Genomic DNA, 144,179 nt, shown 5'->3' with positions numbered 1-144,179 from the left:
ATAGAATGTGAAAACGGCTCGAAAATGCTGCCACGGTAAGCAAAGGAAGCATTTGAGGCACGGCTCTCTCCTGTAATGCAGAAGTGTCCAGCATTTTTTCAGGAAGACTTCATATACTGCCAAGCGTCCTTTGGACCAAAGGCCCTTAAGACGTAGGTTTGTTAAAAGGGATAGGGGAAGTCGAAATAACGCTGAAGCCAGGAGCGATTTTACCTCGAACAAGACAGTACCCCATGTCTTGAGAGACTGATGAGGGTATATTTCAGACTATCAGGCAATACATGGGGTACTGGGCCTCATTACATGGTAGGCGGCAACCATGGCGCTATTAGCGCCATGGATGCCGCCGGTATTTTACCGTGTCTGCCTTGGTGGATGGCGGAATTAGCACCCTACTCCAAGGTGAGCGGGGGCGGTAATTCCCCATTCACCAAGGCACTTCCCCATTCCCATTTTTGCCTCCATAGGGCATAATGGGAATGGGGAAGGTGCTAATTACGGTACCGCAAATTGCAGTACTGTCGTTAGCTCCGAGGTCCCTTTGCGGCACCCTACTTTAACGGCTGGTAAAACCAGCAGTTAAAGTCGGGTCCCGCAAAGGGAACTCATAGTAAGGCGGTAGGGGTTTACCGGTAACGGTGCCCTTACTGGTACCGGTAAACCCCTACCGCCTACCGTGTAATGACGCCCACTGTCTTGTTCGAGGTAAAATCACTCCTGATTTCAGCTCTATTTTGACTTCCCCTATCCCCTTTAACAAACCTATGTCATAAGGGCCTTTGGTCCAAAGGACGCTTGGCAGCTTATCCAAGCCTTCCTGACAAAATGCTGGACGCTTCCACATTATTGCCATTCACTGTGGGACTTCCCTCTTTCCTATTCTGATCCAATATGTGATGCGATGCTAATAAAGAACACCACTTCATCATCTGTTTGGCCTTCCCTGAACATGTCGTCATTAGTGATGTCAGTAAATCTGTACCCTTCCTCGAGAGCTATTACTGTTCTCCATGGTCTACCCTCATCATCTACTCCTTCGAGCATTGCCATTTCCTTTCGCACTATGGCTGCTTCTAATTCTATAGGGATAGTCTGTCCCCCTCTTCATCCATAGGTATTCATGGTCTAAACAGAAACTCATCAGGTATCCTCACAATTTTTCCCACAAAGCCAGGTAGCCATGTCAGTAGAATGCTCCCTCCATACCGAAAAATCTGCACTGATAAAACAAGGAATTTTGGTGCCATCGGAATCATTGTGTAACACTGCGGTGTATCCGATCAAGAAATCTAAAGGAGGGTTGTGGAGATTTATACAAGATATGAGACTGATTAACCAGATTGTAGAAGCAGAGTTTCCTTTAGTTCCTAATCCGGCGATGATACTGTGTAGTTTCCCGGTGGAAGCTCGATATTTTATGGTGATCGATCTGAAAAATGCATTTTTCTCGATCACATTGCACAAAGATTCAAAAGACTTGACTTCCTTTACGTTTCACCAAACTTGACTGAAACCTACTCATTTACCTCAGAGGTACTGTGAGTCCCCATTGATCGCTAACAGAGTCCTGCAGATGGATTTAGGCAATATTAATCTTAAAAGTGCTGTTATACTGTACGTAGATGACATTTTAATTTGTAGCAGCATGGAAGATAAGTGCAGACAAGATTCTGTTCATTTGATGACTATTTTAGCAGGCAAGGGATATAAATTAGACAATGAGAAGTTACAATACTGCCAAGAAGAGGTGTTATAAATAGGACAGTTAATTTCACATTAAGGAAAGAAGGTGACACCTGAAAGAGCTGAGGCGATTATGAAAACCACGAAGCGAAATAAAGTGAAAGAGATTCAACATTTTTTGGGGCTATGTAATTATGTTAGAGCCTGGTTGTTTGATTACAGTTCATACACAAAGCCCATTTTGCAAGCTTTAAAGAAAGCCCAAGTGGATAAGCTAAGAATAGAATGGACTGAAGAAATGGAGGAATGGTTTAAGGAGTTGAAAAAAGCAATTTGTACAGCCCTTGTTTTGGGAATCCTCAATTATTTTGAGGAATTGTATTTGTTTTCACACACAAATGGGACAGTCATGACAGCAGTGCTTACGCAGAGAAGCACATTGAGGTACAAGCCTTTGGCATATTACAGTGGGATTTAAAACCCAGTTATGAGTGGACACTTTCCTTGCGAACAGTCATTGGCAGCTGCCGCATTCACAATTAGTTGACAAGTATTGTTATGGGCTGCTCTATGACACTCTTTGTGGAGCATGCTCTATTTGCCATTTTAGAGAAACCCAAAGGTACATTGACATCTCAAAGAGCTTCAGTTTATGAGGTAATGATTTCTAATCCGACAATTAAAATTGTAAGATGTAAAATAGTGAATCCTGCCACGTTCATAGCTGAGCCAGTAGAAGAGGGTGACCATGTGCATGACTGTGCTAAATATGTTGAATGTTATGATGATATACCCCGAATGAAGGAAAATCCTTTGGGAGGAGGGGACATTCTTTTTGTTGATGGTTCTTCAAAATTGATCAGACTAGTGGGAAAGGCATTCAGGCGCTGTAGTAATAAAACAGATTAAATGGAGAATTTGAAGGTGTAGCAAGTGCAAGGCTACCATCTCACTTTTCAGTGCAAGCAGCAGAATTAGTAGCGCTTTTTCTCGCACTCGAGAAACTTGAAGCACAGGAAGTGACGGTGAACAGTGACTCCGCCTATGCGATGTCAACTGTACACTCAGGGCTACCACGTTGGAAAAGGAGGGACTACCTCTGTGCAGATGGCACTCCAGTGCAACACACATCCTTATTGGACAGGCTTATTAAGGCACTACAACTCCCAGTGGCCATAGCGGTCGTTAAGTGCACAGCACACACTAAGAGAACAGATTTTATCTCTTGCAGTAACGAAGCCGCAGATTTAGAAGCCAAAACGGTTGCATATTCTCCTGATATTTTGAGTTTTGATACTGAGAATATTAAAGAGAAAGTAGTTACAACCATGTTATTGCAAGAAAGGTTTAATACATTGTCGATAACCCAACTAATAGAGATTCTAGGGAGTGCACCGCAGGAAGAGCAGGAATTATGGAAATGAAGGGGGTTTTCTTTATCCCCCACCGAAGTATCATGGTGAAAAGATAGCACTGGAAAGCCGGTGATGCCAGTAGTGTTATTAAAGGTTGCGCTTGAACAGCTGCCTTACCCCACGCATGCAACTAGGGAAAGTCTTGCTGCAACGATTGCGGAAGACTGGTTCATTCCGAATTTTTTGGAGCACATTGCACTATTTATGGTTAATTGCATTTTGTGTCAAAAGTTTATTGCTGGGCTTACACTGAACAATTAGAGGGGTAATACCTCAACCGAATGGTCCATTTTAGCATGTACATATTGACTATGTCGATATGCTGCAGGTGTGCAATGGATACAGGTATCTATTAGTGGTGGTGTGTCCCTTCTCTCGGTAGATCGAGGCGGGTCCGTGTACACACTCTGATGCCACTTGTGCAGCAAACATTTTAGTACGCAAAGTCTTCCCAAGATGGGATGTGTGTGAAGTGCTGGGATCAGACAATGGGCCACATTTTGTTAATGAGCCTACATGAAGAAATAGAACTTCTCTTGAATATAAAACACACATTTTCTTCTGCTTATCACCCACAAGGGAGTGGAATATGTGAGAGACTCAACGGCCTGCTTAAAGAAAGGATTGCCAAGATTAAATTGACTTTGAAGAAGGGACGGCTATATTGCCTACCCTTAGCTTTATATGCCCTTCGGAATCAGCCTGGTTCAGATCATCATCTCACCCCTCACAAGTTAGTGACAGGGGCAGTGAATGAGAACGCTTCTTACACCTCCGTCTAGGATTAGATATGATGCCCAGAGTGTAGCTAAAACTTTAGGTGATGAATTGCATGATTATGTGATATGTATGACCTCTAGCATCTCTCTCATTTTAGATCAAGTCAAGCATCAGGGGGGCCGGTCTCAGAACACAGATGAAGACAATTCAACAACCAATTCTACTAAACTTTTATCGGCACCAAAGTTATATGTTGGCAACTTCATTCTCATAAAGAACTTTACCTGCAAGTGGCATGAGTGTCGTGGTTCAATAGGGATGATCCGGCAGAATACCCCCAGTAAGAGGTTGCAGCAATACAATAGTTGCAACCTATTCCACAGAAGATCGCAGTTAAAGAAACCCCCCCCCCCCAAGAGCACGGCCTGCAGGATATAAAAAACCTGACAGTCCGAGGGCTTGGGTGAAAAGTCAGGAGCAGCAGCAGAGCTAGGGAAAAAGACAAGGATCATGTATTACCGTACATATCATGTAAGGACCAAAACAACTCCTTAGTGCAGCAAAACGTCCATAAATGACAATCCGTGAAAAACAGCAAAAATGTCCCAAAATAAATCCTTTAGTGCAGCAGAGCGTCCAAAAATGAGGAAACCCAGAAAACACAGCAAAGCGTCCCAAAGCAAATCCCCAGGGAGAGGTTCCTGGATTCTAAATACCGTAGGCAAAAATATGCAAAAGAAAACAAGTAGGCAAAAAATAAAGGTGAGTGAATGGGATTCGAAAAAGGGCGGAAACCAGAAGCGCCAAAAACCAAGTCAGGGGCAAGACGGAATTCTATGTCGAGTGGATGCCAGATTCTAAACACCAGGGAGCAACTGAGCAAGCATCCAAGCATCGGGAAATAGACGAGGACAAAACCGGAGTTCAAAGTCAAAAACACAATCCAGGGTCGGAATACCAAAGAACACACAGAAGTTGTAGCGACTTAACTTGAAGGCGGTAACAACAGTTAAGGAGCGTTGGAACTGTGTTCCTTCCCCATATTTGTAACAGCACTTCTGGGCTAACGGGAGACACGTTGCGTGCAAGTCACGTGACCAATCCCGTAGCGGGAACGCTGGGAAACGTAGTTTTTCCATTGTTGGCGCTGCGCTAAGCACCAAGGCAGTCCCCCGAACCTGGAAAAGGCGCACCCTGCAGCGGATGGAGGCGGATGGAGGCGCCGGGTCATGACAATGAGCCCTGTTTTAATGGCCCCTTTTACGTTGAAAATATAACCCCTTCAGCTGTGAAGGTCCAAGGAAGACATGCTTGGCTTCACTTGGGCGATGTGAAGGCCTATAAAGGTGAGATCTGTTGCAGATCCAGAAGCAAGGCAAGAAGAAGAATTTCAGTGTGTACAGACTCGATCAGTGACAAAGAAGAAGGACAATAAAATGTCAGCTGCTAATGCAGATTTTGCATGTGGACTGTGATTCGAACGAACACCCCTTATAGGTATTTTAGCAGTGGTGCAAGGACTTGCTGAGAATCACAGGAATTTTGAAAATAAACTTTAGAAACACATTAAGTTATGCCTAAATGTCAGTTGTTGATCAGAAATTGGAAACAAGATCAGTATCCAGATTCATTTCATGGTGCGTACCTGTTCTAAGCAGTTAAACATATGACACTTACTGACAGTGATGTCCATCGGCTTGTGCTTGCTGTCTTTGTGTTTATACTTCAAGCTTATTCTGCTCTTGTCAGAAGAGATGCTGATATTCATACTTTTTAACATGATCCTAAAAATTGCCCAATGATAAGAAGACTCCTCATCGCAATTATTGAACATGTTTTACAGTTGCAAGTATAAAAAGGTTTGATAAACTGTATTTAAAATGAGAAATTCAGGAGCTGGCACAGTTCTAGAAAATGAACAAGTGCAACGAGTACCAGGATGGAATGAAAAGTGGATGCCTCTGTTTTTGTGCATAACATGTGCCACTATAATTACTCTTGTTGTCTTTCTGTTCCTCGTCTTTCACAGTCTCTATCATATTAGTACTCTCACTGAGGCAGAGGCCCATATGGTTCTCCCCACTACGAGAACTGCTTTTGATTTGCTTACTTATACTGAGGTAGGGGCTCCGATAGTTCCCTCCACTAACAGATCTGTTCTTGACTTGCGTTGTGAGTATTACACAACCTTTGAATTTGTGAGACATAAGAGAAATGCAGAGGAAGATAATGAAAAGATAAATACCTATCTAGATAAAGAGGGGATACATTCTTACCTAGATAATGCAGCACACATGAGTAATAAATAACATGTGGTACCAACACATGAGAGAATTGGGGGAAAGAACATCTAAAGAGAATTGCTACATCTGCGCGCTCATCCCCTATGCTATGAATACACTACAAACTTTCATCTCTAGAGAAGGTCAAGAACATGATGCCAGGTGTCTCGTTCATCTTGCAGCATGTATGACACGAGGACAATTTCAAGGAAGTTGGGCCACTTTGAGATGGAGATCAAAATGGTTGTTTCCATTTCAGGATGATTATATCAAGACTTCACAGATAGAAAAGGTACCCGGATGCGAGAGCAAGATGCTTATGCATCCTGCAGCAGGACGAGAAGAGTTAGTAATTGAAGAGATAAAGAGAATGGATTGCCCTGATATAACAGAAACAGCTGGATCACCTAGATGTTGGAAGAGAAATCAAGTCTTAGTCTATGGACAAGTGAAAACCAAGAAAGGATGGGAAGGAGAACTGATGTCCTGTGCAGCTCATTTATTAAAGTCTGAATGTGTGCAAGAGGTGCAGAGAGTGAACTATGGATGCTTGAAGTCATGGGCTAAGCATGCCAAACTACTGACATGGGTAGAAGATGAATCAGGTCCAATGGTTGGGGTCCCATTGGCAAATGCAACGTTGTGCTTCCGGGAAGGGAGCATGTGGCAGACAATAAAGGCTGCAAAACTACAATTGATGTTTCCAGAATGGGAGCAGGGGCAGTCATCCTGATGGATCGATATTGGGCTTGTGGGTCCAGAGCCTACATGAAGTTGCCCAAGGATTGGGGAGGAACGTATCCCTTGGTGCTCATCCATCTTCCAGCATTACTGATTCCACAGAGTGACTTGAACATTGGAGAATTCCCAAAAGTAGATGCCCATTTGAGAAAAAGAAGGTTGCTTTAATTTCTCAATCGAACCAGAAGAGGGAATTACTTTTCATCCAAGTCAATAGAAGCATTTGAAGCCATTCCTTATGAGCACAGGTCATTCAGCAAGACTGATTCAGTATTAACGACTATCTTCACGCCTGGGATCCAGACGATGGCCAATGCCAAATGGTTGCAGATTACCAGATGGGAGCTTCTGCAGACCATCAACGCTACCATAAAGGGATTCAATGCTATCAAGGAAGAGCTGAGGGCCATACGACTGATGACCCTCCAGAACAGATATGTCCTTGACATTATCACAGCAATGGAAGGAGGAGTGTGCACCAAAATCGGACCATCATGTTGCACATTCATACCTTCTCATGATGACGAGAATGGGACCTTGAAAGAGGCCATAACGCTGTTGACGAACCTGCATAACAAAATGGAAGACGAGACTGAGGATATTATAGATGACAGTTAATAATAATAATAATAATAATAATAATTATTATTATTATTATTATTATTATTATTATTATTATTATTATTATTATTTAGCATTTATATAGCACTACGAACCCTCAGGCATCTGAGCGCTGCTTATTATTACCCACAGTGTGTGGTGCTCATATTCTGAATATGATTTGCTTCCATATTCTCATGGATTCCGCAGTGGAATGCAAACATCCTCAGGTTTCTTGGAGCACTACTGGTGATGGTGATGTTTGGATTCTGTGTGATAAGAATAATAATTGCACAATGTAAGAAGACAGCAAAGAAGGCAGTAGCAATGAAGATCATGATCTATGTCGAATCAGGGTTTGGGCCAAGGAATTGACAGATGAATATGTCAGGAAATACATAAAGGCCGGCATCGTAGCACGTGTAGGAATGAAGTGTGATAATTCGTGCTGATGAACCCCTTCTTCCTCCCCTTTCTCCACACTCTCCTCACCTGAGCTTTCAGAGAAGTCGGTGTCCTGTAGATTCCGGCGGCTTAGATAGTATCTTTCCTTTTTGAGAAGCACTTGCTTGTCACGGAAAGAAGCCACAGTGACTGCTGGTAAACAGACGTCCCGGGACTCCTTTTCCGGGAGCAAGCCGGAAGAAGGGAAAACCCAACTTGGGGTAAAAAACCCTTCGAGAAGAGAGTCCTCCAAAAAGTCCAATAGTTCCAATGCGAAGCAGGCGGGAATTGAGGAAGATGCAGGACCAAACTTGCAGGCTGAAGGAGATGAGAAACTCCGAAGGCTGAGAACCCCCAGTGGACCCAGTGAATATGCACACCGGCAGGAACGAAGTGAATGCTAGCCGTAGTACGGCTAGGACCGAGGAGCACGGCCCGGAGGGGAAAGAACTGCAGGAAACTGGAGAAAGGAAGGGAGGAGGAAGAGGCAGTAGAGGGGAGAATCTCTACAGCGGAGAGGTAAGCAGAAAACACGGGAGAAATTACCCCACCACCAGAGCAGCAGCAGCTGGAAGAGGGAGAGAAACCAACCCGTTGCTGTGAGTGCGACAGCGGAGGGAGAGAGGCAGAAACAACCGCTTCGCGAGGGGCGCGAAGCACGAGAGCAGAAAAGAACAGACCGCTGGATCCGGAAAGCAAAGAACGGAGACCAGCAGAGAGACAGCACTGAGCGAGGGAACCTGAAAGGCACTGGAGCGTATCCAGCAAGGTTGCAACGCAGCGACTGTCTGGGAGGAGGAGGCAGATAACCTCCCGGCAGTCCTGCGCCTGTCTAATAGGCGGTCACCAAACACTAAAAAGGAACTAAAACCTTCTCCCACGCTGTAGTCTCCAACGCGGAAGAAGCCGCCATTCGCGACGGTGGTTGCGAATGACATGAAGTTCTTGTATATCCAAAGAATCATAAGAAGTATGTGGGATGATGGGTCTAATGCAATCCGAATGGACAGTAACTATATGACCTGGAGTGTGGATGAACATGTTAAATCAGCCGGCTCCCTGAGGGGGGTGATGAAGATGTGGACTCCGAAGAAGCACTTCTTCAGGAGAAAATATCAAGATGTGGAGACCATTTTTGAAGAGGTGGTCGATAAATCGACCAGAAGGGGGGTGAGCATAGAGGAACAGCTGAATGTCTCTGCAGGAAGTCCTGCCCCCATACCTCGTGTATGTTGGAAACCTGAGATTGTGCCATGCTTGACACCAGCAGTTGTGACCATACCATGGCGTATATTCGAGAGTAGATATCCTCTGAGAAAACCCTATCAAATGTATTCCCAAATAGACGACAATCTGAGGGAGGAACTCCTAGAAGGAATATGAAAAAGAGCAAAAGAGAAGCTGATGTCATGAGAGACGAATGTAATGCACTGAGAATACTGGCTGAAGAGAATTCATGGACCTTATAGAAACTGATGAAGTTAAGAATCGAGTGAACTCTCATGTGGGAAAAGAAGATTACAAGTGTGTGACGCACTGCAGAATATGCAAGCCATTCAATAACTGTACCGATGCAGCGAAGCAAGTAGGCCAAGTGATCATAGAAGCTGGCTATATGTAGTAAATAGACTGCAGACGAAGCCACCATTGTATAGAAACTGATATCGGTGACATGAATTTACTAAGCCAGGACCTATGGAGAAGAAGGGCCAAGAGCTGCGTCGCAGCAAAGAATGAGCTGAGATTGTACACAAATGGCAAGGCAGTCTGGTCTGGTGTCAAAGCTGAAGCAGCCAAGGCCGGTTATCTATTGTTGAAGGTGGCAAACGTAAGAAGCTGAATCATCCCTTGTTAAGGTGCAAAGAAAGAACATCATGCGTGCCAAGTTTTAATCATTTAAATGCTGCAAATTGGACCAAATCATGGTCTCCCTTCACGTGGGCCAAGGATGGAAATAGAGTTCAGCATGGAGTTCCAGAACTATGATAGTGCATGCCCGCACTCCCTTATATTCTCACAGACAAGAATACTCTGCAAGGCCAAGTTCAAAGACAATCTTCACGGTGGAAGGCATGGTCGATGAGAGATGATGGGTTAATTGAGTGGGGAGGTAAAGTCAAGTCCACCACCTGGCACCTGGGTCTGAGCTTACCTGTGCTAAGTGAACCGAATGTTCCAGACATGGCACTCGCGTGCCAATCAGTTGTAGAGGGCCATATAACGAAACACCAAGATTACATGTTTTAGACGTAGGTATAAATTGTCCACCTGACAGTTGATATTCAATCAAAATCCCACCCCTTATAGAAAGTATACTTAGATGTTCCCCTTGAGCCTATCACAACCCCTTGTAGTTTTTTCTCATTTGCCACGTAGTATGATGTCAAGTATGATGAATATTTTAGTATATAAAGGTGTTTTTATGATATATTCACTGAGAGCTCGAGCGAACATCCATTGATGCCCGTTTTTACTCCGTTTTAGACAATTGTTATTAAAACAGCAAACTTTGCCATCTTCCTGAGTTGGTTTGTTTATTTGGTGACAGAGTTATTCTGCATCCCCATCATTGACTGTGTGTTATCCAAAGGGCTCTAAGCTCATCGCCCACTAACGTGGGTCTGAACTGGCGTCCCAGGGTCCTTTTTTCTTTCGACTTTTGTTTCTTCTTTATTGTCCCCCGTTACCATCTAATGGAAGCGAGGGGGAACCCCTGCAACCACTGACTCCCAATACACAGGCAAAAGGGCACACCCCTTCCAACCCCGCTCCCATTAGTCAATGTAGTGGGGGTTGGCATTTTATTAGCGCGCAAAGGAGCAGTAATGAAGAGGTTGCAATTATTGGGGCGACCTTTTACTATTATTCCGCTATTTACTGCTTTTCACTCCCCATGAAATGTCTATCAGTAGTGCTGTTACAAAACAGGAAGGAAACACAGATGTTTGGTATAAATCCATAATGCCCGATGTTCCTAAAGCACGATATAGAAAACATGATGCCAATTAGAGAATGCCAAACACTACTGTTTGTCAAATAGGAGTTCTAGGAAGATATTGTTTGTTAGGGTGACCAGATGTCCCGATTTTCCCGGGAGAATCTGGGGAAATCGCCCTCCGTTCCGGGGTCATGAGAGTTTTATAATTTAATGAACCCCGTCCTGGGATTGGATGGGCGGGTGGCTGCAATCCTGTTTTTTTGCCGGGAACCGTTTAATTAATTATGAAATTGGCTCGCCCAGCACGACTAACTGCACATGAAGGCTTTTCATGCCACCATTTCCTCCCCCTTCTCCTCCCTGGTCGCTCTCCTCCAATGAGAGGAGTGTGCCTGCAACACACCCCTGCAACAGGTCAGTGACATAGAAGTAGGACTACAGTTTTATCGGAGTCCTGTTTGTGTTTACTGTAGTCCTACTTCTATGTCTATGGCCTGTCCTGTGTATTTTTTTAAAAATCAGGTCACCCTAGTGTTTGTTTCAATGCCTGAAATGAAACCATGGCCAAGACTTACAGAAAGAACCTCTACTAATGACTTACTCAGGATTGTGGCAGCGGAAACTATGGGCAAAGTGTATGTAAATGCAGACCTTTCTAATCCTTCCTTTAGTTACACATATTTAAACAAACAAGCGCTCGCCTTCAGCAGTCGGATAAGCAAACCTGGGGCTGTACTCTGCTAGGCAGAAACCTGTGCAGTTCCCTTAGGGACCACTGCAAGAGATTTAGGACTACATGTGGTTGGCAGTAAACCCAATTGGTAGCAGTCTGTACCACCCAGATATACCTGGTAGCTGTGGCTGAGCAGTCAGACTTCTCTCAAGAAGAGTTAGGCAGTATATAAAGTATACACAATAGGTACAGAGACACAGTAGCACAAGCAAACACTGACCAGAGCTTTGATGTGAAAAGTATATACTTATTTATTTAAAAAAAGGCACACTTGAAAATCACACTAGCACAAGAAGGTAAGTAATTTCAACACACAGTCGCTATTATATATATACAACCCTAATTAAGCATTTAGACAATTCTTAGTGAGAAACACCACTTATTTTCAGACAGAGGTGAGCGCTTAACCTAAGATGGCACTCTAAACACTTATTTAAAAAGGGAGGGAAAAAGGCAGTATTATGACAGCACACAATTTTTATACTTTTCAAAAGAACCACAGTAAGGCGGGATAGGCAGAGACTACTGGGGAGCAAGGAAGTTCAATTGCCAGGCCCACTCTTAGAGAGAGACAGGAGAAAGGTGTCCAGGATCACACAGAGGGTTTATGCCCAAAGAGTCTTGGTAGATAGTTCAGAAAAGGTTAGGATCAGTTCAAGAAAAGTAGTTAACGTGCCCCAGGCTAGCCCAGGTTAGAAAGGCGAGGATTTAATACACCCCGTTCAATCTGTTGCAAGGGAAGCCGGGCAGGACACAGTACATAAAGTGGAGAGGATCCCCCAGCGGGGGCAGTTGTTCCTGGCAGCGGGTTCAAGTCACGGCGTCGTCCAGAGGAAGAGAAGATCTCGACGTGGAGGAAAGCTGAAGGTCGTTGCACTGCCAGGGAAGAAACCCGCCACGGAGTTCTCCGGTACCAAGGTACTACCCTTTCGATTCGCGGTAGTGGTGAATACGTGGTATTCCGGTTGACGGGGTGCAAGGCACGGGCAAGGCGGCCACGAGATCCTCCAGAAAGGCGAAAAAGAAGGCAGACTGGTTATCCCCACCAGTCAAAGGAAGAAGACTCTCCGGACTGGAGATCTCCTCTGTCGTTGGGAAGTGGTGAGACGGTTCAGCAGGGCTCCACCGGTGGTGTCGTCGTTGCAGGTCGGCTCAGCTTCTCCCTCTTCGGATTCTTTGGTCCTGTGGCGACTTCTGAAGTTCCAGTCCCCAAAGCCCTGCTTTTATGTAGAAAACCTCTATTCACTCAGCCTAGCTGTCACTCAAACATGCTAAGTGGTGAGCCGGCCGGCTCACCACTTGGGCCAATCACACAAGCGTGGGACTTGAGTTGCCAAGGCAATTCAGTCCAGGTTGCCTAAACCCCCCTCCCACACATCCTGCTAACCCAGACAGAGTGGCACCACTTTGGAGGGCTTCTGTGGAGAAGCCCGCCAAAAAGTGGAACAAAGGACTCAACTTGGGTTGGGGTCACAGAAGCAAACACAAACGCCATTTTAGAACCGAGTTCTGGCAAAAAATACCAACCGGTGAATTATTATTAAATAAATAAACCAGCGGTATGTTCGAGGCTATATTAATTCATTATTAAAGTTGGTAGCCTCGAACAATGGGAAAATTCGATAGGGATATATTCGCGGTCGAATATAAAAAGTAGTATCCACTGCCACCAGCCAAAACTTGATCAGGGGGGACGGAGACGTGCCCCCTCGAACAACAGACCCCGGGGCAATTGAATTGCCCCGACCAGTACGTCCACAATATGATGGTTTGTACTGGTTCTGTTCAGAATTTAAGACTAGTAAAGTCAATGTTGACTTTACATGCCCTGGGAGACAGTAGTCAGTCCCAGGGTATGGAGTATATGTTTGGGGGTCACTATGACACCCCTGTGTTACTGCACTGAGGGTGCTGTGTAACACGCACATCAAAAACACATGAAGCCCTATGGAGTAAAAGACCCCATAGCCCATTAAACACATCTAAAGTCAAAGGTATACACTCAAATCATGCCTAAGAGTGGGAGTAAAAGAGTCTCACTCTTAGCAGGAGAAAAAAATAAACCCCAAAAATCCAGCAAAGCTGCTGGGGGACTCACTAGGTTTGGGAAATTAGCCTTTACAGAGAATTCTCCCTAACACTCGCCACCCCCCCCCCCCCAGACTAAGGGACAGGAGGATTTAATCCACTCCTGGATGAATCCCATATCTCTAGTCGATGACATACATCCTAGAGAGACCATCAGCATTTTGGTGGGGACACCCTGACCTGTACTCAATGGTGAAATCAAACCCTTGAAGGCAGATTGACCATCTCAATAGTTTCGGATTTTCTCCCTTCATTTGCATTAACCATCTCAAGGGTTGGTGGTCAGTCTGAATGACAAAAGTAGAACCATAAAAGTATGGCCTAAACTTCTTCAGTGCCCACACAATAGCAAAACATTCTCTTTCAATTGTTACCCACCTTGTCTCAGGATCCTTCAGCTTACGGCTGATGAAGCAAATGGGGTGCTCCCTACCCTTCTCATCCAGTTGGCTATGAACTGCACCTATACCTACATTGGAAGCATCAGTTTGAACAATGAAAGTTTGGTGGTAGTCAGGAGCTCTCAGCACTGATGCTTGGCACAGAGCTTTCTTTAGGCTTTCAAATGCCTGATTGCACTCCTCATTCCATTTGACCTTCTTAGGGAATTTTGAAGAGGAGATTACATTCAGTGGAGAAGCTATGGTCCCATTGTTTTCTATGAAATTCCTGTAATACCCAGTGAGGCCTAAGAAGGCTCTCACCTGGCTTTGAGTAGTAGGTGTTGTCCAATTCTGCACAGCTTAAATCTTGCTGAGCAGAGGACTTATTTCTCCACCTTCTACCTCATGCCCAAGGTAGACCACTTTACTCTGTCCAATCTGGCATTTACTAGTCTTTATGGTCAGATTGACCTGCTCAAGAGCCTGCAACACATGTCCCAGGTGGTTCACATGTTCCTCCCAGGAGTGGCTGAAGACTGCAATGTCATCCAAGTATGCCATGCAGAAGTGCTCCATCCCAGCTAGAACTTAGTTTACCATCCTTTGAGATGTGGTAGGTGCATTTTTCAGTCCAAAAGGCATAACCTTGAATTGGTATAGGCCAACTGGGGTAGAAAATGCAGTTTTCGCCTTAGCATGGTCTGTCAGGGCTATTTGCCAATAGCCTGACATAAGGTCAAATGTGCCGAGGTACTTGGCTGAGCCAAGTCTATCCACCAACTCATCTGTCCTTGGCAAAGGGTGGGCATCAGTCTTAGTGACTGCATTAAGAGCTCTATAGTCCACGCAGAAGCTCAATTATTTGGATCCGGCCTTTGGTACTAACACAACTGGGCTAGACCATGGACTAGAAGAGGGCTCTATTACCCCGAGATCAAGCATCTTCTTGACCTCACCTTTGATGGGGTTCTAACATGTTCTGACATTCTGTACCCTCTGCTTTTGACTGGCAGACAGTCACCAGTGAGAATATCATGCTGTCCCCAAGGGGTCAAGCCTGGTGAAAGTGAGAACAGAGGGGCAAACTGATTTAACATAGATTTGCACTCCTCTTGTTGCTCAGGTGTCAGATCTGAAGAGAGATTAACTCCTTCAATCTTTTCGTCCAAAGGTAAGCCTCTGAGGAGATCAGGGAGAGCTTCACTCTCTTCTTCCTCTTCTGATGAAGCTAGAAGCAAGGCTCCTACTTCAGGCCTAGAGACATACGCTTTTAGTCGGTTGGTGTGGAAGACTCTGGGAGCTTCCCTGGGTCTGCCCAGATCCACCAGATAGTTTACCTCTCCCAAGTTTTCCCACAACCTTGAAGGGTCCCATCCATTTATCTTGCAAGGCCCTCTGCCTTGTTGGAAGCATAACTAGAACTAGCTGGTCTTGAGTGAACTCAACCATGTTAGCCTTTTGGTCATGCCAATGCTTGACCAAAGCTTGTCCAGCTTTCAGGTTATCACTAGCTTCTGCCATCATGTGTGACATTCTCCTCCAGAGACCTATCACATAGGGCCTCATTACGACCCTGGCGGAAATGGTGAAACGATGGCGGAAATGCAATACCGCCATCGAATACCGCTCGTTGCGATTATGACCCGTCACCGTAAAGTACGATGCCATTAGCGACACCGCATTGAACGGCAACGCTAACTGCACCAAGTACGCGCACGCGCGCCCTGCAAAACCGGAATCACCGCCATGGCGCAACGGTACGCGAATTCTGACCCTAGCGGACATGTACTGAACGCCATCAAGCACGGCGGAAAGTACCATTCCGCCATGGTGAGAAATACGGCATCGTGAACCAACCGTAAATGGCCCAGTGCCTGAACTCCACTCCCTGCCCACATTGCACAACTCCTGGCAGGCGCAATGTAGTCACACTATGCAACCAGTGAAATCTACAAGTTACCCATGCATGCCAACGTAGAAATGCATGCAGGGGCTCCAAGTGCCCCGTGAGTGGGCATCCATATTCGGCATGTCACCATTGCCGTACTGATGCAGCACAGGCATGTGAAGGTAACAGGACATCAAAATGAAAATCAAGAATACATGACACAAAACAACAGTAGTCCCCCATCGCTTGCCACCAGCGCAAGGCAACACCCAAAGCAGCATCCTGAGGGAGAATGCACCAGCCCTGTACTCCTGCCAGTAAACAAACCAACCATCAGCAAAAGCATGTACCACACAAGTTGGCAGAGTGACTGAGCAGCCAGGCCATCTCAAGAGGGGCCGATGGGAGCTGCAGGGCACAGATGGCACGAATACAGAAGCAATTCCAATGGACATGACCCCAGTCTCCCTCCAACAAACGCACGCAAACACAGGCACCTGTGACCAGCCATATACTGATGATCCCATCATTCCACCAATCGACCCGGCTGACCGGCATCTGTTGGCCAAAAGCTAATCCCCCGCCCCTGAGCAGCACATCATTTAAACAGTCACAATGGCAGCCCCTATCCGTGACCATACTGTGCTACGTAGGCAAACGCGGCCAGTACAGTACCACGCAACTCAACTCAGAAGCCGGAACACAATGCAGATCATCTCACAATACATAGCGCCACAAATCGGAAATTGCTACATCACCTGCAAAGAATTACGCAACACGGCAAATATCGGAAAACTGTTTAAATGCACATCCAAATAACAAAGGGCAAACAGCAATTTAAACATCAACACCAAAACATCCATCATCACCGAGGGCTGCATCCGCAATAATTGACCATCTTCCACTTGTGTGACGCCCTGTACCTTCATGGCACACAGGGCCTACATTAACGTTCCAAAAGGCAACATGGAAGCGCCAAGAACCGCAGGTCCGTCCCATGAGGTAGGCACTAGTCCATCTGAAAGGCCGAAATGTTGCACCTAGCCACCAGTACTGCGTAAGGGCATGTGGCCCATTGGCGATCGTCCCATAAGATCGTAATGTTGCTCCACTGATTTACCTGAAGATGCAGGTGTCGAGAGTAAAACCCATCTGGAGGAGTGGCGTACAGATGGCATCTGCAAAAGGGCAGGAGATACCTGTCACCCAAATGAAAGACAAATTAACCGTTTTCTGTACAGGACTCCTGATGCGTTACACACTTCAATCAACACACCAAATACACACCCATATGCATGCTAGCCCACTCCAAAGTAATATAAACACCCCTAAATCAGTAGCGAATCATAACGAAATAAATCGAGGTGAATACACCATTGCCAACGTCTGTTACTGTGCATACGTCCGCCAAGACAGAATCCATAACATGGGATCAGTAACGTGCCTAGACACAAGTGTATGAAGGCGCGTCGAGACAGGGAGGTTCCGACAAGGGCAGATAGACGTTGGTCCCACTATGGCAGCTTTGCATCACATAGCGCAGGGGAAGGGGATCGAATCATCAAACCCATGTACATGGCAGATTCAAATCAAATCAACTGTCCATGCATCCATTCAACATCCCCTCATCCCGCCATGAAATCGCATGAAGATTCACTCACATAATATTTGAAACTTCCATTGCGTCTGTGCGTAATGCAGTCTGCAAAAACCACTGTGCTCCTGGCCGGATCTGTAGTGTTGTGAAGCGACATGGATTTTTGAACGTCCTGCCTTATCGTCCACTACGCTATTGCGCATCCCATTCAATTCATATCATTCATTGCTTGCTCGTTATGGGCCATGTCCCAAGGACATTCTACAATAGACCGTTACATTTCCAGGCAGACCTGTGGGCGTATCCTCGCCGCTACTTCAAAACCAAAAACGCTGTCCTTCGAATTCCTCAATTGCAACATTACGTCGAAAAGGCGTCTGTGAACGCTTGCATTCACAATTACATCTATGTACTGCGGCTGTGTGTGATAATGCTAACTGGCTACAATCACGATTGGGACGCCACGCCCGTCGGTGAAGTTCGTTGCTGTGCTGCACGAGGGTCCGCCGTCGATCGAGCCCTACATACCACTGACTCTTCACAGGTATGTAAGCGACTGCAAATATAGCATGTGTAACAATGGGGGCATAGCATGAAAATCATTCAAAGTACATCACACTGCCATCGGGATTTGATACATGATTGCAATTGCAAGATGCCATGCGGCCAAATGCAGGGTTTCGTGCGGAACGTGGTCGCCCAAAAGGGATTGCAGCTGCCACAGGTTCAATCAATCAGCACAGGTGGAGCCCATACAGGCTGACAGCACATAAATAGCACACCCAAACCCCTCCCTCAACCACACCCACTCCAAAATGCTACCGGCAGGACTAGCGATGTTGGCCCTGGGGGACCAGATAGCACTGCAAGTACTACAACTACAAGAAGACGACGAACAACAACAGGCACAACAACCGGCCGCACAGAGGAGACGCAGGAGGAGGAGGAGGAGGAGGAGGAGGGCAAGGCAGGGTCAGCAAGGCCCACAAGCACTGCCACTACCACCACGCAGGCAGCCCGCAATCCCACGCCTCCGAGCCAATCCGTTCAACCTCAGTGCCGAGCAGATCCACACCCTCTACCGTTTGGACCGGGACACCATAATCGCCATTGTGGACATGACACACGCTGACCTCGTGAGCATGATAGATAGCCCAACCGCCATCCCACCCCTACTGAAGGTGGTGTCTGTACTACACTTCCTGGCCACTGGCACCTACCAGCACACCGTCGGGCAGTTGCATGGCATTTCACAGCCACTGTTCTCACGGACACTCTTCCAAGTGCTCGATGCCCTCCTGAAGCACGCCGACGACCACATCACACTACCACGCACGGACCAGGAGATTACCAACGCAAAAGTGGGATTCCATGCACTTGGCGGCATCCCGGGTTGCATAGGTGCCATCGACTGCACCCATGTTGAATTGGTTGTCCCACATGCCATGGAGGTCCAGTACCGCGACCGGAAACAATATCATTCAATCAATGTGCAAATGGTGTGTGACTCCAACAAGATCTTTACACATTGTTGTGCCCGATTCCCTGGATCTACCCATGATTCTATGGTCCTGAGGAACACAAGAATACCACGCTACATGGAGCGACACGCAGGGCACAGATCCTGGCTACTCGGTGAGTCTCATTCCATGCATGACATCGTGGGCCATTTGTTGCGACCTTGCGGGAAGGGGGGGGGGGGCCTACTTAGCACTCTCATTCCACTGACACCCTTTATTTGTCACATACAGGTGATGCCGGGTATCCACTGAAGAGATGGCTCCTTACACCAATCCGGAACCCACAGAACCAGCATGAGGAGGAGTACAACCATGCCCACTCACGTACCCGTGTGGTCATTGAACAGGCATTCGGCCTACTGAAGGCCCGTTTCCGCTGCCTCAGCAGGTCTGGCGGGGCACTCATGTACAGCCATGAGAAGGTTTCTAAGATGGTCATGGCATGTGTCATGCTGCACAACATGTGCGTACGTAGGAATGTGCCCATGCCCCCTGACGCTGAACTGCATGCACATGAAGATGGTCATGATGATGGTGGGGATGTGGCGGCACCTCAAGGAGTCCATGAGGCACAGGATGCACGTGAAATCCGACAGAGCATCATAGATGCATGCTTCTAGCAACCACGCATGGTGCCTATTACATTGAAAGGGTACCTGTGGCACTGTGTGTGTAGTACAGGCACTTTTTGGACAGTACGCCTATGAAGGCATCGCACGCAAAGATCAATGTCCACACATCTAATTGGATGATAATGATGTACTGTATTGCTAATGTGAATAGATTTATACACCCTATGGACCCGCCACCCAGTGAAGCACAACACACCCCCTCCACCCTACTACCTCCCCCCCGAACACCAGTGTCCAAAGATGCATATTGTCCGTGGGTAGACGCTATTGCAGGCCCCCTCTACGGGTATCAGGGGCACCCCTGCCCGTGGAGCGCAGGTTCCTGCCAGATCTACGTTGGGGGCTGCCCTGGACGGAACTTGCAACGGATGATGTCTCTGCCTGCTCACGTCCATGCATGTCCCTAAGGGTTTGTGAGAGCTCAGTGAGCACACGGCGCACAGCGGCAAGTTCAGCACATACGTCTTTGGACGTCGCATGCAGTTCCCCCCTCAGGCTCTCGGTGCTTTTCTCCATTTGTGCTCTCAGGCTCTCGGTGCTTTTCTCCATTAGTGCTGTCAGGCTCTCGGTGCTTTTCTCCATTTGTGCTCTCAGGCTCTCGGTGCTTCTCTCCATTTCTCCCCTAAGGCTCTCACTACTTTGCTCTATTTGTGCCCTAAGTGTCTCAGTGGATGTTTCCATGGCTGCCCTAGAACCCCCGCATTCCTTTGCATGATCCTTGAGTAGCGTGGCCACTTGCTGCTGTTGCTCGATCAGCTGGTCGAGGGACTGTTGCCTCTGCTGGGCCATGGCCATTTGCGGTGGTGTGACAGAGGGGCTGCTCGACACATGTTGCCTTGGCACAGGGCTTGTGGGGGTTGGCCAGTCGTCGTCTTGTGGGTGCCCCTGCGTGGTTTCCTCATGGTGTAGGGGATGGAACATACAGGGGGATTGGGACAGGTCATGGATGGTTCCTACGTCGCCAGCACCGTTTTCAGTGTCGGAGCATGCTGGCATGACAGCTCTGTCACCTATGGTGCTGCTACCACCAGAAGCAGTGCCATCTGATGCATCCCTTGGGGGGACCTGTGGTGCTGGTGTTGTGGACATGCTGGCTGCTGGGGTGCCTGTTGCAGTCCCCTCCAGTGTGCTGCCACTTGATTCCTGCTGCTGCCGTGTCTTGATCCGTGCACCTGAGGTGGAGGGTCTTTGGACGTTGGTCTTGGCCCTCTTTGCAGGTGTGCTGGTAGGGGTGTCCTGCAGCTCGTCGTTGGAATCGGACCCTGTGGTGGAGTAAAGGAGGGCGAGCGTTAGTTATGGGTCTGTGGATTTTGGAATGGCAATGTATCACATGAATTGGGGTGGTACATGAGGGTGATTTGGGACTGGGCCTTGGAGGTGGTCTGATTTTTGTGTGCATTGCTGATGCTTTTATTTGGCAGCCTGCAGTTGGGGGTGCATGCTGCACATGTAGGGGGTGTTTTTAGCATTTTAATTAATTTATTTATTTAATCTGAGTTTTAGAGGGCGTTATCAGGCCAAAGTATGTATTGCACTATGGGCACACATGGTACAGCACATGTTCGTGCTTTGTGGATGTTTCTTTTGGCCAACCTACCTGATTCTCCGGATGTGGGCACTCCTTTCTCCATCCCTCCGACTCCCTCGATGCTCTCCATTCCTATGGTGGAGGCGCAGATTTCCTCCCAGGGGGTCAACTTGATGGGCGATTCTGATCCTCCCCCGGTAGCTGTGGCAATGTTTCTGTTAGCAGAAAGTATGCTCCGGACGCGGATCCGCAGGTCGTCCCACCGCTTTCGACATTGCTGTGGCGTGCGGGGTGCGGTCCCCACCGCACTTACGCGCTGTGCCACCAGGGCCCATATGGCCTTCTTGTTGGCAAGGGCCGTCCTGGTCATTTGACTGGAGAAGACGACGGCGGCATTCTCCTGGAGGGTCTCGGTGAGCACGGTCAGTTCCTCACGGGAGAAGTGGACCTGCCGCTTGCGATCACACGCTTTCTTGGCTACTTTTCCCATATTTATGTTTTTAACTGGAGTTGCTAACGGGTTGGGCTGTGTGTCAGGGTCGGATTTTTAATGGTTGTGTTGGGTTTCTCATTTTATAGTTGTGCGGCGTGCTGTTTCCCGTTCCGGCTACATGCTTTTACTTCCGTTTCCGTATATCTACGGTGGGCGTAATTTGCGGTGGCCGCTCATTACGGTGACCGCTCATTACGGTGACCGCTAAGATGGGTGGCGGTATTGCACCTGGTGCAGCGTACGGCGGCGGTAAGGGGCGTTTTGGGGTCATTTCCGCCATCGCAGCCTTTCGGATTCCGCCATGGCGTAATGCTCGTGCCCGATGGGTCGGAATTAGCCGCACTTTACTCCATCGTGCAATGGCGGAAACGCTATTTACGCTATGGCGGTCAGGTCTGTTGATTTCCGCAAGGGTCGTAATGAGGCCCATAGTCAGTTACTCTGACTGGCATGAGGGGAGGAGCACCTTCCAATCCCTCCTTAATCAGGCCCAACGGACCTCTGACTGGATGGCCATAGAGAAGTTCAAAGGGAGAATAACCTACTCCCTCCTGAGGGACTTCTCTATAAGCAAAGAGAAGGCATGGCAGTAGAAGGTCCCACTTTCTTTTAAGGGGTTCCTCTAGAGCACCTATCATTCTCTTCATGGTTCTGTTGAACCTTTCTACCAACCCATTTGTCTGAGGGTGGTATGCAGTTGAGAACTTGTAAGTAACTCCACAGGTTTTCCACATGGCTTTCATGTAGTTGGACATAAAATGTGATCCTCTGTCGGAGATTACTTCCTTAGGAAACCCAACCATGGTAAAAATACCAAGGAGGGCCTTAGCCACAGCCAGAGCTGTAACAGTCCTCCTAGGAATTGCCTCATGGTACCTAGTAGCATGGTCTACTACAACAAGGATAAACCTGTTGCCTGAGGAGGTTGGGGGATCAAGGGGACCAACAATGTCAATCCCTACCCTCTCAAATGGGACTCCCACAAATGGGAGAGGCACTAAAGGTGCCACATTCTTGGAGCCAACCTTACCAGAAGTTTGGCAGGTATGGCAGCTCTTGCAAAACTTATCTACTTCAGCCCCCATCTTTGGCCAATAGAAGTAGAGTGAGAGCCTTTCCTTGGTCTTCTTGAAGCTCAAGTGACCAGCCAAAGGAATCTCATGGGCTAAGTGCAAGAACTGTTGTCTGTTTTCTTGAGGCACTACAAGTTGTTTGTAGTCTCCAGGTTCAGACTCAGTTGGTTCACTGTAGAAGAGGCCATCTTCCCAGTGCAACCTGTACTTCCCAGGCTCTTGCCCATCAGCCTGAGCAGCTGCCTGGTGGTGGAGACCTTCCAGAGTTGGACATTCTCTTTGTCCCTTACGAAAAGCTGATCTGCTGGGCCCACCTTCTGCCAGAAAAGACTGCAGCTCAGGATGGTCAGCAGGATCCAGATCTCCAATAAGTTCTTGGCCTCCCACCAGCTCTTCTTCAGAGTCTAGTTCAACCACACAGGGTTGTACCTCCCTCTCAGACTCAGCTGGAGGTGGAGTTACAGGTGTAACTTTGGACAACCTAGGGGACGTCCTGGTTGGAAGCACTGGAGTGCTTGCTGCTGGCTTTTTCCTTGGAGTCTTGGGGTGCCCCTTTGCTCCTGATCTGGTAGAGACTGCTGTAGCTTGCTCCAGTGGAGCAGGAGTGATATTTGTCATCATCTCCTGAGAAAACCCTCGCATGGTTTTCTCCCTTTCAGGTTTGGTGAGCTCCTGTAACCTTTTACTAGGAGGTCTGGGGGTGCGTGACACTCCTCCAAGAGCTTTCAGGTCATTACCCAACAGAACCCTACCTGGTACTTCACATTGTATACTGACAGGTATCTTCACAGCCATATCATTGCACTGGATGAGAACTGGTTACTGGGGACACATCTGCACAGGCCCTCCAGCTAACTTGGTGAGGCATTTGGGTGCCTTAGCAACATCCTCTGCCTTGAAAAATGATTCATCCACCACAGTTAGGCTGGCCCCAGTGTCCCTAATGGCAGGAGTCTCCTGACCATTCACTTGGACACTGTCCTTATAATACTCTTTAGAATTATCTGGGATAGAATTATACACATCTAAATTCTGTTGTTCCCACAACCCCAGAGAGACTAAAGAAACACTGGCTGAGACACCAATGGGTTCATCACCCAGTAGTAGAAAGTTTCCACTTGCCATTTGGACTTCCTCCTCTTGAGCGAAGGCTAAGGAAGCAAGCTGGACCCCTGAAGGTTTACCCCTACATCTGGGATCTCCTTTCACATGGTCAGTAGCCTTACAAACATAGCATGATCCAAATACCCTTTGGAATGGAGGCTTGTTCTGACCTCCTTCTGGTCTGGGACCAGAAGGTACACTAGCCTGATTTGGTTTCCCTTGTGGCTTACCCTTGTGGTTTTGTTTGGGGCCCTCTTTGGAATTTGCAGTATTAGAATTCTTGTTACGAAGTTCGTTGGTCGTGTAGAGTATGAACAACCCCTCTGTCCCCAAGAAACACCCTGACGGTTTAGAGATATCGTCAGTGTGAATATTAAGGCCACAGGTGGAAGTCCGGAAAACCAGGACGCGGGAACAGCCGGAAGAACCCTTTGAGCGCTGTAAGGAAAGGTACAGTGGTTAAGTAAAGAAACAGGGCCCGAATACCTATATGTGCATAACCCCAAAATCCCTGAATACCTGTGAGGTCTTGAGTCAAGGCGTGGGTCTCCCAGCTGTAGCTGGAACGAGCTGTAGGGTAGAACAGGTAACCACCTATTTGCAGGACTGAGGCCCTAGCCAGTGAAGGGCTAGGCAAGAAGAATCCGTGGAGCAAGCGTGGGTCGGTAACAGGTAATCCAAAAGTACTTGAAGGGCTAGGCAAGAGGAATCCGTGGAGCAAGCGTGGGTCGGTAACAGGTAATCCAAAAGTACTTGAAGGGCTAGGCAAGAGGAATCCGTGGAGCAAGCGTGGGTCGATAACAGGCAAATCCAAAGTACTTGAAGGGCTGGGAAGGAGCAATCCGTGGAGCGAGCCGAGGTCAGTATCAGAGCAGGTCCTTGAACGAAAAGAGAACGTCACGTGATCCAAAACAAGACAGCTGTGAAGCAACGCCCTCGGTTCACAGACTCCTTTTATCCTCGGAAGGGTCGTACGTAGAGTCACGTGTGATGCGAACCGAAAGCGTTGCCATGCTGCTAGGCAACAGAAGTCACGTGTTCCGTGAAGCGCCGGGAAGCGCCGGTCTCCGCAAGGGATGTGAGTACCTGAAATGACGGAGCCTCCAGTTGATCTGCCACCGCCGTGAGGGGCGATAAACACCCGTTACCCCAAACCTGTCATGCCGTGCCCTGCTGTGTGCGACGTGAGTGGGGGGCATAATGCATGAGTGTCGGGGAGTGCGGGAATGGGTAGACAAGGAGGGGCGAGCGGAATGGTGTGTCCGCGGTCTAGGTAGCGGTGTGACAATTCTCTTTGGAGTCCTTATTAGGCTGTTTCCCCTGATCCTTTTTCTGAGTTACCCCAGAATCCTTGTGAGTGGCCCTGTTGGCAACCCACAAGTCAGCAGCCTTAGCTAGTTTTCTGGAATCTAATTCCTTTGAATCAGCCAAGTGCTGTCTGAGCTCAGGAGAGCAGGCATCATAAATTGAATCCAACATTACAAGATTCCTCATACCTTCATAAGTGTTCACATTGTAACCCTTAATCCATCCCTCTAAGTTTTCCAACCCTTCACTCACCCAGGTAGCCCAAGGAGTACCATCATGCTTTTTGAGGGTTCTAAACCTCTTAAGATACTGGGAAGGGGTCTTCCCAAATCTAGCTATCAAAGCTAGTTTCATACACTCATAATCCTTCTTATCCTCCTCCCCCAATTCCATTACCACATCAGTTGCAACACGGGGAAACCTAGAGAACAACCAAGTGAGTAAGTCATTTCCTGTGATGTTCTGGAGCCCATGATTATATTCAAACAGAGACAACCAATCCAACACATCCAACTTAGGCTCATACATACCAACCAATTCCTTAGGCATCCGGAGTCTTTTGGGACTGGAACTTCTAGAGGAACCAGAGACAGAAGCATTCTCAACAGACAATTTTTTCATCTCTAGCTCATGCTTGAGCTCCATTTCTCGTAGCCTTAGTTCTTGGTGCTTTTGTTCTGTTTGAGCACTAATTCTTTTATACTCTAAGTCCAGTTTCATTTTCTCCAGTTCAAAATATTGAGGACTAAGTGTGGGACCTGGTAAAGGTCCAGTAGGTATAGCTGGTAGAGCAGACAGAGGCCTAGGGGGGACAGTCACAGCAGCCTCACCCTCCTCTTCTGACTCTTCCTCAAGATTATCAACACTTTGATCAATTTCAATCTCAATACTGTTATCTACAGTTGCTGGAGTGGCAGGTTCCTCTGAACCACCATCCAGACTTTGGTTTGCTAACAATCTTTCTTTCTATTAGCTCCATTTTCTTGCCTTTAGTCAGGAGATTCTTATGCTTACAGAGAACTCTTATACAATCAGCAGTTTTTGTACAAGGGACTCTTGACTATAACTTTCCATAGTTGACAGGTTAGAAAATTACTTTTTCAGTGCTAAACTTTGTGGTTAGTTGCACTAAGGTATCCTAAAGCACACTAAAATGTATACTCAATACAAATCCCACTGCTGTACACCAGTGTTAGGCAGAACCCTGAGCAGTTCCCTTAGGGACCACTGCAAGAGATTTAGGACTACAGGTGTTTGGCAGTAAACCCAATTGGTAGCAGTCTGTACGACCCAGATTTACCTGGTAGCTGTAGCTGAGCAGTCAGACTTCTCTCAAGAACAGTTAGGCAGTATATATAGTATACACAATAGGTACAGAGACACAGTAGCACAAGCAAACTCTGACCAGAGCTTTGATGTGAAAAGTATATACTTATTTATTTTAAAAAAGGCACACTTGAAAATCACACTAGCACAAGAAGGTAAGTAATTTCAACACACAGTCGCTATTATATATATACAACCCTAATTAAGCATTTAGACAATTCTTAGTGAGAAACACCACTTATTTTCAGACAGAGGTGAGCGCTTAACCTAAGATGGCACTCTAAACACTTATTTAAAAAGGGAGGGAAAAAGGCAGTATTATGATAGCACACAATCTTTATACTTTTCAAAAGAACCACAGTAAGGCAGGATAGGCAGAGACTACTGGGGAGCAAGGAAGTTCAATTGCCAGGCCCACTCTTAGAGAGAGAGACAGGCGAAAGGTGTCCAGGATAACACAGAGGGATTATGCCCAAAGAGTCTTGGTAGATAGTTCAGAAAAGGTTAGGATCAGTTCAAGAAAAGTAGTTAATGTGCCCCAGGCTAGCCCAGGTTAGAAAGGCGAGGATTTAATACACCCCGTTCAATCTGTTGCAAGGGAAGCCGGGCGGGACACAGTACCTTAAGTGGAGAGGATCCTCCAGCGGGGGCAGTTGTTCCTGGCAGCGGGTGCAAGTCACGGCGTCGTCCAGAGGAAGAGAAGATCTCGACGTGGAGGAAAGCTGAAGGTCGTTGCACTGCCAGGGAAGATACCCGCCATGAAGTTCTCCCGTACCAAGGTACTACCCTTTTGATTTGCGGTAGTGGTGAAAACGTGGTATCCCGGTTGCCGGGGTGCTTGGCACGGGCAAGGCAGCCACGAGATGCTCCAGGAAGGTGAAATAGAAGGCAGACTGGTTATCCCCACCAGTCGAAGGAAGAAGACACTCCGGACTGGAGATCTCCTCTGTCGTTGGGAAGTGGTGAGACGGTTCAGCAGGGCTCCACCGGTGGTGTCGTTGTTGCAGGTCGGCTCAGCTTCTCCCTCTTCGGATTCTTTGGTCCTGTGGCGACTTCTGAAGTTCCAGTCCCCAAAGCCCTGCTTTTATGCAGAAAACCCCTATTCACTGAGCCTAGCAGTCACTCAAACATGCTAAGTGGTGAGCCGGCCGGCTCACCACTTGGGCCAATCACACAAGAGTGCGACTTGAGTTGCCAAGGCAATTCCGTCCAGGGTGCCTAAACCCCCCTCCCACACATCCTGCTAACCCAGACAGAGTGGCACCACTTTGGAGGGCCTCTGTGGAGAAGCCCGCCAAAAAGTGGAACAAAGGGCTCAACTTGGGTTGGGGTCACAGAAGCAAACACAAATGCCATTTTAGAACCGAGTTCTGGCAAAAAATACCAACCGGTGAATTATTATTAAATAAACCGGCGGTATGTTCGAGGCTATATTAATTAATTATTAAAGTTGGTAGCCTCGAACAATGGGAAAATCCCATAGGGATATATTCACGGTCGAATATAAAAAGTAGTATCCACTGCCACCAGCCAAAACTCGATCAGGGGGGAAGGAGACGTGCCCCCTCGAACAACAGACCCCGGGGCAATTGAATTGCCCCGACCAGTATGTCCACAATATGATGGTTTGTACTGGTTCTGTTCAGAATTTAAGACTAGTAAAGTCAATGGTGCCTTTACATGCCCTGGGAGACAGTAGTCAGTCGCAGGGTATGGAGTCTATGTTTGGGGGTCACTATGACACCCCTGTGTTACTGCACTGAGGGTGCTGTGTAACACGCACATCAAAAACACATGAAGCCCTATGGAGTAAAAGACCCCATAGCCCATTAAACACATCTAAAGTCAAAGGTATACACTCAAATCATGCCTGAGAGTGGGAGTAAAAGAGTCTCTTTCTTAGCAGGAGAAAAAAAGAAACCCCAAAAATCCAGCAAAGCTGCTGGAGGACTCACTAGGTTTGGGAAATTAACCTTTACAGAGAATTCTCCCTAACATACTCCAATACCAAATACTTCATGGCGGTCCCTAAATCAGGGACCAACAGATAATTCCCTTCACGCAAGAGCACTCGCCCCACTGGGCATCTTCACGCCTAGGTGAACGTAAAAGACACAAAAACTGTCATGGCCCACAGCAAATGTTTAACATTCCACCTGCCGGGATGGAATACAACAGGGCGAAGGGCCTCCAGCAACCTCTGAATACCGTGAACCCCACTCCTCCCGCAGTGTGTGTCATCCGCCGCCGCCGAGACTGGCGGTTACTTCCGCGTTGCTGCCTGCAGTATGAGTTTAGAGGTTGGTAGTCCTTCCTCTATTTTCATGGCTCTAGCTGCCGTTCCAGTTTCCTCAGCGCAGAGCCCGCTGGGAGTATTTATTCTTCCTTCTCCCGGCGGACACTGCGTTGCAACCCCTTCTTGATAGTTTCCCAGCTTCCGAGTTTACGCTTGCTGCTGACTCTCCGCTCGGAACGTCAGTGCTTTCTTGCATCCTTCTGGTTTCGTCATCCGTACGAAGTTTCCTTCGCTTCACATCTTTGCTGCCTCTTACCTGTATCACCCGGCTTTTCTCCCGGCTCGCGTCTCCTTCCTTCGACACATGGAGTCCGGTCCTCTCTCTGCTTTCTTTCCCTTCCTCTTCTCCTCCGGGTTCCTACTCCTGCATGAGTTCCGGTTCTTTCCCTTTCTATTTCCTCCACTTACCTGTGACTCGTGCTTCTTGTGTTCAGTCCGGTAGCCCTGGATTCCAACAACACCTACCTGCTTAACATTTGCTGCGGATCCTCATCGCCATCTGGTCCGTGCCGCTTCCTGCTACAGCTTTCCTCCCGAATGCAACACCACTTAGGAAGTTGCTACTTGGAGTCAGAGAGAGTGCATCGCGGTGCCACAAAAGGGTTTTTTCTGCCGCTTGGCTTTTTCCCTTGTTTTTCGGCTTGTTCCTGGAAAGGGAGCCACAGGCTTGCAGTTCCATCAGCATTCACTGTGGCTTCCCTCTGTGACAGGCATTTACCACTTAAAAAAGAGAAAGACTACCTCGCCAGGCGAAACCTGTCCTCCGAAAGCTTCGAGTCAAGCAGTTCAGGTGAGGAGAGTGTGGAAACAAGGGGTGAGGAGGGAGTAAAAGGGTCACAGAAAGGACAGTGTGGCACTCAGGGCACTGCCTTCATTCAACACATATTTGGTTCCAGATATGTGGCAAGCATTTGACAAATCACAGGGTAAACGCTTGCGGGATGGCAATGGTTATCTTGTGCATGGTTATCCCTGTCTGCGCTATGTACACTTTCAGGCAGCGCCACCTGCTTCTACAGATTTAGCATGTGTGTGTGACTGCCCACGCAGCGCAAATCGGGACAGGTGGCTCTGATACACAGTTCCGTGTTTGGGGGCTGCTTGGCTGCACCCTAGGGAGTCGGTCAGATTAGAATACGGGCCGCACCCACACAGCTACACTGCTCGCTTGGAATATAGAAACAAAATAGCTTACTTGTAGACACAAACACCAAGGCCAGATCTAATCACATTATGCTGACATCATCCAATCAGATCCTGTTACATCACAAAACACTCAAACACCACCCACAAATCTGTACATGGAATATTTGAAAGCCATTTTACAAAATATCTTTCACAGTAACGCCTTTATTTTGCCTCACATATCCTGTACTGCTGCTCCCTCTTACCCTCGGGTCTGGTGCGCATTATAAATGAATAAAACAAACAAACAAACAAACAAGCAAACCAAATACATTAAAATATATAACATAGTTTAAAAGCTGCAATAAATATTTTTTTCAAGCATCAATCTAGTAAAACAACTGTTTAATAACATTGGAAGTAAAAGTGGCTGCCACTATAAAAATGCAGGCAAAGAGTGCAAAAAGAGGTGTGGCTGGAGGGAGAAAGGGTGGGAATGGGAGGAAACGCCTATAGATTTCACTTAGCAATGGGCGTTAAATGGGTGGGACACAGAGCCAAACTACCATGGCCCTCATTACGACCCTGGCGGATTTTTTCCGCCATCGACGGACTTTTCCGCCATGGCGTAAAGTCCGTTTACGCCATGGCGGATGGCGGACTTACCGCCCCATTCCGAGGTTGGCGGGGCGGTAAGTCCCCATTGACCCATTTACCCTTCCCATTCCCATTTCGGCCCCATAGGGCTCAATGGGAGTGGGGAAGGCGTTAATTACGCCACTGTACATTACGGTGGCGTAATTAACACCAAGGTCCCATAGCGCCATGGATTTTTACGCCCGCAAAAAGCGGGCGTAAAAGTGACCATGGCGCTTTGGGAACTCGTAGTTGGCGGTAAGGGGTCGGCGCAGCTAACGCTGGCGTAAACCCCTTACCGCCAGGGTCGTAATGAGGGCCCATGTATCCATCCTCATATGTCATCTGCATTGAAAAGCATTACAAACCTACATTCAAAGCCCCTATTTCAAGCCCTCATGTTAAAGCTCTTATATTAATGACAATAGTTTTGGCTTTAAAGTTAGCGCTTTCAGCGCCACCTAAAAGCCAAAACTAAAAAGGGGGGCAGGGGACAGGCAAGAAAACAACAGTAACTCTCCTGCTAGGCCTTGTGTTTCAGAGCATGCAAGTGCAGAAACAAGAAGTGCAGGGGGAGGGGAGATGGGAGGGGGAAGGGATAATGCTGGGGTGAGCAGGAAGTGCGGGCAGAGCTGAGGCATACAGGTGCAGGGGGGAAGAGAAGGGGAAGAAGAGCGCCCTGGTACTAGCCAAGTGCTAAGGGGCAAGTGTAAGGGGATTCAGGGAGTGAGGACCAAATGCTAAGTGCCAGGACGGAGGTGGACCACCAGGCTCGGTAAAGATGCACACCCTGCCCGGCTAGTCAGGGTAAGGGGGCCCAGAAGGGCAAGTGCAGGTTGGGGGGGAATGTCAGGGAGACAGGGGTCAGGGAGACCAGGGTGCTGGGGTAGACTGGGCGCAGATGGCCTGGTGCCCTGTAGGACTCAGAGGGGACCAGGCAACCAGTCAATGCGTCAGAAGGGCGGAATTAGCAAGGGAGAGGGAAGGATGGAGAGAAAAGGAGGGTCTTGAGGAGCTTCCGGAACTTAAGGAGGTCTGGCTCAAGTCTGAGAGAGGCATGAGGGCCATTCCAGAGGGAGGCATTTGCCGAAGAGAGAGATCTACCCCTCACTCTCTGCTTGGAAAAGCGTCTGATCTGCAGAGAGTTGGAGCTAGACGACCAAAGGGCTCTAGACAGGAGGTATTTAGTGAGAGAAAGTTGGATGTTGCGGGGTCCCAGGCCCCAGAAAGCCTTGTGCATGATGCAGAGGGTCTTTTAATGGTTTTTTGGCTCTTAAAGAGGAGGGCGAGGTTTAGTTGTTTTGGTGTTGTGTTGCAGATCTGTGGTGTGCATGTTGTGGATATTTTATTTTGTTTATTTCATTTTTTACATTTGTATAGCGCACAAACAGCCCGAGGCATCAGGGCACTGTTGCTTGCAGGGAGCTTAGTTACAGGCTGGGTACAGCTGGGACATGCATTGGTGTGCAAAGTTATTATCAATGTCACTTGATAGGGGTACAAAATGCAAAATACATTAAAGGTTGGTCAGGCTGGGCTGATGACGATTGTTGCACACATTATGTAAAGAGCACCGTTTTCATGGCCTTACGGAAAGTAATGAGGGAAGCCTCGCCTCGGAGGGTAGGAGGTAGGGCATTCCAGTGTGAAGGTGCGAGGTAGGGGAAGCGAGAACCACCTGCTCTGGTTCTTTTTACCAAGGGCACACAAAGCATGTTGGCGTAGGGTGATCTGGTTGGTCTTGTGGAGGTGGTGGTGTGGATCCTTTGTGATAGGTAATCAGGTGCAGTGAGATGGATGCACTTGTGGGTCAGAGTCAATGGGCCTCATTATGACCCAGGCGGAGGACCATGGTGCTATTAGCACCATGGTCCATGCCGGTGTCCGCCATGGCGGAATGAGGAATTACCACCCCATTCCGATGTTGGTGGGGCGGTAATTCCCCCTTCCTCCATGGCCCTTCCCCATTCCCATTTTTGCCCCATAGGGCTCAATGGGAATGGGGAAGGCGCTAATTACGGTACCGCAAATTGCGGTATCGTAATTAGCACCAAGGTCCCTTTGCGGGCCCCTACTTTAACGGCTGGATTAAACAAGCCGTTAAGGTCGGGTCCCACAAAGGCACCTTGTAATTAGGTGCTAAGTGTTTAACGGCGCCGCAGCCTTTTACGGCGCCGTTAAACACTTAGCACCTGGGTCGTAATGAGGCCCAATGTTTTGAATATAATCCTTTCCTTTTTTGGGAGCCAGTGAGCTGATTTCCTGGCCTCAGAGATGTGTTCTCTTTTGGAGATGCCTTGGGCTGCACGGAGTGCGTTGTTCTGGATAACTTGCAGTCTTTCCAGGTTTTTTGTGGAAATCCCTAGGAAGAGTACATTGCAATAGTCTAGCCTTGAGCCAGTGATGGCTCTGGCTATGTTGGTGCAATTATCTTTGGAGAGAAAAGGCCTGGTTGCATTAATTAGTTTGGCATGATAGGCTGCAGAGGAGGCGATTGCAATGATTTGTCTATTCATGGATAGGTTTGAGTCCAAGTAGACTTCGAGGGTTTTGACTGAGTCTGAAACTGGAATTTTGATGGAGTCAATGGTGAAATGGCTGAATTGTGTGTCGAGGTTTTTTAGTGTGTCGGGGGATCCTACCAGGAGGAGTTCTGTCTTATCAGAGTTGAGGCATAGTCCGTTGTTTGCCATCCATGCTTGGATGGTGTTGTAAATGTTGTTGAGTGTAGTGGAGTCTGTGTCATAGTTGCCAGTGAGGGTGAGGAGGATCTGAGTATCATCTGCGTAGTTGGTGTAGGAGATACCCATTGCATCAAGGATGAGGCAGAGTGGGCGAGTAAAGATGTTATACAGCGTGGGTGAGAGGTAGGATCCTTGGGGCACTCAACAAAGCATGATGGTGGGTGAGGGAGAGGCCAAGTCAGAGAATACTTGCATGGTCCTGTCTTGTAAGAAGGAAGTGCTCCAGGCTGTGGCGTCGGGGGAGAATCTGGCAGTGGAAGAGAGATAGTGGCATAGGACATTGTGGTCTACGAGGTCAAATGCTGCGGAGAGGTCAAGTAGTAAGAGTAATGCTGGTTTGCCTAGGTCACTGGCATCGTCCATTTGTTTTTTAGGTCCAGGGGCGGTTTCAGTCCTGTGTCTTGGGCGAAAGCCAGATTGGTGTAATCCTAGGAGCTTATTTTCTTCATTGAAGTGTTGCACCTGCAGGTAAGCTGCTTTGTCCAGTATTTTGAGTAGGAACGGGACAGTGGTGATGGGCCTGTAGTTATTAGGAGAGGTAGGTTCGAGTGTGGGTTTTTTTAAGAGGGGGCGGACACAAGCTTCCTTGCGGGAGGAGGGGACTTTGCCTGTGGCAAACGAGGCATTGACCAAGGCGGTCAGGTATGGTGCAAGGGTTTCGGCAGAGTCCTTAATAATAGTGGCCGGGCAAGAGTCACCCTTGCAATTGGAAAGTTTGATGGTCCTCATGAGGTTGATAATGTCTTGCTCCTGTATGGCTTTGAATGAGAAAGGCGGGTAGAGTCGAGGGAGGGCGTGGGGATGGGAGTGTTGGGGAGCGCTTGTTTCGTGGATAATATTTTGGCTTGGAGAGAGCTCAATTTAGTTTGCATAGCCGTTTGGATTTCATCGCACCAGACTTTGTCTTTGGTGAAGTTCTGGGGGGCAGGAGTGGGAGTCTGTAGCTCTCTGAAGATAGTGAAGATTACTTTTGTATTAGATTTAGCTTCTGAGATTCTGGTTTCAAAGGATTTGGCCATTGCTTGGGAGATTGCCTTCTTGTATTTGTTGGAGCAGGCTTTGAAGTCAAGTTTGTCTTTGTCAGAGTGGGAGGTTTGCCACTGTGTAAGGCCGCCCCGTTTTTTCTGTGCGGAGTATGAGGAGGTCAGGGGTGAACCTAGTATTGGAGTGGGTAGTGGGCTTGGTTTTGTGGGGTTTGAGAGGGGCTATGGAGTTGATCGCTTATTTGATAGCGACATCGTAGGCTACCGCAAGGGTTTCAGGGTCAGAGGAGAACAGTGGTCTGAAGCCTGGGCCCTGGAGGAAGGGCAGTAGCCTTTCCTTTGTGAGTTGGCGGGAGCTTCTTCCGAGGGCTGGTAGCAGGGGCTGGGGGATATAGGGGTTAGTGGAGGGGATGCTGAAGGTGATAATGTGGTGTTCAGACCATGGGGTGGGGGTATTGCCAGAGATGATGAGTGGGCAGTTATGCTGGGCAATCCTGTCCAGGGTTCTACCTAAAGTGTGGGTAGGGTCAGATTTGGCGTTCCTGAACCCTAGAGTCTTAAGGGCTGATTTGAGTGATTTGGCTGCTGGGTCCTTGGTGCCATAAAGACCTAGGTTGATGTCGCCAAGGAGGATGACTTTGGAGGGTTTTTTGAGGTTGTCAAAGTGGAGGTGGATGAGAGAGACCTGGAAGTCACCTGGGGGGCCTGGTGGACGATAGACAAGGTGAATGGCAATAGTGCAGTGGGGAGTGAGGCTGAGTTTGATTTGGAGGTAGTCACTGTTATTGTTCATGGATTTCTCTATCTTTCTAATGGAGAGGTAGTCTTTGGCAATTAACGCTACACCTACGCCTTTAGACGGGCGATCTTGTCTAGTGATAGAGTAGCCAGGGGGTAGTGCGAGGGAGAGTGTGGGGCCTGAGTCTTCATGCAACCAGGTGGTCATGAGCAGATCAAGGTTGTGGGTGGCTATGAGGTCATGTATGTCTAGGGGGTGAGCGTTGATGGACCTGGTGTTGATCATGGCGCATTTGAGATGAGGTTCTGTGGTGACTGGAGGGGGGGCAATGGGAGGTGTGAGCGTGGTAGCAGACACAGGTAAGGTGGCATTCGGTGTATTCACAGTACGAATGGGGGTAGAGGATTGTGGCATTTCAATATTTGCATTGGTGGTCCCATTTTCAGGGGTGGGAGACACAGGTTATGAGTTGTCTGGAGTAGTGGCTATTGTGCGCTCCAAGTTAATCTACATTGTGTGTTTGTCTGTTGTCTGCCTGGCAGATTACAGAGAGTTGTGTCTGTGTGGAGTTTAAGGAAACTTCTTGTAGAACAGCGGACTGGAGCAGGAGACATACAGCAGTGTGGCCATATGCTCCTGCTCTGCACCCTCCATGCACAATGCGGGGCATAGCAGGAGCACGCTCTGCGTCCCACTCTCGGCTGTTGACTGCACTGCAGGCCCAATAAGAGGCAGAGCCAGTTTCAGAGCAGGAGCACACAGCTCCTTGTCCCACTCCAGGCCACTGACTCACTGCAAGCTCAATAAGTGGCAGAGCCAAATGCAGAGCAGGAGCACACAGCTCCATGTCCCACCCCAGGCTGTTGACTGCACTGCAGGCCCAATAAGGGGCAGAGCCAGATGCAGAGCAGGAGCACACAGCTCCATACCCCACTCCAGGCCACTGACTGCAATGCAGGCCTCATAAGGGGCAGAGCCAGATGCAGAGCAGGAGCAAGCAGCTCCATGTCCCACTCCAGGCCGCTGACTGCACTGCATGCCCATTAAGGGGCAGAGCCAGATGCAGAGCAGGAGCACACAGCTCCATGTCCCACTCCAGGCCGCTGACTCACTGCAGGCCCAATAAGGGGCAGAGCCAGATGCAGAGCAGGAGCACGCAGCTCCATGTCCCACTCCAGGCCACTGACTGCACTGCTAGCCCAATAAGGGGCAGAGCCAGATTCAGAGCAGGAGCACACAGCTCCATGCCCCACTCCAGGCCGCTGACTCACTGCAGGCCCAATAAGATCCAGAGCCAGATGCAGAGCAGGAGCGCACAGATCCACGTTGCACTCCAGGCCGCTGACTGCAATGCAGGCCTCATAAGAGGCAGAGCCAGATGCAGAGCAGGAGCACACAGCTCCATGTCGCACTCCAGGCCGCTGACTCACTTCAGGCCCAATAAGAGGCAGAGCCAGATGCAGAGCAGGAGCACACAGCTCCATGTCACACTCCAGGCCGCTGACTGCAATGCAGGCCTCATAAGGGGCAGAGCCTGATGCAGAGCAGGAGCGCACAGCTCCATGTCGCACTCCAGGCCGCTGATTGCAATGCAGGCCTCATAAGGGGCAGAGCCAGATTAAGAGCAGGAGCACACAGCTCCATGTCCCACTCCAGGATGCTGACTGCACTGCAGGCCCAATAAGAGGCAGAGCCAGATTAAGAGCAGGAGCACACAGCTCCATGTCGCACTCCAGGCCGCTGACTCACTTCAGGCCCAATAAGAGGCAGAGCCAGATGCAGAGCAGGAGCACACAGCTCCATGTCACACTCCAGGCCGCTGACTGCAATGCAGGCCTCATAAGGGGCAGAGCCTGATGCAGAGCAGGAGCGCACAGCTCCATGTCGCACTCCAGGCCGCTGATTGCAATGCAGGCCTCATAAGGGGCAGAGCCAGATGCAGAGCAGGAGCACACAGCTCCATGTCCCACTCCAGGCCGCTGATTGCAATGCAGGCCTCATAAGGGGCAGAGCCAGATGCAGAGCAGGAGCACACAGCTCCATGTCCCACTCCAGGATGCTGACTGCACTGCAGGCCCAATAAGAGGCAGAGCCAGATGCAGAGCAGGAGCACACAGCTCCATGTCACACTCCAGGCCGCTGACTGCAATGCAGGCCTCATAAGGGGCAGAGCCTGATGCAGAGCAGGAGCGCACAGCTCCATGTCGCACTCCAGGCCGCTGACTCACTTCAGGCCCAATAAGAGGCAGAGCCAGATGCAGAGCAGGAGCACACAGCTCCATGTCGCACTCCAGGCCGCTGACTCACTTCAGGCCCAATAAGAGGCAGAGCCAGATGCAGAGCAGGAGCACACAGCTCCATGTCACACTCCAGGCCGCTGACTGCAATGCAGGCCTCATAAGGGGCAGAGCCTGATGCAGAGCAGGAGCGCACAGCTCCATGTCGCACTCCAGGCCGCTGATTGCAATGCAGGCCTCATAAGGGGCAGAGCCAGATGCAGAGCAGGAGCACACAGCTCCATGTCCCACTCCAGGCCACTGACTGCACTGCAGGCCCAATAAGAGGCAGAGCCAGATGCAGAGCAGGAGCACACAGCTCCATGTCCCATTCCAGGATGCTGACTGCACTGCAGGCCCAATAAGGGGCAGAGCCAGATGCAGAGCAGGAGCACACAGCTCCATGTCCCACTCCAGGATGCTGACTGCACTGCAGGCCCAATAAGGGGCAGAGCCAGATGCAGAGCAGGAGCACACAGCTCCATGTCCCACTCCAGGCCACTGACTGCACTGCAGGCCCAATAAGAGGCAGAGCCAGATGCAGAGCAGGAGCACACAGCTCCATGTCCCACTCCAGGATGCTGACTGCACTGCAGGCCCAATAAGGGGCAGAGCCAGATGCAGAGCAGGAGCACACAGCTCCATGTCCCACTCCAGGCCGCTGACTCACTGCAGGCCCAGTAAGAGGCAGAGCCAGATTAAGAGCAGGAGCACACAGCTCCATGTCGCACTCTTGTCCGAATGTCAAGTCATCATATGGGGGGCAGGAACAATTGTGTGTCACTATAGCATTTATTTTCCAAGGTGCATTTGGGGGGAAAATAGCAGGGCTTGTTTTGTGGCTCGCCCCGACTCTTGTATTCATTTATTTTATTTATTTATTCTGCTTTTGTATGGTGCTTTTACGTCAAGTAAATTGTGTTTCAAAGCACCCACAGGGCAACAGGGAGGGAACATGGGAATGAAAATCAAATATAGCTTTGAAAGATAAAGGCAGACCTACTAGGCCTTGTGAGCATTCAGAATGTGCAAGTGCAGAGAGAGAGAGAGAGAGAGAGAAGGGATGAGGGAATGGGGGGGGCGGGGTAAGTGCTAGGTGTACCAAGAGGGAAGTGCTATGGAGTGAGCAGCTGCCAAAAGATAAGTAAGTGCAGGAATGTGGTGGCATAGGCCAGTGGGAGCCAAGGCAAGTGTTGGAAGTGGGCAGAGGCTGAAGACGATTGGGTGTAGGCGGCCAGGGCCCAGGAGGACACATAAGGCCCTGGTCACCAATCTCAGCAACTATGGAGTTTAGCAGAGGAGGGAGGAGGTTAAGGAGGAGGTGAAAAGGAAAGTCTTGAGGAGCTTCTGGAATTTGAGGCGATCCGTCTCAAGACAAAGAGGAAGGGGGAGGCTGCTGCATAGGAGGGAGCCTGCTGAGGAAAAAGATCGGCCAACAGCTTGCTGTTTAGCGAAGCACTTGACACACAGAGTTGGTAACAGAGGAGCGTAGAGGTCTAGATGGAGAGTATTTAGAAAGAGCAAGTTGCAGATATCGTGGTCCCTGGTCCCAGACAGCCTTATGGATGATGTAGAGGGATTTGAATTTGATCCGTGCAGCAACCGGGAGCCAGTGGAGCCATTTTAGTGCTAGTGTGATGCGGTCCCTCGGCTTGAGGCCAAGGATAAGTCTTGCTACTCTATTCTGGATTAGCTGGAGGGGTTGCAAAGAAGTAGAGGGTAGATTAAAGAAAATGCTATTGCAGTAGTCTAGCCTAGAGGGAACCAGAGCTCTAGAGACATTGAGCTTCTGGGGGAAAGTGAGGAAAGGGAGAATTCCTTTGAGGATGTTGAGTTGAAAGTGAGACCTCTTGGCAAGGTCGTGAATGTGAGGAAGGAAAGAAGGAGTTGAAGATGACTCTAAGGTTTCTGGCTTCAGATGAAGGAGAAGGGGGAGAGCCCATAGAGGATGGCCAGAGTGAGAGGAAGCTGGATATTCCAATGCTGAGATGGTCTGTGATACAGGGAGGGTGCAATATATACGTGTATAGAATGGCAGCCTCTCTGGGATGGCGCTGTGGAGAATTCTGTTGATCCCCCACCAAAACCCTGCCCAGAGTCTCCTACCAGGTGGCCAGGAGAGGGCAGACGCTTCCTGATCCCAATCCTGCGGGTGGTGCTCTGCAGGAGGATCACCTGAGTGGAGACAAGGCCCAGGGTAGTGGAGATAATTTGCTGGATGAGAATGGTATTTTGCCTCTGATACTCTTAAGACTATTTGGAGAGAAGTTATAGCCTGCTGCGGTGCAGATGAATTTCCTGCTATGGTTAAACCCAAGATAATAAAACCTAGGATTAAAAAGTTTAAAGCTATCACATCCTCAGAACAATTCTTTGCTATCCCTAAATGTCCTCCTCAATATCAAAGGTACACCAAGAGGAGTGATGAAAATGTGGTCCTTTATGTTCCATCTGTCTCTAAAAATATTAAACCCCACATTCCCTCCTCCAACAATATCAGGGGAAGTGTAATCCTTGTTAACAATGATGAAGAAGTAGGAAAACCGAATTTTCCTAGAAATAACTCCATGTCCCAGAATCCTTCAGGGACTGTGATGAAGAAGAGGGCTGAAGAGGCATATAGAGCTGAAGGAGAGGCAGGTAGGCCTAGCGGCCTGTGGCAAGGTCAGGAAATTAACCCTAAGGGCCTGCACCTGAAGCCTGTAATCCCACCTGAAGGACATAACAGGCTGCTGCAGGAGGGAGCATCAGAAAGAAGCAGGAGCTGGAAGGTCGGCAGGAGCAAAAGAAGAAGCAGAGCACTAGGATGGCATTTCACTAGGAAGTGTGACCACAGAAGGGACGACGGAGCAAAGGAAGAGCAGATTTCATCCGGCAGGCTCTGAGATGGGCCTTTGCTCACAACCCCTACGTTGCTGTGGGTGCATTGAAAGAGGCTGGGGGTAACTTAACAGTCTTTCCGGGTGCGCCTATGTGAATGCAGAGCTGAAGTCGTGCATCCACCCGAGGCCCATGTGCCGAGGCAAGCTGGAGAAAAGAAGACTCTCCATTATCAAGGCCGGATCTGAGACACCCGTGCAGCAGAGGGGTGTGGGTCCCAAGCGTGCCTGAAGTAGCAGTAACAGAAGCCAGAAGGTTGGGAAGTAGAGCCGGACGCAAACGTTGTGTCTTTGGAGCCAGTGAGTGAAACTCTGTAGTCCAAAGCACAAGAATTATCTTGCTGGTAACTGTAGCCAGCAGAATTCACACTCTCATAGAAGTTGGAGCAAGTGAATGTGTTCATAGGTGTGGGAAATCTTCTATAACAAAGAGAATTTGTATCATGCGTTGTCAGCACAAGTTAAAGTGAAAGATGAAAATCTTTATTTTCCCATTGTTGCCTTTAAAACCATTACCGTGATGTCGGGGGCCTCCTATTACGTGGGAGAGTGGTATCGGTAATTGGTCAAGAAGTAATAATGGACTTTCCCAAAGTGTTATAAGAATATTTCACATCAAAGAAAGATTGTGTTTGAGAAACTGTGTTTGCCGATCCTTGTTAAAGTAGAACGCTGCTTGAATAAAAGGGAACGCAAGTTAGAAGTTCTAGTTTACTATCAAAGAGATATCACGTATACCTAATTTTGTTTCTGAAGTGAAAACTGATAATTGTAACATTCAGAACAAACATTTAATGCGTGTAGAAGGTGTTGAAGTCACAAACAGAACAAACATTTTCCAAGCCAGTAGACAGTTCTGTTGTAAAGTGAGACCAGCCCAATTAAGATCTGAACACCAATATTCTGAAGCTGTTGAAGATGATACCAAGCCGGAGTCCTCTGATCCAAGGGTGACAAGGTTATCCAAGGCTGGCAAGTGGCAATCAAGTGGCAATCAATTACCCGAATCAAGCTTTGGAGTGACTACTGGATATCAGCAGGTGTGCATAAAGCTGGGCGAGGGAGCTGGGTGTTTGATGAATAATCTGTGAAGCTGAGGCTGTTGAAGTTGACGAGAAGAAGCAGTCTAGAAGCTGAGACAAATTTTAATGCACGTTTGCAGCAGAACCAGCAGAGCTGTGGTGGTCTATCATTTTGTTGGGACATTTTCCTTTGAATGAAATTGAAGCAGTAGTAGACTCAGTCAGAGGAGTCTGCTTTCACAGTATCAGTCGCAGCAGGCAGTTGCCAAGGAAAGAGCAACCCCCTTAGAATAAGCATCCTGACAAATGCTATTCAAGATGCTGCTGAGGCCACGAAAGAGGAGTTGTTGTTAAAGCAGAAGTGGTTCTTTTATTTTGAGCTTTTTCCATTCTGTCCTGGACGGAGGCCATCCAGGAATACCATTGGTGCTGTTTTCTTTGTGGAATCTGGAAGGGGAACTTTTCAACAAACCAAGAAGGAACCGTTCCCAGTGGATTTTTGTTTGAGTGAACTTTTGCTTCTTTTGAACTTTTTAAGAACTTTATTTTCCTTGTAAGAAAGTGACTTGGACATTCTTGGGGAAGAAGATCTACCCAGGCCAGATAGAAGTCATCCAAGACACGGGTAGTTTGGTAAGCTTTCATTCATGTTGTTTATGCTTTGTTTTGATTGTTCTGTTATTTAGTGTGAGGGCCAGTTTTGTGAATGGTAGGAGATTTTCCCTTATATCCTAGACTAGCTAGGGAATCCCCTGTTAGAGTAGGCTTAGTTAGGTTTTAGTTGCATTTTTCTTTTGAAATTAAATATCAAATACTGAGAAACCTACAAGCAGTTGTCCACCTCGCATTACTGGCCCCTCACACTGCCCCTTGGCGTAAGAGGGCAGATATTTAGCTGGCTTTAGCAGTCACCTAGATGGCAGAAGTGGGGGACACTGCTGAGTGAGGGAAGACAGCAGCACCCACACAAAGTAAGGGTGGGCAGAGGTGCTGTGTGGCTGCAGGGCAGATGCTATGGGATGTACACGGGCAACTAGGACCTTGTGTGGAGCCCTGTGTACTCCGAGACCCCCGGCCGGCCCATAGAGCCGAGGTTTGCTCCGAGAGTACTTTAAGACGAGATAGCTGCACCCTTCAGATGGATGGGGGTGCAGATTCATTACTCCAACATCAATCAATAAGGACAACGCAATGGTTTGGCAAAGGGAGTCTGTTTAATGACAACTACAGAAAACGGGGAGTCATGGATATCAGCAGTGATGTGATCGTCCTTCTCGCTTCAAACCCCAACGAACTTCATACAAGTTGTAACATTTATACTCAAAACTCGTCATAATTGACGTGTAACACTCCAAGGTTAACATGCAATTCTATTGGTTAGGAAAAGGTAACTTTACTATAGGTACTATATCTGTAGATGGTAACGGAGTGAGGTGATTGGGTAAACACTGTCAGGTGGGCGTCTAAGCCCTTCCTTCAAAAATGAATACTGTAGATGTCACTAAAAGTACGACGTCTCATTGGTTCTACTAACTATAGGACCCTAGATTATTTGGTCCATTGTGATTGGGTTGGCACCAACCCCATGCATAATTTTCTACTTTGTTTAGCAGCACGCAGAACGGTCAGCCAGGTGCGGGGTGCCCCTTCGTTACCCGGCCTTCCTCCAATTATGGTCACAATCAATCATTACTTTAATAGCCATATGTCAATTAGTTCACTGTGGTTGGCCTCGAAACTGCATCTTCTGTCTGGAAAGGTTCTGATATCTTCATCTGGCATGGTGCCATGCTTAGGTGTGAACTCTAGTCTCTTTTCTCTCGGCTGGTCACGTGATACAGACACCGTGAATTTGTTTCTTTTCTCTCAATTTGTGTAGTTGATTTTCGTTTCACCCGCCACCTCCCTTCGCCTTCTTATCTCGATCTTTCAGAGGCAGGATATTCTGTTCTTAGTTTCAATTAAAAGTGGCTACTGTTTATAGCTTCTATTGGTATGACCTTGGCTCTCCTGGCACTAGCTGCCTCTGCCAAGTTTCGATTCAGCCGCCTCTTCTCGTTTTGCTAAATACTAATCTTTCTCATTTGGCCTTTAGTAACCTGGGTTGGTTCTGCTTTTGTGCAAAGTAGAAATAAGCTTATAATAAAATGCTTCGTTTGAGGTAGATTATATATAATGGTGCTTGCCGCACTACTCTTCTACTTAGCATAGCAAGCCGCACTGTTTTCTTAGCTTTCTTGCGGTTCCAAGCATATTTACAGGCATAAACTGGTCGAATATCTTCATCTTGCTTACAGCTTGAACTTCTTTGCATTTCATCATCATTCTTCCCCTTTTGGTTCTCAATATCTTTATTCATGGCGTTTCCTCTCTTTGTGTCATTCTTGGGTCGTCATTTCTTCTATCTGTGAGTCTGTCCGGGTCCTCATGGCATCACCATTCGTCTTCCATTAAGACCTTTTTGGTATCTTCCGGGACAGTACTTAGGCAATCTTCAATTCGTTTCATTTGCTGGTAGGGTTTCCTTAATGGATACCTTACTGTCCATGGTTTTCTGGGTATCGGTACTTCAATAGGCGTTGCTCTTCTGATAGGCACTGGGCAGAGCCCCACTGTGGCTCTCTGCTGGTTTATTTGCTCATCATACGTCACATATCTCGGTGTGAACGTTCCTGGAACTTCAAAATGGGCGACGGGAGTGCAGGCTTTATTTGGGCCTTCCTCTACACTCCCCCCTCTGGGCGATTCATCGACCACTTTCCCTTCCGTTTTTGAATTAATCTTACCTTGTTCTTCTGTATTCATCTTCACTTCATTGCCTGGGTTCATTCCTTCTTCATTTTCTGGATCTATACATGATGGTTTGAAGAAGTGTCTCTTTGGAGTCCATATTTTTATTACTCCTTACAGGCCTCCTGCTGTCCTTACATGTTCGTCTTTATTCCATGTCATCAATTGACATTGTCCATTTGGGCTGCAGTAAACCCATCTTCCCACATAATTTCTGTGCTTCCTGGGATAGAGAAACTTTGTTCCTTCTGGTGTGTGAATGCTGGCCTTCACAAAGTCTCTTATTTCTTCATCAGTCAGGTCTTTGGGCTTCCATCCTGGCTTGACATCAATCATGATCTTCATCCCTATGGCTTTCTTGGCAGTCTTCTGGCCCTGAGAGATTATTATTTTGATAACACAAAATCCTAGTAATATCATCACTAGCAGGGCTCCCAAGAACTTGAATGCGTCTGCCATCCACTGTGGGATGCATTAAAACAGTGATCCAAACCAGCTGTCATCATCAATTTCGTCAGCTTCATCGAACATCTGGTTCTGCAGATTTGTCAGCATACTTATAGCTTCTGTTAAAGTTCAATTTTCCTCATCGTGAGAAGGTATGAATGTGCAACATGATTCTCCGATTTTTGCACAAACTCCTCCATCCATAGCTGTGATCATGTCAAGGACATATCTGTTCTGGAGAGTCATCAGTAGGATGGCTCTTAGCTCTTCCTTGATTGCATTGAATCCTTTTATGGTTGTGTTGATTGTTTGCAGTAACTCCCATCTGGTTATCTGCAACCATTTAATATTTGCTCCAAATTGGATTCTCGGCACAAAAATCGTTGTGAACACTGGTGAGGTGAGGCTGAACAGCCTGTGTTCATATGGGATTGCATGAAAGGCTTCTTCTGATTTAGCAGAGAAGTAATTCTCTCTCTTCATTCGAGTTAGCAGTTCCACAGATCTCTTCTTCCTCAGGTGAGCATCTGCTTTCGGCAAACTGTCAATATTCAGGTCACTTTTTGGGATCACTAATGCTGGAACGTGGACATTCACTATTGTGCATATACCTCCCCAGTCTCTTGGCAGTCTGATGTATGCGTTGGAACCACATGCCCAATAATGATCCATAATTACGGCAGTTCCATGCATCATTCCTGGGGCATCAAAAATTCGTCCACAGTTATGATTCTCTCCCATCTTTCTTGTGCCATTATTCCTGAAGCAGAATTTCGGGCTTTCCAGTGGCACTATCTGCAAGGGTCCTCCTCTGTCTTCGACCCATGTCAAAAGTTTTGCAAGCTTTGGCCATAATGGCTTGCATCCGTTCTGTACGATGTCGATGGTACCTTGGTAACGACCAGTGACCATCCAGGCTCTACAGATTACTACTCCTTTCTCCCATACGTCTGGTGAAAGGACTGTTCCCCAAATCTGCATTTGGCCTCTGTTCTTCAAACTTGAGGCCTCTTCTGGAGTTTTTCCTTGGATGTTTAGTTTCGGGTTCACTTCTCATCTTATTTCTGCTCCTTTAACTCCAGGCTTCTCATACCGGATTACATGGTTCCTAGTATGAGTTCTTTTTCTTGTCGTAATGTCTTGAACATAATCATCTTCGTCGGATAAGCTGTTTCAGTTGCCCATATTAGGGAAGCTTCACTTCCCATGAACTGGCCTCTAGTTTTGCACATGGCTACGTGTGGAAGACAGTGTGCTGTCTGGATATCAATTTCTACAGCTACGAAGATCTTGGACTTCCCCATGCTGAATGGTAGGAGTGCACAAACAAAGCATTCCCCTTTTGAACTTCATCTTCCAACTTCTTTCATGTGCTGGTACCAAATATTGTTTCCCAGATGTGCTGTACTATCCAGGTAGTCGTTTAGTTCATTGTCATCTCCATGCATACTTCTCTTGATTCTTAGTGTTTTCCTGTGATTGGCTATAACTACATCTGTGAATGCATCTGTATGGCTCCTTCTTGCTGGAGGATTCTCAGGTATCCCGGTCCATGGTGCAGGCTTCCTCATCTGCACCATTTGAGTAGACCAAATTCCAGTAGCTCATTCCTTGCCCTCGTATATCTTTTTCTTTCTGGTTAGAAATGCCCATATCCATTCTGACATTGGTCTAGTATATGGCTTACTGTGGAACTTGTACTTGTCCCTTTCACTGGAACATATGGGTTTGTCCATCCCGTCGCTGCTGATCGATTTTCTAACTCCTCTTGTCTCTTGGGGGGTTCAGCTTCTTCCATTTGTCCTTTTACTTTGCTTGTAGTGGGATTTCTCATAGTAGGCAGTCTTTTCTTCTCTGAGGCTTTGAATTGTAGTTCTGTAGTCATTGACACTATGCCTGTTGCGTGTGCATTCAGTGTTTGCATGCGTGTGGCTGTCAGTAACCTTTCATCATTCATTCCTTGCCGACCCTGTCTCCGGCTTTTCTTTTTGTTTGTTACCACAAGTGTGTGTGTGTCATTGCTAATCACATCCATTTCAAGTTCATTCATTCCACCATCAGATCTTCTAGGGACTGGAATGACTATGGGCCTCATTACACGGTAGGTGCTAAACCATGGTGTGATTAGCACCATGGTTCATGCCGGTAACATACCGGTACCACCATGGCGGAAAGGGGAATTACCAACCTATTCCAAGGTTGGGAAGGCGGTAATTCCCCCTTCCTCCGTGGCCCTTCCCCATTCCCATTTTTGCCCCATAGGGCTCAATGGGAATGGGGAAGGCGCTAATTATGGTACCGCAAATTGCGGTACCGTAATTAGCACCAAGGTCCCTCTGCGGGTCCCTACTTTAACGGCTGGTCTAGACCAGCCGTTAATGTCGGGTCCCACAAAGGGACCTCGTAGTAAGGCGGTAAGGGTTAACGGTCACCGGTACCCTTAGCGGTGACAGTTAACCCTTACCGCCTACCGTGTAATGAGGCCCTATGTAAGGTCTGGGTGCCTTTGTAGGTTTCATGCGTGCATCATTAGGTGGGTGCACTGGAATTGGAACGCTTTGTGCACCAATAAAAAATGCAGTGCTGATCGTTAATGACAGTAAAACAATGATGAATATGATACACAGATACATTATGCCCCTGTAGGTCAGGCGGCAGCATTTACTTCCAGCGAAACGTGGACTTCTTTCCCCCTGTGGGAGGACAAGATTGCTGCTCTGGAACCCCATCTCGATCATTCGCCAAATGTCTACCTTTTAATATGCTTCTTTAAACAAGTATTGTCTGTCGGATTCTGTGTTTAAGAGGTTCAGGTGTCCTACAATTGCCCCCCCCTCTTGCAGGCGGTGAATCGTCTCTTATCTCAGGATACAGTTCCTTTGCTAAACTATGGGCAAATAAATCGAATCAAATAACACTTCGGTAAGTCCTTTTACTGTGCATGTTCAAAGTAGGTCAGCTCCCAGTCCACGCTTCGTATTTTCTTCAGTCCCGAAGACATGTTATCCTGGTTAGTACGCAGAATAGAGACCAAATAACAACAAATGGAATAATGTGAAACCCTTGACACTGCTTCCTCGATCTGTCCCTCGGTGGAAAGTTTTTAGAATCTCCTCAGATAGTTCTGTTGATGGTTAGAGAGTTCTATTTGTGGTATAATTCCATGCAAGAGAATGCCCATCTGTGCAACATTAGCTGGATCTCTGATGAATGTGAGGACGTCAACATCGATCGGTCTCCTCACTAGCTCTTGAAAGTCAGTGACTAGTTGAAAGAGGACGTTGTGGGCCAACCTGCTGTCTTCTGGTGACAGGGACATCTGTCCTGTCTTGCTGAGTTTCAGGATTGTATGCTTTCTCTTTACTGTAAACAATGTCTGCACTGTCCCTTTGTGTGAAGTGCAAATAAGATCAAAATTTTATTTAGGAGTTGGCTTAGATGTTCTCTATTCGCTGTATCTCGAAGAAACGTGAGTGTATCTGTCGTTCTCCCTAGACAAGGTGGCTGCTCTGGATCCCCATCTTGATCTCCCAGGCTCTGGCGTGGCTGACCTCTTTCCTTTCCAATCGACCCTCCCAGGTCCAACTTGGGTCCTTCCTCTCTGACATCTTTTTCTCCACCTGTGGCGTTCCCCAGGGATCTAATCTCTCTCCCTGGCTGTTCAACCAGTATCTGGCACTCCTTGCCCACCGCATCGCCGCCCTCTGCCCAAACTTTCAGTGCTATGCGGACGATACCCAGCTCATTTTCAGGCTACCCTCGGCCTCCTCCTCCCCCTCCCTCATCTCTAACTGTCTGTCTGCTATCCAGGATTGGTGTGCTGCCAATGACCTCTGCCTTAATGCTAGTAAGACTGAGATCCTACTCATCGGCACACCAACTCCCTCCTTCCCTGCAGCTCTCTGGCCGGCCTCTCTTGGCCCTCTTCCTGCTCCTACCTGCAAGGCAAAAAACCTCGGGGTCATCTTCGACTCCACACTCTCCTTCTCTCCTCATATATCTGACGTCTCTAAGAAGTCACATTACCAGCTGCACCTCCTCAGAGGTATTCTTCCCTTCCTCTCCTTCCCCCAGAAGCTCACTGTCTCCCGAGCCCTGGTTCTCTCGAAGCTGGACTACTGTAACAGCCTCTATCTTAATCTGCCTGCCTCCACTCTCCGCCCTCTGCAACTCATCCAGAACAGAACTGCGAGACTTGTCCTTGGCCTCAAGCCCAGGGACCGTATCTCTCCAGGACTGAAATCTCTACACTGGCTCCCAGTGGCTGCGAGGATTAAGTTCAAAACCCTCTGCATTGTCCACAAGGCCTTCTGGGGCCTGGGGCCTAAATACCTTCAACTCTCTCTTCCTAAATATCTTCCTTCCCGAGCCCTACGCTCATCTGTCTCCAACTCCCTCAGGGTCAGCCGCTTCTCGAAGCAACGAGCTGGGGGTAGATCTCTCTCCGCGGCAGGTGCCTCCCTCTGGAACAGCCTTCCTGCCTCCCTGAAACTTGAGGAGAACCATCTCCGGTTCCGGAAGCACCTCAAAACCTTCCTCTTCACTTCTGCTTTCTCTCTCCCTCTACCCTGCTAAATTCTTCACCAATACTGCACTGATTCTGCAACTGGGCCACTCTCACCGACCTCGGTCCTGGACCCAGTCACTCTTCACTTGCACTGCCTCCCTGGCAACCCCTGCACTGCGGGACTGTCTCTGTATCACTACAGCCCCCCCACCCCTCCAGCACTTGTCTGCACTTACCTTGCACTTGCCACCAGCTGGCCCTATTTATTTATTATTTTATTTCTACTCTACTATTTGTACTGCACTCCTCCCTCCCCCTTTCCCCTTGCACTTTTTCCCTTCCCCCTACCCCTGCACTTGCGCGGTCTGAATGACACCTGGCCTAGTAGGATCGTTGTCTGTCTTCCCTTTGTTCCCCCCTCCCTGCCTCGTCGCGCCTTGAAACACTTGTGTATAGGCGCGTTACAAATGCCTTATCATATCATATCATACAAGATTTGGACAGTCTTCGATTATGCAAAAGAACAATGTATTGACAAGCTCATTTATTTCCTTCTCTGCTTGAGCCATTTGGCTTCTCCTCACTGTATTCAGGAAGTAAGAGAAATTGTTTGGCAATTACAGTAAGAAATCTTCTTATTGTCTTTTCGTTTTCCAGTTCTTGAAGAAAGTCAGTGACACTGGTGAGACCCCCAGCAATGACGGGTACGATCTTAGCACTAGATTAAAGTATATCAACACATTGTTGGTGATGTCGCTATTGTGGGACACCATAAGTGATTCCGAATAGGGTCTCTGTGTGAAATGAGTCTGCATACTGTATTTTCTTCCAATTTACGTGTCCTCGATCAAAATTTGGCATGTTATTTCCTCGTCACAGTTTTAATGTGTCTCGGTCCAAAGTTCAAGTTCAACAGGCTATGTTGTGGCTTACATGCAATTTTATTCTTCATCCTGCCACTAGGATGCATAGAGTGTCCGTTTTTATGTCCTTATCCTCTTTTTTGCTTAGAGGAAGTGTCCAATTTAAACCACAATCTACAAAAGGCTATTTATCTTTATCTGGCTGGTCATGCGTCCTTTTTCTTCGTCATGGATCTCGTCTGCACGTGCTGTGGTTCTTCCCCGTCGCTCGTAGACTCCTCGCGCTGGGGTGCAGGCAGGGGGCCTTCTCCGATGTAGAGTTTGATATGGCCCAGAAAAATCCAAGCTCTCCTGCCTTGTAGTTTTACTGCAGAGGGAGTGCAGTCCTCCACTGTGAAGGGACCGTTAAATCTTGGCTCATCCCACTTTTTCCTCGTATGGTTCCTTACAAGGATGGTGTCTCCAGGGAAAAGGGATGGTACACAAAGTCCTTGAGTGTCATGCCTGCCGGACATACCCCTGGACCAGGAACCACTTCTCCATACAAGATGAGTTACGCCCATAGAACCAGTAGATCTTTTTACTCAAAATGGAGGTTGTTCGATACATTGCCCGGAAAACGACGTCTGCATTTTTCACGTCATTAAATTTCACGTGACTTAGGTCCGTCACATGTATCACGGCAGTGCGTACATAAGCAGCGTGGAAACTCCATTCGCTGCTTCTGATTAAGTCAATTTTGGCGTTTGTAGCTGAACTCCGGACCTGCGTTCTCGCATTCCTTTCAGCAAACTTCTTTGGCCTAATTTGAGCTTGTTTTCCTCCACACGCTAATTCTTGGGTTGCGTGCATCCTGTTCGCGTGCCAAATCTCCACGCGGACGCTGTCTGCAAGCGCGGCTGTCCTGAGCTTCGTGAATCCTGTTTGCGTGTCAAATCTCCACGCGGACGCTGTCTGCAAGCGCGGCTGTCCTGAGCTGCGTGAATCCTGTTCGCGTGCCAAATTGCCACGTGGACGCTGTCTGCAAGCGCGGCTGTCCTGAGCTGCATGAATCCAGTTCGCGTGCCAAATCTCCACGCGGACGCTGTCTGCTAGCGCGGCTGTCCTGAGCTGAGTGAATCCAGTTTGCGTGCCAAATCTCCACGCGGACGTTGTCTGCAAGCGCGGCTGTCTTGAGCTGCGTGAATCCAGTTCGCGTGCCAAATCTCCACGCGGACACTGACTTCAAGCGCGGCTGTCCAGGGCTGCGTGAATCCTGTTCGTGTGTCTAATTCTTCACGCGGAAACGCTGTCTACAGGCGCGGCTGGCTTGGCTGCGTGTATGCTGTCGCGTGCAATCCTGCACGTGTTTTTCTGAACTACTTCGAACTTTTGGTACCTGTGACAGTAAACAGGTGAGATTCTTATTTTGTTCTTTGTGGGAAAGGAAGTATTTCATGAACTATTGGAAGGTGAATGTGCACAGTACATTGGACGCTATCCTGTGGTGCACCAACCCGGTATCTAGCGAGAGCCTCGTGCCGTTCGGGATAAGTCTCCCTTACTAATCTTCCCTTCCTTTGTCGTTTGTTCAACTCTTGGGACTCTTCAAGATATTGTCCTGGAATTCTTCAGTTTAGCCTTAAGGTCAGTGTCTGAATTAATCCCAATTCTGTGTTTCTTAGTATTTAACTTGGGACAGTGTCTTATGATACTTATCTATTTCAGGCATACTTCCTGTACAATTCCCACACCCTTTCCAGTGATCCATCTCTCTGCCTGTTTTATTCAGTCAGAGAGTTGTATCATTTGGAAGGTCTAATTTGACCTGCCTACAATCAAGTCGTGTGAAGGTAGGATCCGGGAAAACCCTACCAAATTGTATCCTTTTTTGGTTACTGTATCCTTTTCAGTTGATACTTTGGTGATTTATGACAGAATCAGAAGCCATCGGGAAAACCCTACCAAATTGTATCCTTTTTTGTTACTGTATCCTTTTCAGTTGATACTTTGGTGATTTATGACAGAATCAGAAGCCATGGAGGGTACGGATCCTATAACTGTTTTGACTCAGTTAATTTCTGACTTGAGAAATGAAATGATTACGGCACAGGATATGCTACGGCATCGAATGGATGTTATGCAAGATGCCATGCAAGTCACTCCTCAGGGAGTACAGATTCCAGCAGCCATTGCATCTGGATCTGGGACTACAACACCATCATTATCACAGGAAACTCTTAAAGTGGTTATGCCCACACAGTTTCCCTTGGCTCCTCCGGAAAGGTTCACAGGTGATCCTAAAACCTATAGAACCTTTGTTAATCAGTGCCGACTTCATTTCCTTTGCCGGCCTAATTCATTTCCTGATCTTACTACTAAAGCAGCATTCGTGCTTTCTCATTTGGGGGGTACAGCTGCTGCTTGGGCAAATCCTTTATTGGAGTCAAATAGCCCCTTGTTGTACGATTGCGATGATCTTCTGGCGGCTATGAACAAAGTCTTTGATATGCGCTATGCTACTCAAGCCACAGATCTGGAGTTGTTGAATTTACAACAAGGTACTCAACCTCTGTTGGCTTACATTGCGCGATTTAACCAATTAACGGCCGAAACCCGATGGCCGGAAGACAAATAGACGGCTGTTTTCTACAAGGGTCTTTCAGAAGAACTCAAGGACGCTTTGTCCACGGTTCCAGTGGTTCCTACAGGTTTTTCAGAATTTCTTGATTTAATTTTACAAATTGACGCCCGAAGAAATGCCCGCAAAGGAGAGAAAAAACCTTTTCTTCCGGCACCAGTTCGTTCTGATACACCGGCACATTCTTCGAATGATCCTGAACCAATGCAAATTGGCGCAGTGAGAGGCCGGTTGTCTAAAGCCGAAAGAGAGAACCGAAAGAGAACTAACTTATGTATGTATTGCGGTTCCTCCGAGCATTTATTGGCGGCATGTCCTAAAAGACCAAATAAGCCTTCGGGAAATGCCAAAACTCGACAGTGCAGGAGCCCCTGTGTCGAGTGTTACATCGGACTCCATTACATTTCCAGCTCATGCACCGATAGCTGTTGAGATGATGTTACGTTTCAATGATCAAGACTTGGCTTCCAAGGCTATGGTTGACTCGGGAGCCACTAATAATTACATTGATATCACATATGCCAAGAAATGTTCTATACCCCTTATAGACAAGAACAAACCTGAAACTGTTAATACAGTGGAGGGATCAATCTTGATTTCCGGTATGGTAACTCAGGAGACTGTACCTATTCAGATGACTTTATCAAATGGTCATTCGGAGGAAATTGTCTTCGATGTCGTTGCGGCTCCTCAATACCAAATAATACTTGGACTTAATTGGTTGGCTCTTCATAATCCCGCCATAGACTGGGTTACGGGATTGATCCAATATCCTTCAGTTTTTTGTAACGAACATTGCTTTACCAGCCAGGTGGTATCAAATAAATCACATATCAGATTTTGCCGATGTGTTTGACAAAGGTCAGGCAGAACAGCTTCCTCCACATAGGCAATATGTGTCATGATCTCTGCTTCCAAAAGTTCAGGGTTTTCCCAACTCCCTTGGAAGCAGATCCATAACCCAGGTTCCGAGTGCCAACCAGTCCCAATTGGGACCTTTTGGACCCAGTCCTGGCGCCAGTGGCACCAGGCGCATAAATATGCCCAGTCCCAGCGCTGGAAGCGCCGGGCTCATAATGCTTGGGTGGACTTACCTGCAGCAGACCATGCTGCTTACTTGCCTGCCAGTTGAGCCTCTGATCCTCTTCTGTTTGGAACTACTTTTCCTGTTGGGTGGGGCAGGAGCCACTCCCTAGATTCAGAACACTGGAACTGTTCTGGAAAGCAGGAACTCTTTTCTTAGGCGTGGCTGTGGAAGGAGACATCTAAGCACTACAGGAGGCTATTTAAACCACACCCGATGGATGAATCTTGCTTTGCGTTATTCTGCATCCTCTGCAGCAGAACGCTCATCGTGTCTTCTGCATCTGATCCTGGGCCTAAGGAAAAAGGCTTACCATCCTGAATCCAGTCTTCAGCAACACCTATAAAGACAAGAAAGAACAGGTTAGCATTACGGTCTTCAGTGACAGCTCTTCACTTACCTGGTCCATCGGCTGTCACCAACGCCTCGCGCTGCATTCCGGCATCTGAAAGACAAAGGCTTACCTACTCTTTGTGCGCTCCGGAGGTCTTCACACTGCATTCCGGCATCTGAAAGACAAAAGCTTACCAACTCTTCGCACGCTCCGGAGGCCTTCGGCGCAGCATCCCGCATCTGAAAGACAAAACAAGGTGCGTTTAAAGACATTGGGGAACTTTAATACTCACATGCCATTACTCCTTTCCACATCTAACCCAGTGGGTATTCCGGCACCCTGCAGCCGCTCCGAACTTGTACCTGCAAAATAAAAAGACAGTTAGAGCGCATCGTGAAGCAGGCAACAAGCGCTTACTTACGTGCTTCCAGGCGCTTCTATTTATCACACGGGCTCCATCTTCAACTCACTTCAGCCCATCATCCGCCATCGCCGGAACCCTGCAAAACAAGTGACATCATTACTAAAGACTTTAAAGACATTAGAATTACTCGAAACTTACCGTTCGTGCAGTAAACGACGGACAGCAGTCCTCTGAAGTCAAGAGGCCTGCTCCCCTTATCCAGTGAAGAAACTGGTTACAGCACCCTGCCCCGAGGCAGATGGAGAGCACAGCGTTCACTTACCTAAGGTGAGAGCGTTAACCTTTGGGGTTCTACAGGAGACGAGAAAGGGAAGAAGAGAGAGACATTCAATAACCCAGTTCCTTAATCCCATATTTTCTATCTGCAGACATCTTACCCTTCGAGTCAGACATACAGTGCACAGAGGTCCAGCCCAAAGAGCCAGCCGTGTGTTACACATCACCTTTGAAGATACGGTGTACGCCCAGTCAAGACCGGCGCCTCTACGGGAATCAGGTGAGCGTTACAATATGATTGTCCAATTGAATTGATTCCTGGAGCTAAAATTCCTACTGGTCGAGTTTATTCTTTGACTCTCAAAGAAGATGCTGTCTTGAAAGAATATATCGATAAAGCTGTGGATATGGGATTCATACGGCCATCTCAATCGCCGGCTGCTTCTCCTTTATTCTTTGTTCCAAAGAAGGAAGGAGACCTAAGGCCTTGCATTGATTACAGGGCTATTAATGACATCACCATAAAGAATCAGTATCCTTTACCATTGATTAATGTCTTGTTAGACCAATTAGGAACTTCCAAGTACTTCTCTAAATTGGATTTGCGCGGCGCTTACAATCTGGTTCGCATTCGTGAAGGAGACGAATGGAAGACCGCTTTTAAGACGTGGTACGGCCTTTACGAATATTTAGTGATGCCTTTTGGTCTTTGTAACGCTCCCGCCACATTTCAGTTCTTCATGAACGATATCTTCAAAGATATGATGGATCAATTCGTGGTGATTTACTTGGATGACATTTTGATATATTCATCATCCTTTCCAGAACATGTTAAACACGTCTCAGCTGTTTTACAAAGACTTAGAGAGAATAAACTTTTTGTTAAAGTTGAGAAATGTGTTTTTCATACACAAGGGCCCTCATTACGACCTTGGCGGAGAACCATGGTGCTATTAGCACCATGGTCCATGGCGCTAAGTTGCCGCCATGGTGGTTGGCGGACTTACCGCCCCATTCCGACCTTGGCGGGGCGGTAAGTCCCCAATCCCCATTTACCCTTCCCCATTCCCATTTTTGCCCCATAGGGCATAATGGGAGTGGGGAAGGCGTTAATTACGCCACCGTAAATTACGGTGGCGTAATTAACAACAAGGTCCCTTAGCGCCATGGATTTTAACACCTACTAAAAGCAGGTGTTAAATCCGCCATGGCGCTACGGGAACTCGTACTCAGGCGGTAAGGGTCGGCGAAGTTTACGCCGGCGTAAACCCCTTACCGCCTGGGTCGTAATGAGGGCCAAGAAGTGGAATTTCTGGGTTATGACATTACCAATCATGGTGTTCGAATGAGTCATTCTAAAGTGAAAGCTATATTGAATTGGCCTATCCCACACAATGTCAAGTCACTACAGTCATTTCTAGGATTTGCGAATTTCTATCGCAGATTTATTCGTTCTTTCTCCAAAACAGTGGCCCCATTGACAGCTTTAACTAGCTCTAAAATTCCATTCTGTTGGAACCAGAATGCCCAAGCTTCCTTTGAGAAGTTAAAAGAAGCATTTACAACTGCACCTGTACTTCAGCATCCTGATCCGGATGGTCAGTTTATCGTTGAAGCAGACGAATCCAGTGTCGCTACAGGAGCAGTACTCTCGCAGGTTTGTGCAGAAACTAAGGAGGAGCATCCAGTTGCTTTCTTTTCACGTAAACTTACCCCTTATGAACAGAACTATACTGTCACTGAGCGTGAATTACTTGCAATCAAAGATGCTTTCCGAGAGTGGAGACATCATCTTCTTGGGGCCAAACATCAGGTGATGGTGTATTCCGATCATAGAAACCTTCAGTCATTTAAAACTATGAAATGTCTCACAGCTAGACAGGCCAGATGGCATGTTTTCTTTGCTCAATACGATTTTCAAATTACTTATCGCCCTGCCAGACAACATGTCAAATCTGATGCTTTGTCTCGCATCGGTGAAGAGGTGAAAGAAGAATCATCGGTACAAAAAAAGCTGTTGGCAGATCACGTGATATATAGTTGTTCTGCACAACCTTCTCTAAAAAACGACTTACAGGAGTGGGTGAAACTAAATCCACAATTGATCCAAGAATTGAACATTGATTTATACAATGGTTTGCCTTTTAAAAAAGGAGTACTCTATCTACCAACTGATACCATTCATAAAAAAGCCCTCAGTTGGGGTCATGATTCTTTGATTGCCGCCCATTCTGGACAGAAGAAGACTCTAGAGCTATTGAAAAGATGGTGTTGGTGGCCGTCTATAACACAAGATGTTATAAATTATGTTTCAACATGTTCGGTATGCAGTCAATGCAAGACTACTCCTGGCAAACCAGTGGGTTTACTCCAGTCTCTACCAGTTCCCAAAAAACCATGGGACATGATATCAATGGATTTTGTGGTTGAACTTCCAAGAAACAAAGGCTACGATACCATATGGGTGGTGGTGGATTACTTTACAAAATTGGCGCTTTTCATTCCCTGTATTGGTGTACCAACAGCTGCTGGTCTGGCTGATTTATTCATCCGGCATATATTCCGGTTTTTTGGTCTACCTTCAGTGATCATCACTGACAGGGGATCACAATTTGCGTCACGTTTTTGGAAGGCACTAAATTCGGCATTATTAATTGATGACAGGTTGTCTAGTGCTTATCACCCTCAAACGGATGGACAGACTGAGAGAGTCAATAGCACTATGGAACAATATCTGCGATGTTTGTGCTTGCAGTTTCAGTCAGATTGGCTCAATGTTTTGCTGGCAGCAGAGTTCGCCTATAACAATTCCTATCATAGTGCTATAGGTACTTCACCTTTCTATGATTTGTATGGGCAACACCCACGTTCCATTCCTTTTGACTCCAGTTTGTCTTTGGATACTCCTCCAGCAGGACGTACTTTTAGGGATCTTAAAAGTCTACAGAAAAAAGTTGAGCAGCAATTGGAACAAGCTAAAAAACGAGACAAGTACTATGCCGACGCTCATAGAATTCCTGCACCTGTCTACAAAGCAGGAATGAAGGTATGGCTGTCCACAAAAAACTTGAGAATACCCGGCAAAAGGAAATTGTTGCCTAAATACATTGGGCCATATGAAGTTCTCCAAGTTATAAATCCGGCTGCTGTCCGTCTGGCTTTGCCACAACGGTGGCGAGTGCATCCCGTTTTCCACGTATCGCTCATCAAACCGTGTTCGGATGCTACTAGATTACCTATACGGCCTGTTGCTATTTCAGTGAAAGGGTCAGACGAATATGAAGTGCATGACATTCTGGACATGAGGTTGCGGTCTGGAAAACCATTTTATCTGGTAGATTGGAAAGGTTATGGTCCCGAGGATAGATCCTGGGAACCTCTGTCGAACATTCATGCTCCTGCTTTGTTAAGGCAATTCCACTCGAAAAGGGGAGAAGCTGCTCCTTTGGGGGGTGGCACTGTCATGCCTGCCGGACATACCCCTGGACCAGGAACAACATCTCCATACAAGATGAGTTACGCCCATAGAACCAGTAGACCTTTTTACTCAAAATGGAGGTTGTTCGATACATTGCCCGGAAAACGACATCTGCATTTTTCACGTCGTTAAATTTCACGTGACTTAGGTCCGTCACGTGTATCACGGCAGTGCGTACATAAGCAGCGTGGAAACTCCATTCGCTGCTTCTGATTAAGTCAATTTTGGCGTTTGTAGCTGAACTCCGGACCTGCGTTCTCGCATTCCTTTCAGCACACTTCTTTGGCCTAATTTGAGCTTGTTTTCCTCCACATGCTAATTCCTGGGTTGCGTGTATCCTGTTCGCGTGCCAAATCTCCACGCGGACGCTGTCTGCAAGCGCGGCTGTCCTGAGCTGCGTGAATCCTGTTCGCGTGTCAAATCTCCACGCGGACGCTGTCTGCAAGCGCGGCTGTCCTGAGCTGCGTGAATCCTGTTCGCGTGCCAAATCTCCACGCGGACGCTGTCTGCAAGCGCGGCTGTCCTGAGCTGCATGAATCCAGTTTGTGTGCCAAATCTCCACGCGGACGCTGTCTGCTAGCGCGGCTGTCCTGAGCTGCGTGAATCCAGTTCGCGTGCCAAATCTCCACACGGACGTTGTCTGCAAGCGCGGCTGTCTTGAGCTGCGTGAATCCAGTTCGCGTGCCAAATCTCCACGCGGACACTGACTTCAAGCGCAGCTGTCCAGGGCTGCGTGAATCCTGTTCGTGTGTCTAATTCTTCATGCGGAAACGCTGTCTACAGGCGCGGCTGGCTTGGCTGCGTGTATGCTGTCGCGTGCAATCCTGCATGTGTTTTTCTGAACTACTTCGAACTTTTGGTACCTGTGACAGTCAACAGGTGAGATTCTTATTTTGTTCTTTGTGGGAAAGGAAGTATTTCATGAACTATTGGAAGGTGAATGTGCACAGTACATTGGACGCTATCCTGTGGTGCACCAACACAGAGCGAGAGCCTCGTGCCATTCGGGATAAGTCTCCCTTACTAATCTTCCCTTCCTTTGTCGATTGTTCAACTCTTGGGACTCTTCAAGATATTGTCCTGGAATTCTTCAGTTTAGCCTTAAGGTCAGTGTCTGAATTAATCCCAATTCTGTGTTTCTTAGTATTTAACTTGGGACAGTGTCTTATGATACTTATCTATTTTAGGCATACTTCCTGTACAATTCCCACGCCCTTTCCAGTGATCCATTTCTCTGCCTGTTTTATTCAGTCAGAGAGTTGTATCATTTGGAAGGTCTAATTTGACCTGCCTACAATCAAGTCGTGTGAAGATAGGATCCGGGAAAACCCTACCAAATTGTATCCTTTTTTGGTTACTGTATCCTTTTCAGTTGATACTTTGGTGATTTATGACATTGAGCTGTGTTTGTCGTAGTATCTCCTTCTGTGTTCCATGCTGCCCTGCACCCCTTTCGTCGTCGATGCAGCTGGTCTGAAATTACAGTAAGGCAAAATGTCATGCAATTGAGGTAATTTTGCATTTCAGACCCTAAAATGTCTCCTGTTGACTGGGCATCACATCTAGCTCTATCTCGGGGTGTCAGAGGAGTACGCATTCTTCTTCCTGTGGCTATCTCGTGTGGCGTAAGATTATGGTTGGAACCGGGTTGGTTCCTAAATGCATACAGTGCCAAAGCAAGGTAGTGCAACCATCCCTTTCTTAGAGTAAGCTTCAACTTGGCTATCCTTTCTTTTAATAAGCCGTTGAGCTTCTCACAGATCCTGTTCCCTTGCAGATGATACGTCTCTGAGAACTTTGCTTTATACCAAGCAGCAAGCTAATCTGTTCAAATACTGCATTAACAAAGTGAGGGCCATTGTCTGATCTCATGACTTCACACACCCCTCACCTGGGAAATACCTCTCTCACTAAAAATGTGGCCGCACAGGTAGAGTCTGGATGTGTACATGGACCTACCTCTATCCATCTAGAGAATGGACACACCACAACAATTAAGTTTCTGTACCCGTTGCATACTTGAATCATGTCGACGTAATCGACGTGCATGTGGTGAAAAGGCCCATTTGGCCTGGGGATGACTCCTCTCATTACTTTTAATGTGTGCCCAGCTGTGAATTGTTGGCAAATTATACAGTTTACTATAAAAAAAATTGAATGTGCTTGGTTAAATTCATTATGAACCAGTCTTCTGCGAGTGTTGCTGCTAAATTCTCCTTTGTCATGTGTGCCGGATAATGTAACTGCTCCAGCGCTATTTTGAATATGGCTACAGGCAACACTGGTTTACCAGTGCTGTCTTGTCGCCACAAGCTGTCAGAGGGGTTTAAAGAACACCCTCGTCGTTTCCAAAGATTATTCTCTTCCTGTGGTGCCTCCCCTTGGAGTTCCATCAGCTGTGTTTGCCCAAGATTTTTATAGCCTTCAGGTGTCGTTCGTGCAACCATCATTCTCTCATTGGTATGGATAACTTCCACTTCCATGATCGTCTCACTTTTAGATTCCATACACTTGGCTTCCGTTTCTGCTGCTTGATTTCCGCGTGAGATAAAATCTGTCCCGTTCGTGTGGGCAGTGCATTTCACAACCGCTATGCCCACTGGTAGCTGTAGTGCCTTGAACAGCCTGTCCAATAAGGCTGCACTGGAGTGCCGTCTGCTCACAGGTAGCCCCTCCTTTTCCAGCGTGCTAAGCCTACGTGCACTGTTGTTCCCCGGCATAATTGGGAATCCCTAAAACTGGTGACGTGCAAATAGCTTTTTTGAGTTCAGCAAATCCTTCCTCCATGGTGTCAGACCATTCAACTTTTTCTTTCGTCCCTTGGGCCTTCTTTAGGGCCTGATGTAAAGGCTTAGTGTATGAGCTATAGTCAAAGACCCATGCCTTGACATAGTTGCACAGGCCTAAAACGCTCTGCATCTGTTTTATCCTGTGTGGCTTAGCCGTGTTCAGTATGGCTTCAGCCCTTTCTGAAGTCACTCTCTTTCCCTCATGTGAGATCAGCTGGCCTATGTACAGCACTTCTTGTTGACAATATTATAACTTTTCCTTGTCAACCTTATATCCTTTCTCAGCCAGTATAGTTAATAGTTGAACAGAATCCCTCCTGCAGTGCTCCTCTGTCATGCTCCAGATTAAGATGTCATCCACGTATTGCAGGACAACACTTTCCAATGCAGTATTGCTTAGGTCCATTTGCAGGAGTCTGTTAAAAATAGAAGGAGACTCACAGTACCCCTGGGGTAGCCTCGTGCTTTTCAGACGCATCTGTCTGAACGTGAATGACATCAGATCTTGTGAGTCACTGTGCAACGGGATTGAGAAAAATGCATTTTCAAGTCTATCACCATGAAATATTTTGCCTCAACAGGTATATTACATAAGATTATAGCCGGGTTAGGGACTAAAGGGAACTCGGCCTCAACAATATCATTTATTGGGCGTAAATCCTGGATTAGCCTCCAAGACTCCCCCTTTACTTTTTTTCTTCCACAGGGTAAACTGACGTATTGCATGATGACTCTGACGTCACTAAGATGCCCTGTTCCATCATAGCCGAAATTGTCTTAAAAATCCCCTCATCTGCCTCTCTGGACAAGGGATATTGTTGTGCTTTGGGTAAAATTTCTCCTGGTTTCAGTTTAATTCCCACTTCTCCGACTCCTTTCAATAGGCCTACGTCATAGGGGCCTGTGGTCCACACTGAGACAGGCACCTGGGCCATGTCGTCATCAAAATACTCAGGACGGTGTCATGCCAACATCATTCTTTGAGGCACTTCTCTTTTGATCATTTTCACCCAAAAGGTGAGACTCACTTCCACCATTGTCTCTCCCATATCTACTTGTTCTTCAAACAGGTCGTCATCAGTGACGTCAGTCAATCGATATCCTTCTTCAATGGCGATTACTGCGCACCATTGTCGGCTTTCGTCATCATAACCATCTATCAAGGCCATTTTCCCTCGTACTGCAGCTGTGTGTATTATTAAGGGAAATACTTGTCCCTTTTTCCTCGTGCGTAGGTATTCTTGCTCTAAATAGAAACTCATCTGATGACTCTGTCGGCAAGGACTGGCAGCCCTGCCATTAACACACGCATTCCATACGCGAATATTTCTGGCTCAAATGGTATAGCTCTCATAGCTGTGAGCCCTGCGTAAGCTCTGATCATTTTGCATACATTTGAATAGTGCATTCCTGGAGTTGAACATACTATGCCCTCCTCCATGAATGAGATTGTCATGTTTAACTTTGTCTTTAAATCTCGACCCAAAATGTTTACTGGGGTCTGTCGTGAATATGATAGAGGCACATTCATCTCTCATTCTCCTATAGAGACTGAAAGTGCATTTGTAAAGGGAACACGACTTGTAGCTCCTGTGAAACTCTGAGTATTTATGGCCTCGCCGGACAAGGAAAACTTGCCTTCACGTATGCACAAACCTGTTGCGCCCGTGTCAACTAAGAAGGAATATTCTTTATCCCCTATAACGACATCCACCCTAGGTTCCGGTGAGGGTCTGGTGTCACTAATAGGATAGAACACATCAGGGTTCCCAGTGAGCGGTCCTAGTCCATATATAATTTTGTCCCACCTTGTGCTGGTGGAATTCCCTCATTCCCATTTTTACTTCCCGCTCCAGGGTTCATGGTCTGTCCTGTGCTCACTGTCTCTGACAATTGCAGCGGTGACTGTTGGGACTGCCCTTGTGGAAAACTCACTACATTTTGGGGCTGTGGGCTTTGCTGAGCTCCTGCGTTTGCTGTTGAACCGTGTGATTCTGTGCAACTCCCTGTTGTAAAACTGCAGGTGGATTCGCCATGCATGCTCCCATACCTTGACCATTTTGCATCATGCCTTGATTTCTGCATGTGCGCGTTAAATGCCCCGTCATCCCAAACAACCAGCATACTGGTGGTGGTCGGATCATTTGTCCATTTGACATAACTTGATTGTCACTTTGCATGTTATGAAAACCTCCTTGATTATTGTGAAAACCTCCCCTACTCTGCCATCCCCTTCCTCTAAATCCTCTTCCCCTTGAGTAAAACCCTGCATTGCCCTGATTATTCTGCTGCTGGTTATTGAATTGCTGCATGCTCGATTCAGCTGTGCTAGTTATCATGGCTCCCTCAAGAGCATATTTTGACAATTTCTTCTGCACCAATTTCGCTTTCTCACCCTTTCGTGTAGCTTCCTTTTTGCAATTCTTCTCTTGTAGTAGCATGCAATAGTGTGTAATGTTCAGCTTTATTTCTGCCCAAGGTTTAGCCTCGATTCCCACCACATTCTTCAGCTGTTTCTGTACCGCCTCTGGCAGCCCTTGGCACAATATATGGTAGAACACAGGTATAGATTTCGTCCAAGATTCATGAGTCTCGAGTACCCACGCGTCTTGAAAATTCTGTATGTAAATTAACGGATCCTCAGACTCCTTCATTTTACGTGTCATTATAGCTCCCATATCAGAAGTGTCTGGGTAAAGCACTGGTGGTGCCTTCCAAACAGCGGCTCTGCAATTGTTAAATGGAGCTCTGTCATGCGCAGTATTAATTGTGGTCACAACAGGGTAACCTGGCCGTTTCCACATGTCGTCTGCTCTCTCACCAAGTATGGCGATTAAGAAACCCTTGATATCCCCTATAGCTAACGTGTTTCCTCCTGTCATTTTTTCTAACTCGTGAATCCACTTTCCGGCTCCTGATGTCAGCGTTGGAAGCTTGTTTTTCAAGTTTTTTCGATCCATGTGTGGCCATGGAATATATTGTGGTCTCGCTCCCCCTTTCTCGAGTAACGGAAATTGGGATGCATAGCTCTCTCTCTCTTCTCTCATTGTTCTCCTGTCTATGGCAGGGGTAATATACCCGCATCGCCGTCTGCCTGGCAATGTCCTGAGCAGGTCCACATAGGGATGTGATGACACACCCCTCGGACCGTGAGATACTTCTTCGTTTTGGTCTGACTGTGTGGCTGACTCTAATGCCCTTGGTGCGGACTTGTTAGTGTCTGACCATCATATCCTTTTCTCCCTTGGGAATCGTCTTTCACTCTTTCTCTCTTCCTCCTTTTCCTCACGCTCCTCCCTTTCTGAGTCAGACATTGTCTGTGCCCAACTAGTGCCACTTCTTGTGTCTTCTTTGTTCCTACTTCTTTCTAGTCTATCCAGGGATAGTTCTCTATTCCCACTACTTCGGGAGACATCCTCAGTGTCGTACAGCTGAGTGCTCTCCAGGGGCTCGTCTTCCCCCTCACCTTGGGGTGTTTGTTCTAACCACATTTCATCATATATTCTATCGATCGTTTCTCCGATGATTCTGGTGTCAAAGTCATCTTCCATATTTGCCCTAGACGTGCCTGGTACTGAATCGTATGCAGGGAAGAATTCTTCTATATCTTCCCAATCTACTACTGGAGCGGATTTTTTAACCTCTCTCTCACCAGATATTCAAGATCACATGCTCTCTGTCTTCGCTTACGTTCTACATCGTCATCGAATTCTCTGCACTTCCTTGCCTCTTCTCTGACCCTATCTTCTTCCTTTATCTTTTCATTTCTACGTTCATCTGCCCTTCGGATTTCCTCATCCCTTCATCTCTTTATTCTCTTTTCTCGTATTCTTTGCTCTTCCTCTGACCTACGCTGCTCCTGTCTGTCTTGATCATTTACTGCTCTCTGTTTGCGATCAAGCTGTCTTTCTTGCTCTTCGCGATATGACTGTTCTCACCTTTGTCTATCTATCTTTCTTATTCTTTCGTCTCTTACTTCTTTCTCTTTCTCTTTTCTCTGTACATTGTCTAGTCTATCCTTTTATTTCGCATCATCAATGCCTTTGCCATCGAGTTTCAATAAAATTTGCCCTCCCATCCATTCGTCTTTTGCGAATGCTATCTCATTAGTTCTATCTTAGCTGCCTTTCCATCTTTTACCTTCTCTCTCCTTATCGAGAGATGCACTTGTCTGTGTCTGGTCCCTTCTCTCATCATCGCATCTCTCCTTGTCCCTTGGGACTGTGGAGGTGATATTCTTATCCTTATCTTTCCCTTGATTTTCGTTACTACTTTGTGTAGGTGACTCATATGCCAGGTTACTATAACCTGTAGCTGCTTTAAGTTCTCTCAGCGGGTATAACCCCTCGTCTTTATTTTCTTCAATCTTTGTTTCAGATGTGGTGGGTGGCGCGGTAGGCGTCTCACCCCCCTCTGTGCATACATTAAGTATCCAATCTATTGGTGGCTCCTCTCCCTTCTCTTCCAAAGTTCCAGAATAGCTAGGCATTTGTCTAACTTTTTGCCCGTGTATCTGGCGTGCAAATATGTCGTCATGTGTTGCAAATCAGCTTTAGATAAATGACCCCCCTTGTGGCCATGGCATAAACATTTTGTGGGCAGTTCTTTTAACCCATTCTGTACTATATTTCTTCAGTTTAGATGCATGATTCGGCAACTGTTTGCATAGGTGTGTTAATGGATTTATGTCTTCCATGTTTGAATCTGTTCCCTTTCTCCTTATATAACACTTGTCAACGCTTCACGTGACTTAAACAACTTCCAACAATATGAGCGAGCACCAAACACTGCAAGCTCCAATCCCAATTTTTTCCACAAAATTTTATATCTTCTATTTGACTCAAAAAACATCAATTCGCATGCGATATTATCTTGGCTATTCAATTGCGTAAAATTGAAATCAGTTTTCTCAAGGAAATTTTTTCGACTTGTGACATCACAACAAACAACATGTAAGACAGGCGTTTAACAGACTAGACGAACACCAGCTGGTCAAACGTATCTCTGCCTCTAAATATTACCCCGACATGGAGTTTAAACGTACCCCTTTCACAGCGTCTTTAATCGCTGTGGTAGTCTATCTGTTCCCCTTTAGTTGGGACTATGGATACACGCTTCTTCTATCCGCTTATATTAAAAGCATAGGAATAAGGTGAATCCTCTCACTTCTCTGGTGTCCTCCCCGGTAACCTCTCTCTTCTCTGGTGTCCTCCCTGGTATCTTCTCTCTATTTGCTTAATTATTCTCGAGTTATTATTCCCTTCCCCTTAGATATATACATTCTTCTCTACTTCTAACTATATTTCGTTTTTTCCCGCCTCCCTCCGTTACCTTTTCCCTTTACTTGTTCTAAAGCATGCACTTTTGCCAAAACACTCACAGGGTAATTCATAGAATTTCACACAAAAGTGGCGCACGCGGCTGGCGCACAGTGTCCCCGTGCGATACACAGCACCAGCCGCGTGCGATAAAATCCATTTCATCGCACAGCGTATTCATGGATTTTAGCCCCCAAAACCAGCCGTGGCACAGAGTGGCGCAGCGACCCTGCAGCAGCGCCAGTTACGCCCCCAAGAATGCCCTCGTGCAAGGAAAATCCATCACAATCCCCAAATCATCGCAAATGTCTGCACTAACCCTGGACCAAACAGCAAACGAAAAGTGGGGTCTGTGTATTACTGGGCTGTGCGGGAAGTTTCAGACGCGATTGGCCCTGTGCGAGCGGGATACGTGTATAACTGGGGAGTGCGGGAAGTTTCACACGCGACTTCAGCAGGGTACGTGTATTACTGGGGTGCGTGGGAAGTTTCACACGCGATTGCAGCAGGGTACGTGTTTTACTGTAGTGCGCGGGAAGTTTTACACGCGATTGGCTCTGTGCGAGCGGGGTACGTGTATTACTGGGGTGCGCGGGAAGTTTCACACGCGATTGGCCCTTGTGTGAGCGGGGTACGTGTATTACTGGGGTGCGCGGGAAGTTTTACACGCGATTGGCCCTGTGCGAGCGGGGTACGTTTATTACTGGGGTGCGCGGGAAGTTTCACACGCGATTGGCCCTTGTACGAGGGGGGTACTTGTATTACTGGGGTGCGCGGGAAGTTTCACACGCGATTGACCCTGTGCGAGTGGGGCACGTGTATTACTGGGGTGCGCGGGATGTTTCACACGCGATTGTCCCTTGTGCGAGCGGGGTACGTGTATTACTGGGGTGCGCGGGAAGTTTCACACGCGATTGGCCCTGTGCGAGCGGGGCACATGTATTACTGGGGTGCGCGGGAAGTCTCACACGCGATTGGCCCTGTGCGAATGGGGTACGTGTATTACTGGGGTGCGTGGGAAGTCTCACACGCGAATTCAGCAGGGTACGTGTCTTTCAGGGGTACGCGGGAAGTTCCACACGCGATTGTCCTGGGTACGTGTGTTCCAGGGGTGCGCGGGAAGTCTCACACGTGAATTCAGCAGGGTACGTGTATTTCAGGGGAGCACTACACGTGATTTGGCCGTGTGGGTCCTCCCAGGTGTTCCCTCTACACCCTCCACGGCCCCTGCAGGCAGCCCACACCACAGGGGACTACCCTGCACCCCTGCTCATGTCCCGCAGGCAGCCCATCCACCATGGGCACACCCCCCAGCCAAGCCACATGTCACCCTGCACTACTGATCAACAACGCATGTCTCCCAGCACCCCCACACCTCAGCACTGTGGGACACCTGCCAGCAGGCCACCACTCATGTCCCCCTGCACCCCCACCCCCCAGCATCCAGGGGTACCCTCCACCATGCCCCCACTCATGTCTCCCAGCACCCCCATCCCCCAGCACTGTGGGGCACCCTCCACCAGGCCCCCACTCATGTCTCCCAGCACCCCCACCCCCCAGCACTGTGCGGCACCCACCACCAGGCCCCCACTCATGTCTCCCAGCATCCCCACCCCCCAGCAGTGCAGGGCACCCTCCACCATGCCCCCACACATGTCTCCCAGCACCCCCACCCCCCAGCATCCAGGGGCACCCTCCACCAGGCCCCCACTCATGTCCAACTCATGTACCCCTGCACCACCACCCCCCAGAATCCAGGGGCACCCCCCACCAGGCCCCCACTCATGTCTCCCACCCCCCAGCAGTGCAGGGCACCCTCCACCATGCCCCCACACATGTCTCCCAGCACCGCCACCCCCCAGCAGTGCAGGGCACCCTCCACCATGCCCCCACACATGTCTCCCAGCACCCCCAGCCCCCCAGCATCCAGGGGCACCGTCCACCAGGCCCCCACTCATGTCCCCCTCCACCCCCGCCCCCCAGCAGTCAGGGGCACCCTCCACCAGGCCTCCACTCATGTCTCCCACCCCCCAGCAGTCAGGGGCACCCTCCACCAGGCCCCCACTCATGTCTCCCTGCGCCCCCACCCCCAGCATCCAGGGGCACCGTCCACCAGGCCCCCACTCATGTCCAACTCATGTCCCCATGCACCCCCACCCCCCAGCATCCAGGGGCACCCTCCACCAGGCCCTGACTCATGTGCCCCAGCCAACACGTCATCACAATCTAGATCCCTGGCCCTTATGGGCTGCCTCCACATGCCAAACACCCACCCAAGTATTGCATCCACCCACTTAGAAATGGCAATTACATGATAGAACCCCAATTGCAAGTATGTAAATGAACACATGTCCCTCACATACACCCAATGGGTGTCAGTGACTGTCAAAACCCATATCATGATATGCATGAAACCAATGAGATGATACTACACATTGAAGTTTGATGAAGAAAATGTATTAAAAGCAACATAAATGGAATCAAAAATAAACAAACGACAATGGGAATTAAAAACCAAAAGCAGCATGTCTGTAAAATAAAGCAAAACCACAAATCATAATCCAAAGGAAAGGTGTCCAAAGTCACAGTTCAAAAAAGTAAATCCAATGGAAAACCCAAACCGAAAACCATTGCTCCATGGGTAAATTCCAAATAAAAAATTAAAACCCCACACTCAACTATATACAGATAAACAATCCAGGGTCCATGATCCCAACAGAAGAAATGAAAACTATCTAATAATACTACCTAATAAAAAAACTATATACAAAAATGCGGTCCATTGTCCAAAAGGTCCAAAAAAAAATAAAAAGCAAAGGAAACCTAACAACAACTACATAACTATTTACAAGGGCAGCGGGCTAGTCCGACGGCTCACTGGTTGTTGTCATGGGCCAGGGCATCATCGAACTCCTGTTCAATGGCTTGGAGGCGGGCATGTTCCCTGGCCCCGAGGTCCCGCAGGGATAATGCAGTGTCCAGCTCCAACTCCCTGCGAATACCCTCGAGGCACTCAGCCCGCCTCAGCGCCCTCCGCATGGAGTTCTCCGCCCTGACCATTGTGAGCCGTTCCTCCTCTGCCCGCTGCCGCTCTGCACCTATCTTCTGGTCCAACCGCTCCCACACTGAAGACACTCCCATTCCAGGGTTCTCCTGCCCTCCGACCGATGCCTGCACCCCTGATTTTGATGGCCCCAAGCCATGATGCCTCCCATGTCGAGCCTGCCGCTGCCTCCGACGCAACTGCCTGTGCCAGCACGACGGCATCCAGGCTGATGGAATCCACCGACGCCGTCGTGCACGTGCCCTGCCCGATGATGCCGTCACATCCTCCATCTGCTGGGGTCCAGTTGCTGGTGTGTCCACCCCTGCTGGACCTCCGACTTCCGACTGTGGCAGGGATGGGATCCCCACCGAGCTGGCTGCATTGGTCGGGGCAGGTCCACAGGGGGCCCTGGTGGCATCTGGGCCGGAAGACTGTTAGGGAGAATTCTCTGTTTAGGCTGAATTTCCTAACCTAGTGAGTCCCCCAGCAGCTTTGCTGGATTTCTGGAGTTTGTTTTTTTCCATCCTGCCAAGAGTTAGACTCTTTTTCTCCCACTCTTGGACATGAATGTGGTTAATTCCTTTAAGTGTCAATGGCCCTCATTACGACCCTGGCGGAAAGTGACTGACCGGACCGCCACAGCGTAAATAGCGTTTCCGCCATTGCACGAAGGAGCAAAGTGCGGCCCATTCCGACCCATCGGGCACGAGCACCACGCCATGGCGGAAGTGCAAAGTCCGCGATGGCGGAAATGACCCCAAAACGGCCCACACCGCCGCTGTACGGCGCCCTAGGTGCAATACCGCCACCCCTCTTAGCGGTCACCGCAGTGTGCGCCTACCGGAAAGTACGGTGACCGGAAATATACGGAAACGGAAGCTAAAACATGGGCCCGGAACGGGAAACATCCCGCCGTACACCTATAAAACCACTAAAACCACACAACCACTAAAATCACTACCCTGAAACACACCCCAACCCGTCATCCACCCTAGCGAAACCAAGAAAAATGGGAAAAGTAGCGAAGAAAGCGTGCGACCGCAAGCGGCAGGTCCACTTCTCCCGTGAGGAACTCACCGTGCTAACAGAGACCCTCCAGGAGAATGCTGCCGTCGTCTTCTCCACGCAAATGACCAGAACGGCACTTGCAAACAAGAAGGCCATATGGGCTCTGGTGGCACAGCGGGTAAGTGCGGTGGGGACCGCACCCCGCACCCCACAGCAATGCCGCAAGCGATGGGACGACCTGCGGATACGTGTCCGCAGCATACTCTCTGCCAACCGCAACATTGCCACAGCCACCGGGGGAGGTCCTGAATCACCCATCAAGTTGACCCCCTGGGAAGAAATATGTGCCTCCACCATCGGAATGGAGAGCATAGAGGGAGTCGGAGGGATGGAGAAAGGAGTGCAGACATCCGAAGAATCAGGTAGGTGGCCCAAATAAAACAATGCCAAATCCACACAGTCCATCCATGTGAAGTACCATGCGTCCACATAGTGCAACAGAAACACATGTCCAGGAGAACGTCCACACACATCGGCCTGATAGCGCACGTTAAAACCCACAATAAATACATAAATAATTAAAAACCCCTAAAACACGCACTACACGTGCAGCAGGCACACCCTAACTGCAGGCTGCCAAACAACTGCACCCTCACTCCACACACAAATGAAAGCACCTCCAAGGCCCCGACCCAAATCACCCTCAGGTACCACCCCAATGCATGTGATACAATGCCATTCCAATTCCCACAGACCCATCAATAACCCTCGCCCTCCTTTACTCCACCACAGGGTCCGATCCAAACGACGAGCTACAGGACACCCCTACCAGCACACCTGCAAAGAGGGCCAAGACCAACGGCCAGAGACCCTCCACCTCAGCTGCACGCATCAAGACACGGCAGCAGCACAAATCATGTGGCAGCACAGAGGAGGGAACATCAACAGGCACCCCAGCAGCCAGCATGCCCACAACACCACCACCACAGGTCCCCCCAATGGATGCCACAGAAGGCACTGCCTCTGGTGGCAGCAGCACCATAGGTGACACCCCATTGATGGCAGCATGCTCCGACACAGAAAACGGGGATGTCGAAGTCAGATCCATCCATGACCTGTCCCAATCCCCCTGTCTGTCCCATCCCGTACAACATGAGGATACCACGCAGGGGCACCCACAAGACGACGACTGGCCATCCCCCACAAGCCCTGTGGCAAGGCAACATGAGGACAACAGCCCCTCTGTGACACCCCCGCAAATGGCCATGGCCCAGCAGAGGCAACAGTCCCTCGACCAGTTAATCGTGCAACAGCAGCAACTGGCCACGCTCCTCAAGGACCATGCCGATGAATGTGGGGGCACTAAGGCAGACATAGAAACATCAACTGAGACACTTAGGGCAGAAATGGAGAGAGGTACAGAGACGCTAAGGGCACAAATGGAGAGTAGCACCGAGAGCCTGAGAGTCCAAATGGAGAGTAGCACCGAGAGCCTGAGAGTCCAAATGGAGAGAAGCACCGAGAGCCTGAGGGGGGAACTGCATGCGACGTCCAAAGACGTATGTGCCGAACTTGCCGCAGTGCGCCGTGTGCTCACTGAGCTCTCGCAAACCCTTAGGGACATGCATGGACGTGAGCAGGCAGACACATCATCCGTTGCAAGTTCCGTCCAGGGCAGCCCCCAACGTAGATCTGGGAGGAACCTGCGCTCCACAGGCAGGGGTGCCCCTGATACCCGCAGAGGGGGCTTGCAATAGCGACAGCCCACTGACAATGAGCATCTTTGGACACTGGTGTTCGGGGGGGAGGTAGGAGGGTGGAGGGGGTGTGTTGGGCTCACTTGGGTGGCGGGTCGATAGGGTGTTTAACATGATATCACATATGCCATAAACAGTGCACGATCAACCAATGAGATGTGTGGACATTGATCTTTGTGTACTAGGCCATCATAGGCGTACAGTCCATATTGTGCATGTCCCAGACACACACAGTGCCACGAGTCCCGTGTCCATGTATCAGCCACCAGGCGTGAGTGCTAGAAGCATACATCAATGAGATGCTGACGAATGTCACGGGCCTCCGGTGCCTCGCAGACTCCATGAGGTGCTGCCACATCCCCACCCTCATCATGACCATCATCAGGTGCTTGCAGTTCTGCGTCAGGGGGCATGGGCACATTTCTACGTACGCACATGTTGTGGAGCATGACACATGCCATGACCATCTTTGCAACCTTCACATGGCGGTACAGGAGTGCCCCGCCAGACCTGCTGAGGCAGCGGAAACGACCCTTCAGTAGGCCGAATGCCTGTTCAATGACTACACGGGTACGTGAGTGGGCATGGTTGTAGTCCTCCTCATGCTGGTCCCGTGGGTTCCGGACTGGTGTGAGGAGCCATCTCTTCAGTGGATATCCAGCATCACCTGTATGTGGACGAAAAACGTATAATGTGGAATGCCATTGCTACGTACGCACCCCCCCCCCTTCCTGCCAGGTCATTGCCAAATCACATACCCCACATAATCATGCATGTAATGAGACTCACCGAGTAGCCAGGATCTGTTCCCTGCGTGTCGCTCCATGTAGCGTGGTATTGTAGAGTTCCTCAAGACCATAGAATCATGGGTTGATCCAGGGAATCGGGCACAACAATGTGTAATGATCCTGTTGGAGTCACACACCATTTGTACATTCAGGGAATGAAATTGTTTTCGGTTGCGGTACTGGGCCTCCATGGCATGTGGGACGACCAATTCCACATGGGTGCAGTCGATGGCACCAATGCAACCCGGTATGCCGGCAAGTGCATGGAATCCCACCTTTGTGTTGGTAATTTCCTGCTCCGAGCGTGGTAGAGAGATGTAGTCGTCTGCGTGCTGCAGGAGGGCATCGAGCACTTGAAATAGTGTCCGTGAGAACAGTGGCTGAGAAATGCCATGCAACTGTCCGACTGTGTGCTGGTAGGTGCCTGTGGCCAGGAAGTGGAGTACAGACACCACCTTCAGTAGGGGTGGGATGGCGGTTGGGCTATCTATCATGCTGACAAGGTCAGCCTGTGTCATGTCCACAATGGCGGTTATGGTGTCCCGGTCCAAACGGTAGAGGGTGTGGATCTGCTCATCAGTGAGGTTGAACGGATGTGCTCGGAGGCGTGGGATTGCGGGCTGCCTGCGTGGTGGTAGTGGCTGTGCTGGCGGCCCTTGCTGGCCCTGCCTTGCCCTCCTCCTCCTCCTGCGTCTCCTCCGTGCGGCCGGTTGTAGTTGGTGTTCGTCTTCTTCTTGGAGTTGGAGTACTTGCAGTGCTATCAGGTCCCCCAGGGCCAACATCGCGAGTCCTGCCGGTAGCATTTCGGTGTGGTTGTGGGAGGAGACTGGCTGTGCAATTTATGTGTTTTCAGGCTGTATGGCCTCCACCTGTGGTGATTCATTCCACCTGTGCAAACTGCTCTCCCCTTTGGCCGGGCACGTCCCGCGCACAACGCTGCAATTCGGGGAATGGCATCTTGCTATTGCAATCATGTATTTGTACCCGATGGCCGTGTAAGATTGTTAGATATGTTCATCCTGCTGTGGTCCCATTGTTTCACATACTATCTGTGCAGTCGCGAACAGACTTGTGAAGGGTCAGTGGAACGTAGTACTCGAGTAACGGTGGGCCCTCATGCATCACTGTACCGAGTTGCAACGACGGGCGGGGCGTCCCATTTGTGGGTGAAGGCAGTTGCCATTTTCACACACAGCCGCACTCGATGGAATAATTAGTGATTTCAAACGGCCACAGATGCCTCTTCGACGTGATGTTGCAAATGAGGAATTCGAAGGGCGGCGCTTTCGGTTTTCAGCTAGCGGCGAGGAAATGCCCACAGGTCTGACTGCAAATATAACGTACTATTGTTCTATGTCCTTGAGACAGGGGCCATGGCGAGGATGCAATGATTGATATGAATAGTTTGGGATGCGCAATTGCGACGTGGGCGGTGAGGCCGGACGTTCCCAAATACATGTTACTTCACTACACTGGAATTCCGGGCTGGGGCACTGTGGATTTTGCAGGCTGCATAACGCACAGACTCAATGGATATTTCTAATGTTATGTGAGTAAATATTCAGGCGTTTTAATCCCGGGATGAGGGAATGATGAATGGATGCATGGGCAGGTGATTTGATACAGAGTTTGCCATGTACAGGGCTTCTTGGGATCTATCCGCCTCCCCTACGCTATGTGATGCAGGGCTGCCATAGTGGGACCATCGTCTATCTGGCCTTGTTGAGCCCTCCCTGTCTCGACGCGCCCTCAGACACTTGTGTCCATGCACGTTAACATTCCCATCTGATGGATTCTGTTTTGACAGACGCATGCACAGGTACACTCGTTCGTGATGGTGTTTGCACCTCGATATAGATGGTTATGAGTCGCAAGTGGTTTTGGGGTGGTGATGATCCTTTGGAGTGGGCTAGCATGCATATGGCTGTGGATTTAGTGTGATCATTGGAGTGAGTTGTTGGAATGTAGTTCTGATGGCCATTCTGTTCTTTTTCTTTTCTTTTGGTTGACAGGTATCTCCTCCCCTTTTTCCACTGCCATCTGTATGCCACTCCTGCAGATGGGTTTTACTCCCGACACCTGCTGCTTCGTGTTAATCAGTGGAGCAGCATTACGATCTTATGGGACGATCGCCAATGGGCCACATGCCCTTACGCAGTACTGGTGGCTCGGAGCAACATTTCGGCCTTTCAGCTGGACTAGTGCCTCCCCATTGGGACGGCCCTGCGGTTCTGTGCGCTTCCATGTTGCCTTTTCGTACGTGAATGTGGCTCTGTGTACCATGATGGAACAGGGCGTCACACAAGTAGTGGCTGGTCATTTCTTGCGGATGCAGCCCACAATGGTGAAAAGTGTTTTGGAGTTCATGGCCTGATGGCTGTATGGGCTTGGTGATTTTGATGTGCATTAAATTACTATTCTGATTTGGCCCGTGTAGCGTTTTTCTTTGCAGGTGATGTGGCATGTGCCTATTTGGGGGGCGATGTATTGTGAGGAGATCTGCATTGGGTTCCAGCTTCGGAGTTTAGTTGCGTGGTACTGTACTGGGCGCGTTTGCCTACGAAGCCCGTGTGGTCAGGGATGGGGGCTGCCAATATGACAGTTTGAATGTTGTCATGCTCAGGGGCGGGGGATTGGGTTTTGTGTAACAGATGCCGGTCAGCCAGGTGGACTGGTGGAATGATGTGATTCTCGGAATATTGCTGGTCACAGGTGCCTGTGTTTGCGTGCGTTTCTTGGTGGGGGACTGTGGTCATGTCCATTGGGATGGCTTCTGTATTCGTGCCATCTGTGCCCTGCAGCTCCCATTGGCCCCTCTTGTGTTTCTTTTGTTCGTTGGCATGCATGGGTGACTTGTACATTTCACTGGTTGCATTGTGACTTCATTGCACCTACGGGGAGTTGTACTTTGTGGGCAGGGAGCGGTGTACAGGCACTCAGTGGGGCCGTTTACGGTTGATTTGCGATGCCGTACTTCTCACCATGGCGGAATGGTACATTCCGCCATGCTTGATGGCGTTAGGTACATGTCCGCTAGGGTCGGAATTGGCGTACCCTTGCGCCATGGTGGTGTTTGCGGTTTGGCATGGCGCGCGCGCGCGTGCTTGGTGCAGTTACCGTTGGCGTTCACTACGGTGTCGCTAATGGCTTCGTACTTTGCGGTGACGGGTCATAGTCGCACCGAGCGCTATTCGATGGCGGTATTGCATTTCCGCCATCGTTTTCCGAATTCCGCCAGGGTCGTAATGAGGGCCAATGTGTTCTATGGGCTATGGGGTCTTTTACTCCATAGGGTCTCATATGTTTTGCTATGTGTGTTACACCGCACCCTCCGTGCCGTAACACTGGGGCGTCCTAGAGGATCCCCACCCTAGACTCCATACCCTGGGACTGACTACTGTCTCCCAGGGCATGTAAAGTCACCATTGGCTTTACTAGACCTAAATTTACTAACAGAACTAGTGCAAACCATCCTATTGTGGACGTACTAGTAGGGGTAATTCGATTACCCCTGGGTCTGTTATTCGAGGGGGCACTGCCCCGTCCCCCCTTGTCGAGTTTTGGCTGGTGGCAGTGGAAACTACTTGTTATATTCGACCCCGAATATAACTCTATGGGATTCTTCCCATTGTTGGAGGTTAATACTTTTCCTCGTTAATCTCTAACATACCACCGGTTTATTTGTCTTAAACAAGTCTATCGGTTGGTATTTTCTGGCAGTTTTTAAAATGGCGTCTGTGTTCGTCTCTGTGACTCCTAAACCAAAGGTTGAGCCCTTTGTTCCACTTTTGGCGGGCTTCTGCACAGAAGCCCTCCAAAGGGGTGCCATTCTGTCTGGGCACCACAGGGGGTGTGGTAGGGGGTTTAGGCACCCTGGACTGAGTTCCCTTGCCAACTCAAGTCGCACTGCGGTGTGATTGGCCCAAGTGGTGAGCCACCCCGCTCACCACTTAGCGTGTTTTGATTGACAGCTAGGCTGAATGAATGGGGGTTTTCTGCATAAAAGCAGGGCTTTTGGGACTGGATCTTTAGAAGTCGCCACAGGACCTAAGAATCCGGCGAGGGTAACGCTGAGCCGACCTGCAACGACGACACCTCCGGTGGAGCCCTGCTGACCGACTCACCACTTCCCGACGACAGAGGAGATCTCCCGCCGGAGAGTCTTCTTCCCCTGACTGGTGGGAACAACCAGTCCCCTTTGCTTTTTCTTCATTCCAGGACGTAGTGGTCGAATTGCCCGTGCTGAGCACCCCGGCAACCGGATAGCCACTACCCACGGTACCGCAACCAAAAGGTGGTGCCTTGTGACGGAGCACTCCGCGGCTGGTCTCTTCCCTGGTGGTGCAACGATCTTCAACTTTCCTTCAACGACGAGATCATCTCTTCTCTTGGCAAAGCCCCGACTTGCATCCACCACCAGGAACAACTGCCCCCGCCGGAGCTGTCTCTCCACATACAAGGTACCGTGTCCGCCTGGCTTCCCTCGTGACGGGTAGCGTGAGGTGTCTTAATCCTCGCCTCTCCATTGGGTCGCCTCCAAGCTTTCTTAACTTTCTGTTCTGAACTGGTCCAACCTTTCTATAACAATTTGCGACAAAGATTCGAAGTGCATTTCCACTGTGATACTTTTTGGAACATATCGCCTTGCCTCTCTCCGAGTGGGCCTGGCCTCTGAACTTTGCGATCTACAGTAGACCCTGCCTTACTTGCCTTGCATTTGTTCGTAAAAGTGTTGGTACCGAGTTGATTTCATACCCTGCCTTTTTCTCTCCCATCCTAACGAATACTAGAGTGCCATCTAGGTTAAAGCATTCACCTCTGTCTGCAAATAAGTGGTGCCGTTGAACCTAGACTTGTTGAACTATTGTTAGGGGGATTGATTTACTTATAGTAATTGTAATTGAAGTTGTTTGCCGTATTAGGGCCAGAGTGTTTTTCATAGATGTGTTGTTATAAATAAATACCTATATATCTTTACACCCAAGCTCTGTTCCGTGTTTGCTTGTTCTACTGTGTAAATTGTCCTATTTTGTATACTCCACATACTGCCTAACTTTTCTTGAGAGATGTCTGACTGCTCAGCCACAGCTACCAGGTGAATCTGTGTGGTACAGACAGCTACCAAGTGGGTTTACTGCCAACACCTGTAAGCCTAAATCTTTTGCAGTGGTCCCAGAGGTAACTGCACAGGTTTTCCGCTTAACAAAGACGGCATGGAGAACGACTGGCGCATAGCCTCCACAGAGGAGAGGGTCGCCAGAGTGCCCGACACATGTATGAAACCCCCAACCATGGCCACTCCCAACTGGGCCACGTTGGCACGGTGCTCTTCGTGATGACGTGCGTGCTCCCCCCGGGAAGCACGCACCTCATCACGAATGACACCGGTGCGCAACGCGACACCAATCAGGACCTTCTCCATACGGCCAGGGGTCCCCTCGTCCGCAGGTGGAGGGGAGTCAGATGACATGGACATCCCCCCTACCTGCGAACGGGCCTGGGACGGGGCATCCTTGCTGGTGCACGGTGGTGCAGTCAAAGTGTCAGGGACAGTGACATGCACAGGCACCTCCACGGCGACCTCTGCTGCCTCCTGCCCCTGGACTGCACCACTTGCACCAGCAGGGATGCCCCCACCAGGCCCCATGTGCGGCTCAGTAGCGGCCTCCTCCTCCTCTGTGGAAACCACCAACCTGGATGGCTCCACCCCGTCTTCTGCCGTTGCAAGCCCCTGTGGAGGCTCACCCACCCCTTCCGCTGAAGCCGTGGGGGCATCCCCGCCGCTTTGCTCCACAGCACCGTCTCCGCCCTCTTCTTCACTTTGCACTGTGTAGAGGGAGACATAGAACACAAGCATCAGGGTACTGTACAATGGTCCCCTAGACAGGAAGCAATAGCAGATGAGTGGCACTGTCAAAGATCCCTTCCATCATGTCCCCCCACAACACATGGGTCAGTGCAGGCAAAACACATGCAGTAACAGGCATGGCGCATGCTATGGACATTAGCAAACATGTCCAAGGGACTCTTGAAACATACAATGTTGTTTATGAACTCACATGCATCATGGGTCATGCCTATCGCATGCACACACTTCACCGTACTTTCATCCATCTGGACTCGTACACCCCAGACACAGTGGATGCAGGGAAAACTAGGCTGCATCAGTGATTCTGAACATTGTCACAGACATGTGTCATGCATCCATGGCATTCACAAGTCACAGACACGCAGGTCAGACACACAGACATGGACACCATACATGCACATGGCATCAGCACCCATCCCTCACCCCCACCCATGTCCAGGAACAGAGACTGGCATGCTCTCATGTCTCCATTCCGCATAGGGCTCCCCATGTTGCATTTAAACACATACACCAACCGTGTGCTTCACACATTACTGTTCTCAAATGCATGACCATGATGTCCCTGCACACACACACACACGCGTACATGGCCTATGTCACACATACAGGCAAGTATCAGACAACCAGCACACTGCAACATGCCCTGTCTCACACAGCAATGCTTGGCCACTTACCGCTCGACTCCAGATGGGTCTGCCTCTCAAGGACCTGGACGTGGAGCGCTGGGGATATGCGTTCCAGGACCCTCATTTGATCTTCCGACAAGTGGCCCCTTAGCATCCGCTGCCTTCAAGAGGCGCCGGGCCTTGTTGAGGGTCCTGGACCTGAAGTCCTCCCAGCGCTTCTTGACATGATGGAATAGTCGGACTGCCACCCCCTCCGCGTTGATGGCAGCCACGATGTCCGTCCAGATCCGAGTCCGTCCTTCCTTGTCGGCGCGCAAACTTCCGAAGAGGGCATCATACTGCCCCAGGACTTGCTCCACCAGGACACCAACTTCGGTGGCAGTGAAGCTGGTGGCCCTCTGCCTCTCTGGCTGGGGGTTGCCAGTGGTGTCAGATGTTGCAGTGCCCGACATGACAACCCCAGAGGCAGGAGTGGGTGGGCAACTGGGTCCTGGGGCTGGTCTGTGGAGCGATGGAATCCCAGTCGGGAGTCTTCGGTTCCAGCAGGGGTGGTCACAGCAACAGCACCCCTGGCTGATGTGCAGGCAGCAAATGGCAGGGCACGTGGCCAGTAGGCAATCAGGCAGCAGCAGATGGCAGGTGGGAGCTCTGGGGGGCAGTAATTCAGCCTTCTGGGCAGGAGCGTGGTCTTCCGTGTGCTTACGCGTGGCCAGCTTGATACGGAGTGATTTGGCACGTGAAAATCAAGCACGTCTGCGTGTAATTCGAGGAAAGAGCCTTAGCGCGTAAGCGCATCAGCACACGTACGCAAATTCATTGGCCCAAAGGCCCCCAGCGTGTAGGCGCGTCTATGACATTACGCGCACGTGCATTTTCCACGGCGCGTAGAAAAAATAAGCACGTCAGAGTGTCATAGCGTGCAATTGGTGGAAAGGGCCTCAGCGCGTATGCGCATCTGTTACGTGCGTGCACGGGCGTTTCCCTATGACTGCACGTCAGAGTGTCAGCTCGTGTAATTGGAGGATAGGGCCGTAGCGCGTACACGCGGAAGTGACGCTGGACGTGTGGGCATGTTTAAAAGGTACGTGTAGAACGCCATTTCCTTGTACGTGCTTTTCGTGGAGAGCGAGTGGGTGAAATCTGTACTTCTTATAGGTTCACACGCGATTTACTTCACGGCGTTCCAAGTTCATACTCCCTGTTACCTCTGACAACTTTTTGTCTTTTTGTCTTTTTGCTGGGCCTGTTTCCTTAAACAGCGTTCACTTCTCCTGTTGTCCTGTCTCCTCAGACAGCGTACAATTCTTCTTTTGGTGGGGGTGTTGCCAATGCGCACACGCGCGTATTTTTCACGTGATTTTTCCTGGCAGACGGTGAGTCGCGCACGTATTTAACATCTGTGCTTGCCCCATGTGTTGCCTACCCCTTCAGAGGTCAGTCTAGGCTGCGTGTGACATGCATACGTTCATTTTTGTGTTTCTGGGTGCCCCAGCGTAGTGCAGGTTTATTTTTCCACGCACGTGGTCTAGGAGGGGTTGCGTGCACATTATCTCCCTTTTTTGGGGTGCCTGTGCGTTGCGTGACCCGTCATCTTCCCCCAGGGGTCACATACAGCCTTGCTAGAGCACTAGGGTACGAATTCCATCTAGTACCCTACCCCTTTGACCCCCAATTGCCCAGGACAATAGTTTACTGCAACTCCCATACGCACAGCAACATCAGTGCCATGGTTGGGAGGCGAGCACGCGGTAAGGGCGGCAAAGGTGGCCGAGCCACAAGAGTTGGCCGTGGTGGATACGGTAGGGGGCGTGGCCGGGACTTGCAGGGTGCCCCTAGCCCCCCATGTGTGGGTGACCAGTCAGGGACACCCATAACCCCCTGGTTGAGGGTAATGTGGCTGACACCATCCCTGCTCAGCCCTTGTTGGACCAGCCCATTGTGGCACCAGACCTGGCACAGGGTGACTCCATGGCTGACTTCCAGGTCAGCAGGTCTAGGCCATGTGTGGCGGTGCACGTTGGTGTCACCAGGCCATGTGGATCAGGGGCAGCTATGTCATCTGCTGCCCCGAGTAGGCAGGATGGGGAGGCTGCAGGGGCAGCTGCGGCTCCATCCACCCCAGCTCTGAGTCTCCCAGCCAGGACAGTGTCGGTCCCAGTCCATCCTTCTGACGTTCCCCCTGACTACATCACACTTCAGCTAATGCCTGCACCAAGTCCCATGGTGAGTGTTCATTCCCACACTCCTAGCCCACAGTCCACCGGGGCTCCTGCCCCTAGTGTCCAGAGCGGCGTAGGACACTCAGGATCCTCACAACCTGATGCCCCAGACACGGCTACACAGTCCGGCCCACCAAGGAAGCCTAGCTTCAATCAGGCCGAACTTGATGCACTTGTTGAGTATGTGTCCGCACATGACAGCGAAATGGTGATTACTGCAGGATGCAAGACCACACCTGCACAACGTCAGGCACACTGGCAGACCATTGCGGACCTCATAAGTGCCCTTGGATTCGTGAGGCGCACAGCTAATGATTGCTACAAGCGCTGGAATGACCTGAAGCGCAGGGCAAAGAAAAAGCTGGCCTCAAGTCATGCCGCAACTCAAGTGACTGGAGGTGGGTCTCCAGCAGAGGACATAGAACTCACTCCACATGAGTATGTTGCTGGGACCTACGTCACGGAGGAACAGATCCAAGGCGTGGGAGACCTGCCAGATTACGAGGCATTGTCCGGTGAGTGCACATGCATGTGTGTGTCATCCATGTGCATGGTGTGTGTGTGAGGGCTTCTGATTGAGTGCCAGGTGAGGGTGTGTGTGCCTGAGTGGTTTTGGTTTGGGTCACCCATGTGCTTCATCCAATACATTCTGCACACCAGGATTTGGGTATTGCAGTATCCCTTCTGGCAACAGTAGACATTCAGCCCAACCTCATGCCAGTTGCCCTTGAAGTGTCATCTTGCCACAAAATAGTTGCGTATTATTCTGTGTTCATTCAGGCTGATTGTCTGCATTCCACCACTTTCACTAGGCATTTCTCAGTCCTCTTGTCACATGTGTGACATGGCTATGGTACATGCCATCTGTGTGATGGCATGTGTCATGTATGTGTATTGGACATGCCAATCACAGGCCAATGTGTGATGGCACTGCTAGCCAGCATGCAGCAAATGTGTTGGTCTTCCATCTTGGTGTCATCAATGTGTGCCATTTGCCTCCCCTTCATACGCAGTGACGGTGCATGCATGGGAGGGTTATAGTCATGTGGGACAAGTGTCAATGAAGTACTGTTTTTGTTGCTTCTCAGCCCTAATTGTGTGCCATGGTGCTAATGCCTGTTCCCAATTCTTTTCTTTCATGTCTTTGCAGGGGATGACACACTTGATACTGCTGGGGTTGTGGAGATGGTGCAGACCCAGGAGGGGTCTCAGGCCCGACCGGGCACCAGTGAGGGACGTGGTGTGGTGGTGGGTGAGAACCCACACTTGCTGCAGACTATCATCTCAAGGGGTGTCTCTGGGTGCACCTCCCCTGAGCTCTATTTAGGGTGTAGATTCAGATGATGAGACCTATGTGCCGTCGCAGGTAAGTGTTTCTGGGAGGGATTCTGTACTGTCCAACCCACCTGCACCAAGGGTAGAACCCTCAATGGGGATGTCAGTGTTGGTAGGTCCGCCTTTGGTGGTTACGGATGCAGGGTCACACTCCGCAACATCTGATCCTGTTCCTGGGCCACAAGATCAGAGGGGGAATGCAGTCCTGCAGCCTCAGGCAGTGCCGGCACAGCAAGGCGCAGTTCGCCTTGCCCCAGACAGGTGTGGTGCCCGCCGACGTGGTGGCCGTACGCCACCTGGCAATACCGCATCCGAGCAATCCATATACGGTATGGCAAACCAACAGGCAGCATCATCTGAGATGATGGCTCAGGCCATGGATAGGGTGGCCACTTCCATTGTCCCCTAAGAAAGGCTGATTGAACAACTACAGCAGGCAACAGACTCCATTTGCCAGTCACACAGGGAGGACATGTTGGCGTCCAACAGGGACAGGCGGGCGGCACTAGAGACTCTGCGGGAAGCCATTTCTATTGAGTCCCAGGGCCACAGAGAAGCCCTGAGGGTGGAACTCCGTCAGCTCAGGGTAACTCTTGTTGAGCTTGAGGCTTCAACTAACACGAGGACAGAACAGCAGCTGGAGCGGCTCACACGTACGCTCTCAGCTGAGATGCAGGCAACTAGGGAGGAGGTCTGGGCATCCCGTGAGTTGTTGCATGGGGACCTCTGCACGATTATCCTCCAGAACCAGACCTTCCACACCCGCATGCTTGCTGCCATGGAGGACCAGACTAGGGCTTTGCGTGGGCTGCCTCCCATAGTGCCACCACCTCCTGATGCAGCTGCAGAGGGTGAGGAGAGCGACAGCAGTGAATCTCTCACAATCGGGTAGCCGTGCAGGCCATGAGCCCATGGAGGTGTTTTTTTTTCGCAAGATCCACACAGGTGGGTTTTGGTGTGCACCCTGTCCTCGGACCTCCTGGGTGGCCTCCCCCACACCCCCAGGCCCATTCATGGCCATTTTTGATTTTTGTTTTTTGATTTTGGATTTTTTGGACAGTGTGTTGCCTTGTGTGGCTCCCGTGGGCATACACTGTATTGTGGCTGGGCACATGCAGGCTTGTCCTGAATTTGGGTCAGATGCTTGGGTTTGTGTGACACACACCCCTCCTGCTTCCCGTTTCCATGGGCTTGCAAAGGGTGTGCCCAAGTGACATTGACTTACACAGTGACGTTGGACTCCCATTTGATGTGTGGGCAGTCTGTAGTCAATACTGTGTATACATTCCTAGTGCATATTGTTGTTGTATTGTACACTGCATGGTGTATTGATATGTGCCTCTGCATCCATCTCATCCTCCTAATTTGCAGGTCCATTTGTCATGTCTTCACAAGGCGGTCTACTTTGGAAATGGAGTCCTTGTTGTAAGCAGTGCACCTACACTTTTGCGTGGCGCTAACACTGTACAGTTGGAAGTGTTCGAAGTGCTGGCATTATCAGGTAGTGAGGCTACCAATTTTTTAAGTCTGTACTGTCATGTTTATGGTAGGTTGGAGGTTGTGTAGGTGATTAGTATTATTGGTAAGTATTTGGTAATGTGTGTTGTTGGTCCTGCATTACTGTGAGTATTTCATGTGTGGCCAGTTTCCATTAGGGACACTGTAGTTTGTGGCACTTGGGTCATGTTGTGGGGATTCATTTGTTAGCTCTCACATAGCATGACATGCCATGGTGTGTTGTGTGGCAGTGCCAGGGAGGGGTTGGGTGACATGGCACTGTTCTCATGTTGTATTTTGAAAGTGAGTATTCATTTTTGCAGCATAGAAGTGTGTCTTTTGATGACACTGCATTGGTGGTGTTTGTGTAGGTAGGGATGCACACATTGTGACACTTCCAGATGAACAATCTCAGGCTGCTATGGTTCTGACAGTTGACTGTCCCTTAATTCATCATAATTTTCAGATTTTGTCATCATTGATTGTCAGATGGTATGTGCCAGGGCTGTGTGCACTCCACAGGGGTGTGATTTCTATGTGAAGTAATTTGCCACCAGCTGCGTACGGGCTGCCTCACACCGTGCCCTTTCCCCTCCTATGCGCAGCGGGCGTGCATGTGGTTGGGGATGTGGGGGCACCACCATGTCCACAGCCAGGCCCCGGCGTGTTGCAACATTGTGCAGGACACATGCTGCCACTATGATCCTGCACACTACTGGGGGAGCGTATAACAGCTGCCCGCCAGAACGGTCAAGGGAGCGAAAGCGTGACTTGAGCACTCCGAATGTGCACTCCACTATGCCCCGTGTTGCAATATGGGCTGTGTTGTATCTTACCTCGGGAGGCGTGATGGGGTTCCGAATTGGCGTCATCATGTGGGTGCTCAGAGGGTAGGCACTGTCCCCTGGGGAGGTGGTGATGGGGATCATTAGTGGGGTAGTGACATTACCTCTGTATCTGTCATGCATGCGTGTGCTGTGGCATTTATACTCACCAAGCAGCCATGCATCGCCATGCCGCCCAGCTTCCATGTCCTGGTTTAGGGTTGACATCCTGTAAATGAAGCTGTCGTGGGTGGACCCTGGATAGTTGGCATATACTGAGGTGATGATTCCGTTGGCATCACATACTACCCGGATGTTGATGGAATGCCAGTGCTTGCGGTTTCTATAGATGTGCTCAGATGCCCTGGGGGGACGTAGAGCCACATGGGTGCAATCAATGGCACCTAGCACTTTGGGGAATTGTGCCACCCTGTAGAAATCCTGGCTGACAGCCTGCCTTTCTGCAGGTGTTCTGGGCAGGTATATGTGCCTGCGGACTGATGGGCGTGCAGTGATGATGGCCAACACCTGGTGTAGGCACTGTGACTGCGTGGCCTGTGACACCCTCCCACCACTATGGCACTTGTCCGCTGAAATGATCCAGTAGCCAAGAAGTGCAGTACATTGAGGACCTTCTCCAGGGGGCTGAGTGCTTAGGAGCACAGGGTGGGTGATGTGAGGTCATCCTCCCACTCACTGACCAGGTCGAGTATTATGTGTGGTGGAAACCTGTACCTCCCATACACCTGGTCATCAGGCATAACAAATAGGCTGGTTCAGGGTGTGAAGATTCTGGCCCTGACTATCCATCTCCTCCTCCTGCGGTATCCCTCGGCCACTGTTGCTAGGAACGGTATATTCATCCTGGCGTCTGAGCTTGTTCGTTGTTTGCGCACTCTTTTATGCTGCGCGGGACGTGCGCCTGCTTCATGCTGGCGTACGTGTTTCCGGATTGGACCTTTTTTTTTGGCGCGTTGTAGGCGACCGTGTAAATCTTCCCGCCCACCCCAGGAATACACGTAACACGCTCTCCCAGGCCCAGTTGCGAGTAAATATTCCCGCCCACCCCTGGAATACACGTACCCCACTCTCACAGGCCAGTCGCGTGTGGAACTTCACGCGCACACCGAAATACACGTACCCTGCAAATTTGCGTGTGAAACTTCCCGCGCACCCCGAAATATACGTACCCAGGGCAATCACGTGTGGAACTTCCCGCGAACCCCGTAATACACGTACCCTGCTGATATCGCGTGTGGAAGTTCACGCGGATCCATAATACACGTACCCTGATGAAATCGCGTGTAAAACTACCCGCGCACCCCTGAAATACACGTACCCAGGCAAATCGCACTGCTGGGGGGTGGGGGGGTGGGAGACATGAGTGGGGGCCTGGTGGAGGGTGCCCCACAGTGCTGGGGATGGGGGTGCAGTGAGACAGGAGTGGGGGCCTGGTGGAGGGTGCCCTAAAGTGCTGGGGGGTGGGGGTGCAGGGGGACATGAGTTGGACATGAGTGGAGGCCTGGTGGAGGGTGCCCCTGGATGCAGGGGGGTGGGGGTGCAGGGATACAGGAGTGGGGGCCTGGTCGAGGGTGCCCCTGGATGCTGGGGGTGTGGGTGCTGGGAGACAGGAGTGGGGGCCTGGTGGAGGGTGCCCTACAGTGCTGGGGGGTGGGGGTGCAGGGAGACAGGAGTGGGGGCCAGGTGGAGGGTGCCCTACGGTGCTGGGGGGTGGGGGTGCAGGGAGACAGGAGTGGGGGCCTGGTGGAGGGTGCCCCTGACTGCTGGTGGGTGGGGGTGCAGGGGGACATGAGGGGGGGCCTGGTGGAGGGTGCCCCTGGATGCTGGGGGGTGGGGGTGCTGGGAGACATGTGTGGGGGCATGGTGGAGGGTGTCAAACTTATATGGAGTAGGGATCTCGATCCCCTCCTCCGAACCACAGAAGCCAAATAGATTGACCCCTCCCACCGTGGTTGGCACGGGCGCCTGAACGTATATCACAGGGAGCCACGTGGCAGCCAATGGGGGGAAGATGGAGTTAGGGAAAGGGGATGGAGTGACAAAGGAAAGGAGGGGAACATAACAAACCAATACATACAACAGCAAATCCTCATGTACCTGAAACCGTAATTCTAAATCACCTAGCCTAAACTCTTATTCCTGAAGTAAACCTGCTAAATTATAACCATGGTGGCTTTACAAGTCTTCACTTTGCATATCACAAACATAACCTAGAACACAGACCTTGAACGTAACATGGTTTAGACACAAATGGCACAAACAAGGGTTGTCCCTTTCATGAAGGTACAAGACACATGGCCCGTTGGGCACAATGAAACCACAAACAGAGTCTTGGGACCAAACATAACACATAACAGGCCCTTGTGATAAGTGGACTCCAAAGACTTATTCCAATTACATACACATTAGGATAATCTGCCCATTGGGCACTGTTTTATCAGTCCTGAGTTCTTATAACATGTTTCCTCTCACATGGCGTGTATCAAGTGGGACGTGTATCCTAGAGCGTGTTACCTCACACACTCACTGCATATTGGATAATAAATCACTACATGAACATCAACATATTATAACCCCAGTATGTAAGCACCGAGGTCCAAAAACACTTAACTGATGGCCCGGATGCCTCACGAGGACATCCGGACCCTGAAGAGCGATGCCCAACACCGGGTAGTAAGAACCACTTCACCGCCGCAGCCCGCGACAGACTTTCTGGTGTTCTTCAGCATTACCGTCGAGGCCCGGGGAGAAGGGAAGCTCAATAAGTCCTTCGGCGTCGGATATGCTCCCACATGCCTGCTCCTACACTGCTGCCGCCCATGCTGATAATCAGTAATTACCTGCACCGAGGCACGGGCGGCGGCGGGTTTTAACAGTTGCTGCTAATGAGCAGCTGGTGCCGCGCGCGATAGAGGAGAACTACACTCTTCCTAAAGCCTAATGGGAAATGTAGTTTATCTCCTCCTGCCAAGCACCAAGCGCTGTCCTCGGCCTTTCCACAGATTCCTGACAGTGGGTGCCCTGCACTGCTGGGGGGTGGGGGTGCTGGGAGACATGTGTGGGGGCATGGTGGAGGGTGCCCTGCACTGCGGGGGGTGGCGGTGCTGGGAGACATGTGTGGGGGCCTGGTGGAGGGTGCCCCTGGATGCTGGGGGGTGGGGGTGCAGGGAGACAGGAGTGGGGTCCTGGTGCAGGGTGCCCCTGGATGCAGGGGGGTGGGGGTGCAGGGAGACATGAGTGGGGGCCTGGTGGAGGGTGCCCCCTGATGCAGGGGGGTGGGGGTGCAGGGAGACATGAGTGGGGGCCTGGTGGAGGGTGCCCCTGGATGCAGGGGGGTGGGGGTGCTGGGAGACATGCGTTGGTGGGCAGTAGTGCAAGGTGACATGTGGGTTGGCTGGGGGGCATGGCCATGGTGGATGGGCTACCTGCGGGACATGTGCAGGGGTGCAGGAGAGTCCCCTGTGGTGTGGGCCGCCTACAGGGGCCGTGGAGGGTGTAGAGGGAACAGCTGGGAGGACACACACGGCCAATTCACGTGTGGGACTCCTCGGCACCCCCGAAATACACGTAGGCTGCTGGATTCGCGTGTGGAATTTCCCGCGCACCCGGAGTACAGGTACCCTGCTGAAATTGCGTGTGGAACTTCACGCACACACCGAAATACACGTGCCCTGAAAATTCGCGTGTGAAACTTCCCGCGCACCCCGAAATACACGTAGCCAGGGCAATCGCGTGTGGAACTTCCCACGAACCCCGTAATACACGTACCCTGCTGATATCGCGTGTGGTAGTTCACGCGGACCCATAATACACGTACCCTGATGAAATCGCGTGTAAGACTACCCGCGCATCCCTGAAATAAAGGTACCCAGGCAAATCGCACTGTTGGGGGTGGGGGGGGTGGGAGACATGAGTGGGGGCCTGGTGGAGGGTGACCCACAGTGCTGGGGATGGGGCTGCAGGGAGACAGGAGTGGGGGCCTGGTGGAGGGTGCCCTACAGTGCTGGGGGGTGGGGTGAGGGGGACATGAGTTGGACATGAGTGGGGGCCTGGTGGAGGGTGCCCCTGACTGCTGGTGGGTGGGGGTGCAGGGGGACATGAGTGGGGGCCTGGTGGAGGGTGCCCCTGGATGCTGAGGGGTGGGGGTGCTGGGAGACATGTGTGGGGGCATGGTGGAGGGTGCCCTGCACTGCTGGGGGTTGGGGCTGCTGAGAGACATGTGTGGGGGCATGGTGGGGGGTGCCCTGCACTGCTGGGGGGTGGCGGTGCTGGGAGACATGTGTGGGGGCCTGGTGGAGGGTGCTCCTGGATGCTGGGGGGTGGGGGTGCAGGGAGACAGGAGTGGGGGCCTGGTGGAGGGTGCCCCTGGATGCAGGGGGGTGGGGGTGCAGGGAGACATGAGTGGGGGCCTGGTGGAGGGTGCCCCTGGATGCAGGGGGGTGGGGGTGCAGGGAGACAGGAGTGGGGGCCTGGTGGAGGGTGCCCCTGGATGCTGGGGGGTGTGGGTGCTGGGAGACAGGAGTGGGGGCCTGGTGGAGGGTGCCCTACAGTGCTGGGGGGTGGGGGTGCAGGGAGACAGGAGTGGGGGCCTGGTGGAGGGTGCCCTACAGTGCTGGGGGGGTGCAGGGAGACAGGAATGGGAGCCTGGTGGAGGGTGCCCTACAGTACTGGGGGGTGGGGGTGCAGGGGGACATGAGTTGGACATGAGTGGGGGCCTGGTGGAGGGTGCCCCTGGATGCAGGGGGGTGGGGGAGCAGGGAGACAGGAGTGGGGGTCTGGTGGAGGGTGCCCCTGGATGCTGGGGTGTGGGGGTGCAGGGGGACATGAGTGGGGGCCTGGTGGCCCCATACATACCGGAACCCATATTACACCAGACAAGCATTTCAAGCAGCTTGTGGAGGTACCAATACTCTGGCACCTACGAAGATTGGAATTTGAGAGAAGCCGGAACATGGGAACCTTCCTATTCTGCGTAGGTTTTTTTTGTGCCTTCTGGCTTTTTCCCCTTACCTGGGCCGTCCCGGGAGGGGCCAGCTGACAGTTCCATCTCTAAAAAAGGAGGAAGCTTGTGGAAGAAGAAGAAGAAAGAAGAAGTCAACTACAGAGGACTTCAGCTTAGGTGAGCAGGAGGGGGATCTGTGGAAATCAGAGGAGGAAGATACCCAGTTGACAGTGTGCAACACCCGAAAGAAACCATGGCCATGGCCGAACAGGTACAAGAACTGGTGGCAGCTGTACAGGGCTTAACACTTGAAGTCCAGAATTTAAAGGCAGAGAATTCTGTACTATGACAATTTATGTCTGGACGGGATCCCCACCCAGCTGACCTACCTCCCATGACCCTCTCTTCAGGTAAGTTCGATGGAGCACCAAAAAGTCATAAAAGAGTTAATCGAAGACTGCATGGTCTACTTTGCTTTCTGCCCACACACCTATGCAGCTGAATACGCCCGTGTAGGCTTCATGGTTTCAAACATGATAGGGAACGCCCTGTCACGGGCCACACCATTGGTGACCAGCAATAATCAGGTACTTCGCGACTACAATGGACTCCTTAACCTGCTTAGGCAAGCTTTTGAGCGCCCAGAAACCACTTATGTGGCATGTGAAGAGCTTCTGGACATTCATCAGGGAACAAGCGACCTACTCTCCTACATCACCTCCTTTAAATGCCTCGCTACGAAGCAGGGTGGCCTGAACAGGCCCAGTATGCCATCTTTTGCCAAGGTCTAAAAGAAGAATTAAAGGACAAATTATCAAGGACGCCTCGACCTGCAAACTTCTCCGATCTTCTTTCCACTGTTTCACAGATTTGAATACCGACTAGGAGAACGGAGATCGGAGAGAAGGAAAGGAAAGGCTCCCATGGCGCAGTCAACAGTGGCATACCCTCCTCCTCCAATGTCAATCCAGGGATGAACCTATGCAAATCGATTCTGCCAGAGCCCCCGCTGACCCCTGAAGAAAGAAAACACAGACGGAGTCAGGGCTATGCATGTATTGTGGCTCTGATAGCCATCTCCTTCGGGCCTGCCCGGAAGTACCTCCAAGGTGGGCGGGAAAAGCACAACCTCAGACCTAACAGGGACGGGTATCCGAGGTATGTCTAGCAGCGGTCCCTATGTCTCACTCACAGTGGCTCCCAATCCTGGTAATGAAGACAACCGTCTCATGGTCATCACTCTGCAGATTACGATGAATCACCAGACCATTGATACTCTGGCACTCATTGACTGTGGTGCGGCCGGAAATTTCATTGATACGTTATGTGCTAACAAAAACGGTTTACGTCATCTTAGACAAGAAGATCAGAAGGCGGAAGGGGTGGATGGCACACCTCTCACTTCTGGTCCCATCACTCATTCCACAGAAACCCTTCTTGTCAAGGTGTTGCATCACACCGAAAGACTAACTTTTGACATTATACGAGCAGCACATTTTCCTGTTATACTCGGAATTTCCTGGCTCAGGAGGCATAACCCTACGATAGACTGGGCCACAAACACCATGGCATTCAGTTCATCATATTGTCAGCAACATTATCTTCTGGATACAGCCAGAGAGACGGTGAACAGCACACCTGCCAAGCCAACCATATCCAGAGGTGTTTGTTGTGTTCCTCCAGAACTTTTGGAGTTCAAGGAAGTATTTGTCAACAAAGCGGTGTTGGACCTACCTCCACACCGCCTGGAGGACTGTGCCATAGAGCTGGTCTCAGAGGCACTAGTTTGATTCAGGTGCACGTTTGCGTTATCCCTCACTGAGAAGAAAGCCTTGAGAACTTAACTGGACGCACACTTGGAAAATGGTCCCATACAGTCTTCCAACTCCCCGGCAGGGCCGTCGTTATTTTTAATTCCCAAACGTGATTCTAAGGAATTAAGACCCTGTATTGACTGCAGAGGATTGAACCAGGTCACAGTGAGGGATAGGGAGCCTATGCAACTCATTTCGGACATACTCTAGACAGTCCAGGGGGCTACTATGTTCTCCAAGCTCGAACTTCGTAGCGCATATCATTTGCTTTGCATACAAAGCGGGGACGAGTGGAAGATGGCCTTCCGTACACCCTATGGCTTGTACGAATATAAGGTCATGCCGTTTGGCTTGTCAACGCCCCCGCTGTGTTTAAACGGTTTATGGACCGCATATTCTCAGATTTTCTTTTCTTGAATACTATTGTGTACTTGGACAACATCCTGGTGTTTTCCCGAACCCCCCAAGAGCACACAGAGCACTTCAGGACAGTACTCCTTCGTCCGCAAGAGCATAAGTTATTGGTCAAGCCTGAACAATGCCTCCTTGAGGGTTTCCGCAGTAGCATATTTGGGATTCACACTCTCAGAAAAAGGCATAAAGATGGACCATCCCAGCATGGCCTATCCCGAAGTCAGTAAAAGAAATCCAGAGGTTGTTAGGATTGGCAAACTTTTACTGTAAATTCATCACTGACTTTTCCAAGGTAGTGTTACCCATCACGGCACTACTCAAGAAAGAGGCCTTATTCTTCAAGTGGACAGAAGCTGTTGACGAGGCCTTTGGTCATAAAAAAAACTGTTTTGCTCAGCACCTTTTCTATGCCAACCCGACCAATCCTGTCCCTTCCTAGTCGAAGCAGATGCCTCTGCTGGTGCAGTGGGCGCTGTATTGTTACAGAAGGAAGGTATGGAGCATCCGGTGCCTTACCTGTCAAAAACACTCACCACAAGCCAACGGAATTATTCTCTGATAGAAAAAGAACTATTGGCTATCAAAATCGCATGCAAAGGGTGGAGACACCTGTTGTATGGAGGGAGCTTCCCCTTCACCATCCACACTGATCACAAGAATCTCAAGGTACTCGGAGGTATGGAGTGTGTCAACTCAAGACAGATCAGGTGGGCCTATTTCTTCAATCAATACGACTTCCACATCACCTACATACCCGGCAGCCAGAACATCTTGGCTGATGCCCTTTCATGCAGGTGGACCCTGGACTCCCCTTCTGATCATCACACAGAGACCATATTTTGGAGGAATCTAATCATAGGACAGCTATCCACCTTTCTGCAGGACGTCAAGAAGGCCTCTGCTTCCGTCTGAACTACTACTATACCCAGAGTTCCACAACACCGAGTGGAACAGAAGAACGGCTTACAGTTCATCGACCAGAAGTTGTTTGTACCCTCCCCATCTTTACAGCAAATGGTCACGGACTGGTGCCATGACAATGTCACTGATGGACATCGAGGTATCAAGGGCACCACCGATCTCGTTTCCCCCAGTTTCTTCTGGCGTACGATATCCGCAGATGTGGACCGGTATTGCCAGGCTTGCCCTGTCTGTTCCAGAAGCAGGGCACGCATCCAAACGCCCATTGGTGTACGGGAACAGATGCCGGTTCCCACCAGACCCTGGTTCCAGATTTCGACAGATTTTATTGTTGATCTACCAGTGTCCCGGGGCTGTTCGTGTATCATGGTCACTGTCGACTCCTACTCTAAGCTGGCCCATTTCTCTCCTCTGTCAGGAATACCATCGGCGTCGGAAATGGCTGATGTATTCATTAGAGATATATTCCGTCTACACGGTCTGCCGGACAAGATTGTCTCAGACTGAGGATGCCAGTATACGTCCAGATTTTGGAAGGCACTGTGTAACAGACCAGGCATCGAAAGGGCTCTTTCATTGGGATTTCAACCGCAGATGAATGGACATACTGAGTGTCTCAACGCTACTTTAGAATAGTACCTCCGCTGCTATATCAATCAACACCAAGACAAATGGGTTTCCCTTTTACCCACAGCGGAGCACGCATATAACAACACAGTGCATTCGGCAATAGGTATCTCTCCTTTCTTCTGAACCCTGTAGCATCTTTCTGACCAAGGTATATCCCGCTAACATTCCTGCCATCGAATCCAACCTGGCTGAGATAGCCTCTGCACACGACACAGCCAAGAAAATCCTGCTAGAAGCACACAGTCGATACAAGGCTCAGGCAGACCGCCATTGCATGCAGTGTCCTGAGTGGAATGTGGGTTTCAAGGTTTGGCTATCAACAAGATACCTACCCAGTTGGGTCCACCCTACTAAATAATCCCCCCGCTTTCTCGGTCCCTATCGCCAAGATCAATCCAGTGGTGTATCGGCTTAGACTGCCTAAGAGTCTAGATCGTATACATCTGGTGTTCCACACATCCCTCTTGCGCCCAGTAGCACAGGGCTCTGGCCCCATTCCAGTCGACAGACTTCCCTGTGTTTCTACTCCTGCTCCGGAGGAGTATGACGTCTCCTCAATCTGCGACTCTCATTACAGGAGGGGTCGTCGAAATATCTGGTGAGTTGGAAGGGCTTCCCATCCTCTGAGGACTCTTGGGAGCCTAGATCCTATGCTCATGCGCCAAGGCTGGTGCGCCTGTTTCACCAGAATCACCCCGGAAAACCTGGGGAGATCTGTTCTGGGAGGGGGCATACTGTCATGTGCCAGGTGGGACGGCACCTGTGGGATCGCTGGCGCGTCCGTTGCCATTAACAGTGCTGCTACATTTCTTCTGTTCTGTTGGGTAGCGGTCTAGTGGCTTGCAAAATGGCAGCCGGCCGGAGATACTTTTTTCCTTTCCACCCGGTGGTCGGCGTGTGGGAATCCACTACTGCGGTTTGCTCTTTGGGTTTCCACGCTGCGAGTATTCCTTTTTTTGTGCACAGGGCACTTCTGTCTCTCCCTTGTCTTTCTTTCCGGGTCGTGTCTGACGTGACTCCTTTCTACGCTCTGCCGCTCCTCTGGCAGCTCTTCCCTGCTTTGCTCTGTACTCATGCGGATCGCATTGCGCTCTGGTCTTCCCCCTTACCTTGCCTCTCTTCCCCTCTCGGCTCCTTCTCTTGTTCTCCTGGCTTCCTTTAGCGCCCGTTCTCTTTTGATGGTCATCCTCCTTGCTCCTGCACTCTCCCGTGGCCAGTTGCTTTCCTCCCGGCTCGCCCTCTCCTGTGGTCCGCTGTAGCCTCTTTCTCTTTGTGGACACTCTAGGGTAATCTCTTCCATTCCTTCCTTGCTGGACTTTGCCATTTTGTGTTCCATACATACCGGAATGCATATTCCACCAGACAAGCATTTCAAGCAGCTTGTGGAGGAACCAATCCTCTGGCATCTAAGAAGATTGGAATTCGAGAGAAGCCGGATACTGGGAACCTTCCTATTCTGCTTAGGGTTTTTTTGTGCCTTCTGGCTTTTCCCCACCTTAACTGGGCCGTCCCGGGAGGGGCCAGCTGACAGTTCCATCTCTTGGCGGTCACAGTGGCTTTCTACCGTGGCAGGTCATATCACATTAAAAAAAAGGAGGAATCTTGTGGAAGAAGAAGTCAAAGTCAACTACAGAAGACTTCAGCTCAAGTGCGCAGGAGGGGGATCTGTGGAAATCAGAGGAGGAAGATTACCCAGTTGACAGGCTGGCGCCCTTTTTGCTGAAACTACTGATACCAGAAGGCCCTAGGAGAGCCCAACTTAAACGCACAAAGTGGTTATACAAGGGTTGAATAAAACCCCTTGTACAGTCAAAAGTCTTTGACCCGTAATCAAGAGGAAAGCTGAGGAAAGTAAATCTTGTATTGTGATAAAACAAAGTGAACAGTGTAAATGGCAAATGTGAACCCGGCTGAGGGATGTCTGCAGAACAGGGTGAAATACGATAACCCCATGAACATTGTGGTAACAAGAGTTTAAACCGACGGAGGGATGTCCACAGTGAAATATTGTAAGATTGTTTAAAAAGACATTGTGCCTCATTACAAGTTTGGAGATAGCCTTGCCTGTAATACTTGCAGGCTACCTCCAAACTTTAAAAAACTTCTGGCACCCACGAATGGGCAATTATCGGGTTATTACGGCCCAGCCGGACCCGGTAATTGCCCATCCACGGGTGCCGCCATCGGGTGATCCCCATTCCCATTTGAGCCCCATAGGACTCAATGGGAATGGGGATGCCTGTAGCACCGGCACCGATCATTACGGTGCCGGTGCTACAGGCAAGCTGTGCTTGCGGGTGCTTTTCATTCCGCCAGGTCAGACCTGGCGGAATGAAAGGCACCTGCGAGCACAACTCAGAGTTTGCTGGTACGGATACAACGGTACCGGCAAGCTTACCGGAACCATTGTATCCAGACCAGCAAGCTCCTAATGACCCCCAATTAGACTTGTGAATACAACAGGTGAAATCTTGTGAGTAAAAAGCTGTAGTGAACCTGAAGGAGGGAGGCTAACATTCGAGAAGTGTATGAGCCTGGATTAGGGGGACCCAGGGGTGAAAGCCATCACCCAAGGTACATACGGAAAGGAACTTTTGTTTTGGTATTTTGAACACATCAGGCCCTGAAAGGCAAGAGACTTTGTAGAAAAGAGACTTAACCCTCGAAGGTCCTGATATTGGTGGAAGGAACTATAGACTTGTGCTGAAGAAGACCGAGGGTGTGCTGTGCTCTTGAGTCCCGCCTTGTCCTGTGCTAAAAACTTGAGGTAAAGGAGACCACAGCCATAACATCCTGCCTTATTATTTGTGAACACTTCTTTCTTGTGAACACTATCCCACACTCTTTTGTAATTTAGCGGTAAGGCATGGCAATCGTTTTTTTTAGTATAGGCCCTTTTATTTGACAAGACGCCACTCGGACTGTCTTATTATTGTTTGATGGTTGTAGCTTGCTCCCATCGTAGATTTAGGTTTAGATTAGGCATGTTTCCAACCTGCATATACAGTTTAATAAACACCCTTGAACTGTGATCACTTGTGCTGTCTTTAATGTTGCCACCATGAGTTCCTTACAGTAAGGGTTCCTCTTTTATACATTCTTTTGAAATAAAAAGTAAATATAATAAACGTTATGCAAAAACCCATAAAATGCCCAGAGTACATGTTGTTACATAGCTTTTGCGAGGTTCAACATTTGCACGTGCTCTTGGCAGGGAGGGTGCACGACAGGCATTAACACAGGGCATATATGGCTCACGGGTTTCATCAATACACAGAGGGCACGTAAGTGACCTGGGCGAGCAGCTTCTGTGGAACCAAGACCGGATCTGAGCCGCCCCCCTGAGCCTGTTTCACTGCTGAGACTTTGAATGGGACGGCTCCACAATCCTTCGGCTTCTGCAGAGATTTATATGCAATTAAACTTTCAGATAATTCTCCAGACTGTAGCTGCTCTTTGAGTCTTCTCTGAACTGAGGTATTCGGGGACAATACCCCCAAAGATCTAAAGCCTCACAAATTGGGGAAATTCTTAGTTCAAGTCAAGAATATTTTATTTCCTGGTGCTTTTCAAAACCACTTGCTTTATACGTCTGTATACAAGTGTTTCAGGGATGTGCAGAGAGTTAAGAGTGTGGGCCTGGACGGTGGCATCGCCCTACTCGCAGAGTCACAGATGCCACCTTGCACCCTCTGAAAGCTGCCTAGCCCACGGCAGAAAGCATCATCGCAGGACTAAGAAGATCGCCCCCTTCCTCAGGGAGCTGCACTGGCTGCCCCTCCAAGCAGGCATCAAGTTCAAGACAGCCTGCATCACCTACAAAGCAGTCAAAACCAAAACACCACTCCAGAGGCCCGTGCAGCACCAGAAGCCAAAGCATCGCCAAGCGGGCGACAAAGAACAGCAAGAGAGACAGGAAGTGGCAGCAGGCCTGTTCCTGCTAGGCACCCTGTCTCCCAAACAGGTTATTACAGCAGATATGACTGTCCCCCTAAATCCTACACTTCAGGGAGGAGCTCAATACCCTACTCTTCAAAGGACATCTACCAATTGCTGTTCACTCCATTGCACCCTACTTCTCCCCCCTCTGGATCTCCCACCCTGCCCTGCTCCTCTGATCCATACCACACCATGCCTCCGCTACCCAGCGCCCTCACGCATAGCCCCTTAGGTGCATTTCCTGTGAACACCACTCCTCTGCTACCCAGCACCCTCACGCATAGCCCCTTAGGTGCATTTCCTGTGAACACCACTCCTCTGCTACCCAGCGCCCTCACGCATAGCCCCTTAGGTGCATTTCCTGTGCACACCACTCCTCTGCTACCCAGCGCCCTCATGCATAGCCCCTTGGGTGCATTTCCTGTGCACACCACTCCTCTGCTACCCAGTGCCCTCACGCATAGCCCCTTAGGTGCATTTCCTGTGCACACCACTCCTCTGCTACCCAGCGCCCTCACGCATAGCCCCTTGGGTGCCTTTCCTGTGCACAGCACGCCTCTGCTACCCTGCTCCCTCACGCATAGCCCCTTGGGTGCATTTCCTGTGCACACCACTCCTCTGCTATCCAGCGTCCTCACGCATAGCCCCTTAGGTGCATTTCCTGTGCACACCACTTCTCTGCTACCCAGTGCCCTCACGCATAGCCCCTTGGGTGCATTTCCTGTGCACAGCACGCCTCTGCTACCCTGCTCCCTCACGCATAGCCCCTTGGGTGCATTTCCTGTGCACAGCACGCCTCTGCTACCCTGCACCCTCATGTATAGACCCTTGGGTGCATTTACTGTGCACAGCATGCCTCTGCTACCCTGCGCCCTAATGCATAGCCCCTTGGGTGCATTTCCTGTGCACAGCACTCCTCTGCTACCCAGCGCCCTCACGCATAGCCCCTTGGGTGCATTTCCTGTGCACAGCACGCCTCTGCTACCCTGCACCCTCATGTATAGACCCTTGGGTGCATTTCCTGTGCACAGCATGCCTCTGCTACCCTGCGCCCTAATGCATAGCCCCTTGGGTGCATTTCCTGTGCACAGCACTCCTCTGCTACCCAGCGCCCTCACGCATAGCCCCTTAGGTGCATTTCCTGTGCACACCACTCCTCTGCTACCCAGCACCCTCACGCATAGCCCCTTGGGTGTATTTCCTGTGCACAGCATGCCTCTGCTACCCTGCTTCCTCATGCATAGCCCCTTGGGTGTATTTCCTGTGCACAGCGCACCTCTGCTACCCTGCACCCTCACGCATAGCCCCTTGGGTGCACTTCCTGTGCACAGCATGCCTCTGCTACTCTCTACCCTCATGTATAGACCCTTGGGTACATTTCCTGTGCACAGCACGCCTCTGCTACCCTACACCCTCATGCATAGCCCCTTGGGTGCATTTCCTGTGCACAGCACACCTCTGCTACCCTGCACCCTCACTTGCAGCCCCTTGGGTGCATCAACTGTGCACAGCGCACCTCTGCTACTCTGCACCCTCACTCATAGCCCCTTGGGTGTATTTCCTGTGCACAGCATGCCTCTGCTACCCTGCTTTCTCATGCATAGCACCTTGGGTGTATTTCCTGTGCACAGCATGCCTCTGCTACCCTGCTTCCTCATGCATAGCCCCTTGGGTGTATTTCCTGTGCACAGCGCACCTCTGCTACTGTGCACCCTCACTCATAGCCCCTTGGGTGCATTTCCTGTGCACAGCATGCCTCTGCTACCCTGCTTTCTCATGCATAGCACCTTGGGTGTATTTCCTGTGCACAGCGCACCTCTGCTACCCTGCACCCTCACGCATAGCCCCGTGGGTGCATTCATACCCTGCTCAGGGCTAGGCATTTCATTTAACCAGGATCAGACTCTGGGCCGCCTTCTTACAACCCAAGCTCTAGCAGAGAGTCTTAAGCAGGAGATCAGTGCATGCCATAAACCCCCAATCCCATGTGCCAGGCTAGAGGAGCTGTGCCCACCGCAACATTACTCTTTTAATCCAGCTCGGGGGTGCTTGGCTGCCCAGTGGTGGGATCCGGAAGCTTCTAATAGTGATGGAACACGCCCACCCGCCCCACAACATTGTTAAGAAAACTGGCCACAACCACCCCTTCTCTGAGCTGGCGTAACATCACTTTGTGAATAGGGAGGCCGAGCTAGAATAGGGGCAGCCAGAATAGGGGGGCCGAGCTAGCATGAATTCAAGAGGCTCCTCTTTTGTAAACACATCTATTACAATATAAGACTAGGGGGACTATGGGGGCTAAAGGTCACATTTAGCCATTATTATGCGGTCCTCTCTGCCTGCACTATGATATGATATAAGTCATTTATAACGCGCTTGTACACCAGGGTTTCTAGGTGCAAATTATTCAGTGAAATCCAAGGGTTCACGGCCCCATTCAGCCCCAAACTCAGCAGCATTGTGACTTGCTCAGCGTGGACTCGCTGTAGATTCTACCAGAGGAGAAACCGCCTGCGGTGAACAAGAAGGCCACGTACAAGCCCAAACTAAAGAGCCTAAAGGGTTAAAGAGACACATTTATTAGGAGAGCACTGGGGCCATAGAGGGCACATCCTGGCTGCATTTATACCGACCAGTCCCCATCACAGAAGACCAGACGCAGCACTGGTCCCCATCACAGAAGACCAGAAGCGGCACTTGTCCCCATCACATAAGACCAGACGCGGCACTGGTCCCCACACAGAAGACCAGACGCGGCACTGGTCCCCACACAGAAGACCAGACACTAACACTGGTCCCCATCACAGAAGACCAGAAGCGGCACTTGTCCCCATCACATAAGACCAGACGCGGCACTGGTCCCCACACAGAAGACCAGACGCGGCACTGGTCCCCACACAGAAGACCAGACACTAACACTGGTCCCCATCACAGAAGACCAGACACGGCACTGGTCACCATCACAGAAGACCAGACACGGCACTGGTCCCCACACAGAAGACCACACGTGGCACTGCTCCCCACACAGAAGACCAGACGCGGCACTGGTCCCCACACAGAAGACCAGACACTAACACTGGTCCCAATCACAGAAGACCAGACGTGGCACTGGTCCCCACACAGAAGACCACACGCGGCACTGGTCCCCACACAGAAGACCAGACACTAACACTGGTCCCCATCACAGAAGACCAGACGCGGCACTGGTCACCATCACAGAAGACCAGACGCGGCACTGGTCCCCACACAGAAGACCACACGTGGCACTGCTCCCCAGACAGAAGACCACACGCGGCACTGCTCCCCACACAGAAGACCACACGCGGCACTGGTCCCCACACAGAAGACCACACGTGGCACTGCTCCCCAGACAGAAGACCACACGCGGCACTGCTCCCCACACAGAAGACCACACGCGGCACTGCTCCCCAGACAGAAGACCACACGCGGCACTGGTCCCCATCACAGAAGACCAGACGCGGCACTGGTCCCCACACAGAAGACCACACGTGGCACTGCTCCCCAGACAGAAGACCAGACGCGGCACTGCTCCCCAGACAGAAGACCACACGTGGCACTGCTCCCCAGACAGAAGACCACACGCGGCACTGGTCCCCACACTGCGTGGCTCATTTTATTCTATTTTATTTCACAAAATCCTAAAACTTTACATTACAACGAAACAAAAAAGAAGAGAACAAGAAAAAAGAAGATATTTACAATAAAGGAACCATTTACAATTGAAAGGTTTACCCTCCAATACTGAACAGTGCTTTCGTCACGCAGGTACATTACACACCATATAGTAGAATTGGTGTCACATGTGCCTTATTGAACTCGAGTAATGGGCACAAGGAAAAAAGACAATACTTCTTATAGTTCAACCTCATTTGTGCCATTAATGAGTACATTTTCTCAGTCAATTTATCCTGCATTTGTTTCAAAAGTTTCTTTATCGCCAACAAATTTCCCAAGTAAATCATATATTCGACTGATTCTATTTTCTTGCCGTCTATAAACCACCCCTGATTTCTGCTCTTCTTTTGGGGGCTCTTTTGGGGTCTCTTTTGGGGGCTCTAACGCATAACACATGATTTCGACAGGTTCATTATAGATTGTTTCCTCCTCATTTGCCTCAATTCCTCTCAATCTTCTTTGAAGACCAACTGGGGTCGCATCCATTACCCAACATCTATACATGCCCACTCAGCAGCACTGTTTGGGCATTTACAGAAGGTAATGTCACTGCGCTGGGCCCAAATACATGACCTTCAGGCCCCACTTGCTAGGCAATCCTGGCTATGCCTCTGTCCATTACAATTATACCATTGGCATAAGAACCATCCTCTCTCCAAGCGTCATATCTTTGGTGGGCAAAAAGAAATTGCCAACATTTAATGGAAGATCAGACCTAGAAATATTAAACAAGGTGCGGGTGAGCACACAGCCCTGACTTAATCCCGCCTCCACCCCACGTCACCCGAATCCAAATTCAATCTAACCATCCGTTTATTTTTTGAATAAAATAGTGTGAGCATGTTTAATAAGCCAAAGGGAATGTCACATTTACTCAAGTTGCCCCATAACTTTTCTCGATCCACTCCATCAAAGGCAGATGACATGTCCAGACTGGCTACAAAGTGGGATTTCTTCCTATCTGGTTTTGCTTTTGATTGGAATAAAGTCAGAATTAGCCCATTCAGAGCTGTACCAATTATGATATGATATGATAGGTTATTTATAACGTGCTTAACACTCAGAGGTTTCTAAGCGCGGACCCGGGGATCGAACCTGTGTTGCTCCGTGTCGTCTTGCTTCCAAGCCGAGCACGTTGCCCCTAAGCTATCCTTCCGAGTCAATTCCCTTCCTAAAGCCGGTCTGGAACACACGTAACCTGCCGAGCGTTCTATTCACTCGTGAAAATCCTTTAAAACAAAACTCGCAAGTACCCTTGATGAGATGTCAATCAATGAGATTGGCCGCTCGTTCGTGGGCGAGTTCCGAGGCCCCTTTATGTAAATTGGGACCAAAATCAAGACAGCCCGGGATTGAGGTAAACAGTAAAGAGGCAGATCTATATATCCGCCTATAGATCTATATGGGCTTTAAACAGGATATTTGAAACTCCATCATTGCCACAATCTCTTGAATTCTTCTCTTTCGATTTAGTGATAGCCACATCTCCCCCATGGGCTTCACTTGCCTCCCTTCTAGTAAATACGGTGGGATAATGGGATAACCCTCAGATCCAGGGATACAGTTCTATTGGACCAGCCTTTGCCGAGTCTCTGACCCGCTGTCATGAACCGAGGATTCTTCCCCCAACTCCTCACCTGGATCTTCTGGGAAGGATTCTTTAGGGTTGGCCTCGGGCTTCTTCTGATCCTTTCTCCTTGAGGGAGTCTTGTCCTTTGGAGTTCGGAACTGCTTATCGTGTAGGTAGGGTCTGGCCCATCCGGAGGCCACCTTGGCAGAGATGTAACTCTGACCTCGGGGATCCCCAGAGGGCCAGTCCTAATTTCCAGGGAAAAAGCACAAATGCAGAAAAAACCCTGTTTCCGGATGGGTTCAGGTGGGGGGTAGTTGGTTCCTCTCAATCGAAAAGGAAGGCGGAGCTTCTCCACACCAAAAGAGGAATACTTGTAGAATAGTAGACTGATTCCTCAATAGTTCAGACTGCTGGGAGTATAAACTGCATAGAACTCCCTAAGTTCTCCTAATTCAATGCAGATAAGAGTAAAGGATAGAAGGTGAAAAAGGCAACACCACGTGATAAGAAGTAATTATGACAAAAAGAATATCCTAAACAGTTTAGGCAAGGCAGACCGAAAAGAAAAATAGAAAAGTATACGGATTTCGTCAGTTTGAGTAAAGGCAAAGCTACCCAGGGTGAGGTCAGAGCAACAGGGACCCAGACCTGTGAAGGGCTAGGCAACGCTGATAGAAGTAAGGATACCGGCACCCACAGTTCAAAATAAAAGTTAAAAAAAAGGATAAGCTGAGTGGCGAAAGGAACAGGAGCAAATGGGACTAACTAAAAGCAAAAGCACAAAAACAGGCGGTGCCGAGACACCAGGAGTGGAAAGATGAAGAATTATAAGGCGGGAGAAAAAATAGAGCAAACAAACAAATGAGGCACGGCAGGCAGGAGGAGGGTGACTAGAGCAGGAAACAAGGCGGTAAGTAGATTCGCTGAAGGCACAGAAGGATCCAAGAGGAAACTCCAACACACGAACCGAGCGTTGACAAACAGATACAACGCACCGGCTTGTGGGAGGAGCCAGCCTCTTAAAGGTACGGCGGCCATCTTGGGTGAGGACTGGAGCGCGCGCTGATCATAGCCTCCAGTGCTTCCACAATCTCCAGTTCCTGACAGTATACCCCTTCTTCCTCGGGGCACCCCCAGGTTTGCCCGGATGAAGTCGATGGAACCTCTGCACCAGACGTGGGGCATGTATATGGTTCACAGGTTCCCATGTCCTCTCTTCTACTGGATAATTCTTCCAATGAACCAAGTAGTATAACCGCCCTCTGCGGTAACAGGAATCCACCAAATGAGATACTTCATATTCTTCAGGCGTCGAGGTCACTCGGGCACGTGAGCGGTTCACAGGTCTCTTGAAGGGATCATCCTTGTATTCTTTGAGAAGGGATACATGAAAGACCGGATGCACCTTCCTAAGATAGTCTGGTAGCTGGAGCTTATATGCAACCGGGTTGATCTGTTGCAAAATGGGGAAAGGCCCAAGAAAACGAGAGGAGAACTTCCCCCTATGAACCCATCTAGGTAGATACCTGGTGGATAACCAGACCAATTGTCCGACCTTCCAGCTTGGATGGGCGCGACGACCCTTGTCAGCCCACTTCTTCTGTGCTAGTTGACTTGCTTGGTGAGCTTCCTTAGCGAGCTTGTGCACCTTCTGTAGGTCTAGTAGAATCGAATCTAGAGCCGGAATCTTGGTAGAAGGAGGGCTGAGCCAGGGTAGGTGTTGAGGATGGTATCCGTAAGTACAATAGAAAGGGCTCATCTGGATCGAGGTATGAAGGGAATTGTTATAAGCGAATTCCGCTTGTGGGAGAAAGCGATACCACTCTTCTTGTTGTGGACTGCAAAAACACCTAAGATATTGTTCTAAATTGGCATTATGTCTTTCTGTTTGGCCGTTGCTCTGTGGATGATATCCTGAGGAAAGAGCCTTGTGAATTCCGAGTGCTTGGCAAAGGGAGGACCAAAACTTTGAGGTGAATTGGGGTCCCCTGTCAGACACAATGGTCTTAGGTACACCATGAAGACGAACAATGTCCTGGAGAAAAGTTGCGGCCATCTCAGAGGCAGAAGGGACTTGCTTGAAGGCAGAGAAATGCGCTAGTTTGCTAAAGGAGTCAATGGTCACCATGATTGTAGTCATGCCATATGATGGAGGGAGATCTACGATAAAATCGGTAGATATATGTTCCCAAGGACGGTCTGGTAGGGAGTGTTGTTGTAACAACCCCAACGGCCTTCCTGTTCGGTTCTTGTTGGAAGCACATACCGAACAAGCAGACACATACTGGCCTACATCTCTTCTTAAGGTAGGCCACCAGAATCCTCTCTGGATAAGATCAAAGGTCTTCCTAATACCGGAATGACCGGATAGAGGGGTGTCATGACACCAAGAAAGTATTAGCCTTTGCAACTCCTTCGTAGGAATGTAGAGAGCTCCTTCATGATAGAACTATCCGTCCTTATCCTGGTTAACAGATAACGGAACTTCGGAACACCTCTTATACTGTGGGATTAGGTCTTGAAGGAACGAAACTGTAGAAGCTAGGACAGTGAGATGGGGAAAAACCAGTTCATGTTCCTTATAGGAACTAGATGACTCTCCTAGGCTTCTGGACAAAGCGTCGGCCTTCCTGTTCTCTGTGCCAGGTATGTAAGTAATCATAAAGTCGTATTGTAAGAAAAAATACGCCCATCTGGCGTGTCTGGCGTTAGAACATTCTGACTGTTGCAAAACCCGAAGGTTACGGTGGTCAGTTCTAATGGTGAATTGATGTGTGGCTCCTTGTAGGAGATGTCTCCATTCTTGGCAGGCCAACTTTATGGCCAACAGCTCCTTTTCGATTACAGAGTAGTTGCACTCACTACTAGTAAGTGTCTTGGAGTAGTAAGCAACCGGATGCTCATCGCCGTCTTCCGTCGTTTGGAGTAAGACTGCCCCTACCGCCCCTCCAGAAGCATCTGTTTCAAGAATGAAAGGCTTGGCCTGATCCGGTTGGACCAGGATGGGTGCTGTAGAAAAACATTCCTTTAAAAAACTGAAAGCTCTTTGAGGTTCGACTCCGAACATGAACCTCACACCCTTTTTCAATAAGGAGGTCAAAGGGAGTACCTTCTTGGAGAAGTTGGGAATAAACCTCCTGTAAAAGTTAGCCAGTCCTAGAAACCTTTGTAGTTCCTTGACATTGGTAGGTTCCTTCCAATCTCTAATGGCCTTTACTTTATTAGCATCCATCTCAATACCATCCTTGGATAGTATGAAACCCAAGTAGGACACTGTTGTGGATTCAAATGAACACTTCTCTGGCTTTACCAGTAACTGATGGAACTGCAGACGCTGTAGAACTAAGCTGACCAATGATCGGTGCTCTGATAAAGACTTGGAAAAGATTAGCATGTCGTCCAGGTACACTACTACCGACAAAAACAACATGCCGGCGAATATCTTGTCCATGTACCTCTGGAAGATGGCTGGTGCGTTTACGAGACCGAAGGGCATCACACAGTATTCAAAGAGTCCGAAGGGGGTGCGGAACGCCGTCTTCCACTCGTCACCCTGCCTGATTCTTAAGAGGTGATAAGCACCTCTTAGATCAAGCTTAGTAAAGTACACCGCCCCCTGTACTGCCTCCAATATATCCCGAATTAGGGGCATGGGATATCTGTCCCGGATGGTAATCTTGTTTAGACCCCTGTAATCTATACAAGGGCGGAGCTCTGTCGAATCCTTCTTGGGAATGAAGAATAAGGAGGCCCCACAGGCGGACTTGGACTCTTGGATTAATCCGTTCTGCAAATTTGCGTCGAGGTACTCTCTTAAAGCCTTCCTCTCTGGTAACGACAAGGGGTACATTCTACCAAAGGGAACCACAGCCTCCGGAATTAAGTCAATGCAGCAATCCTCAGGTCTATGTGGTGGTAGTTGTCTGGGTATGGTGTCCATAAACACCTCTGAGAAGTCTTGATAATGTACGGGAACTGAGGCCACAGTGACATGTCCCTGAACCCCACACTGGCTGTGTTCTAGGGTGTTAGGAGAAGCAGACCTGTTGATACAGTGGGACTCACAGAAGGTCGAATTGAAAGAGACCCTGTTGGTAGTCCAATCAATGTGAGGGTTGTGTCTCCTTAGTCAAGGAATTCCTACAACTAACGGAAAATGAGCAGCACGGATCTGGTAAACACCAAAAACTCTTCATGTTGGCCGAGTCTCATCCTTAATGGAATGGTCTCCAGCGTTATAGGTCCGGAGGACAGGGGTCTACCATCGACTCCTTCTACTGGAATCGGGGTGGCCTTGGGTATGGTGGAGATTAGATGCTCAGCTGCCCACTTAGAGTCAATGAAATTTCCAGCAGCTCCGCAGTCTAGCATAGCGAACACCTCAGTGGGGGAATCCTCGGTCAACCACAGGTTGACCCGAAACACCATTAGACTGTTATCCTCCGGGGTGCTTACTGCTCTTGTGTAGTAGCAAGGGTGCTTGTTACTTCCCCCGAAACCTCCCTTGCTGTGGATCGGGGGTGGAAGTTTCCCTGTCGTCTAGGTGGGACTTCAGGACAGTCTCTCAAAAAATGCTTTGAGGAGCCGCAGTACATACATAAACCTGTCTCTCTCCTTCTTCTTCTTTCTTCTTGCGTCAAGGGACCGCGAGCCGCCCCAATCTGCATAGGTTCATCCGTCCTAGGGGTAGTTCGAGGTGGAGGAGCAGGGGATGGTTGACTGGACTGTTGTGGGAAGCCTCTGGTTCTTCTTCTTTCGGATCTTCTCTCTTGAAGACGGAACTCGATCTGAAGTGACAAAGTCACCAATTCCTGAAAGGATGCCGGACGAGCCACTCTGGCTAGCTCGTCCTTGATTTCTTCACGAAGACCCCGTCTGAAGATTGTTTGCTGAGCAGAATCAGGCCAATCTGCCTTGGCTGCCAGCCTCTGGAAACGGGAGAGATAGGTCTGTATGTCCGTGTTTCCCTGTTGGACATCAAGTATTGCTTCCAGAGAAGAATAGAATACTTCTGGTCTATCAAATCTTTCACCAAAAACCTCTGTAAAACGATCATAGTCGCTCAAAACGGGATCATCTCTGGTAACCAAGGGTGTGGCCCATGCAAGGGCGTTTCCAATTAGATTGGCTATGATGAACCCCACCTTAGATCTGGCAGTCTCATAGGCGTGAGGTCGGAAGGCGAAATACACTCTGCAGGCATCCAGAAATTCTTTCAGACCTCCCGGGTGACCATCATATTTACCAAAGGAAAGGGGCATCGTAGGCAGGTCTCCACGATCATCCCGATGTAACACTACCTGCTGCCTGAGGGCTACATTCTCTGTCCGTAAAGCCTGCACCTCTAAAGTAAGGTTCTGTAAAGCAGCCACCAATTCCTGATACTGCTCTAGTGAGGCCATGATGGTTATTGGGCGTTGTATGCTGTCATGAACCGAGGCTTCTTCCCCCAACTCCTCACCTGGATCTTCTGGGAAGGATTCTTTAGGGTTGGCCTCGGGCTTCTTCTGATCCTTTCTCTTTCAGGGAGTCTTGTCCTTTGGAGTTCGGAACTGCTTATCGTGTAGGTAGGGTCTGGCCCCTCCGGAGGCCACCTTGGCAGAGATGTAACTCTGACCTCGGGGATCCCCAGAGGGCCAGTCCTAATTTCCAGGGAAAAAGCACAAATGCAGAAAAAACCCTGTTTCCGGATGGGTTCAGGTGGGGGGTAGTTGGTTCCTCTCAATCGAAAAGGAAGGCGGAGCTTCTCCACACCAAAAGAGGAATACTTGTAGAATAGTAGACTGATTCCTCAATAGTTCAGACTGCTGGGAGTATAAACTGCATAGAACTCCCGAAGTTCTCCTAATTCAATGCAGATAAGAGTAAAGGATAGAAGGTGAAAAAGGCAACACCACGTGATAAGAAGAAATTATGACAAAAAGAATATCCTAAACAGTTTAGGCAAGGCAGACCGAAAAGAAAAATAGAAAAGTATACGGATTTCGTCAGTTTGAGTAAAGGCAAAGCTACCCAGGGTGAGGTCAGAGCAACAGGGACCCAGACCTGTGAAGGGCTAGGCAACGCTGATAGAAGTAAGGATACCGGCACCCACAGTTCAAAATAAAAGTAAAAAAAAAGGATAAGCTGAGTGGCGAAAGGAAGAGGAGCAAATGGGACTAACTAAAAGCAAAAGCACAAAAACAGGCGGTGCCGAGACACCAGGAGTGGAAAGATGAAGAATTATAAGGCGGGAGAAAAAATAGAGCAAACAAACAAATGAGGCACGGCAGGCAGGAGGAGGGTGACTAGAGCAGGAAACAAGGCGGTAAGTAGATTCGCTGAAGGCACAGAAGGATCCAAGAGGAAACTCCAACACACGAACCGAGCGTTGACAAACAGATACAACGCACCGGCTTGTGGGAGGAGCCAGCCTCTTAAAGGTACGGCGGCCATCTTGGGTGAGGACTGGAGCGCGCGCTGATCATAGCCTCCAGTGCTTCCACAATCTCCAGTTCCTGACACCCGCTAAGGAGTCTCCAGAGTTCCCTTACATCCTATGGAATTAGTTCACAAATGATCTGTTGGTTCTACTCTGAGAACATTTTAATCTTATAGGACTTGCACCAATTTTAAAAGATTGTTTTAGCCATTTAGTAGTTACAATCATATCCAAGTGGGTCAATGAGGAATCCTTGTGAAGCCTCCTTAGGTCACATCATAGTTCCTTTTATGATCTCTAATCTGGATGTCAAATGGCTGAGCTTGCGTCTCAACCAACAGCATCTGTTTCCTCTTTCCATTGGATAAGAGTGGCCGTAAAGACCGGATGCGTCACAACAGACCCGTTATTCCTTTAGAGACCAAGGATTGCAAACCTCAAAAGCCCTGTTATTAAATTGAGCTTGTGATATCCCACCTTTGGATACTCCGTTTCCCTTACTATTAGTCCTTAGGTTTTTACAACTGGAATTTTGAGTATTGCCCCTATTGTAATTTTTGTATTTATTTTATTTTGTTCCACAGTACAAAAGTACTTTTAACACAGTTAACCTCTAGAAGTACAAATATAATACAAATTCACAATACAAGGATTAAGAAAACATTCCAACCTATTATAAAAATACTGCAGCGTTCTTTAAAAACTCTAAAACATGAATACTCAGGCTTAGTTCATTACAATTCATGATCCTCCTCCACAACTCGTCTTCCGAGAAATACCCAATTCCATGTAAACATTGGAGTCGCAGGATTTCCAAATTTGGACACTCAACACATAGATGCCTTAGAGTCTCTGTCTGGAGTTTACAATGACGACACAACCTCTGGTCTCGTGGAATGTTATGACGCCGACCCAATATTTCATTAGTTGGTACGAAGTTCAACCTAAGTCTTAATACTTGAGACCTAAGGCTTCTCAACTGATGTTTCTTTTCAAATAAGATGCTGGTACATTGAAGCTTTTACAAGACCACACAAAATGATCACCAAAACATTTATAATCCATAATCATTCCTCTCAAATTTGTCCAAACATACCTTCACCATCTTAGCTTAGCTACTTTTGGTGTGAGGCCCAATTCTTCTACAGATCTGTCTGCACCTTGGAGCATTGATTCACAACTCATGACCCCCTCTGTGAGGACCATGCAGCCCCCCTGCAGCCTTACCAGGTTTAACTGCTCCAAAACCGAGGCCACCGGGGGGTTCAGAATGTTCATGAAGAGCTGTAACTTCCCCCATCTATCATTGTCTGAATGGGGAGCTGTCCCAGCTCATACAAAATCCCTACAAGTGGTACTGATTGTGGTAGTTGCAGAAGACCTCTCCACAATGCTCCCTCCAATTTTGCCCAAGTCTTAGTTTGGGCACCATAAGTTAACTTAGGCACAAGTTGCTGCTTGTACAGTTTAAAAACTGGCAAAAGCGAGTATCTTTCGAATTTGCCATCGATGACACGCAGCTTCACCAGTGCCCCTGAGAATTTGGCCTTAAGGTCTCCTTGATACTCTATGCCTGTAACCTTATCGTACATTACAACACCAAGATAAACAAACTTATTTACTACTTCTAGCTTACCATTTTTCAGATGCCAGGGTACTGTTTTACAATTTCTTTTTCCCCCCTTTAAAACAAGGACCTTTGATTTTGTTGTATTTAGTGATAAGTCCAGACTCCCCAGAAAATCTTCCACAGCTGTTAATGCTCTCTGCAGACCAATAGCTGTTAAATCGCACAAAACGATATTGTCCGCATACAGTAGATACTGAATTACCAGGGAGCCCAATCTTGGGGGGAAGATATTGACTAAACCTAAATGACCTCCCAACCCCAACAAGTAGAAGCAAAAAAGAAATGGGACCAGTACACAGCCCTGTTTTAGGCCCCTATTTGTCTGTATCCAGGGCGAATAACTTCCCAAAGCATCAAGCCTAACCCTAATCTTTGTGTCTGTGTGTAAGGCCTCCAGGATACACAGCAGAGCAGCCGGGCACCGCTGATCATTTAACTTTTTCCACAAAAGAGACCTATTCACCAAATCAAATGCCTTACTGATATCCAGAAAGGCTAAAAATACAGGCCGAGATTGGGTCTTGGCTTGGTGTGCTATTAAATCTAAAACAAAACAATTTGTGGCAGTGCTCAAACTCTGCTGGAAGCCCAATTGAAAGGCATCTAGAGACATAGATTCCAGTGCCCATCTTTGCAAGGCTTTCAGGAGCATTTTCGCAAAAATCTTATTCGAGGCGTCCAGCAAGGAGATTGGTCTATAATATAGGGGTGAAGACCTATCACCACCTTTAAAAATCAAAATTATATTGGCTGCAGACCAGGTATAGGGAAATATTCTGTTTGCAAGAATGTTAGTAAATAAATCTGAACGCACTCTTGACCAGACTGTCAGATTGTCTTTGTAGGTCAGGTTTGAAAGGCCATCAGGCCCCGCGCATTCGAGTGCTTACTTTTCTTTATCAAATTAGTGACATCCTCCAAGTCCCATACCATGGCCCCACTCCATTCCACCTGGGACCAACTAACTGATCTTTCAAGCCCCTCTACGCTATATAGTTCAGAGAAATGTTTAACCCAAGCTATATCACTGACAACCTGAGCTTGTAGAAAGTCCTGGGGTCCTGAAGATCTTATTAAATCCCGGAATTTTTCTGTCCTATTACCTGACATACATGCTAACATTCTCTCAGCATCTTTTATATCCAACACAAATTGCCTACCTTTCACCCAATTTCTGTATGTGTGTCTCAGTCTCCGTACCTCAGTAGCCGGTCAAGTGGCACAGCGAGTAGAGCGCTCGCTTTGACATCCGTGCAGAACTTGAACTTGCCAACGCAGGTTCGAATCCCGGCAGGGCCAAACTCAGCCTTTCATCCTTCCGAGGGTAATAATAAGCAGCACTCAGATACCTGAGGGCTCGTAGCGCTATATAAATGCCAAATTATTATTATTATTATTATTACCTCATCCTTATAACCAGTAGGTAAAGCTTTCCTAAGGTGCCTTATTTCTCGGTGCAATTGTTTTTTATGTGTCTGTATCTCCACGTCAAAAGAGTGAGTGCCTTTTGTTTGTTTTGACCCCTGGATTAAACCTCTATCTGTGGTTAACCTACCCAACAGCTCCCTTACTGACGCAGAAAATCCCTCTGCCGAGCATAAGAATACCAGCTTATCTGCAGGTAAATTCACTATCTCAGGGAGAAATGCCTTTGCTATTCTTGGAAGCCATTTTACTTCATTCCCTCCAAAGGCTCAGGGTCTTTATTCCAGACTGGACCCACCAATTTATATAGAAGCAGAGAGTGATCACTCCAAGTCAGGGGTATAACTTCCAAGGTGTCCCCTTTCAAAGCTAGATCTTGTGAGACGAAGACGTAATCTAATGTCGTCTTCCATAGCCCATTCTGCCAAGTAAAGGCTGGAGGAATATCCATTTGTATATTGCCATTCACAATCGTTAGATTCCAAGCCTCAAATTCTTGCGTAATTCTTTTTCCCCCTCCAGAGCCTCCTTACCCACAGAATTCCTATTTTGATCCAGATACCACTTATCCTCTAAACATTCTGCATTAAAATCTCTGACAACTATCACCAATGCCCCATCAGCGGGAAACTCGCCCAGTAATGTAAAGGACACGGCTGTCAGAGCCTCCTCCAACTGTTCCCTTATTTGACTAAAATAGACATTCACCAGGAAACACTTACTTCGAAGCTCCCCCCCCATTGTCTTGCCATTCTAGCAACACTACCAGGATATCTGGCCTATCTGTTTCAATTGTCTGCATGGTGACCCCCAAAGACCGTTTAATGGCAGTTATTAATCCCCCATACGGCCTTCCCTTCACTCCTCGCCAGGCTTCAATGAATACAGCACCAAAACCATCTATTATCGGAATATCCTGCAAGAAGGTTTCCTGAAGGCAGATTATATCTTATGTGGCAAAGAGGTCATGATTCTTCGTTATGTTCTTATAACCTCTTGAGTTCCACGTGATAAGTGACCAGTTAGACCATCATGTGCGTTGTAAATAATTTGTCCCCTCCCAAAGGTCGTCACCTCTCCTTCTCATGGGGTCTTGGGTGTAACCTCTCGAGCTGTAAATCTCTTTATTATAGCTATCTCTTTCCTCTTGAATGTTGCCCCTCTTAGTTTGGTAAATTGGTGCCAAACTTGACAATATCGAGGGCCCTGTTACAGTTACTTCAAATCCTAGAGCCAAAAGGCGATCTTTCTCAGCCATAATGATCTCTTTAGTTAGAAGTGACATCAAGTGAAGCTTTACCGTGTCCAAGCAGTCATCAAACAAATTCAACCGTTTTGATATCACCTGAAGACAACAATCTTAAGTTAGGAATTTCATGCATCAGGGCCAAGATGTAGTGTCTATTCAGGGGGTGCCTATTAGAGCTTTTCAAAAAGTCAATTAAAAAAAATACACAGAAGGTCATCTTGCACGGCCAATTTTTGTAGGGGGATTGGCCTGCGATTGTTGACGTGACCAATTTTTGGGAGATCTTCTGTGCGCCTCCTCCCTATTCACAGACCCCTTGGGCACTTCCACAAACTTACTTTTTGGTTCACCCAGACCTACTTCCTCCACTATCCTTGATGGTGGAAGTGGCATGGGCAAGTGAACTCTAGGCAAAGACGATTCCCCTACTAATTCTTTAACCACCACTGGCTTAGAGAAGATCGCATAGAGCTTCTCCACCTTCGGTGGGTAAACCTTTATGCCCTCTTTATTAGACTTTCCTCCACGCACGTCTGCCGGACCACTCAGAGGAATCACCATGCCCTCCCCCAGTAGACAACACTTTCCCATACCTTTCCCATCACCAAGATCGATGATGGTCGAATCCTCAGAGGCCAGAACTTCCTTACTATCTGAACCCTCCTCCTCCACCGGGTATACTGAGATGTTACTCAAATCAAAGGAGGGGCTATCCTCCTCCCTCATATTATTTAGGGGTGGTGAGGCCTTACCAGCTTCAGCCTTCACCACCCTTTCTTTATTTGGTAGTCCCTTCCTCGACTTGAAAAAATCTCTTTTCTTCTGCTCCAGGACATCCCTGTCAATCTGCATATGTCTATCCACTTCCATCCTTAAATTACGCAGACATTTCCTAGACCCCTTATTTTGCTGGGTCGAAGGCAGCTTCCTGTTTTTAGGCTTTTTTTGTTTATGTCCCACACTATTATCGTTGCCAGGGATCTTTGCCTTTGGGCTACTACTCAAGGGTTTTTTCCCCTGGACTTCTACCAGTCCAAGGCATGACACAGATGGATGGTTTATTTCTGATTAATTAACTTCTGGAATTACCCCAGCCCCCCCCAACCCCTATATATTCACCGGGGCGTCCTTATTCCTTGACACCACCCCCCCTTCCTCAGGAGTACCAAGCCCTGTCGCACCATTCCCTTTTAAATGCAGAGTATTAAAGACCGATACTGCCATTATGTATCCCTCTAGTAAGTGTACCTTGTTCGGGACTTCCTTTACTGATTTCCTAAGGTCCCGAATTTCGAAATTCAACTTGTCATAAACTCTATCCATAGAATCCATAATTCTGGACAGAATTGGGAATGACAGCTCGTCGACTGGGGGCAGTTGGACCTGTTGGGGGACCTCTTTAGTACCTTCAACCCTTAGTGTCTCAGCACCAGGCCCAGTACCCCAAGTGGACCCATTTAATTTCAATCCCCTACCTCCTTGGTGGTCCCAATCTAACCCTGAGATGCCATGACCCACAAATCCACCACCCATACTTTGATTGCCACAAAGGTGGTGTCGTAAGAGGGTCTCTGACAAATCCGCGTCATTCTTTAGATTTAAAGCCCATTGGCCCATACGCCTTTCTGGCTAACTCATGTGAAAGCAATGGGGCCAGTATTGAGTTATCTGAGAATAAGTCTCTCTCCACCATCCCTGCCTCTGTCACCAAAAAATTCACATTTGATTCAATATTAGAGAGAACACAGTTTATATCCCCCCACAACCTCAGCCATCGAGTCCACTTGTTTTGCTGGGCCCTGACTAGCCTCCTCCAGGTCCTCCTTCTCCGCCTTAGAGGGGATCCCAAAACAATGTCCTCTACCATGGGTAATTGTGAGCCTCCATCACCCAGTGGAGTAGTTTGAGGGATAACGGAAGGGTAATTACTACCTGGGGAGGTCCCCTGCACCCCAATTGAGGGGTCCCCTCTGTTGTACCACTCATGCTTCTGAGCGTGACACCCATTAAAAAACTTTATAAAAGATCCAAAATAGTCCTGGGCAACTCCTCTGGAACGCTGCAGTAAAAAAATAATTAAAAATTACTAAATGCTAAAACAGCCTTAGCAGGCGGCTTAAAAAAGTGAACGTGTAAAATTAGCCAGTATGAATTTCTGTGGGAAGCAAAGTCACCAGACCAGTGATCGCCACCTTACCCTCCAACAATCATTTAAAAGCGTTAATGCCTTCAATTGCTTACAGATTTCCAAGATTTATGAGCACACAATCTCGTGCGCCTACAATTTGTAAAATCTCAAATGCCGAATCAACAACCACAAGAATGGGAGTAAATGCCGGCTGTGACTGGACTAGCAGTGAGTATTACACGTATTCAGCTGTGTGTGCTCTGCAGCAACGAGACTCGCTCGCAACCCCAGTTCTAATAAGCAAATTATTGTCTATATTTGCCCAAACAAATAACGTTAGAAATCAAACAATAGTCAATCCGGAAAGCTTACTTTAATCCCCAGTCAGCAGACTTTAACCGCCCGAACAACAGGTTTCAGCACAATGTCCATGATATAAATCACGCAGGGAGAGACTTGCTCGCAGCCCCAATAAAAGAAGGGCAGATTGCCCCTATTGTAATCCCAGAAGAATCTAAGTGATAGCACCGCGTGATCACTGTGCGTAGGACGCTGCGTCTCCAACCAGTGAAACATCTCAATCTTTGTGTGGGTAATAAATAGATTATTAATAAGGGAGGCCCACGAGTCCTGCAAACGGTCATCTCCATCTTCCTCAAGACAATGCTCCTGCAAAAGTGACAGCTGCCGATGGGAACAGAATCATCTCGAGTTCCTTCCATGTAACCTCATCCAACACCAAAGCTGGATCCCAGTGACTATGAATCAAAAGCATATTGGACCCCGAGTCCCCACTGCCCGAGAGTAGAGTGGCTAATGGGGTGTGTCATTAAACCCACAGAAGAAACTAGGATTCCCTGTGATTTGGGTCAGTGGGTCCCACTAGACGCAATCCTCACATTTCTCCCTTCTGGATCATTTCTCTCCAATAAGATCTGAGCAGTTTCTTGATGATCAGGTTCCTCTCCTGTGGATACACATGTGGGTGGATTACAGGAGACTTGGACCACAGCGGTGTCGCCGTTTGGCTGCAGGTGCGGGAGTAGCGGCTCTGGGGATTGTCCAGCCTCCTCCTCACTTGACCCCCTGCAGGGCTGTACTTCAAAGCACTGGTGCTGCAGACGCTTCTTTTTAACCAAAATGAACACTGCTGCTGCTGCTGCTGCTATCCCCACCACCAACACCACCGCCGCCAGCAGCAGACCACCGCGGTGGCGAGTTTGCTTTTGATCTGAAATGACAACAGGAAGAGGATGACTCCTTTGGCGCAAGCTCTGCTGAAGAGCAACATTCATGTGGCAATGCCCTGGCAGGCAAGATGGTGAAACACATGGAACATAGGAAGAGAGCTCGCCCATAAGTACAAGCGCACAGACCCAGAGGCCACCAACAGCCACTCAAGCCAGCCAGGGACCCCAGCAGCCACTCAAGCCAGCCAGGGACCCCAGCAGCCAATCAAGCCAGCCAGAGACCCCGATAGCCACTCAAGCCAGCCAGGGACCTCAAACGTCACGCAAGCAGCCAGAGACCCCAACAGCCACTCAAGCCACCCAGGGACCCCAACAGACATTCAAACTAGCCAGGGACCCCAACAGCCACTCAAGCCAGCCAGGGACCCCAACAGCCACTCAAGCCAGCCAGGGACCTCAACAGCCACTCAAGCCAGCCAGAGACCCCCAACAGCCACTCAAGCCAGCCAGCCACTCAAGCCAGCCAGGGACCCCAACAGCCACTCAAGCCAGCCAGGGACCCCCAACCGCCACTCAAGCCAGTCAGGGACCCGCAACAGCCACTCAAGCCAGCCAGGTACCCCCAACAGTCACTCAAGCCAGCCAGGGACTCCAACAGCCACTCAAGCCAGCCAGGGACTCCAGCAGCCACTCAAGCCAGCCAGGGACCCCAACAGCTACTCAAGCCAGCTAGGGACCTCAGCAGCCACTCAAGCCAACCAGGGACCCCAACAGCCACTCAAGCCAGCCAGGGACCACAACAGCCGCTCAAGCCAGCCAGGGACCCACAACAGCCACTCAAGCCAGCCAGAGACTCCAGCAGCCACTCCAGCCAGCCAGGGACCCCAACCGCCACTCAACCCAGCCAGGGACCCCAACCGCCACTCAAGCTAGCGAAGGACTCCAACAGCCACTCAAGCCAGCCAGCCACTCAAGCCAGCCAGGGACCCCAACAGCTACTCAAGCCAGCTAAGGACCTCAACAGCCACTCAAGCCAGCCAGGGACCCCAACAGCCACTCAAGCCAGCCAGAGACCCACAACAGCCACTCAAGCCAGCCAGGGACCCCAGCAGCCACTCAAGCCAGCCAGGGTCCCCAACAGCCACTCAAGCCAGCCATGGTCCCCAACAGCCACTCAAGCCAGCCAAGGACCCCAACAGCCACTCAAGCCAGCCAGAGACCCACAACGGCCACTCAAGCCAGCCAGGGACCCCAGCAGCCACTCAAGCCACACAGAGACCCCAACATCACACAAGCCAGCCAGGAACCCCAACAGTCACTCAATCCAGGCAGGGACCCCAACAGCCACTCAAGCCAGCTCTATGGAAAGCAATTCCCAAAAAGTCTGGGTGACAGGACATCCAGAGTCCACACAGGTTAGGACAGAACACAACACTACAATGTGCACCCCTCTGCAACTTTCAGATATGATTACACCAATATAGCCCCCAAAATAGAGATGCACGCGTGTGCTGGAAAAGTTACTCACCTGTAACACTCTCCAGCACAGTCCCCTTTCACATACACATGTTTTCTTTGAACATCAGAGATCAGGGAAAGACCCCAGACACTGAACTTAGCAGCGGTACCAGATTTTGAAGCTCGTTACTGTCATGTCACAGATGCTCAAGAAGCCCCTCCCACATCCCAGTTTCCTTGCAACACAGGATACACGGATCAATGAGTAGGAGTGTATAAAGTTAAGGTTAATCAGGGAGCCAGGTGTCTGGCTTCATCTACATCTAATAAGAAAGACCAAAGTTGCAGAGCACGTGTTACAGGCCCCAAGTTCTATGTTCTTAGATCGCCAGGCTTTTGCCGAATTTTTTTATATATTTGAGGGGTTTCCCCCAAACTCTCCTTCCCTATTTTATTTGTTTGTTTATTTATTTATATAGCGCACCTAGCCCTGGGGCATCTGGGAGCAATTCTTACAGGTACCTTTTATACAGGTGCATGAATTACAGTTACATGGGCTCATTACTTACAGGTATTCAAGACGCAGTATTTACAGGTACATTTGAAATTGAGTTGCAGATCGATTATTACCGACAGACAGAGCAGACAGATGTAGAATTAAATGAGTAAGGTCGAATGATTCTGTGGTTCTTGCGAGAGGAGCCAAGTTTTGGAATTTTTCTGAATAGGTGGAAGGAGGGTTCTGCTCTTAAGGTGGGAGGTGGGGCGTTCCACAGTTTAGCGGGATGTTTAAGCAATTGGCTTGGGCAGATCTCGTGGGACGTGCTGTAGTGTTTCGGGGGAAGTTGTCAACCAGATAGCTAGGTGCCCGGGTGGCAAGGCACTGATGTGTAAGTGATAGAGTTTTGTACTCTATCCTTTGGTTAACAGCGAGCCATTGGGTGTTGCGTCTTATGTTCGAGATATGTTGAGACCTTGGGAGGTTTAGTGCTGATCTGAGGGCGTTGTATTGGATTACTTGCAGCTTGTTTAAGTTGCATTGACTCGTGCCTAGGTAGAGTGCATTGCAATAGTCAATTTTGGAGAGAACTAAGGCTCTGGCTATGGTTGTGCAATTAGATGCAGAGAGAAATGGTCTGGATGCATTGATTAACTTGCATGCATAGGCAGTGGAAGAGGCTATTGCATTGATTTGTCTGGTCAGGGTGAGTGAAGAGTCTAGGTAAATAGCTAGCGTTTTGACGTCCTTAGATACCGAAATGTTATTACAGTCAATGTTGAAAGAGGAGTATCGTCCGTCAAGTTTGTCAAGTCTAGGTTAGGAGCCCAATAGGAGTAAATCTGTCTTGTCGTCATTGAGGCATAGTCCATATTTAGCCATCCAGGTCTGTATGATGATGTAGATGTCATTGAGGGCTTTGGCATCTATGATGTAGTCCCCGGTGATCGGGTTGAGTATTTGGGTGTCAACGGCATATTTCCTGTAGATGACACCCAAGTGGTCCGGGTCGTCAAACATTAGTTTTGTAAACACGTTATATAGTGTGGGTGAAACACAAGAACCTGAGGGACACTGCAAGTGACAGGAGCTGGATCGGCGGTGGCCCAGGGTGCAAAGACCCTCATGGATCTGTTCTTTAGAAAGGATTGAATCCAGACGTTAGCTTTATCAGAGAGGTGGGCTGCTGATGAGAGGTGGTTGTAAATGACCTTGTGGTCAACCAAATCAAATGCAGCAGAGAGGTCCAATAGTAGTAGGAGGGTGAGTTTACCATTGTCCTTTAAAATGTCCATATGAGTCTTTAGGTCAATTAGGGCAGTTTTCGGACCTTGTGATGGTCAGAAACCCGATTGTCTAAGGCCCAGGAGTTGTAGGATGCTCTACACAAGATTTTTTTAAAGTAAAAATGGCACTGTTGTATTAAGCCTGTAGTTAGTAGGGATGTTTGGGTCTAGTGTGTTTCTTTTAGGAGGGGTAGAACCCATGCGTCTTTTAGATTGGTTGGGACTGTGCTTGATTCGAATGAGGCTTTAATAAGAGTTGTGATAAAGGGTGCAAGGTGCTTTGCAGCATCCTGGATGATAGGTGCCGGGCAAGTGTCTCCCTGGCATCTTGAAGGTTTCAGTTTATTTATACATTATGTCCTCAACTTCTTTACTGGAGAGGGATGAGAAATTGGAAATTTCATAGGAATTTGGCTCTTTGCTTGGTGGAGGTGGTTGAGCGGAGTCTGAGAGAAGACTGAGTTTTTGGGAATTTATTTTGGATTGTAGCATCGAGATTTTGTCGAGTAGGGCCTTCTGGATATTGGTACACCATGTGGTGTCTTTAATGCAACTGTCAGGTGGAGGAGAGGGGGATTCTAGTTCTCTTAGAATGATGAAGAGCTCTTTTGTACTAGATTTAGCTTTGCTAATTCGATCATTATAGGTGTTTGTTTGTTTGCAAAATAGCTTTTTTATAGTTGTTGGATGCTATTATGAAGTTGTATTTGTTAATGGCTGAGGGGGGAGTTTTTCCACGAGGATTCTGCATTTCTCTCGTTCTTACGTAGGGTTTTTAGTTCAGGGGTAAACCATGAGTTTAGATGCGCATGGGGTTTGGCATTGCGCATTTTGAGTGGTGTTACAGCATTGATGGCATTGAGCAGAGTACGGTTTTAAAGGTCTACTAGGACTATAGGGTCAGTGTTGGTAGGTGTGAAGTCTGATCGGCTGTAGTCCCTATACCCCACACCCCTCTACCCCTCATATGCCCTTACCCACCCACCTCCTACGAAAAAAAGCCTAGCGATGTAATAATGTCTTACCAACCTTTCCTCTCCAGGAGTAGAGCTCTCAAGTATGCATGCTACTGTATAGGTAATCTAACACACTCTAGTCCAGGTGTAGAGCATTGAGGCCTTCATCAAGTGATCTAGTTATACTCATCGTCAGGCTCTGCTCAGTGACCTCTCTGGCATTAGAGCCTCAGGTGTGCATGCTACTATATAGATTAACATGCACACTCTACTCCAGGTGTAGAGCATTGAGGCCTTCATGAAGTGATCTAGTTATACTCATCGTCGGGCTCTGCTAAATGTCCTCTCTGGCATTAGAGCCTCAGGTGTGCATGCTGCTGTATAGATTATCATGCACACTCTACTCCAGGTGTAGAGCATTGAGGCCTTCATCAAGTGATCTAGTTATACTCATCGTCAGGCTCTGCTTAGTGTCCTCTCTGGCATTAGAGCCTCAGGTGTGCATGCTACTATATAGATTAACATGCACACTCTACTCCAGGTGTAGAGCATTGAGGCCTTCATGAAGTGATCTAGTTATACTCATCGTCGGGCTCTGCTAAGTGTCCTCTCTGGCATTAGAGCCTCAGGTGTGCATGCTGCTGTATAGATTATCATGCACACTCTACTCCAGGTGTAGAGCATTGAGGCCTTCATCAAGTGATCTAGTTATACTCATCGTCAGGCTCTGCTTAGTGTCCTCTCTGGCATTAGAGCCTCAGGTGTGCATGCTCCTATATAGGTTATCATGCACACTCTACTCCAGGTGTAGAGCATTGAGGCCTTCATCAAGTGATCTAGTTATACTCATCGTCAGGCTCTGCTAAGTGTCCTCTCTGGCATTAGAGCCTCAGGTGTGCATGCTGCTATATAGGTTATCATGCACACTCTACTCCAGGTATAGAGCACTGAGGCTTTCATCAAGTGATCTAGTTACACTCATCGTCAGGCTCTGCTTAGTGTCCTCTCTGGCATTAGAGCTCCAGGTGTGCATGCTGCTGTTTAGGTTATCATGCACACTCTACTCCAGGTTTAGAGCATTGAGGCCTTCATCAAGTGATCTAGTTATACTCATCGTCAGGCTCTTCTAAGTGTCCTCTCTGGCATTAGAGCTCCAGGTGTGCATGCTGCTGTATAGATTATCATGCACACACTATTCCAGGTGTAGAGCATTAAGTCCTTCATCAAGTGATCTAGTTACACTCATCAAGTGATCTAGTTACACTCATCGTCAGGCTCTGCTAAGTGGCCTCTGGCATCAGAGCCTCAGGTGTGCATGCTGCTATATAGGTTATCATGCACACTCTACTCCAGGTGTAGAGCATTAAGTCCTTCATCAAGTGATCTAGTTACACTCATCAAGTGATCTAGTTACACTCATCGTCAGGCTCTGCTAAGTGTCCTCTGGCATCAGAGCCTCAGGTGTGCATGCTGCTGTATAGGTTATCATGCACACTCTACTCCAGGTGTAGAGCATTGAGGCCTTCATCAGGTGATCTAGTTATACTCATCGTCAGGCTCTGCTAAGGGTCCTCTGGCATTAGAGCCTCAGGTGTGCATGCTGCTACATAGGTTATCATGCACACTCTACTCCAGGTGTAGAGCATTGAGGCCTTCATCAGGTGATCTAGTTATACTCATCGTCAGGCTCTGCTAAGTGTCCTCTCTGGCATTAGAGCCTCAGGTCTGCATGCTGCTATATAGGTTATCATGCACACTCTACTCCAGGTGTAGAGCATTGAGGCATTCATCAAGTGATCTAGTTATACTCATCGTCAGGCTCTGCTGAGTGTCCTCTTTGGCATTAGAGCCTCAGGTGTGCATGCTGCTGTATAGGTTATCATGCACACTCTACTCCAGGTGTAGAGCATTGAGGCATTCATCAAGTGATCTAGTTATACTCATCGTCAGGCTCTGCTGAGTGTCCTCTTTGGCATTAGAGCCTCAGGTGTGCATGCTGCTGTATAGGTTATCATGCACACTCTACTCCAGGTGTAGAGCATTCAGCCCTTCATCAGGTGATCTAGTTATACTCATCGTAAGGCTCTGCTGAGTGTCCTCTCTGGCATTAGAGCCTCAGGTGTGCATGCTACTATATAGATTAACATCCACACTCTACTCCAGGTTAGAGCATTGAGGCCTTCATCAAGTGATCTAGTTATACTCATCGTCAGGCTCTGCTTAGTGTCCTCTTTGGCATTCGAGCCCTGAGGAGTGCATGCTGCTGTATAGGTTATCATGCACACTCTACTCCAGGTGTAGAGCATTGAGTCGTTCATCAAGTGATCTAGTTATACTCATCGTCATGCTCTGCTAAGTGTCCTCTAGCATTAGACCCTCAGGTGTAGAGCATTCAGGCATTCATCAAGTGATCTAGTTATACTCATCGTCGGGCTCTGCTGAGTGTCCTCTGGCATCAGAGCCTCAGGTGTGCATGCTGCTATATAGATTATCATGCACACTCTACTCCAGGTGTAGAGCATTCAGGCCATCATCAGGTGATCTAGTTATACTCATCGTCGGGCTCTGCTGAGTGTCCTCTGGCATTAGAGCCTCAGGTGTGCATGCTGCTATATAGGTTATCATGCACACTCTACTCCAGGTGTAGAGCATTGAGGCCTTCATCAGGTGATCTAGTTATACTCATCGTCAGGCTCTGCTAAGTGTCCTCTCTGGCATTAGAGCCTCAGGTGTGCATGCTGCTATATAGGTTATCATGCACACTCTACTCCAGGTGTAGAGCATTCAGCCCTTCATCAGGTGATCTAGTTATACTCATCGTCGGGCTCTGCTGAGTGTCCTCTCTGGCATTAGAGCCTCAGGTGTGCATGGTGCTATATAGGTTATCATGCACACTCTACTCCAGGTGTAGAGCATTGAGGCATTCATCAAGTGATCTAGTTATAGTCATCGTCGGGCTCTGCTAAGTGTCCTCTTTGGCATTAGAGCCTCATGTGTGCATGCTGCTATATAGATTATCATGCACACTCTACTCCAGGTGTAGAGCATGGAGGCCTTCATCAAGTGATCTAGTTATACTCATCGTCAGGCTCTGCTGAGTGTCCTCTTTGGCATTAGAGCCTCAGGTGTGCATGCTGCTGTATAGGTTATCATGCACACTCTTCTCCAGGTGTAGAGCATTGAGGCCTTCATCAGGTGTTCTAGTTATACTCATCGTCAGGCTCTGCTAAGTGTCCTCTCTGGCATTAGAGCCTCAGGTGTGCATGCTGCTATATAGATTATCATGCACACTCTACTCCAGGTGTAGAGCATGGAGGCCTTCATCAGGTGATCTAGTTATACTCATCGTCAGGCTCTGCTAAGTGTCCTCTCTGGCATTAGAGCCTCAGGTGTGCATGCTGCTATATAGATTATCATGCACACTCTACTCCAGGTGTAGAGCATTGAGGCCTTCATCAGGTGATCTAGTTATACTCATCGTCAGGCTCTGCTAAGTGTCCTCTCTGGCATTAGAGCCTCAGGTGTGCATGCTGCTATATAGATTATCATGCACACTCTACTCCAGGTGTAGAGCATTGAGGCCTTCATCAGGTGATCTAGTTATACTCATCGTCGGGCTCTGCTAAGTGTCCTCTCTGGCATTAGAGCCCCAGGTGTGCATGCTGCTATATAGATTATCATGCACACTCTACTCCAGCTGTAGAGCATTGAGGCCTTCATCAAGTGATCTAGTTATACTCATCGTCAGGCTCTGCTAAGTGTCCTCTCTGGCATTAGAGCCTCAGGTGTGCATGCTGCTGTATAGATTATCATGCACACTCTACTGCAGGTGTAGAGCATTGAGGCCTTCATCACGTGATCTAGTTACACTCATCGTCAGTCTCTGCTAAGGGTCCTCTCTGGCATTTAGAGCCTCAGGTGTGCATGCTAGTGTAGAGGAGTGTAGTGCGAGAAAAGGTCTAAAGGAAGTTAGGTGAGATATTAAAAAACAGACATCAAGAAAGAGTGGCAGGAAGAAGAGAAACCAGGAGACGAAGTTGATAACAGGTATCAAGGAGAATGAATGAGCAGGAATACCCCAGAACATCTGAAGGAGGGAGGAAGAGACACCAGGAGAAGAGGTTGGTAACAGATATCAAGGCAACGCAATGAGCAGCAGTACCCCGGAACAGCTGAAGGAGGGAGGAAAAGACCAATAGACAAGGTTGGTAACGGGTGGCAAGGAGACTGAATCAGCAAGAGTACCCCGGAAATTATAAGTTACTCACCATAGTGACTAAAATACTTTTGTCCAAAGTCCCCTTTCCTCCCTACTGCATGGGTGTCCCTCGCTAGGGACGGGAGACTTAACATTTTTAACCAGAAAAACCTTCTTCCCCTTTAAATTTAGAGGCGCGCAGGCCCTGGGAGCATGCGCTCCCCTGACTCTGCCCACCGGCGCCACTCCTCAGTCCCATTGACACGTCAACAATATTAACATTGCCTAATGACACCAGTTTCATTAGGAGGGGGGGTGGACGTATGGAGGAAAGGGGACTATGGACTAAGAGTACGTTAGTCACTACGGTGAGTAACGTATAATTACTCTTACATCCCGTCCCCTTTCCTCGATACTGCATGGGCGATTACAACCGAGTGTAGCCCCAGGGTGGAGAGGTGACCCTCTTTAAGAAAACAAGTTCCTTAGAACCACCTGTTCGAAAGCTGCACCTGACTTAGAACCGGTGTCCAAACAGTAGTGTTTGCAGAAAGCCGCAGGGTTGGCAGTGGCCCAGGTGGCCGCCATGCTGAGGACTTGCCACAAAACCTGTCTCTGGAATACGATAGCCGTGGCCTTGGCTCTGACAGCGTGGGATGCATGTTAGCTGGTTTGTGCTGCCCCTCATAGGCCTCCTTGATGGCCGAAACTATCCACCTTGCTATGGAGGCCTTGGATGCCTGATACCCAGGCCTTGACCCCCCGAAGGTGACAAAAAGCACATCCAATTTGCAAAAGCTCTTGGTCCTGTCCAGATAGAATTTCAGAGCGTGTCTGACATCCAGACAGTGCAACACCCTTTGAGCATCATCCTTAGGATCGGCAAAAAAGGTGGGTAACACTATCTCTTCATTCAGGTGCAAGGATGAGACTACTTTAGGTAGGAACGCGGGGTGGGTTTGCAGGACCACCTTGTCTTTGTGAAAAGTAGTATAGGGTGCTGAAGCTACCAGTGCTTGGATCTTGGTGACTCTGCGAGCCGAGGTGAGACCCACCAGCAGAGCTGTTTTAATGGTGACCAGTTTGATGTCCGCAGACGCCATTGGTTCAAAAGGTTTGTGAGCTAGGGCGCCCATCACTACATTGAGGTCCCACACAGGGTGCGGTTTCTTGATGGGCCGGAAGAGCCTGGTGAGGCCCACTAGATGTCATTTAACTACCGGGTTAGCAGAGGAGAGAACCTCCTCCTCCAAGTTCCTTTAGGCACTGATGGCTGTCAGGTAGGTGCAGCATGTGTCGACTTGCACCCCGGAGTGGGCAAGGTGCACCGAGAAGGAGAGCACGTTGTCCAACGTGCAAGTAAGGGGGTCGATCTCCCTAGAGTCGGCCCACTGACAGAACCTAGTGCATTTACTTTTGTATTGGCTCCTAGTAGCATCGCTCCTAGCGCCCTGAATTATTTTGAGGTTAGCCTGAGACAGGCCCAGATGCTTCAGAGTGACCTGCTCAGGAACCACGCTGCTAGGGCTAATTTCTGTGGTGCCGGGTGTATGACCTTGCCCCGCTGCTGCGAGAGAAGGTGAGCTGAGCCCAGCGGCAAAGGAATGGGAGGCCTGTCTGAGAGACTAATGAGCACTGAGAATCAAGGTCTCGCCGCCCACCACGGAGCTATCAGAATGATGCTGAGGTGAGAAGATTTCTTTATCTTGCAGATCACGCTGTGGACCAGAGGAGTGGAGGGGTGAGGGGCATATGCGGTCATGCCGTTCCACTGTATCTGGAAGGCGTCGCCCAGGGAGCTGGGGCCCTGGCCCTGCCAGGACGTAAACTGCAGGCACTTCCTTTTCACGCTGGTGGCAAAGAGGTCCACCTGAGGATGCCCCCAGCTGCTGAAGATCCCCAGCAGGCCCTGATTGTTCAATTGCCATTCGCAATTGTCTGCTCCCAGTCTACTGAGCCTGTCCGCTTCCAGATTGGACTCCCCCGAGAGGTGGGTGGCGGTCAGGTGGATGTCGTTCTCCAGGGCCCATTCCCACATGTTCACCGCAAGGGGGACCTAGTGCCACCCTGCTTGCTGACATAGTACATGCTGGTGGAGTTGTCCATCTGGATGAGGACAGCCTTGCCCCCAAGGAGCAGAAAAAAAGCTTTGAGAGCTAGCCAGATCGCTTTCAGCTCCAGCCAGTTGATGTGAAACTCCTGCTCCTGTATGGACCAGACTCCATGGACACTGATTGTCCACCGTGGCCCCCCAGCCCTCTAGGGAGGAATCCGTGGTGATGGTGACCTGATGGGGTGCCTGCCGAAAGGGCCTTCCAGCCCGCAGGTTGCAATCCCTGGACCACCATGTGAGGTCCGGGTGGAAAGAAGGAGGAATGCTAACAAGCTCTGCTTGGGAGCCCCACTCCTGAATCCATGAGGCTACGAAGTGCAGCTGTAATCTCCTCATCTTGAGTCTTGTGTGGGGGACGGCCAGTAGGACTGCCGCAATGATCCCCAGTAAATGCGGGTACCGCCAGGCCGAGGTCACCTCTCGGCTGAGAATGTGACCTGCAGCCTTCTTGATGGCCATAATCTTGTACTCCGAGGGAAAGACCCTCTCAGAGCTCATGTCTCAGATGAGGCCCAGAAAGGTCAGGCTCTGAGTAGGCTGCAGCTGAGACTTCTTGAGGTTGATAGAAAATCCAAGCTCATGGAGCGTGGTCATGAGAGTGGAGGAGGTGTGCAGCACCGCCTCTGGGGATCTCGCTCTGACGAGCCAGTCGTCCAGGTATGAGTAGATGTGGTGGCCCTGAGCCCTGAGGAGGGCTGCCACTGCATTCATTAATCTGGTAAATACCCTGGGGGCTGAGTTGAGGCTGAAGGGTAGAACCTTGTATTGGAAATGGCAGCCCATGATCCTGAACCGCAGAAAGGCTCGATGAGGCTTCCAAATCGGGAAGTGTAGACAAGCGTCCTTCAGATCCAGGGAGCACATCCAGCCTCCCCTGCACAGTGTCTCCGCTATGAGTGCTGGCGTAACCATCTTGAATTTTTGAAGAGGGAGGGAGAGATTGAGGGTGGCGAGGTCCAACACAACTCTCAGACCAGCCTGGTTCTTCTTTTGTATGGCACAAATCCTGGAATAGACGCCCAAGCCTCACTGCCTGGCTCTCGAGGAGCGACCGAATTTCTGCCAACAGAGTTACTGTCCCAATCTGTGGGAGTGGAGGGGAGGAGGGGAGGAGGGGAGGAGGGCGGAGAGGGAGGAATCGGTAGGCGGTACTCTGTGGATACTGTGGATACTACGGAGAGGAGCCATGGGTCTGCGAATTTCTGATGCCAGAACTGTGCATGAAGATCAAGCCTGCCCGCCCACCCACCGGAGACACGTGGACCCAAACGGGCGTGTCTTTTCTTCTTTCCCTCTGAGGCTGTTGCAGAGGAGGGGGACTGAAAGAAGCCCTTGCTCCCCTTTTAGTTGTTTGCCCCGGTGCTGACTCGGAGAAAGGTCAGGCTGTCTAGACCTCCGTTCTTGGAAGCCCTGGAACCCGCTGAACGCCTGCCTCTTATCAGAGCGTTGGTGCGACTGGGTGTATGCCTTGGGTGTGGCCTTTGTTAGGATAGATAAAGACTTTGCAGTTTGGGAACTGTTCTTTTTATCTAGTTTCTCATCTGTGGAGGAGTGAAAGAGGTCACTACCCTCAAATGTAAGGTCCAATATGCTTTCCTGGACCAGGCAGTCCTTCTCATGCCCATGGCGATGCATATGGCCCGGCCAGAGGTATGGATGTGGGCCACAGTGGACTCCATGATGTCCTGTGCCACCAGTTTGGCCTCTGCCAGCCCCACCTTGAAGCGTGCCTGGCTCTGCACCAGACGTTCTGGAAGGATGTCGGCTATTTCCTGCAAAAGCCTCTGGTTAATGGCTGCCAGCATGGCATCCGCCTTGGATTGACAAAGGTGCAGAGAGGCGTTGGAATAAAGCTTCTTTCCGTAAGCCTCCAAGATCTTCTCCTCCTTGCCTAGCAGCACCGAGGAGGAGGTGGCCGAGGACGACTGAGGCTTTGAGTAGAGTGACGCCGCGACGATCACCAAAGAGTGTGGTTGAGGGTGTGCCGGCAGGAAGAGTGGATCCCCGTCCATCTGCCTATACTTGGCGTCGAGGCACCAATTGACAGGCTGGGCAGAGTGTGGCTTGAGCACCCCTTCTTGGCCAAGGCGACAACATCCTTCTGCATCGGGATCCCCGTTTTAGCCACGGGGCGTAAAGTGAGGACCTCAGCCAGGACCCCTGCGTCCGGTTGTTCGACTTCGGATTGAGGGAGCCCCATATATTCTGCCAGACCTGAAAGCCGCTCATGGAAAGCCTTGGCTGATGATGGCGTGTCGGGGTCCTGCTCCTCGTCCATGTCCACCAGGGTGTCTGGCTGGTCCAGAGCGGGTGGCGGAGTGCTGGGCGCTGAGGGCTGTGGTGTGGAAACCAGAGCTGGTGGCTGCTCTGGAGGCGGGTGTCGAACTGCCTAGACTGTGGGAGGCAGGGGAGCTGGAATCGAAGGAGCCGGCAAGGGCAGCGGGGGCTGCACCGGAGTCTGTGGTGCTGGAGCCACCGGACGAATGGCTATAGGCGCCGGAGGACGGGCTGGCAGGAGCATGTCCCTGATCACATCCCAAAGGATGGCCCCCATCTGAGGAGATCTCATCAGAGTGAGGAACTTTTCAAAGAACCTGTCCTCGACGGCCAGTGGGGTGGTAAGTGATGTTGACAGGGTTGCGGGCAGTTGCTGTGGTCGGTGCGTACTCTGTCTAGTTGGTTGCGGGATAGACCTGTCAGCCATTTACCTGGTTGACACCAGTCGCACCTTGCAACTCGTTCTCCCACCTGCTCTGCTCCGGGGAGCGGTATCGGACGAGCAGCCATTTTGTCTGGTGCGGTGGCCATCTTGTCGAGCTGCATGCCACATGCCGAAGTCGTGGTGCTTGGCTCACTGGGCCTGGCCTCCTGTAGGACTCTTGGCGGTGGAACATGAGACCTACCCTGCACCTCAGGACGGGGCCTGGTAGGCGTGTTGCCCTTAGCAGTATCGCTGGTAGTGCTGCGTGCAGGCACCCCATCTGGCCGGTACTAGGGCATAACCCCTCGGGTGTACACCCGGTCATAGAAACTTGCAGTCCCTCAACACTGTCTCCGGAAGGATCAGATGACCCATCGGCCTGGCGGCCGGTTGCTGGAGTAGCCTCGGTACCTGTGCTGGTTCGAGAACCTGAAAGGTTCCTCCCACTTGGGCGTTTCCTTGGAAAGGAGTCACCCTTGCAGGGTGCGATGGAAAAAAGCGGCCTTACCTTGGGCCTTGACTTATGTCTGACGAATTCCTTCAAGTCCCCTGGAGGCGACTTCTGGAAGTGCTCCCTCCACCGAGCTAGACTGTTCTTCAGAGCGTGCTGTGTAAGCGCATCGCACGAGGTACAACCTTCCCAGCCGTAGTTGGGCCAAGGCACTGGAGGCAAAGAGCGTGGGGATCGGACATAGGGAAGAGCCCCTTGCAGGCTGGACACCTGCTGAAGCCCGCGGACGTAGACATGCAACAGGGAGGAGTGTGGCGTCAGACAACGGAGTACCTGATTGATAAAGAAGACAAAAAAGACAGTAGAAAGTATCCGGGGAAGAGCACATGGAATTACAAGACCGAAGCCAAACCAAGGAGCCTTGGTGAAATTGCCCGTTCCTGTCGATGCAGAAAAGGGGACTGAGGAGTGGAAAACCCCAAAAAATATATATAATTTAAAAAAAAATTCGATCCTTTGGTTTTCGATCCTTTTGTGTCGATCCTTTGACCATTCGACCCTTTGTATTCGTTCCTTTGACCGGACACCAAGGAGACGCAATGAGCAGGAGTACCTCGGAACATCTGAAGGAGGGAGGAAGAGACACTAGGAGACGAGGTTGGTAACAGCTATCAAGGAGACCCAATGAGCAGGAGTGCCTCGGAACATCTGAAGGAGGGAGGAATAGGGAAGTAGTGGGGATGAAGGAGAGAAACCAGAGAAAGCCTAGCCAGTGAGAGAAGACTAGCCCGCCACATCAGGTACGTTTCAGCGGGCCAGGTCTGCCCTAATCCAGAGCAGAAGATGGAAGGAGGAACGAGGCCAGGAAGGATCATTTCAGGAGTAGAGACGAGACAAGGGGAGAAATCAAAGTAGTTTGGCCAGAGAGTATGGGTCTGCAGGATTTTCGCTTTCTTTCCGGTCTCCCTTCCTGAAGACTGGCACCGTTGACCTGCCTACATGAAGGACATTGTGGCCCAGGTAGTTTTGGGGTTCTGAAACCCCAGAAGCAGACAGCATGTTAACCAATAGAAAAAGGATTCTGAAACCCAAAAGCTTGCTATGCTCAGAGTACAGACAATGGTGGCATCACCCCGCATGGACTGTAAGGACCAGGAAGGACCTTTTGGACTTCAGGGTACTGGTGAACCTCACCTAGGACCACACCTCTTTATCATCTCATCTTGGGCTTCATTTCGGGTTCAGCGGTGTGGCCAAAAATGATGGTAATGTGGTAATAGAGCTACCGCCAAACTACAGATTTTGGAGGTAACGCACAGGAAAAACCTCCAGTAATTCCTCCACTTTACTGCCAAAAAACGTTCAAATCAACAGAATTACTGTTGGTGGTAATTCTGCCGAAATCCGCATGGAGTCCAATAAGTGGAGACTAACACTGTCTACCACCAGTTGTAATCTGGTGTTCATTCCGCCAGACCAAGTGGCGCTAACGGTAAATGTGTTTGGTGGAATGTCAGCAGATTTACCACCAAAATACCACCACACTTGTAATGAGGCCCCTTGTCTTTTGGGAAGAATCCTGTTTCCATGGGTTTGCTCAAACTTAAAACATAAGGTATTGTCGGCGCATTTATTGACCCCAAGACATTTGTGTCAGACCAAAGAGCAGTCCTCTTAGTTGGTGGCTGTGCCCTTAAACCCACTGTTTCAAAAAGGTATGGGGACTAACAAGCAAGCCCGGGGGGGACATAGAAGACGAGGGTGGCAGGTGGCACACCAGCCACAAAGGACTAACAAGAAAGCCTGGGGAATGGGGGAAGGGGGGGACATAGAAGACGAGGGAGGCAGGTGGCGCACCAGCCACAAAGTCCTAGTCACAGCTCCGGATGCCTTAACCTTCTCCAAGAAATTGGATGTCTTGGGCCCCGATTCATGGAATTATTTGCGATTAAAACAGGGATTTGCGTGCCATTCTGCCCATTCGTCTAACAGGGATTTGCGGGCAGAGTAGCAAGCAAATCCCTGTTTTACACGCAAAGAATGCCACGAATCAGGGCCTTAGAGTGGAAAATACTGGCCACTGAAGTGCATGTGCAATCCCGCTGCTTGAACGTCGGAGCAAAGCAACACGTTTGCACCCAAGAGCTCCTATAAATGACAGCCGCTTTCCCCTCTGGTCTAGCCCCCTCCTTGCTGTCAGCACCCACCTCAAGGAAAACCACTTTTTTCTTGTGGCCAGCAGGCCAAATGCTTCCTGGCCACAGGCCACAAATCGCACTAGAATATAACATCTATGCTTGAGAGGGAGAGGAAACGCCATGGGAAAAAAAAACACATCCAACCTCTCGAACTCACTAAATACAGCGAAAGCGGCAGAACAGCAGCCAGAACTGGAGGCCTGGACCAGTCCTCTGCTAGAACGCGGCGGTATGTGCGGTTCTACCACTAACATTCCCGACCTTGGCTGCCGTTCATCAAAATGGGGCAACCATCACTCGCAGAAGACCTGTCCCTGCTCCAAATCTAAATTCAATGGAAGCATCCAGGCCGCTGGAGTCTTCCCACAGTAGGGTCCTCAAAGCCAGGTTCCAGGAAAAGCACCCTCAACACCAGCCCCAGAAGCCAGGGCCTCGAACCCCAAGCGGATTGGTTGGTTCGCATCAAAATACTCTTCAGTTCAGCCGGGGACTTCTTCCCGACTGAAGGCACTGCCTTTGACAGGGGTGGGGGCTGCGGGGAGCAGTGGGCTGAGGCAGCAGTCCTGGGGCTGGAGCTGCCAAAAGGACTTGCTTGAAAACAACTTCTGCTTGAATACATAAAGGTAGGTGGATTATTCAGAGAGAAGCCGTGAGTTCTTGCTCAACAGATGGGCAAATAGGATGCCATTAGCTCTACCCAATTCCACATGCTGAGGCATTAGCTTAGAGTTGGGACTAGCAGAGAATCTTATAAATGCATGATCCCAAACTCTGCCATCCTCCTGCTCCTATTCTCATTACTGCCCCGGTCATGTAACCGGCACCTACAAATACTTCCGAGAAAGGTCTGTATGTACCCCCCCCCTCCCCGCCCCAATTCCACCATTTCTTTTCCATGGCAGTCTGAAGGGGCCTACTAGCTAAAAGAGCCCTTGCCGTGATACTGGGTTATGTAGGTGCGGGCACAGTGAGTAGGATCGCAAGTGCCACTACTTCTGAGCGGCAGCTGCATCCTGTAAGAGCCTATGGCAGTGATTTCAAAAAGCAGCCAGTAAAATAGGTGCAGGTGGGAACAGCAGATTAATCAAACAAGTAAACATGACCTCCTTAGCCACCACCTAGACCGGCAAGCTGATTAGGGCTTGTAGACCCTTACTATCACCCACAAGCTGCCTTACACTGGCAAGAGCCCTCGTGCAATCCAAATTGGATTATTGTTACAGCCCATACCTGGGCGCCAATAAATAAATTACAAACAAACTACAGATCTTGCAAAATAATGTGCTTAGAGCGGCATTAAATATCGCCAAAAGACAGCACATCTCAGTAATTAGAAAGCAACACAAGTGGCTCTCTATACAAGAAAAAAAAAAAAACAACCTCAAAACCATTTGCCTCACTCACAAAGCGCTTAATCATCAAACCCCGCCCCATCTCACCGACAAATTCACCTGGAAAGTGTCCAATAGAATTACGAGATCTTCCAACACACCTTGTCTGGTGGTACCCAGATTTAACTTAAAAAGAGCTGGTGGAGCCAGTTTCCCAGTATTAGCCGCTCAGCTTTGGAACGCTCTCAACATTCAAACTATCCAAGATTTGGACAAATTTAGAAGCCACGCGATTGCATGGATACTCAACAAAACCTAAACGTTACTCTTTGTTGCTTCCACTGTCTGGACCATTGTTATGACATATCATCCATGTATACTGACTAACCTAAATTACCTATGTATGTACTTATATCCAGTTTACACAAAATGCTTCTATGTATAAATGTATATACTCTGTCATGTAATATCATCCTGTCAATACAAACTGCATTCATCTGCATGACCATGTATAAAATGTACACACCTGTCTGCTTTGTAACCATTACCTTCCAAATAAGCGTCTAGTTACCCCTGGGTCTGGTGCGCATATTAAATAAAACAAACAAACAATGATTACGGGACAGCACTTTCAGTGGGGTTAGTGTAAATGAGAGTCAAATGGAGACAGCGAATTATGTAGTGCAGGTCGAATGCCACATTGAGTCATTATGGCAATGAACTAGGCCTTCACTGGTAAAACAAAATGATTCTAAAAAAACAGCAGATTCAAAATGCACTGAATACATGGACAAAGGGAATATAGATATGAATTGCCATCTGTGTAATATTGCATTGAAGAAAATAACCCAGATTAATTAACTAACTACCTTTACTAAATGATACACCAGTAACTAATTGGTACTCCCGATTAACATTGCAATGCAATGTCATTGAGCATGGATGGAAATTCTGCTTTATTATTTCTTTCTTTCTCTTTTCGTTCCATGGAAAGTATGTGCACAGGATGAATGAGCTGGTTTTATTTCTCTCATTCTGAGGGTTCTTTGTCTGTCTGCGCAGGAAGGAAGAGAGATACATACAAACTCTCGTAGGTGATTGGACAGTGGCATCAGAAGTCTAGAAATTGCTAAAATACGTCAGAAAGAGGGCAAATTTAGTTTTGATTGACAGGCAGGGGAGATAAATAGGGGTGAACTGAAGGGTGTGGGTTCTTTTTCTGCTTCTTGCTGCTGGCTGACGAAAGAGAGAGAGTGCAGAGGCTGGTGCTGACCTGGCAGTCTAATCCAAGGCCAGGTTCGGGGGCGCCAAGTGACAGTGCAGAGCGTGTAACTCTTCATTGCAGACAGGCGGGAGTAGGAGAGGGGCCATACAGATAAAGCACAGAAATTTCAGAATCCCATGTAAGTGGTGGTAAAACTGAGGAGAGCACTGAGTGAGAGAGAATTATCTTTGTGGCCAGACAGACAGAAATAGATCATTAGCTCCAACCGAATCATTGCTTGGGTTTTTTCGTGTGCTGTGAACTAACGGAAAATGAAAAGTTTGTGCAATGCATGTTTATCTTTTGTCTCTTAGATAACCACAGCAAGGTCAATGCTTTGGTAAGAGTCAATGGATGTACTATTATGAAATGTAATATTTTTGTTTCTTTTTTATAAGTGACATGGTTTCAAATAATAAATACAGTGATGAAAGCAAAGTTGGTGAAATCATTTATTTTTATATCCCTGGTGTTTATTATTTAGGCGGGGAAGGTAATTAGGAAGCACCCTAATGCTTACACCATGGTGGTAAAAATATTTACTGCCAATGGTAGAATAAGAAATGAAATAAGCGAATGGTAAAAGTAAGTCAGAAAGCTGGTGTGTTTGTGTGAGTGTGTTCAGCCATGCATGCTAGGGCGGAACAGGACCCTTCAATGGCATAGGCTGATGTCGTAGATAAGTCATCGGCCCAATCTATACACAATCTATGGCAATATTCTGTTTCTGCTAAATGCATAAGGTCCAGGAATGCATACTTACAGTCAACACCAGACAGGGCGTGATTATAAAAGGGGGAAAGTTTGTCTCATCATATAGGGCAGTGCCATGAATATGCTCACCACTAACTTACCCCAACACTAAGAGACCGCCAATTTCCCACAGTACTAACATACTGCCAAGTTAGGTAATAGCCCAAACAACAAAACCTTGTACAATCCCCCGTTACCAGGCAGGTGGATCCGCAGTTAGAGAGAAGCAGGGTGGCAGCGGGGAGGGGTGCATAGAAAGAAGGGGCTTTCATAGCCTATGAATGAACCTGGTTCCTGTGAGAGGCAGTCAAGTACCAGGGCAACCTGGCCATCACAAGGCCCCTTCACAAGCTCTTGTTATCGGACGGCCCAGAGACGAGACACCAACTTGTGAACTTTACTCACCCGCAGCAGTCAGGCCAGCAGACGTGGGGTCCCGGGTTACAGCACGGGGAGTGTCTGGAAAGGAGGAAGTGAAGAAGGAAGGAGTTAATTAGGAGGTCCCACCACAGCTGACATGTGCTCACTGCTTAGCAATACCAAAGTCTTCCTCTGCTGCTGCCTGACCTCGGATCTTCATTATATCCAAGTACCTGGGGAGCTCTGTGCTGCTTATTACTTTCAGAGTGCTGTGCCCACTATGCTAGTGCAGCTCGCCTGCTGCGCCCCCTATGCCAGTGCAGCTCGCCTGCTGCGCCCCCTATGCCAGTGCCGCTCGCCTGCTGTGCCCACTATGCCAGTGCAGCTCCCCTGCTGTACCTACTATGCCAGTGCAGCTCGCCTGCTGTGCCCACTATGCCAGTGCAGCTCGCCTGCTGTGTCCCCGTGCCGCTTGCCTGGCCTGGACCTGCTCAGAGCAAAGCTTGCCCACTCCTCATCCAGTCAAACGGTCTTGCCCTACTCGTTGGTTGTGTGGCCCCTGAGAACAGTGTGTAGAAGAGGGCACTCACCGGTCACAGTCAGGTGGAGGATTATTCTGGACTTCTTGGTGTCGTCGCAGACGGTGTAAAATCCCCCATCAGCCCCCTGGATGCGACGGATGACAACGCTCCCATTCAGGAGGGTCTTCTCCACGCGGCCCTGGAGTGATGACACATTAGCCCGGGGCTCTCCATCTAGTACTGTTATGATGGGGGGCCCTCTGCAGTCTGGGGTGTTGGCGCGGCTCCAATGCACAGTAGCCATCTCTAGGCCCAGGGTAGCGATGGGGAGCGCAGAGCCGGGTGCAAGGCTGATGTTCTGAAATTCTGAGAACACAAAAAAGCACAACTTCACATGAAATGCAATGTAGTCATACATGAATTATTAACATAAACCAAGTGCCCAAGCAAGCCTTGAGGGCTGTACATGCAGAACACAGGATCTACTTCAAGAGCATGGCAACACAGGAGTGGGGGCGCTCTCGCTGCTCTCTGCCACGCCCCATCCCGGCCCCTCTCCACAATCCTGCTCACAGTAAGGAACTCTTTGAAACTAGTTGCAAGGTAATTGGTATTGTGCAGCTGCATGCTACGCTGGCACGGCATATTGCGAGGAAGACACAGCCATTGTGATGCTGTTCGATCTTTCAGCCCCCTGCGGCAATCCTCTTCCACGCTCCAGTCTCTCGTCCGCCTTCTCCTCTCTCACTCACACCCCAACGCCCACAGTGGCCCTTCCTCCCTCCGCCTTTTATCCTCCTCCGCCTCCCACTTCCATTGGCTCGCGCCTCAGCTGGTTTCCCATTGGCTCGCGGCCTCTGCTGGTTCCCCGGGCCAATCTCACTCTCTCTCAGGGGCGGGGTTACACACATCAGAAACCATAAAGCACCAATGAAGCCCAGCTCCATTTTCAAATGCAGGTCCGCTGGTATCCCGCTATGGCTGCCTGCTGCAATAGAGTAGGTTTCAAAGTGTGTATTCCGCATGGGAGGAGCGCCTGCATTGCAGGTCTGCAGTGAGCGAGGTACTGCTGGATTAAGATTTGCCACCATGTGTCTTTCACATCGGCCCCTACAGGGCATTTAGCTGTGCCTGGAGGTTCTACCCACGTTGGTGCACCACATGGAACTTGCGTCTTTGGAAAACGCCGGATCTTCCTGGTCACGGACGCATGACGGGTCGATGCGACAGTGGCGCAACCATCTTAATAGAACTGCCCATGTGCGGAGGATCAGTGCTCCATGCAGCACTAACTGCTTGGTGGACGGACCCTGGAGACATGAGCATCGCGTCTCAATCCCATTCATGCGGTGAGTTACTCTCCAGTTATGATATGATGTGGCATTTATAACGCGCCTGTAGTACACAAGTGTTTCTAGGCAGGAGGGGGGAACAAGGGAGGGCAAAATAACGATCTTAGTAGGCCTTGTGTCATTCAGATCGTGCAAGAGCTGGAGCTTTCCCTGGGAAAGGGCTTACCATATTTGAAAAATCCAGAAACTCCAGGGCAGGAAGAAAGTCGCACTACAAGATGGCCAAAGGACACTCAAACATCACGTGGCATGGCCATTGTACAGTGTATGGTAATCTGAACGGCAGTAAGTGGTAAAATGTGAAAGTGCACAAGACTAACAGTACAGGAAAGTCCTTCAAAGAGGGTCCACTGGGTAGTTAGGCCACCTGTAACAAGCAGCCCTACAAAGCTGCAAGACGGACAGCCCGCATCCTAATAGGAGAATATTAGGAAAGGGTCACTCACCGGTCACATTTAGCAGGATGATTCGTACAGGTTTGTTGGAAGACTCATTACACACCACGTAAAACCCTGCGTCCGTTGGACGTAGGCTGCGGATCACAATGCTTCCATAGGACAGGCGCTCATCAACTCGGCCCTGGAACTGGGATGTGAAGGGTCGGGCCACTCCATGCATTACGTTTATGATGCTTTGTCCTGTGCAACTGGGACGGGAGGTTGGATTCAAATAGACCTCTGCAAGGGATACACCCATGGCTGGGATGTAGAAGGAAGACCCAGTCTGGAGGCTCAGGAGTTCCACTTTTCAGGGGAAAAGAAATAGCAGGTTACAGCGATGCGCAATGCTTATGCTTTACAGATTATCAACAGGCGGGGAGAGACTCATTAATAATTGCCCCAGTTAACAGCAAGAAAGGTTTACTCTCTTTACAGCACTGAGATGAAGATTAACTGACTCATTGACTTCTGGGTACGCCTGATACGGTCTTCTCCATGTCCTGTGTTTCAGCCCAAACTTTATCATGTGCCCATTTGGGGCGAGACCTCCTGCTACACACAGACAAGACAAAGCAACCCACACATGACCCCTGCAGGGGAACCTCAGCTGTGCACTAATACACCATTCTGAGCTATTCCCCCCTCAGTCACTCTGCTAACGGAATGTACTGTCTCACTGTAATAGGGAAATTTATGGGCCAAAATTCTGCCATCCGTAGACACCTTTCTGGCCAATCTTGGAGCCATTTACTTCAAACAGGGGGGTCTGAGGAGGCACGCACACTCTCATTTAATGCCCAACAATCTTATTAGGTGGATTAATCCATGGAAATGCAACCACCCGCCCCCTCTTATTTTTATGCGTGTGTGGTGCTGAGAGGGATGTGCCATTTATTAATGATTTATTTTGTTGGGCATTTATAATGTGCCTATACAGCAAAAGGTTTTTCCAGGTGCAACAAGGCAAAGAGGGGCGGGGGTGAACAGAGATGAAGAAAAGAAAACGGTCCTACAATGTGGGGTGTAATCAAAGGACCCAAACTAATGGAACTGGAGGACCCACTAAAGAAATGACCTGCCTGCATTTATAACAAAACGTTCACACCGAAAATTGGCCTATTAAGGCATACTGTGGGGTTTCGGCAAGTATCCCATGGAAGGGCCTACCTGTCAAAAAGGAAAAGCAGCATTTTAATTAATTCACAAAGGTAGAAGAAATTCAAAGGTCCCTTTCGCATGTAAAACAGGATTTTTAAACACCGACACCAAAACGGCGCTGCATGTGTGTTTGCAGTTTAAAGCAAGACATGAGAAAAATGTACCCCTGCTAACAAAGATCTCTGGAAAAAGACATGGTGCATTTTGACAAAAAGTAATGTATATTATGCTTCACAAGCAAAATACTGGCAAACATTTCAAAAGAAAAGCCCACTTTGTTTCTATTAAAAATGTCCTGTAGGGTCAAGGAAGACCCCTTTCCTTACTGTGGGACACATTTCTCAAAGACCTCCCCCACTGAATGCCTGGCTTACATCCCAGCTGTAGACAACTACAATAAAGTTTGGCCGCTAAGGGTGTGGAAAACAAACTTCCCCCAGACTGAGTCTCTGAAAGCGCATTCTGTGCAGAGCATCCTGGGTATTTACGAGCTGCAGCCTACACTTCAAACAACAAAGAGACTAATTAAAAATAAAACTCTGGTCATAGGCTGGCCAAGAGTGGCAAATGGCCTGGAGGAAGGGAAGCTCATATTTGCACATGTGAAGATTACCTTTGTTTAAATGGAATGTCGCAATTGTTGTATTTTCCCAGAAACCACAAGTTGCACTGATGAAATGTAGGTTTAATTTTTTAGATAATTTCGAGGCGATGGTTGATAAAAAATTCCTCCACCTGTGACTTAGGGAATTGTAATGACCAGCTGAAAGGTGTTCCTGGCTGCTCTTTCCAAATTTGAGAGCTGGAGAACTGGTGCAGGGTAAAATGAGGTATTTGGAGAGGAAATTACATGTTCAGAATGATTATGCTTGTTGTATGAACCGTGGAAAATTGACAAACGGCGTGCAACATGGTGTGGACCCGGCCGCTTTATTAAATTTTCCATGATGAGCTGAAGAAGAATGAATGTATATGTATATAATGCCAGTTACTAGTAAATCACAAAGTTTTGACAGATAACTAGATTTTTGCCAAAATTTGACATGAAACCAAAGCGTATTGCAAATGGGAATTGCCATATGTCTGCTACAGACCCCTAAACCAATCCTTAGAGAGAGGCTGGATTTGGGAGGAGAGAGAAGGGTAACTGTCCAATCCAATTTGTGAGAACTCCTGCAGGGAACTCCCAAGATTGTAAACTTGATTATCACTGCTATATAAAGTGAACACACTATGAGGAAGCGAGAGGGCTGCTGAAACATTCCATCTGAGAGCCACAAGGAATCACCAAAGGAGATTGCTGAAATTACATCTGGGTGGAGCGGTCTATTGCTGGGGATGCCTAAATAAAACCTGACTAGGCCCTGTGGTGAAGAGTGGGTGACCATCCTTGAGAGTGGAGTGATCAGACCCCTGCCCTGTCCTCAAAGAGTGTCCTGACATGCAGCTGGTTTTCCTGAACTTTAATTCTTTGCAATCAAAAGGTGGGGGGTATCTGCTGGACTTAAATCCTTTCCCCTTTATAGCTAGCGGGGGAGGCAAAACTGTAGATCCATAGCCTATTTAACTAAAAAAAATAAAAATGCAATTAATTCCCCTTGGCGATCCACGACAGGGTAATTTTCGTTAAAATTCGAAATTAACAAAGCTCATTCCCGGTGTGCGCTGAAAACTATAGACTGTAATTTAATTGGGCAATCCTATGGGTCCAGCTTCCCCAACACAGGCCTTTAAGTGGAGGGGAGTCTGAAATCCCACATTTTTAAGTCATCCCAATGTTTGTCTGATTTCCCCAACACGGACCGAATTAGGGGGGAGCCTGAAAAAACCACTGCTAAATCACTGTGTGTTTATTTACTGCTAGCCTTTTAAGCGTGTAGGAAAATCGAAATTGCACAGCACTACATTTGTAATTGATGTTGTTCACTGACCAGCACTAATTAGGTCTTGAATTTAAAGTACTGTGATTTGTGTTTTTCCCCCAATTAATTTCTATGATTTATTTGTGTAACAAGAAGTTAATTGTGAGCCACAAAGAAGGTGGCGTGTGTAGTTTAGTGTGATTTCTATTGCCTGTAATTCAAATAAAAGCAAATATATTTCCTGTACACCGGGCTGGTTCTTGGCTCATTGGTTCCTCAGGGGGATGGATCCAAGGGGCATGATATGAGGCTGGGATAGGGCTGAATAAAATAACTGACATTAATGGTTTATTGTGTGACACTTAGCTTGGGGAGGGAAGGAACGCCCTGTGTTGAGGGTGGCCTCTCAATAAACCGTTACAACTAGGACTTGACACATTCAGGCCGTGCAAGTGCAGTAACAAGCAGTGCGGGGGAGGGTAGAAGTGCTGGTCAGGGTGGAGGGCCCAGGGTTATGCGTGTGCCAAGGGAAGGCCAGGTGGACAAGTGCCCGGGGAAAGCAGAGCGTGCAGGGGAATGAGGTCCACGTGCTAAGTGCGAGGGACAGGTCTGAAAGGGTTCAACGGGTGCAGGCCGAGCCAGGTTAGTGCAAGGGGAGGGAGCCCAGAACGGCAAGTGCAGGGTGGGGGGAATCGGGGGAGACCAAATGCAGGGGTAGACTGGTCGAGGAGGGCCTGGTGCCCTGTAACAATCTGAAGGAACCAGACAGCCAATCAAGAGGCAGAGGGGGACATGAGCTGGGGAGAGGGAAGGAGACAGAGAAAAGGAGGGTCTTGAGAAGCTTCCATAACTTAAGGAGATCCGGCTCAAGTCTGAGAGGGGCATGGAGGCCATTCCACCTCGAGGTGCCTGTGGAGGACAGAGATCTACCCCCACTCTCTGCTTGGAAAAGCATCTGATCTGCAGAGACTTGGAGGTAGAAGGCCGAAGGGCTCTAGCAGGGAGGTATTTAGGGAGAAAGAGTTAGATGTAGCAGGGTCCCAGGCCCCAGAAAGCCTTGTTGATGATGCAGAGGGTCTTGAACTTGATCCTCCAGCAACCGGGAGCCAGTGGAGCAATTTAAGAGCTGGATTGATGCAGTTCCTGGGCTTGAGGCCAAGGATAAGTCTTGCAGTGCTATTCTGGATCAGTTGAAGGGTGCAAAGGGAGGAGTTAGGCAGATTAAGGACAAGGCTGTTGCAGTAATGCAGTCTGGAGAGGACCAGAGCTCTGGAGACATTGGGTTTCTGGGGGAAGGTGGGGAAAGGGAGAATGCCTCTGAGGAGGTGAAGCTGAAAATGGGCCTTCTTGGCAAGGTCCGTGATTTGAGGAGAGAAGGAGAGAGAGGAATGGAAGATGACACCAAGGTTTTTTGCCTCACAGGAGGGTGAGGGGAGTGGGCCCATTTATTTTATTTTATTGAACATTTGTAAGCCACTTGATACAACAGAATTGTGTTTCCAAGTGCCACATGGAGGGTGGCCAGAGTGTAGGAGGCAAGGAGGGAGCTGGGGTCCCAATGAGAAGGATCTCAGTCTTATTGGCATTAAAGCAGGGATCATTAGCAGTGCCCCATGCCTGGATAGCAGACAGGCAGTCAGGATTGAGAGAGTAAGAGAAGGCAGTGGAGGGAAGCTTGAAGGAGAGCTGTGGGTTGCCCGCATAACACTGAAGTTAGGAGAGAAGGCAGAGATCAAATGGGCCAGAGGGGCAAGGTAGATGTTGAAAAGCTATGGTGAGAGGATAGAGCACAGATGGACACCACAGGTGGAGGGTGCAATGGAGGAGAGAAAAGGGCCCAGTTGAACTTGGGAGGGTTGGTCAGAGAGGATGGAGGTCAACCAGTCCAGAGCCAGGCCCGTGATGCCAAGGGTATCACAGAGCCGATTTATAAGGGTGGCTTTATTAACCGTATCAAAGGTAGAGGAGAGGTCAAGAAGGATGAGAACGGAAGGACAGTTGGAATCAAGATTGAAAAGCAAGTCTTCACAGGTATCCAGGAGAGCGGTTTCCATGCCTCTGGCAGCTATGAACCCAGGCTGGTGGTCATGGAGACAATCAACAGATTCAGTGTGGTGGATGAGCTGGGAGATGACCAACTTCTCCAAGTGATTGCCCAGGAAGGGGGTAATGGAGTTAGGGTGGTAGTTTGCCAGACAGGAAGGATCGGCAGAAGGCTTTTTGAGGAAAGGGTGCACAAGGGAGTGCTTG

The sequence above is a fragment of the Ambystoma mexicanum genome, chromosome 13 (genome assembly GCF_040938575.1).
Source record: "Ambystoma mexicanum isolate Mex_15411 chromosome 13, UKY_AmexF1_1, whole genome shotgun sequence".
Taxonomy (NCBI): Eukaryota; Metazoa; Chordata; class Amphibia; order Caudata; family Ambystomatidae; genus Ambystoma; species Ambystoma mexicanum.
The sequence above is the reverse complement of the archived record's forward strand: the minus strand, read 5'-3'. Positions refer to the sequence as shown.